Raw genomic sequence first — 144,179 nt, forward strand, 5'->3', positions numbered from 1 at the left:
TAAAAAAGAACAATGGAATAGCTAAGTTTGAATCCTACTTTTGCAGGTTACTAGGTGGATAAGCTAGCTGCAAGTTACCAGAAACTTCATATTTTCATGAACAAAAATGGAGATGATGATGACATAATAATAAAAGTGGTAACACCTGCCTGTTCAACCTCCTAGAGTTGGTGGGAGGATCAAAGGGGATGATATAAATGAATGTTCTCTGTGAATACAGAATATACACAAATATGTGGTATTATTAGCATAGCAATTTATTTTTATGTGGGTTATGTCATTTTAGATGGTTTAATTAGTGTTTGTGATAATTATTTTTTATTGAATCATAAGAGTCTATCTTCTTGAGGGGGTTATACCTTTGTAAATTTTGAGGATGATTTTAATTTAATTTTGTTGTTTATATTTGGCTGGGTCTGTGTTGGCATGAGACTGGTGTTGGATTTTCATCAGTCGATAGCATCAAGCTGCCTTCTTGAAACATGCCAGATTCTTTTTCAGGTCTTTTTTGTCTGGCCTTTAATTTCAGACCAGTCATCAGGATAAGTGCTGGGTCTTCTGGATGACTTCACATTCTGAGCATAGCTTCATAAAGGAGATTAAAAACTTGACCTTGATATCAAGCCTCATTTTACTGCAGATAGAAAACAGGTGAGACAAAGCGCCTGTAGCCTCACCCCAGCCACCTCGTTTTTGAACAGTAAATGCAGTGTTTTGCCCATAGGAATGACAAGCCTGCGGGGATGTGAGCAGGCCTCCTGATAGAGAGAGAAATGCTTTGTTTTAAGAGGCAAATGACAAATGACTGAGAGCCCAGGCTCTGGAATCAGACAGACATGTTTTATTCAACCTCCCTTAACACAATCAAGACACTTAAGCTCCCCAAACTTCAGTTTTCCCACTTGTAAAATAGAGATTATAATAACTACCACACGGGATATTGTCACTGGTAAATGAGAGAGCTTTTGTAGAGATATAACTAACATATAATAATTATTATGATGAATGTATGATTCACAGAGGATGGAAACAAAGGGGAAGGAAAAAAGAGTGATAAGTCCATGGTGCATCTTAGAATCATAGCCCATCTTCCAGAACCCAAGTGAATTAACCTGTAGTATAACTGGGGCTTCCCTGGTGCCTCCTGCAATGCAGAAGATGTGGGTTCAATCCCTGGGTCAGGAAGATCCCTTGGAGAAGGGCAGGGCAACCCACTCTAGTATTCTGGCCTGGAGAATCCCACAAACAGAGGAGCCTGGCGTGCTACAGTCCATGGGGTCGCCAAGAGTTGGACACAATTGAGCACCAGCACCAGAGTACGTGTGCACACACACACACTGTACACAGAGCGACCACCACCACCACCAAGTGTTACTGATCCCTTCTCTTGATGCTGCGTCTCCTAGGAGTTCTTTGAGGATTAATTGTACTACAGTTATCAGTAGGACAGGATTATTAAGATTTAAGTTCTGTGATGTTTTGTTTTCAAGATCTAAGCATAGTTCCTGCCTTTTTAAGGGTAAATTTTAGACTAGATGATAATCTGTGTTTTGTTGAGAAGAAAATCCAGGTAGGGCTAATCTTCTGTTTTTAAACCTGTGTCAATGTGAGGACTATTTTTTGAAGTCTGAAGAATATAGCTTTGTGGAGAACTATGAATGGTCTGAGGGTTTTCTTCATAAACACCACCCAAACTGGCCTACTTTTCTTTTCTAGCAGTTCACATTTAAGTGATTTTTTTTTTTTTTTTGAGGTTTCAGACTCTTTCTGCCCTCAAATACTTCATGTAAGCTGTTGTCTTGCTGAAGATAAAAGGAACATTGTTTCAATTCTGGTCAGTTTCTAGAACTGTGTGGTATTTAATAAGCCTGTCTAGCCTCATTGGGGCTTCCCAGGTGGCATTAATGGTAAAGAATCCACCTGCAATGCAGGAGGCTGGGGTACAATCCCTGGGTTGGAAGATCCCCTGGAGGAGGGCATGGCAACCCACTCCAGTATTCTTTGCCTGGAGAATCCCATGGACAGAGGAGCCTGGTGGGCTATAGTCCATAGGGTTGCAAAGAGTTGGATACGACTGAAGCGACTTAACACGCATACACACAGCCTCATTGATCCTCAAGCGTATGCCTGTGTGTGTGTTTGTGTGTGCACTGCGTGAGTGAAGGAGCGTGGTGATAGTGGCCTCCTATAAAATCTTCATGGGGACCAGGAGCGGTGGTTGGGACATGTTTTTTCCTCCTCAACAGAGGACAAGAGTTGAGAAACTCTGGCCTGACCATCTAAAATTCTGTGCAGCTTTTTGGTGATGAAACTCTTCCAGAAGGCCAGGGTGAGGCTGAGCCTTGGAGGGAAAGGTGTTAGGAGTGTCTGACAGGCCTTCAGTTGGATTTGAAGTTGAGGGTCACATGGAGGACAGTTAGTTCTGCTCTAGAGGGACTGCCCCCCTGTTTGGTTGGTCTCGCCACCAACTAATCCTTGGCTGGGTGGCTCAGTGCCCGTTCCCAGGTAAACTGCTAATGCAAAGTATTGAGCTTGGTTACCTGGTGAAGCCTGGGGATTGACACCAACTCTTTTTTTTTTTCCTACCCATTCGATTTCAACACTGCTTTCCTGAAAGTCCAGCAAGCATTACAGCAGTTCCTGGAAAGAGCAAGACTTTTATGATTCTCAAAATCTCTGTATCAACTGAAAAAGTTTCCCAAGCACCAGTGATACACTTCTGGGGACAAAGGGGGCCAGGTAACCCCTTTTTAGAACCGGTGCTGGCAAAACAGTGATCAGAGAGCACACAGTATCGCAGTAGCATCGTTTCTTACAGGAGTAAAAAGAATTTACAGTCCGCGGGGGGCCGGACATCCAAGGTCAGAAGCTAGCAGTCCCAGTTTCTGAGCTTCTGCGACACAAACCCAGGGTGTAGGAAACTCTCCCCTTAAGGGGTGGGTGATGGGGCGCTGGCTGGGAGCATCGGGGTGTCCTTGGGTTTCCAGCCTCCGGCAGATGAACTCTTGGCCGCGGGGAAAGCACAGGAAACCTTCACCCGAGAGGGAACCGGGAGGGCGGGGGTGCTGAAACTGCGGCGGAACCAAAACAGGGTGTGGCCAGGGTGCTCCCGAGTGCTAGGCGCCCGCCTGGGTGACCCTGGAGGAGGTCGTTTTCGGGTGGCGGGGAGAGGACGGGGAACTCCGGAGAAGGAAGAGCATTGGCTCCTCCCGCCCCACCCCCGCCCGGGGCTGCGCAGCGCCGGGCGCGGGGCAAGGCGGCGGCGCCCGTGGCAGCCTCTCCCGCCCCGCGCGGCCCGGGCAGGGCGGGCCGGGTGGCGCTCGGGGGGCCGGGCTCTGGTCCCCACTCAACCCTCCCTCCCCCCGCCTCCCGGGCCGTCCCGGGCCGTCCCGGGCGGCCGGGCCAATGAGCGGCGAGAGGAGGGGAGCGGGAAGCCGAGCGCGCTGGGCCGCGGCCCTCCTACCGCGCCCGTAGCCGCAGCGCAGAACGCCAAGTTTTGCGCCCCGAGACTTTGCGCCGCGTCTCGTCCTCCGGCTCGCAGCTCGGTGTCCCGGAGCCTGGCGGCCGCGCGCTACCCTCGGGACGGCCGCCCGCGCGCACTCGGGCAGGAGGACGCCGAGCCGGGGGCCGGGGCTGGGGGCGGCTCCTCCCGAAGATGCAGGATGGCAGCGGAGCCTACCGCACCACGGGCTCCACCTGTCTGCACCCGCTCAGCGAGCTCCTGGGCATCCCGCTGGACCAGGTAACTGCGGGCGGGCGGCCAGGCCGCGGCTGGGGCGTGAGCGCAGGCACCCTCCCCGAGCCGGAGCGGGAGGGAAGCCGGGGGAAGCGGGGAGGGGGATGTTATCTACCTCCCGTCCCCGCCCCCAAGCAGATTTCCCTGCTTCAGACTAGACAGGTGGAGTTTTGTTTGTTTGAGTTGATGTTTTTCTCCTGTAAGTATGTGTATACCCTGCACAGCAGGTTCGAATAAACTTTTTTTTTTTTTGGTCTTGTTTGAAGTTTGGGGTTGCCTCCTTTCCTGTAAGCCAGTTCTAAAGCCTTCTGATAAATGAAATCGTGTTCCTTCTGTCATTGCACTCAAGTCTTCATTATTTTTAAGTTAGTTGAGCCTACTTAGAAAGTAAGCCTGAGTGATGTCTAAGCAGTAGTCTACCGTTTGGGGATGAGAGACCCGGGTTTTTCGGGCAGCGAGGCTTGGAAAATCGGGTTGACAGTTATTTTGTGCCGTGCGATCTCCATCCGCAAGGGAGGAGGGACACAGGATGCTGTGGTTTTCCGAGGGCTGTGGTTTATTCAGTCAGTCCGTCCTCGAGGGTCCAGGCTCCCTAGTAGGACAGGTTATTGGAAGAAGAGAGAGGCTGCTGCAGGTGTTTGGACGGAAACTGAAAATAGCAACAAACAGTAATTCCAGGTAAGAAATTTTTCTAAGCTTTGAGGCTCTTAACCCATTTTTTTGGTCTCTCTAGATGCTACAGGCTAGATCTGCCCTGTGTTTAGTAGTGAGCCAGTAAATACACAGCTGACCCTTGAATAAGACAAATTTGAATTGCATGGATTCACTTATATGTGGATATTTTTCAATAGTAAGTACTACAGCGCTGTACCAGTACTGAAGCTGCTTAAATCTGCAGTCTAGGAACGGAGGATTCAAGAGGCTGTCTGTAAATTATAGGCAGATGAACACCTGTGTGGTTGAAGGGTCAGCTGTATGTTATTTAAATGGAATTGAGTAAGGCGTCCTGGAGGAGGGCCTGCATACTCCTGTTTCCTGCTGAGTTTTCACCCAGTTTTCTTCCTCTGCCTGTTCCCTAGTAGTGAATAGTAGTGAAGTCGCTCAGTTGTGTCCTACTCTGCGACCCCATGGACTGTAGCCTACCAGGCTCCTCTGCCCATGGGATTTTCCAGGCAATAGTCCTGGAGTGGATTGCCATTTCCTTCTCCAGGGGATCTTCCCAACCCAGGGATCGAACCCCGGTCTCCCGCATTGTAGACAGATGCTTTCCCGTCTGAGCCACTGGGGAAGTCACCTGTTGCCTAGTGAACTTTAAAAATTCTTTCCTTCACACAAGAGCATACCTGCTGCACTTCCCACTCCCATTCCTTCAGCAATGAGGAAGTGAGAGCTGGATGTTTGCTTTACTCAGGCTGTTTTCCGAGCCACCCTCTACCTGGCCCCCTTTGAGGCTTTGATTCAGAACTCCACCTGATCCGACAGTTGCCTTCTCATCAGTTGTGAAATCCCGAAGGTCAGGAGGGTTTTTTTCCAGCTGCCAGTGCCTGCTCTTGTAGTGAGGATGTAGTGACTGCCAGGGACCTGCAAAGGCAGCAATAGCAGCAAATTCTCTAGCCCTGAAATGAAATCTAACTCAGAGCCGAATTTCCTTTCTGGGGAGTTTGTTTCATACTTAACCCCTCTACCCTCCATCACAATTTAATTGCACTTTCCATTTGCAGCAGAACAGCACAACTAGAGAATGGAGGAATCCAGGGAGGGTGGTTTTTTTTTGTATGGAAAGAGAGATTGTTAATAGATCCTGGAGATTGATGGCTAAGAGGTACCTAGGATGGATGTTATTAAGTGCCCTGTAACTGCCTCCACTGTCATCTTGAGTCTCCTGGATTTCTGGCAAAGGAATCCTGGTTTTAATTTATAAGAAAGAACAAAAGACTGAGAGGGGAGGGATTTGGGGGTACACTGAAGGAAAAATGTGGGCTTATAGACAAGGAAGGCACACCTGTGATCTCTTAGATCTTAGGGAGCCCTACTGCCCTTCAGTTGGGTCCAGTCACAGTGACTCTTGGTGGAAGACACCCATAAAGGGCAGTACCCCAGCTGGCTTATTTAGGCCGAGGGAGAATCCCAAACCATAAACAATGTGGTTTGAGGCGAAACTGTGGCTTGAGGGTTTGGAAGCTTGATGTGTTTTTCTCCCTCACACTTTTAAGGGCCTTTTAGATGTTAGACTGACTTGCGGGTAATTCCTGGTCTGCCAGAAATCTTCCTTTGTGACCGTCAGCTGGTATTCTACCAACCTGGAGCCTTAGGGTCCTCACGTGTAATGTGGGAGATGGCAAAGGACCTACCTCTGGGAGTTGAGACATTTTATATAGATGTAAAGTGCCCTACGGTCCTTGTATCAGGCAGGGGCCTGGCAGGAGACAATTCAACTCAATGGCTTATAATGAAGAAACTTCCCTGAATTACTTAAGAGTTGTGGGTGGCACTATAGGAGCCAATAAAGGATGTTCATGTACCAAGACTGGGCGCTGAAGGGGAAAAGGGAGAAAGTCCTGTTGCTGGATGCAGGGGCGAAGCAGAGAACTTGGCCCTTCTGCTCCCCATCCCCTGACCTTTGCATCTCTTGCCATGGCCCCTGGTGGGTGGCTGGCCTAGAGCACCTAGGTGAAGTGGTCTGAGGGGCTTCTCCTGGGCCACAGAAAGGGGACGAGAAATGTGGAGCCAGCTCTGGAGGACAGTCCTAGGCTAAGAGCCCAGTCCTTGATATACATTTGCTCCTGGCCCATTAAAGAGTACCTTCTTATTGGCCTGCAATTTGCCAAGAATGATAAAACATATCTCAAGTTGCCCAAGTAGTGCCTCATATACCATTTAAAGGCGGCAGTGAATCCTCTCCTTAATGTTTTAGCATTTCACATGTGTTTGTTAATTTCTGAATTGATTGCACTTGTGAGAATGTCTTTGGCTTCTAGGTCTCCCTGGGTCAAGTCGTTTATTATTTGCAACACCTGAGATATCTGCTGAGCATTCTGCTATGTGAGTGAAGAGCTCTGTTTTTCATCCGATTCTTGCATTTATCTCTTCTGTTAGCTCCTCGGGGGAGCCCATGTGCGTTGCAACTACACTCAGGAAAAGTCTCTAGTTTTAGTTTCTGGGGACTTTGACTAGCCTGGACTCCTCTGAAAGAGGTTAAATGCAAAATCATCTTATTTAATTAGAGACTTGGAGCCTAGCAGTTCAGATCCAGAGTATAGGAAATGGAGGATGTAGGGGCCTTCACAGGTGCCTCACACATGAGTTTGTTGAAAACTGTGTTTCTAGAATGAGTTCCTTTCTGTTGAGCAGATGTGGAGCTTGGGCAGGGAGCTTTTCTGTTTCTTATTTGCTTTTCTGTTTAAATCATCTGTTCATGCCCTCTCCACTCTGTTTAGGTTGTGGGCTATGACAAGATCCATCTTTAAACTGTCCCAGCCTTCGAATGGACTAGGACTCAACTAGTCCTAAATGGACTCAGCTACCAGAATGCTGACATTCCTAATGTGTGTGTCACTTGATCATATCCGAGGAGCTGTGCAAGAGGAGGAATTCCTGGCTTTAAGGTCTTTGCAATTTGGGGAACTCTGAGTGCCAAGACTTATGTTTTTACCAACTGAAACCCCCCAAATTTGTCTGTATTTGCATAAAGTATCAATTCATTATTAAATTAGGATTCTTTGTCTGGATTTCAGTTTTTCCCCCTAATTGACATCAGCAGAAAAAAGGGGCAAAGGAAAAATAGACCAGGAGATAAGAATCTAGGAAGTGATTTCCGAGGTTAAAGCTGTCAAGGTTTAGGCCTCTTCCTATAGGCTTGTATTACAGTTTAAAAGGCTAGTGAAGACTAGCTCTCAAGGCCTGGCCTTCTCAACTCATGGTGATATGCGGGTATGATGCTCCTACCCGTGTCTCTGGTGGCTCAGATGGTAAAGAATCTGCCTGCAGGGCAGGAGACCAGGTTCAATCCCTGGGTTGGGAGGATCCCCTGGAGAAGGGAATGACTACCCACTCAGTATTCTTGCCTGGGAAATTCCACGGACAGAGGAGCCTGGCGGGTTACAGTCATGGGGTAGCAAAGAGTCTGACCCTGAAGCCTCTGACCATAAAGTTTCTCTACCTGCCTGGAGTTTTCAGTCACCTGGTTGGTTCCTTTGCCTGTCTGTGGAAAGCCCAACCCTCAATTCTTGTCTTATCTAAGCCTTGCCCTTGGTTAAAGGCTTAACTCACATTCCACAGTCATTATTAAATATTTATTTCACACTTGTAATGCCAGGGACTTGGTCAGGTTGTAGTAATATAAGGATTAAGAAAAAAAGGTTTCTGTCCTAGAAGAGTTTATACACCTATAAAGGAGACAAAAGACCCACATAAATATTAATATACAAGTACTATGTCCTGATGAACCGGTGTAGGTGCTAATAGAGGTTTGCTGTTGTTCAGTCACTCAGTTATGTCCGACTCTTTGCGATCCCATGGACTGTAGCACGCCAGGCTTCCCTGGCCTTCACTATCTCCTAGAGTTTGCTCAAACTCATGTCCATTGAGTGGGTGAGATCCAACCATCTCATCCTCTGTTGCCCTTCTCCTCCTGCCTTCAATCTTTCCAGCATCAGGATCTTTTCCGGTGAGTCAGCTCTTTGCATCAGGTGGCCAAAGTATTGGCGCTTCAGCATCAGTCCTTTCAATGCACATTCAGGGTTGATTTCCTTTATGATTGAGGTTTACACGTGGTACCTTAGTGGAATGGAGACGGGAAAGCCACAGGACACCTTGGACTCCTGTAGAATTTACTGTTTACCTTTGACACCATTTGTATTTGACACTTAGTAAATGTTACTTTATTTTGTTAGCTGTCCTTCTACATTTGTGTGCTGAGTTTCAAACTAAAGTTTTCTTGAGGGTCAGGTTTTATTTCCCTTTGTATTCTAAACAAGTAATAAGTGAAAGTGAACGTCGCTCAGTCGTGTCCGACTCTTTGCGACCCCAGGGACTATACAGTCCATGGAATTCTCCAGGCCAGAATACTGGAGTGGGTAGCCGTTCCCTTCTCCAGGGGATTTTTCCAAACCAGGGATTGAACCCAGGTCTCCCACATTGCAGGCGGATTCTTTACCAGCTGAGCCACAGGAGAAGCCCAAACAAGTAGTAAGTACTCAACAAATGTTTATCATTAGTAACAGTATAGGCCCATGCTAATGGTGTATGTGATCAGATGTTGATATAGAGAATCTTGTTTTTCAAGTGGACAGTGGATGGGCCTTTGTAGGGAGAGGGCCCGCCACTGAACATCCCCCCTGTTGGTGGTGCCTCCAGGCTGTACCCTTGGGTTTCTGATTTGAACCATCTGCTCTCCACCCTAGGGCTTGACCCCAGCTCAGGATGCATTTGGCAGGCCAGAAAACGTCGGTCCTGCAGAGAGCCACTTTCATTTATTTCTTTGGCCTCACTGGTTCCTGCAAGGCCAGATCTCCTCTCCCCACTCAATTTCCCTTTCATTGTCCGAGAGTGAAAATCATTGACTCCCAGGAGGAAGCTCATGAGGTTAGACCACAGATAGCAAATCTTGAGTTTCTGCCGTATTCCAGGAATTCTTGGAACCAAGTGAGGCTGGGATGATTCAAAAGTGAATAAAATTGGGCCCTTGCTCAAAAAACTCACTAGCGATTGGGGCGGGGGACACAGAAGTCAACTGGTGTTGCTTCTGTGCAGTGCCTGGGCCAGCAGCATCAGCCTTGAAACTTGTTAGAAATGTCCATTCTCTCTGCTTGGCACCCCGTCCGCCGCTCTGCGGGGCAGACCCAGCCAGAGGGTGGTCTCATGAGCCCTCCTGGTGGTGCTGGGAGCAAGAAGTTTGAGAATCACTGCTGTGTACAGATAATTGGGATACAAATGAGTTTAGTGCAGTGGGGAGTCGGGTGAGGTTTGGTTGTCAGAGAGCATCTCACGGGTGGGGAGGAACATGAATTGGGTCTTGGAAGGACGAAGAAGTGTTTGTGTGGCAAGGTGGGTAGAAAGAACAGCACGTACAGAAACGGGGAAGTGTGAAACTGCACTTCATTTGAGGCGCTGAGCCCACTGAAGTGGCGGTGCGGCTGCGCTTGTGAAGACTGTGGGACCTGAAGACTGTGGGACCGTAGGTTGGGGAGGGGGGCGGGGGTTACATCACAGAGAAGCTGGAAGGCTCTGGTGAGGTGTCTGCACTTCATCCTGCGGACCAGGGGGCGGCAAGCTTTTTATATAAAGGACCGGACAGCAAACATCTTCAGCTTTGCAGGCAGTCTGTGGCATCCACGTCACTGTGCCTTTGTCACTTCAGAGCAGCCGTAGACAGTATGTAAATCACTGGGCCTGGCTGTGTTCTCCTGAAGCTTTATTTATGGGCACTGGAATTTGAATTTTATGTAATTTACATGGGTTGTGGCATTCCCTTCTTTTAAAAAAAAAAAAAAACTTATTTTTCGCCATGCTGGGTGTTCGTTGCTTCCTGTATGCTTTTCTCTAGTTGGGGGCTACTCTTCGTCATGGTGTGGGGGCTTCTCACTGCTGTGATTTCTCTTGTGGAGCTGGGCTCGAGGGCATTTGGGCTTCAGCAGTTGCAGCCCACAGGCTCAGTAGGTGTGGTTCTGGACTCCTGAGCACAGGTTCAGTAGTTGAATTGCATGGGCATAGTTGTTCTGTGGGACGTGGAATCTTCCCAGACCAGGGAATCAAACCTGTGTCCCCTGCATTGACAGGTGGATTTTTATCTGCTGTGCCACAAGGGAAAGTCCAAAATTCTCCTCTTTTGATTTTTTTTTTTTTTTTACAACCCTTAAAAAATGTAAAAACACATAGTTAACATGCAGGCCACACAAAAACAGGCAGGGGCTGGATTTGGCCCGAGGGCTGGAGTTTGAGATCCATGTCCTAGACTGATTTTCCTCCAATCTGGTGGATGGACCAGCATCCGAATCTACTGCCATGTATGCTTCTGGGATTCGCTTCAGGCCTAGTGAGTCCAAATACCTGTCTGAGTGAAGGGGCTGCCCAGGTGATTCTCCTGACAACAGAAGTTTAGAGGCACTGCTCACATCAAAGGGAAAGCGTTGAAGGGTTTAATGTGAAAGGATTTTCATCTTGTGAAGTGGGGTGGGAGGTCATGGCTGAGGGATGAAGGGATGGAAGTGAAGCCGGGGTTTTGAGGATGAGCGGATGTTTCAGGTGGTCTTTATAGGGGAGCAGAGAAGGAGCTGCCTGGGGTCAGGTTGAATGGGTTGCTGGGTATAATCAACCCACTGAAAGTCAAAAGTGTTAGGATTTGTGCCAGTCTGTGATTTTTCTCTTTCAGCAGCGCCTTCTCAGAGCAAAAGTGAAATAGACAGTTGGAAGGGAAAGTCGTTGAGACGTTAAGAAGTAAGGGTGTTGAGAGATGCTGACAAGTAGCTAGAGGTGGTGACAGTGAGAAGGGAAACATTAGGAGATTGGAGGGACTTTGAGGAGCAGGTGCTGGGGAAGTGAGAGAGCCAGGCGCCGGGGTATTCAAGTTGAAGATCCCTAGCAAAGCTTCCCTGGGAGAAGGAATGGAAATTGATTCAGTTTAGCAAGCCCAGGAACTAGGGGGGTTTGAGGAATTGTCCTCCTAAACACTGAAGCTCCCCAGGTGCCCGGGGATGTGAGGTGTGGTACCGAAGCTCTCCAGGAATGTGGAGGTTGGTGGATGCTGACAACTAGGAGGGACCAGAGAGGGCGTGACCAGCTCTGCTCTCAGGCTCTCGGCCAGCTGCTCTGCAGGGTGCATCCTACCCAGGGTTAGGAGGAGCCACACTTGGGTCTGGAGGGGAGGCACTTCCTGGCTGGAAGGATGGTGCCTCTCTCGAAGGGTGTTAGGAGCTCTCCTACCCCCTTTATAGAAAGAGGCAGCAGCTGAGCCTGATGAGGGGAGCAGAACATACCTGCTGTGTTTTTTTGGTGCCTGCCACCCCCGTTCCCTCCAACAGCCCCATCCTAGGGGTCCAGTTCATAATTGGTGCTAATTAAACACTTTAAGAATTGATGCTTTCAAACTGTGGTGCTGGAGAACACTCTTGATTGTCCCTTGGACAGGAAGGAGATCAAACCAGTCAATCCTAAGAAAAATCAACCCTGGATACTCATTGGATGGACTGATGCTGTAGCTCTAATATTTTGGCCACCTGATGTGAAGAGCTGACTCACTGGAAAAAACCCTGATTCTGGGAAAGATTGGGCAGGAGGAGAAGGGGATGACAGAGGATGAGATAGTTGGATGGCATCACCGATTCAATGGACATGAACTTGGGCAAACTCCGGGAGATAGTGAGGGACAGGGGAGCCTGGCGTGCTGCAGTCCATGGGGTCAGGAAGAGTCGGACACGACTTAGTGACTGAACAACAACAGAACACTTCATGAATACAAGACCAAACAAAATGCACTCAAATGCTTTCTTAAAAAAGGCCATTTTAGAGTTCTTTCTATTCAGGCTAATAAATAAGGGCAGAGGTATTACTTTCACATGATTGGCTGATTTTACACACACTTAGGGCTTTTAGTCTGCAAGTGTATGCTAAATGACAGGGGATGGTGGAAGAAAAATGGTCCAGAGCAGCACTGGGGGAGTCTGGACAAGCAGTGACTTTCTTCTCTCTCCTTGCCCATGTGGTAGTAAAATGGGAAAGCAGACACTGGGGGCAGACAGCTCTCCCACCAGGCCGAGAGCTGAGGGAAGGAGCTGGGAAGACTCTGAGGTTTCCGGAGCAGAGCAGAGGTCAAAAGTGGGAGGGAGGTCAGTGGTGGGAACATGAATCATGGAAGCGGAGGAAGAAGTCCATAGCTGCAAGTGTGCACACCCTACAGGAGGCTGGGGATGAGAGGCAGGTTGCTCTGCAGGGCAGGGAAAGTGCCCCCTGGGGGCGCAGGGGCCTGGTAAGGCCATGGCCAGCAACTGACCCTAAGCCTTGCAGTCTTTCTTGGAGCTGCTCACAAAGAGAGTGGAAAGAGCCTTTGTGGTTCTGAAGAGATTGCTTTTGGGAGATGAAAGGCGGCTTTTAAAATAACCAGAGGCTCAGCGGCGAAGAATCCGCCTGCAATGTAAGAGACGCAGGTTCGCTCCTTGGGTCAGGAAGATCCCCTGGAGGAGGGCATGGCAACCCACTCCAGTACTGTTGCCTGGAGAATCCCATGGTTGGAGGAGCCTGGCGGGATACAGTCCATGGAGTCACAAAGAGCTGGACATGACTGAATTGACTTAGCGTGAGCATAATGAAACGGTGAGATGTATTGAGGGAAAGACTATATTATAAACCCCAAATTCCATATAATAAAGAGGACAGGGTGGGTGGCGTTGGGCAATGTTCCTTAGTCCAGCCCTGTGTGTGGGAGGAATGACGACTCTATCCTAAGGGACTCGGGTAGGTCCAGGGGGTACTGGCAGGAATGGCCAGTGCTGGCTGGTGTCACAGTCCGGTGGCCTGATTTGACCACCGTTGAAGGGGGGTGTGGCCATATGCTTTCTGGAATTTAAGGCAGAGGCCTGGTGGGTCCTGGAGCTTCTGCCTGCCTGTCATGGAACAAGATGTGTTTCTTCTTGACTTGGCCTCAGTTTACCTGTCTGCCCTAAAGACACCAGCAACTCCACATGCTGGATGCTTAAACAGGCTTACAGGTCTTCAGTGGGACTTCCCCAGTGGCTCAATGGAAAAGAATCTACCTGCAATGCAGGAAACGCAGGTTCGATCCCTGGGTCAGGAAGATCCCCTGGAGAAAGAAATGGCATCCCACTCGAGTATTCTTGCCTGGAGAATCCCATGGATCCCATGGACAGAGGAGCCTGGCGGGCTATAGTTCATAGCGTCGCAAAGAATCAGACATGACTGAAGCGACTAAGCACTCACCCGTCTTCAGTAACTTGCCTGCAGCCCTAGGGCTGGGCGAGGGCAGAGGCAGGACTTGAACCTGGGCCTCTGCAGGCTTTGCTGTAGTCACTTCCTTACATGCCAGCATGCTTTCCTGGGTTCTGTATAGTCAGCGCAGCAGACAGTGCTTTCCTGTGGCTCAGATCCCCTGTGTCTTTTACACCTTCCAGCTTCTGTTCACACTTCCCCTCTCGCAGGCAGTAGCCCTCATCCTGATGCTCATTTCCTGTTTCATCCCCTCCTGCCTGCTCTCTGTGACCCTGGCCTTGCTCTCCCCTCTTCCCTTATAGACTCCCCCTCCCCCAGGGCCAAATGACCCCGCTTTTATTTTCTTTGTTTCTCCACAGCACTCTCTCCATATCACATGTACCTCTTTTGCGGGGGGAAGGATTATGACAGTAATCCAAAGAGTTATGTTTATTGACTTTGTATATGCATATCTAAAGGAAATCAACCACCCTGAATGTTCATTTGGAGGACTGATGCTAAACTGAAGCTCCAATACTTTGGCCGCCTGATGCTAAGAGCCAGTTCATTGGAAAAGACCCTGATGCGGGGAAAGATTGAGGGCAGGAGAAGAAGGAGGCAACAGAGGATGAAATGGTTGGATGGCATCATCAACTCAATGGACGTGAGTTTGAGCAAACACCAGGAGATAATGAAGGACAAAGAAGCCTGGCATGCTGCAGTCCATGGGGTCGCAAAGAGTGGGACGTGACTGAGAGACTGAACAACAATATGTGTTTCTACTGGTCTGCATATTGGTTCTGTGTGTCTGTTTCTGTCATTTTTAAAGAGAAAATTCATAGTTGATTTGCAATATTGTATTAGTTTCAGCTGTACAGCAAAGTGACTCAGTTATATCTATTTTTCAGATTCTATTCCATTATAGGTTATTAAAAGATACTGAATATAGTTCCCTGTATTGTACAGTACATCCTTATTTCTTATCTGTTTTATGTATAGTTGTTTGTATCTGTTAATCGCATAATTTATCCCTCCCCACCCTTTCCCCATTGGTAACCATAAATGTTTTCTATGTGAGTCTGTTTCATTTTTTTGTATATAAATTCATTGGTATTATTTTTTAGATTCCACATATAAATGATATTATATAATATTTGTCTTTGACTTCACTTAGTAGGATGTACTCTAGGTCCATCCAAGTGGCTGCAAATGGCAATATTTCATTCTTTCCTTACCTGGTGCCTCTTGTGTCTCAGATATTTCTTGGTCTTTCTGCCCTGCCTCGCTCTGAGAGGCTTCTTTCTGTAGTTGCTTATTGAACACTGGCTACCAAATATTGGGCTGGAAGAGGGATACAGAGATGAGCTAGGGCCTGTGCCTTCTAGCAGGCAGATTTATAAGCATGTGTAAACTCTTACAATGCAGTATGCTTAATTATTACAGAAAATGTGTGCACCCAGGCCTCAGCACGCCTGGGCCTCTTCTGGGAAATGATGTGTGTGGGGAGTGTTCTTCCTGGGAGTTCCTGCTTTAGAAGCAGGAGAGAAAGTGCAGGGATGGGGCCGGGGGGACAGGCAGAATATGCCAGGAAGAGGAAACTGAGCAAAGGCACTGAGAAAAGATGAACTTTCTCTGTGGGCAGTGACTAAGGCTGAGTCGTGGTCATCTTGGTATGCTTAGGCGTGTGAAGTAAAAACTAAACACACTTGATTCCATTGTAGTGGAATTTTATTTACATATTTGCGTTGGAATGGATGACTAAGTGATGAGAAACCAAGGGGCCAGTTCCTTTAACCACTGGGTTAGGCCTACCTATTTCCTATTTGGACCCTGCATTTCAGATTGAATAGGCCTAATTTCTGATCGAAAGTTAATTAACAGCCCAGTTGCTGATAGTGAAATGTGAATCTTGGATTGTGTAAGTATAACATTCTCCATTCCTGTTTTCATTGTGTGAAGTTGATAGATCTATTACCCTAGATAGATCTATTACTATATGATATAGTAATATCATAAATGCAGATATTATCATCATCTTTTGGGGGGGTCAGAATGTTTCATGTTTGTGTGGACAATATGTAGAAATCCCTTTCCCAGTCTGAAGTCAAGTCACTTATACAAAAAGTACAGTATACCCCAGTACTCTCGAGTATTTTTGAAGCATGGCCTCTGAATTACATTCATAAAAAAAATTTCATGAAAAGATTATATCAAAGCAGATACAATCTGGAAATATCTTTTTGTGGCAGCAACTTATAAAAAAATTAAGAATTCAGTCTGTGTAATTTAATCACAGTATTTGGTTGTGTACTTTTTAGAAGCTTTCTATTTTAAGTAAGTCAACCCTTTCAGTAAATAAGACAAAGGAAAAACTTGCTGCAGACTTATTAATGACAATTTCTAGTAGTTTTGCCAGAAAAGCAAAAGGATAGAGAATAATCAATGGGAAAATTACCTTCACATAGTTTATACTGGTTAAAAATAGGCTTTATTAAAAGACCACTATCCCTTAGGGCTCAGTTACATGACCATGTGCCACAAGATGAACTCATTAACCCATTTGTAATGGGTTTTTACTTGGCCAAAAAATATGTACTTGGTGAATCATTTACCAGCTTCCTTATAGTAGAAGGGCTCTGCTTATAACTGTTGTCAGTGGTTAATCTTCTCTGAAGTATGTTTTTGAAAGTCCACACGGCATTAAAGCATCTCTAAGTGTTGAACTAGGATTTCTGGGGGGTGGGAAAGGGGGTTGGTGCTGAGGGTTTCCCAACCATCCTAGTGTTAAAAATATTCCATACTCCAGCTTATCTACCAAAAGAACAACACAAAGCTTGGGTTCTTGTTTCATTTGAAAAAAAAAAAGAGCAGGGTTATACTGGAAAAGTTTTCTTCAGTTCTAAATTCATATTTCAAACAAGTAATTAAAAAATCCTGTGGTTTGTCCCCCCCTCGCTTTTGTCTCATTCCTCATTCTGTGCTTCTTTTCTGAAACAGAGTCGGCAGAGGTACATACAACATAAAGTTGCTAAGGCCTAGAGGAAGTTGCTAAATTCAAAAGTCATCTTGTGAAATGTCACGAAGTGGTTTAACTGTGAGTGTCATTGGGTTGAGACGTCTCCTCCGAAGACGTCCCCCACCCATCCCCACCCCTGCATGATTTGTTGCTCTGTCTTTCTAAAAATTTAATTTCACTTATTTTAAATATTTATCTGTTTTAATTGAACATGATTTGTGTTTGATTAGCTCATTTTGGGGGTTTTTACTTTGTGTAAATACAGATTTTAAGAAATTAGTTTTCTGACTAGGTAGTTTATGTATTTAGTGTCAGAATCACAAGGCAGAAAAGGGGGGGTAGGATGAAAGGTCAGTCCCAGTGGTGATCCCCCACTTATCCCCCATGCCCCTAGTTTGAAGCTGCTCACATTCCCTCCCCCACTGGCAGCCAGTGGCACCCTTTGAGAGGTAGGGGAGACATCCATGTATATGGAATCTTTTTGTCTTTTCTGATATAAGCGAGAGCGTAGGTTCCTCCACTCTTCTTTAAAAAAAAAAAAAAAGAAAACAAAACAGCGTCTCCTAGGAATTGATTCATATCTGTGTCTACGGAGCTCTTGCAATGCCGACTTCCTTTCTGCCTTTTCTGAGAGTTCTGTTTCTGTGCTTCCAGGAGTGACCTCGTCCTTTAGCCAAGGCTGAAAAACGCTGCTGGGGGTGGGTGATGGAATCGGGGCGGGGTCCTCCACTTTGGCATGGTCCCCAGGAATGTGTAGAGTGAGGACCCCCTCCAGTGGGACAGGTTGGGCGGTTGAATGCGGAGCTCAGGAGGAGGGGCAGAATGGGGTTTGCCTCCAGTTTCTGCTGGGAGGGAGAGAGATCCACTCTGGACTTAGGCTTGAGGATGTTGAGGATCATCTGTTCCTTGTGGCCCAGGGATTCAAATGGCTCTGCCTCTCTCAGACGTGAGGTCCATGGCCCGTCTCCAGAATTTCTGCTCTCTCCATCTGCCAGAAACGATGCTCCTGAAGTCCAGTGCAGCTCTAAAATTCTGTGATTCCAAGATCTTCAACAGTAGAGGGAAGGCTTGGTTTCAGATTGTAAAGGAACTCTTCTTGAGGGTGAAGACCCCCTTTTCTTTTTCCTTTTCAGTGGATGAAGCTCAAAGAATTGCACCTGTATACTTTCCTTTCTTATTTCTTTCAACGAAGTGTGTGCATTTCCACGCGTGTTGGCTGAAGTGAATAGAACTTCAGGGCTCTGGAATTGCTTTGCTTCCACCTCCTTGTTAGAGTCCGGTCAGAATGCCTTAGAAGTTTGTGTGCTTTGTTCTGGAAATAAGAGTAATTTATTCGAAAAGAGCTTCTATTTCTTGTTCACATGTTTGAGGAGAGAAATGTTTATCTTACTAAACAATTATTCGTTCGTGAAAATCACCTGATGAGCCTGAGGATTCGGGGTGAACCAAAAGTCCTTTGTATCTTTACTGAAAGTGACTTAGATGCATGTGATGATTTTAATAAATCTGACTGTAAAGTAAAAGTGAATCTGAAGCACAAATACATACTGGTGTAATTGTGTGTGAAAAAGAGCTTCTCTTTCTTGTTTGCTAGGGATGTTGAGCTGCTTTTCCTCCCTTCTCTATCCCAAAAGAAAATTGCCCATTCATCTCCAAACAGTAAGTGTTAACTTGCCTGCAGGTTCAAAAGGAAGCAAATCAAATTGGATTTGAAATTGTATTCAGAGGTCCACTTTCTCTACCCTGTGGAGGGAAGAACAACAACAAAAAATTTACGTTTTTTTTTTTTTTTTTAATGACTGGGGTCTGGGGGTGGAGTTTACAAAAAGGATATAATGAAAGGCTGTTTTGTAGTCTGAGCCTTACTGAGTTATCATTTACCTCAGTTTCATAGTGAGCTTGACCTAGTTGCAAATCTTGAGTTACGTGTTTTATCTTTCTATAGAGGTATTTAGAGTGTCTTTATAGATACCTTTATCTGATGGCTAGTTTGTTATCTTAATTTAAAAGAAGGCTGAAAGGAGGCTATAAACTAAAAGTAATCTTTTCATCAGAGTACAAGGTGGGGCCCAATTTCACTGTCTTGAGCAATAATGAATTATGACTGTGCACCTTCGCTATTTGAAACTTCGAGAGACACTGAAGGACAATAGTAAGCTGTCAAAGTGATTTAGAAATTGACCACTTTTTTTAATGAGAACTGGAACACCGTCTGTTGTATGCTTGGCAACCCCCAAGTATTTATTAGAGTTATATGTATCAAGATTGGTTCTCCATTGCAAAGTTTCTAGAGGATATGGTATAGTTAGAAAGGAGCAGGAAAAACGGTTATAAGGACAACTGAATTGAAGGTTCCTGAACAAAAGAAAGTGAACTTGAGTAGAGTTGACTAAAGGTGGCCAAAGCTGCAGACTGTGGAATGGTGGTGATCAAGGAGGACCATAAAATGCTGGTTTGGTAACCGTATCAGGGGTGTGCCACTGATGCATGTCATTTCCTGAAGATGGCCTTGAACTTGATGGCCTCAGAGAACTCCTTTGTCATGTCATTTTATAGGTATCCTCTCTTTAGCTTGAATGAAAATACTAAGAATCTCACCAATATTTCCAGAAGCAACTGGTATACCGTCTAAGGTTTGCTCTTTGCTTCATAATAATAGATCACGTTCTATGGTAATTAAAAAAAAAAATCCCAAATTTATTTTGGAATAATTTTAAATGTACAGAAAATTTGTAATGATAGTACAAAGAGTTTTTGTATATGCCTTCCCCAATTTTCCTCATTAGGTACCCTTGTCAAAAGTAAAACATCAACACTGATAACTGTTAAACGCATTGCAGACTTTTTGAATTCCACCAGGTTTTCAACTAATGTCCTCTTTCTAATCTGGGATTCTGTACCTTACAATTCACCCATTTCAGGTGTTCAGTTCAATGTTTTTTAGTATCTTCACAAGGCTGTGTGACCATTTTAATAACCAGGATGAGTCTCAGGAGACAGAACAACTAATGTGTGTTGTGTCCTGGGGCAGACAAAGAGCATTAGGCAAGTCTAAGGAAATCTGAATACAGAGCAGGCTTCAGTTAATACTAATGTATGGATATTGGTTCATTAACTGTGGCACATGAAACCTTTGTATGTAAGATGCTAATAATAAAGGAAATAGGGTTAGGCTATAGGAGAACTCTCTGTACTATCTTTGCAATTTTTCTTTAAAGCTGTTCTGAAACATAGTTTATACTTAAAACCTAATGCTATTTAATTAAAAAAATTTTTTTAATTAAAAAATATTTATTTGTTTTCGGCTGTGCCAGGTCTTACTGGGATCTTTAGTTGCAGCGTGTAGACTTCTTAGTTGGGGCATGCATGTGGGACCTAGTTCCATGACCAGGGGTAGAACTCACACCTCGTGCATGAGGATTGTGGAGTCTTACCCACTCGACCACCAGGGAAGTCCCTGCCTTTTTTGTTTTTAATCAAGGATCATTACTTGTGCCGTGTCTGTGAACACTGGGACCAGTGTGGTTTTAGAGAATTTTCTAGCCAGAAGAATGAAAAGGAAACACACAGTTACCCTGGTACGTGTTTGTTCTTTACATTCACTTTTGCTTTAAAGTCAGATTTATTAACATCATTGCATGCATCTAAGTCACTTTCAGTAAAGACGCAAAGAACTTTGGTTTATCCTGAATCCTCCAGCTCCTCATCAGGTGATTTTCATGAACAAATAATTGTTTAGTAAGATAAGTATTTCTCGTCTTGTAACATAAAACAGCAGAACCCCCCTCCCCCAAGCCCCCACCTCCACCTCCGAACGAAACTCTCCAGGCATTAGCCATTGCTCATTGAGGGTATTTCCTCATTAAGTTTTGACCTTGGAAGTGCTATTCTGCATCTCAGTTGCCCATTCAGCAGAACCATTCTAAGTGTCTATTGCTTAAGCCAAAAGAATTCATGCAAAAAACTCTTCTCAAAGAATTATGGAGGGCAAGCTGTAAAAAGTCGACCACGTTTTAGACCCAGGCTGTGTAATTAATATTTGTGTTTCCTTCTGACTTCTGTCCTGTGAACTCACCCTAGCTCAGTTGTAGTAGGAGCAATGCTGCAGTAGACTTTGAAGAGCTGGGTTTTAGACTTAGAGCCAGTCTTTTGTAGATGTGTAACCTTTTGGGGCTTCCCAGGGGGCGCTAGTGGTAAAGAATCCACCTGCCAACGTAAGAGATGCGGCTTTGATCCCCTGGAGAAGAGAATGGCAAACCACTTAAGTATTCTTGCCTGGAAAATTCCATGGAGAGAGGAGCCTGGCAGTTGCAGAGTCGGACTTGACGGGAGCACATGACCTTGGCCAACCTATTTAAGCTTTCTGAGCCTGATCCCTTATTTGTAAAATGAGCTATTATAGGTACATTAAGAGTGGTTTGAATTTCAAATGAGGCGGGTGATCCATGGGGAAGATTTTAGTAAACTGTTCATCAATTATGTGCATGCTGCTTGCTGTCACTTCCCCATCACCCCTTCCATCACATTTTTGAAGCTCAGAGGGAACAATACATGCTCAGTGCTCATGTCACAGCACTGAGATTAAGTGAGGTGGGTGTAGGTGGTGTTTGGAGGGGAAGTTGAGTTTTCAGTTAGTATCTGGTGATGAGTAAGAAAAGACTCAATTTTGAGGATTCTAGGGGATGAAAAAATTTAGTACTTCAAGACAGAAAAGATGGGGCAGAAGAAGGCAGTGAGTAAAGACAAGGATGACAGCTAGGGGAGGGGTGGGGGAAACTTTTTTTTTTTGACTGTAGTGAAATGGGAAAGAGTGGATCCAAGCTGAAATATAAGTAAATTTAGTGTATCCAGGAAGTGAGAAAGAACCTCTCATAGGAACCACTCTTTATCTGATAAACATTACTTCTTATCAATGAAGAGGCGGGGTTAGTTAGTTTGGGTATGTTCACAGCCAGCAGTGTGGCTGTACCTGTGGGATATTAGGAAAACTCAATTGTCTTCTGAAACAGACACCGAAGCTCAGGTATTTACTTATTATCAGCCACTTAGATATATAAAAGACAAGACTTCTATCTCTTCAAAGAAGAGGAAAATACAGCTTAATTCCTCAGGAGGTATGGGCCACATGTATATTTATTCTGTCATATGGCAAGAATTCTGCTTTCAACTTCTGGTCTCTGTGCTAACCTAGTTACGCATGTGTGCTAAGTTGCTTCAGTCATGTCCGACTCTCTGTGACCCTATGGACTGTAGCCTGCCAGGCTCCTCTGTCCATGGAATTCTTGAGCTTTTTGCAATGATTGCTTCTTGCATACTGTGCTAAGCACTCCATATGAATTATCTAAGCCACACAACCTCCTATGTGGTAAGTGACTTGTTTTAGGTCCCGTGGCTGGCCTACAGTAGAGCCAGGATTGGGACTCAGGAACTTTGGGTTCTTATCCACTCTTGTGTTTTATGCCTAAGGGCTTCAAGTGCCTCCTCAAAGCAGGGCTGATTAGAGAGTATTCAAAAGAGTATTTGGTAAGTCTGGGAATGAGTTAGAATACACAGCAAGTTTTGTAGCTGTCCTCTTTGACTTTGGCCACCTGATGCAATGAACTGACTCATTGGAAAAGACCCTGATGCTGGGAAAGACTGAAGGCAGGAGGAGAAGGGGATGACAGAGGATGAGATGGTTGGATGACATCACCGACGCAATGGACATGAATCTGAGAAGCTCTGAGAGTTGGTGATGGACAGGGAAGCTGGAGTGCTGTAGTCCATGGGGTTGCAAAGAGTTGGACATGACTGAGTGACTCAACTAAACTGAACTCTTTGGCTTGTGGCATGTGGTAAAATGACCCAGGGGATGTGTTAGGCTCTCCTGTCCATAGCTGGTGATGCTGTGGAGGGATGGATGGTCACAGCAGTTCACTCTGTGCTGCTTGAGTCACAAGCCCCTCAGTGTTTAATGCTACGTGTTAGCTTTTGAGAGTGACATTGGAGGGACTTCCCTGGTGGTCCAGTGGTTAAGACTTTGCCTTCCAGTGCAGGGGATGAAGATATGATCCTGGGTTGGGGAGCCAAGATCCCATGGGCGTTGTGGTCAAAAAAGCAAAACATTAAACAGAAGCAACGTTGTACCAAATGCAATAAAGACTTATAAAAGAGAGACCTACTTATAAAAGAGAGACCTCGGAAAACAAGAAGAGCTGAAGGAAGGTGAGAGCCCTGGAACCTAGTTCCTGGGAACAGGATTATTGAAGGAAGAAGAGGTGTTTAACTTAGAGAAGAAAAGCCTTAGATAGGATCCCGTAGTAGTGTTCAGATATTTGATGCATGTAATTATGCTGTGTCCTCAGCAGAATTGAACTCAAGGGGTGGAAACTTTAGGGAAGTAGGCTTCAATTTGTCACAGCGTTTCCTATTGATGAGATTTGTGTCAATAAAAGAATTGGTCATCATGGAAGTTCATGAGTGCCCTGTCCCTGGCAGTTTTTAAGTATTCAAGCAGAGGCGGTGTGGTGATGATACTCCTGCCATCAGGATCTACTCCCTTCCTTCCTGATAGCCCTCCCTGCTTGCTCTGCGTTCTTTGTTTATCCAGCTGTCAGTCCACAGTGGTTCTAGTTTTAGTATCAGCTGACAAACAAGTCAGTGGTTTAAGGAGCGCCTTTTCTCAATGGACTTTTAAAGACAGAAAGATCCCTAAATGATAAGCAATAGCAGAATAGTTAGATTGAATTATAGTATACTCAAGCTATGAAATTAGATACACGTATTAGAGAAAATGAGGTCAGGTTGAAAGATAGTCATCATATTGAGTGAAAAGAGCAAGTTGTAGAACAGTATGTGTATTATGATCTCCTGTCCTGATTAAAAAATAAAAATGCCATCTCTTCCATCTATTCATCTATCTGGCTTTGGCATGATAGTCACTACCATGTCGCTAGCCATCGCAGTGACCTGTGAAGATGTTCATGTCCCTGTCTGGGTGCCAAAGAAAAGGAGCAGGCAGTCTGCATGCACACTGTCCCAAAGAAGACATACAGATGGCCAACAGATACGCGACAAGATGTTCAATGTCACTACTCACCAGGGGAATGCAAATCAAAACCACAGTGAGATACCACCTCACACCTGCCGGAATGGCTATTTCAAAAGGATAACAAGGATTGACAAGGGAACCCTTATGTGCTGTTGATGGGACTATAAACTGGTGCAACCACGGTGGGAAACAGTACGGAGATTCCTCAAAGAATGGAAAAAATAGAACTGTCATGTAATTCAGCAATTCCTCTCCTGGATATTTACTCAAGAAAACAAAAACACTAGTTAGAAAAAAAGATATAGGTACCTCGATGTTCTCTGAAGCATTGTTTACAGTAGCCAAGATAGAGAAGCAACCTCAGTGCCTGTGAATAGATGAATGGATAAAGGAGATATAGTATATAAATCCAATAGAATATTTTTCAGCCACAAAAAGGATGAAATCCTGCCGTTTCTGACGACATGGGTGGACCTGAAGGGTATTATGCTACGTGAAATAAATCAGAGAAAGACAAATGCTATTTGATGTCACTTATACGTGCAGTCTAAAACAGAAGACAGAACAGAGTTATAGATACAGAGAACAAACAGGCGGTTGCCAGTGGGGAGAGGGGAAAGTAATAGGTGAGGGAAACTAACAAATCTAAACTTCTGGTTCTAAAATAAGTGAGTACAGATATAAAATGTACAGAGAGGCGAATATAGTCAATAGCTATGTAATATTGATGTATGGTGATGTAACTAGACTCATTGTGATCATTTTGAAATATATAGAAATATGGAATTATTATGGTGTAAATGAAACTTACATAGTGTTGTAGGTCAATTATGTGTCCAAAGCAAGCAAGCAGTCTCATAGAAAAAGAGATCAGAGTTGTTACCAGAGGTGGGGAGTGGATGAAGGTAGTCAAAGGGAACACACTTGCAGTTGTAAGATAAATAAATACTCGGGATGAAATGTACACCATGCTAAATATAATCAACACCGCTGCCAAGTCGCTTCAGTCGTGTCCGACTCTGTGCGACCCCATAGACGGCAGCCCGCCAGGCTCCCCCGTCCCTGGGATTCTCCAGGCAAGAATACTGGAGTGGGTTGCTATTTCCTTTTCCAGTGCATGAAAGTGAAAAGTGAAAGTGAAGTCACTCAGTCGTGTCCAACTCTTAGCGACCTCATGGACTGCAGCCTACCAGGCTCCTCCGTCCATGGGATTTTCCAGGCAAGAGTACTGGAGTGGGGTGCCGTTGCCTTCTCCAATAATCAACACTGCTGTATGTTATGTATGAAAGTTGTTCGCTGAGTAAATCCTAAGAGTGTAGGATTCATCACAAGGAAAAAAGGTTTTTTTTTTTTTTTCTGTTTATTTCATTATGTATCTCTAAGAGGTGATGGATATTCCCCAAATGTACTGTGATAATTGTTTTGTGATGTATGTCATTCGTATCATTACGCTGTACACCTGAAACTTACACAGTGCTGTGTGTTAATAACATCTCAATAGAACTGGAAGGAGAAAAAAACAAGGACTCAACATACCCCCAGGAGCTTCCTGGGATGCTGGGAGTCCTACAGAGGAAAAATGCCTTTCTGGGGCAGAAAAATACTCTGTGTATTATCTATAGGTTTGTCTGAGCATTTATTCCTTTGGGGACTTGTTCTAAATTTTGCTCACTCGGGGAAGTTGGGTCTCCCATGGTGATCAGACACCTTGCTATTTCTAAGGCTGAGCATTTGTAGATGTGGATATCTGTTGTGTTGTTTACTGTTCTTAGTCTGCCGTGTCTGTTCCCACAAAGATTCCAAAGCCTCTCTGAGCACCCTTGAGTCATTTTCTCTAGGTACTCTTCCAGTTCACAGGGTTGCCGCTTATGCCCCGCACAGGCAGACCTTGGAGATATTGGGGGTTCAATTACAGACGACTGCAATAAAGCGAGTATTGCATTTTGATTTCCCAGTGCATACAAAAGTTATGTTTACACTATACTGTAGTCTGTTAAATGTGCAATCGCATTGTGTCTAAAAAACCAATATGCACACCTCAGTTAAAAAATAACTTATTGCTAAAAATTGCCAACCATTATCTGACTACACAGGGTTGCCACAAGCCTTCAATTCGTAAAAAAACATTACCTGTGAAGCTCAGAGACGTGAAGTGCAATCAAGAGGTATGCCTGTATAGTGTTCCCATTTCACTCTTAAACTTAGGTAGAAAGCCAGTGTGCCAAGTTTCTTCGTTTCTTGACCTGACTTACGGAAATTCTTTTTTTTTACTCCTTATTCTTTCATATTAATCCAGGAGCCTAACTCTTAGTGTCATGACTCTGTTATTCCTTCTCTCCTTTGCTGAAGATAGAGATTGTTAACCCCTTCTGGTTTTTTAAATTGTTTTATATTTGTAAAATAAGAAGTTGGAACTGTTTTTGTAGGGGAAGTAGGAAGAAGAAAGTGAGCTCTATAGAACCGCAGTAAAATTTGCCCTGGAGAACACTCCCCATAAGTTGTGGGAGAGCCCTTTAGATGCTTGTACTAGATGTATCCATATATTTTGTTTTGGAAATTTCACAATTATCCTAACAGTTATCTTTCCCACTTCCTCATTTTACAGACAGGAAGGGCTTGGTTCCTCGAGATTACAGCAGTAGTCCAAGGACACCCTAGGTAACTCATGGCAGAACTGGCTGTCAGACTCCAAAGTCCATGCTGTTTCCTATATGGTGTGTTTACTGTTTTGCTCGTGTCTTCAGAATTAGTAAAACATGACCGTAGTGAAAAGACTAGATCCCTGGATTACGGTTATTGCACACAGATTTCCATTATTGCGCTTAATCACTCAATTGTGTCTGACTCTTTACGACCCCATGGACTGTAGCCCACCAGGCTCCTCTGTCCATGGGATTCTCCAGGCAAGAATACTGGAGTGAGTTGCCACTCCCTTCTCCAAGGGATCTTCCTGATCCAGGGATCGAAGCCAGGTCTCCTACATTGTAGACAGATTCTTTACCATCTGAGCTACCAGGAAAGCCCAGAGTTGCCATTGGTCGGTGTTTAAATATTCCAGAAATCTTGAGAATCCTCTCTTATGTCCTGGGAAGGACTTTATATTCACATCTGAATGAGCAAGTTGTGATGTTCAAAGATGTCTTAGTGGAATAAACATAGGAAGTTATTTTTATCCTGAAGATGTTTAAGTTTGAAATAAATATTTCTAACCAACTTGGTAAATAGTTTTATAACCATATTTACAGGCTGCAGGTTTTGCTTAAAACTGAATGGCTTATGCTCTGCTTTCCATTTGTTGGAGTGTGGAGCTTGTTTAATTACCTGGAAAGTAAGTTAATCGGGAATTACTCAAGGCACTATGGTTTTTCTCCTGACTTCCTGATTAGTTTATTTACTTTTGGAAGTAGATGCTTGCTCTCTCTTATGGCTTTCTTAAGTCCCCTACTCAGAGTTTAAACTCCTTTACATTGTTCAAGGTGTACTTTGATAGAATATTCTAATTTGTGCTACTTCTTCAAAGATTTCGTCAGGGCTCTACTTAAAAATGATGATGTTTCAGGCTGACCTTATTAACCCTCCAGATTCAGATCCAGCGAACAACCAGGGAATAACTTGCCCGGTAAACTTGCTTCCAAGAAGCTGTGCTTATCCATTCCCCACAGGGTCACAGTATTGCTTCGCTTTCTGTTTCTCATTCTCTCACTCTGGGCTGCAGGAAGGGTGGTGACCCTCAGGACATATGGATTTGTAGTTGCTTGGACCTGGAGAATGTAGGCAGCAGCAAGAGGTATGTTGGAAGCATCATTGGAGATGGAAGACTTACTGGTACAGCCACTATGGAAAACAGTGTGGAGAGTCCTCAGAAAACTAAAAATAGAATTACTGTATAATTGACCAATCCCACTTCTCGGTATATTTACAAAGGAAATGAGATCACTGTCAAAGAAATATCTACATCCGCATCCTCCTGTTCAGCCCCTCCCCCGACCCCCCTCCACCAAGAAAAAGGAAGTCTTGCCATTTGTCAGGAGTGGATGAACCCTGAGGGCATTATGCGAAGTGGGATGAGTCAGTCAGATACAGACAGACAAAAACTGTATGATCTCACTTATGTGTGGAATCTAGAAGAGCTGGCTTCATGTTGAAATACCCATGATCATATTGAAAAGTTATGGACTCTTGTTCCCTGGGGCAGTGAGCTTGGTGGGAGGGAGGAGATAGATTACCTACAGATGAAGACAGAGCTGAAGCTTCCAGCAAACTCCAGGCCTCTCACATTCCCGCCCCACCATCTTCCTTCCTCTCAATCATTTATGGATGTGACCCAGTACAAAGACAGGGAGTCAGAGCTGGTGTTAACTCCCTGTTTTTTTCAGTTTTTATAGGTGAAAGTGAAAACATGAAAGTCGCTCAGTCACATCCGACTCTTTGAGACCCCACGGACTATACAGTCCAAGGAATTCTCCAGGCCAGAATACTGGAGTGGGTAGCCTTTCCCTCCTCCAGGGAATCTTCCCAACCCAGGGATCAAACCCAGGTCTCCTGTATTGCAGGTGGATTCTTTACCAACTGAACTCAGTGTTTATATTGGAGCATAGTTGATTAACAATGTTGTTGTTAATTTCAGGTATACAACAAACTGACTCAGTTATTCATGGATCTATTATTTTGCAAATTCCTTTCCCATTTAGGTTATTACAGAATACTGAGTAGAGTTCCTTGTGCTATAAAGTAGGTCCTTGTCCTTGTTGGTTATCTATTTTAAATATAGCAGTGTGTACATGTTAATCCCAAACTCCCAGTCTATCCTCCACCCTCTCCATCCCACCTCCTGGTAACCATAAGTTCATTCTCTAAGTCTGGAGTCTATCTCTGTTTTGTAAAAAAGTTCATTTGTATCATTTTTTTAAAAAAGATTCTGCATATAAGTGATACCATATGATATTTGCCTTTTTTGCTGACTTCATTTAGTGTGATAATCCCTAGGTACATCCATGTTGCTGCAAATAGCATTATTTCATTCTTTTTAATGGCTGAGTAATATTCCATTGTATATACATCCCACATCTTTATCCATTCATTTGTCGATGTACGTTTAGGCTGCTTCCGTATCTTGGCTATTGTAAACAGCACTGTGATGAAATTGGGGTGCATGTATCCTTTTATGAACCATGTTTTTCTCTGGATATATGCCCAGGAGTGGGATCGTGGGCTCGTATGGTAGCTCCACTTTTAGTTTTTAAAGGAACCTCCATATTCTTCTCTATTATGTCTGTACCAATTTATATTCCCACCAACTGTATAGAGGTGTTCCCTTTTCTCCACACCCTCTCCAGCATTTATTGTTTGTAGATTTTTTGATTATGGCCATTCTGACTGGTGCAAGGTGATATCTTATTGTGGTTTTGTATTCTAGTATTTCTCTAATAATTAGCAATGTTGAATCATGTGCCTCTTGGCCATCTGTCCTCACTGCCTTTTAAGACTTTTCATCTGTTGAATGGAAATGATAATGGACCTGCGTCATGGTTTTGTTAAAGGAATGAAATGAAAAAATAGGGAAAATGCTAAGACTATAGGGAGTATAATTTTGATTATCGTGTGTTGGGCTCTGACCTAGGTGCTGGGCTTACAGAGATGAGTAAAACTTGTTCCTTGCCTACAGAGAACTCAAACATAGCTAGAATATAGATTCACACACAAATTGCCATTATGTTAAAATATTAGATACCTATAGTAGTATAGGGGCTTTCCTGGTGGCTCAGACAGTAAAGAATCTGCCTGCAATATGGGAAGCACAGGTTGAGAAGATCCCCTGGAAAAGGGAATGGCTATCCACTCCAGTATTCTTGCCTGGAGAATTCCTTGGACAGAGGAGTCTGGCAGGCTATAGTCCAAGGGGTCACAGAGTCAGACACGACTGAGCGACTGATCACACACAGAATATAACTGGTAAGCAGAACAGAAATACTGATATTGGGTAGTCATTCTCTTTGTCTCCCACATAGGAGACTTTCTCTGCAAATTCAGAATTGAATCAGAAATAGATGGAGTCTGCTGGTGGACATCATGGTCATGGTGATGGAGCCAGGCTGACCAGATAGGCCCAGCTGCATCATTTGTCTGTACCCGGATGGGCTGGCTGTAGTACCTCTTTACCTATTTGGTGTTCATGTAGTCAACTATTTTGTCCTTTTTCCCTTGTTTAATAAAATCCTGGCAGACTTCTCCTTTCTGTAAACACATTGTCTAGATCATAGTACTGTGGAGTGTCGTGAAAGTTGCTCAGTCATGTCTGACTCTTGGCGACCCCATGGACTATACAGTCCATGGAATTCTCCAGGTCAGAATACTTGAGCAGGTAGCCTCTTTCCTTCTCTAGGGAATCTTCCCAACCCAGGGATCGAACCCAGGTCTCCTGCATTGCAGGCAGATTTTTTACCAGCTGAGCCACAAGGGAAGTCAAGCCGTGGACTAGATAACAGTTTATTTTAGTTACATTCTAGCCTGGAGGGTAGGACCACCTGGCAGGCTCCTTGAGTGAGAGAGTGAAGAGGGGCCCAGAGGACAGGGATTTCTCTCTGGCTGCAGTCATATCCTTGGCCCTTTGCAGAGGGGTGGGAGATAAGGCCAGGGGGTTTCCAGTGTCTGGAGAGCTCTGTGTGTCAATTTGTTCTTTTTTATAAATATAATACCAACTGTTGCCATTGTGTTACCTGAATTTTTCTCCACCAATGAAAAATTCTCCATCATTTTCCATAATAAATATTGGGGTTTGAGAGTTTCATTTTCGCCCCCTCCAGTGGGTTGTGAATCAGTTGAGACGTGCACAGGTGTCATCTAGGGTGCTTGATAATGTCTTCGATAGTGAGAGAGCTCAAACAGAGCTGGGGACCGTAAATGTGAGAGCTCTTGCAACCTGAACTGAGCTGATTTATCCTGATGATAGATGTGCGTGTTGTTAATCCCTTCCTTCAATTTGTGTAGGTGTAACATAGTTTCTCAATGGTCTGAGGCATTGTGAACGTACACACCTGTGCCCTTGAGTCATGCTCTGTGTTGGAAGCATAGTCTTCACTTTGGATGGCCCCTCCTTCATCACCTGGTCCCCATGGAGATGTGAGCTCTCTCCTCTGGATGCCCGTGGGCTTCCTGTCTCCTGTGTTTGAGGACAAGATGATGCCTTATGCTTTAGGGGCTTCCTAAAGAATCCACCTGCCAATGCAGGAGACATAAGAGACATGGATTTGATCCCTGGGTCATGAAGATTTCTCTGGAGAAGGAAATAGCAACTCACGCCAGCATTCTTGCCTGGGAAATCCCATGGACTGAGGAGCCTGGCGGATTACAGTCCAGGGGATCGCAGAGAGTCAGACACAACTGAAGTGACTTAGCATGCATGCACGAATATGTGCTTTTTGGTCTGTTGTATTGATACTTGCTTTATCCCTTTCTCTAGAAGGTGGGAACCAGAGCGCCTGTCCTTTTTCTACCATGGCACCATCCTGAACTCTGGGACTAGTTATTTAATTGAATACATTTAAGTGATGACTTTTCATCCACCTTAGAGTTCAAGAGAGAAGAAAATAAGATGGAGAGAAAAGGCCAGCAGTTGAAAATAGAATAAAATGGGAGCAGGGATTTCTCTGGTGGGCCAGTGGTTAAGACTCTGTGTGATTCCAGTGCAAGGGTTATGGGTTCCATCCCTGGTCAGGGAACAGGCTCCTCAGTCCATGGGATTTCCCAGGCAAGAATGCTGGCGTGGGTTGCTATTTCCTTCTCCAGAGAAATCTTCATGACCCAGGGATCAAATCCATGTCTCTTATGTCTCCTGCATTGGCAGGTGGATTCTTTAGGAAGCTCCTAAAGCATAAGGCATCATCTTGTCCTCAAACACAGGAGACAGGAAGCCCACGGGCATCCAGAGGAGAGAGCTCACATCTCCATGGGGACCAGGTGATGAAGGAGGGGCCATCCAAAGTGAAGACTATGCTTCCAACACAGAGCATGACTCAAGGGCACAGGTGTGTACGTTCACAATGCCTCAGACCATTGAGAAACTATGTTACACCTACACAAATTGAACCATGCAGTGTGGGCCCCCCCCCTAAAGAACAAAGTCAGAGCAGGAAGAAGGAAGACAGAGGGAACCTGATAATAAAGAGGTGAAAGAAAAGAAATGTTTAAAAAGGAAAGAGGTGACACGGGGCTGAGACTTGTGCTTCCTCCTGCACTGAGATGGCCCTGCCCCCTGTGAGTGGCTCTGATCACTCTTGTGTTGGGGGGAGGGGTACTTAACGAGGAGGGTCACCACAGCAGTGACCAGAGTGTTACCCCTAATTCAGAACTCTCTATTCAGCCACCAAAATGGGAAACAGCCTCAACAGGCCAGTCCTTTGGCAGCTGTGAAGTAGACAAGATTACATTATCTGGTTTCTATTTTCAGCCTGCCGTTAACACTGCCTAAAACTGATCATTTCAAGGCAATCATTTGCTACTATTTCTGTTTTCATTATATGTCTCCTTAGGCTCACTGCTTCTCGGGTGGTGCTAGCGGTATGCAGGAGACATAAGAGACGAGGGTTCGATCCCTGGGTTGGGAAGAATCCCTGAAGGAGGGCACAGCAACTCACTCCAGTATTCTTGCCTGGAGAATCCCATGGCCAGAGGAACATGGTGGGCTACAGTCCAGTCCATGGGGTTGCCAAGACTTGGACGTGATTGAATTGACTTAGCAGGTACAAGCACAGGCTCAGTTTGGGTGACATCAGAGTGGTTTCTGATCATTTCAGTTTCTTTCATTCTTAAATTTTAAGTTCTGTTGAAGTCTTCCTAAACGTCCAGGCGGAAAACACAAGTTTACATAAGGGTATGCCATTTATTAAATAGAAGTTTTCATTAAATTCACTTGTCTGTGGATACACTGTAGGTTTTTAAGTTAGAAGATGAACATTAACAAGTAATTGGTGTTTGTTGGGTGGTAGAAAGAAGCGTTGGTGTCCTATTTAAAGGCTAGACATTTAAATAACATTTAGCGTAGCTCAGAGTGAAACTTTGTGGGCTGATTCATCAAGTGCAGATGATTTTTGAGTTTAATTAGCAAAATACCAGAGCAGCTGATTCTGTTGGGCGGGAGCAGAATGTGGGGTGTAGGAGATCCAGGGCTACAGGTGGTTATTGGAACAAGCAGGGGGTTAGTTAGCTGCCCATGAGGCCTGAGTGTCCACACTGGGAGGCCCTGGAGAGATGACAGGAAGGGGAAAACAGTGGAAAATGCCAGGACATTTTCATGGGGAAGGACAGGAGAATCGGGTAACATAGGAAGATGGCCAGTAGGTGAGAGTGTGGAGGGATTGGAAGTGATTGGAAAAAGGAATTGGGGGGAATTAAAGCAGGTTCAGTGACATTAAACTACATCAGAGTTTTATTGAAAAGAGCCTGAGAAGTGTCTAGTTTTTGAGCAGTGCCACAACTATCTAGATAAGGATCCACTCTTCAAGGAAGAAACAGTCTAGAGTGGAGGTGGCCTGAACACAGACACTTAGGGGACCAGACAGGATGTGATGGGTGCAATGTGCGGGCATGATGCAACTGCAGAGGCTGCCAAAGGGAGGGAGGGAGATACAGCGCTTGGCTTCTCTGATTTGTTGAAGGAAGCTATTGGCTTTTTCTTTTTTTTTTAAAATCCAGCTCTTGGGGCTTCTCTGGCAGTCCAGTGATTAGGGAGCTGTGCCTCAGGGGGCATGCGTTCAGTTCCTGGTTGGGGAGCTAGGATCCCACATACTGTGCAGTATGGCCAAGGGGGGGAAAAATGTAAAATCTAACTCTCAGCAAATCCCTGATAGAAACCAGGCACCCACTGTAGGTTTGGTGAGCTACACTTTTAAGACTGGCCGTTCAGTGGGATGACCTTGCTCCACTCATTGTTTTGATGTCAGTACAATGAATTTATTTCCTGTGCTGTTGGTATAGTCTTTACATGAAGTGGATCGGTTTACATGAAGTGGGTCAGTTCATCATCACCTGTCAGATGTCAGTCAGCCTTAGGCTGAGTCACTTTATCAAGCCAAAGCACAGAAAGCATTTATAAGTATTTTTGAGTTAGAAAGGATATTATGGATCATTAATATGATCTCCTGATTTTTCCTATTGGAAAGCTTAGGACCTCAGGGGCTAATGACTGTCTAATGTTCAGTGCATAATCGTTGTTGACTTCAGCCCACAATGAGCCTGTCTCAGACCTAGTCTGTGTCTGGTCCAAGATTAGGCAATGGGTATCCACACTCTGACACTAGGTGTGCTTGACAGGGACATCACGTTTAGAAGAACAGCAACGACTACTTTTTAAATATTTCCCAGAATCCTGTGGTCCTTTTCTAACACTGTCATGTTTTTGTGGCCAAGTATTGCCCTGGGATCTCTTTGGAGGGAATGATGCTGAAGCTGAAACTCCAGTACTTTGGCCATCTCATGCGAAAAGCTGATTCATTGGAAAAGACTCTGATGCCGGGAGGGACTGGGGGCAGGAGAAGGGGACGACAGAGGATGAGATGGCTGGATGGCATCACTGACTCAATGGACGTGAGTCTGAGTGAACTTCGGGAGTTGGTGATGGACAGGGAGGCCTGGCGTGCTGCGATTCATGGGGTTGCGAAGAGTCGGACACGACTGAGTGACTGAACTGAACTGAACTGATTGCAACCGTGGAATCTTCATAGTGTTAACAGTAGGTAGCCATGGCAGGTTCAGCTTTTGCTCTAAAGAAAAATGGTGTCATGTGGGGGTGGCTTTGGAAGGCCATTCGTTGAATACACAGTAACCACTGTGTGTACATTACCTGCACACTGGAGGGACTTTCCTGGTCATTCTGTGATGGTGCCCCTTACCTGCCGCCTCCTCTTCCCCATAGAATTTACATCCCTGGAAAACTGGTAGCAGGAGGCAGGAACTTCTGCCTTGTGCCCTGGAATGGTCTGACTTAAATGTCAAACAAATAGAAAAACCACAATAGGAGACAGGAAATTGCATCTTGGCTTAATAGGCTTTTGAGGTGAGTAATTTTTTTTTTATGTTTACACCACTGAAAAAACTATAGACTCTAGAGCAGCGGTCCCCAACCTTTTTGGCACCAGGGACCAGTTTCATGGAAGACAATTTTTCCACAGACTGGAGGTAGCGGGCAGGTAGGAATGGTTTCAAGACGGTTCAAGCGCTTTACACTTATTGTGCATAGAAAAAGCAAGAGAGTTCCAGAAAAGCATCTGCTTCTGCTTCATTGACTATGCTAAAGCCTTTAACTATGTGGATCACAACAAATTGTGGAAAATTCTGAAAGAGATGGGAATACCAGACCACCTTACTTGCCTCCTAAGAAATCTGTATGCAGGTCAAGAAGCAACAATTAGAACCAGACATAGAACAACAGACTGGTTCCAAATTAAGAAAGGAGTATGTCAAGGCTGTATATTGTCACCCTGCTTATTAACTTGTATGCAGAGTACATCATGCCAAATGCCAGACTGAAGCACACGTGGGAATCAAGATTGCCAGGAGAAATATCAATAACTTCAGATACGCAGATGACATCACCCTTATGGCAGAAAGCTAAAAGGAACTGAAGAGCCTCTTAATGAAGGTGAAAGAGGAGAGTCAAAAAGTTGGCTTAAAACTCTGCATTCAAAAAACTAAGATCATGGCATCTGATCCTGTCACTTCACTTCATTGCAAATAGCTGGGGAAACAATGGAAACAGTGAGAGCTTTTATTTTCTTAGGCTCCAAAATCACTGCAGATGGTGTTTGCAGCCATGAAATGAAAAGACATTCCTTGGAAGAAAACTATGACCAACTTAGCATATTAAAATGCAAAGACATTACTTTGCTGACAAAGGTCTGTCTAGTCAAAGCTATGGTTTTTCCAGTGGTCATGTATGGATATGAGAGTTAGACCATAAAGAAAGCTGAGTGCCAAAGAATTGATGCTTTTGAACTGTGATGCTGGAGAACACTCTTGAGAGTCCCTTGGACTGCAAGGAGATCCAACCAGTCCATCCTAAAGGAAATCAGTCCTGAATATTCATTGGAAGGACTGATGCTAAAGCTGAAACTCCAGTACTTTGGCCACCTGATATGAAGAACTGACTCATTGGAAAAGACCCTGATGCTGGGAAAGATTGAAGGCAGGAGGAGAAGGGGATGATAGAGGATGAGATGCTTGGATGGATGGCATCACTGACTCGATGGACATGAGTTTGCACAAACTCCTGGAGTTGGTGATGGACAGGGAAGCCTGGTGTGCTGCAGTCCATGGGGTCGCAGAGTCGGACAGGATTGACTTGAACTGATTGATACTTACTGTGTACTTTGTTTCTATTATTACATCAGCTCCACCTCAGATCATCAGGCATTGGATCCAGGAGATTGGAAGCATGAATGGATTACATGTAAAACCCAAAGGACTTTCCCCTCCACACTGAGAGAAAGTAGCTTTAATGCTCAGCTGCACCTTTAAAATCTTTTAGACAACTGCAAGACCTGAGTCTTGTGAGTGACACCTGATGCCCGCTAATCTGCCCTGTTGCCATTGAACCTGCTGCCAGGGACTTAGGAAGCTGGCATCAGAGTAAAGGAAGGAGGAAAGCCAGGTGGTAGTGGTGGCAACAGATAGGCTGAAGCTTTGGGCAGCGGGGAACAAAGTGAGAAGATAAGCAGAAAGTTTTAGAGAAAGCTGACATTTTAGGATGATGTCTCAGAAACCTTTGCCAAGTTTCACGAGCAATCCCAATGTTGTGCTTTGGTGTATTGTCCATATCAACATATCTTGGATTTTTTAAATAGGCATTCTTGTTATTATAATGTCCTCAAGACAGTTCTGAACCCTTCTGTTTGCTGCTTAATAAGCTCATGAAGCAAGAGAGAAGGTGACGGCCTGACAATTATAGGCTAATTCACTGGCTAAAGGTGAGTAAGCACCAGCCTATTGTTAATTGTCGAAATACCAACAACTAAGTTCTTTATTAGTATTTTCTTCCAGGTAGTGACTAAGGGCAGGTCATTCTTGATGACAGGCTAGACTGTCAAAATTTTCAGTGTTTCTAAATGTGTGAAAAGTGAAAGTTCGTTCCACAGTATGTCCGACTGTGTAATCCCATGGGCTGGAGAGCCTGCCAGGCTCCTCTGTGGAATTCTCCAGGCAAGAGTACTGGAGTGGGTTGCCATTTCCTTCTCCAGGGGATTTTCCTGACCCAGGGGTTGAAGCCAGGTCTCCTGCATTGCAGGCAGATTCTTTACCAACTGAGCTACTAGCAGATAGCTTTATGAACTATCCGATGCTACCCATTTTTTATAGTTAACAATTACGAGGTTATAGGGCTTCAGTGGGCCAGTGGTAAAGACTTTGCCTTCCAGTGCAGGGGCTGCAGGTTCCATCCCTGGTCAGGGAGCTAAGACCCCACATGCTTGGGGCTCAAAACCAAAAGGTAAAGCAGAGGCAATATTGTAACAAATTCAAGAAAGACTTTAAAAATGGTCCACTCCCCCCAAAAAATCTTTAAAAAATTATGATGCTAGACCTTTTATCATATTTGAAATGGAGTAAATATTGATGGTAAATGTCAGTATCTCTTCTGCATCTTACTTTGGGACTGCTTAAAGCTTCAACTTTAAAAAAAAGTTAGCTTATAACTACACCACTGCATTGTATTAATCGTAAAACAAACAAAATATAAAATGCACACACCCCCATAGTCAAGCTTCAAATAGCTCTTTGCCAACAGCACTTATGAGGCTGTTGTCTACTCAGCATGTGTTGCAATTACATGTATCATTTTCAACAGGTGATTTTTTTTTTTCTTGAGTTTCAAGAAAAGACGAGTTTCTGTTAAGAACCTAAACTTAAAATTCTCCATTTAAGAGAAAGCAGTGTCTCTGCTACAGATAATTTCTCTCTTAGGGCCTTTCTGGCTTTGCTATTTTTATTAATTAAAAGGCTGTTTTTGTGGGGTCTTAAAAGAGACCAGCTTTTAGGGGAGGGACTGGTTTTTGGATACGTCTCTATTTCTTCTCCTGGCCCGCAGACATCTTTACCCTGCATCCTGAACTTACCAAGGTGTGGCTTTGCTGGGGACTCTCTTTCTTGACTGTCTTACTAAATGATAACGTCCAGGATGAATTAATTTGCCTCTTGTGGATGTCACTGCCCTTCTGGCACATCCCCATCATGTCAGACATGAAAATAGAAATCGAAGGAATTTAAAAGTAGTAGCTAACTTTTTGCTTTGAAAATTCCTCATCATTGGCTTGTTGTTGTTCAGTTGCTAAGTTGTGTCTAGCTCTTTTGTGACCCCATGGACTGTAGTCCACCAGGCTCCTCTGCCCATGGGATTCTCCACGCAAGAGTACTGCAGTGGGTTACCATTTCCTCCTGCACGGGGCCTTCCCAGATCAGAGATGGAACCCACTTCTCCTGCACTGGCAGGCAAGTTCTTTGCCACTGAACCACCTGGGAACCCCTCCGTCATTGGCTGCTTGGTATTATTTTTATTCAGCAAGGATCCCGTGACTGGAACTGTTTTCAAGTACTCTTGATTTCCTCAAGATGCTCACAAGAAGCAACTCTTTCTTCTTGAGCCCCGAGTCACCTCCCAGTGGTGCATACAGCAGGGGACCTGGTGCCCTGAGTGGTGTCAGGGGTGGCATCTGGAGGTGACCGGAGAAGCTGTGCAGCACACCCTTTCATAGATTGGTGGCTTGGGTTCCTGGACTCCTAACACTTTTTTCCCCATTTCTGTCTCAGATATCTTAATTTTCCTCTTTCAAGTATACTAAACAGCAGGAACCATATTCTGAGGCTCAGTTCTTAATCTTAAGAACAAGTATGTCCTTACAACCTGGGGGAGGTGACCCACTGACATCTGTGCACAGTGTGTGTGTGTGTGCACACGTGCTCTGGTGCTCAGTTGTGTCCGGCTCTTTGTGACCCCACGGACTGTAGACCACCAGGCTCCTCTGTCCATGTGATTTCCCACGCAAGAATACTGGAGTGGGTTGCCATTTCCTGCTCCAGAGGCTCGTCCCAACCCAGGGATCAAACCCAGGTCTCTTAAGTCTGCTGCATTGGCAGGTGGATTCTTCACCACCTGGAAGTGTGTGTGCATGTGTGTATACGTCTATAGAAATGACATACATAAGAAATACATATGTGTATATATATGTGTGTGTGTATATACATATATAAATGTATGTAGACACGTGTGTGTATGTATCCGTATCTTTCTTGGACCACGATGGATCTGGGGGGCACCATCTGTATTTCAACTTGTATCATCACAGATTTGTTTAGTTAGCATGCTATCATTTCTAAGATTTCCTTCAAACCCTTTGCTCTTTGTAAAACATGCAAATCTCTGCAGAAGTCCTGACAGATATTATTAATCCCATTTTTCATTTGAGTAAGAGAGTGGCCCCAGGTTATTGGGATTAACCAGGTAGGTAGGCTACCAACCACAGTAGCCTGTGGAGCTTGGCCCACAGGATGGAGAGAGAGCTGCTCCCCACTCCCCCGACTCAGTTCAGTTCAGTTGCCCAGATGTATCTGACTCTTTGTGTCCCCATGGACTGCAGCACGCTGGGCTTCCGTGTCCATCACCAACTCCTGGAGCTTGCTCAAACTCATGTTCATCGAGTTGGTGATGCCATCCAACCGTCTCATCCTCTGTCATCGCCTTCTCCTCCTGGCCTTCAGTCTTTCCCATCATCAGGGTCTTTTCCAATGAGTCAGTTCTTCAAAACTCCAAAGTATTGGAGTTTCAGCTTCAGCATCCCCACTTTCTCCCCACTTGGCCTGGTGTGTATTGATGTGTAGGACAGGTTCCTTGGGCATTGAGAAGGGGTGGGTGGAATGTGAGAACATCAGGGTAGATTGGCCTTTGCTTTTCAACTTGAGAGAAAAAGGAAATCAAGCAGTCTTCTTATTAGCAAAGCCCGGATTTAATTTTCCTTTGACTCACATAGCTGTGATCTACTGTAAAGCCAAGAGAAACTAGAGTCGTTCTTTGGAACCACCAGTTGTGGGCGCCACTGACTGATACTCTTTGCGGCCATCTTAGTGTTCCTCCTTTCTGTCTTAGATTTTCTTTAGCTTTCTTTTATGGGCCTTTTCTTATTTATTCATTTGTTCTACAGAGATTAAATATTTACCACATGCCAGGGACTGTGCTAGGTGCCAGGGATCCAAAGAGTAATAAGTCATTAAGTTTCTGCCCACGAGACCCTCACATTCTATTGGAAAAGTAGACTTTATCTAGCATTTGAATTGTTTATTCTGCCAATTCTAGGACCTCATCTGATTTTTATTTTATTTTTTTTATTCTTCCAATTTTATTTTATTTTTAAACTTTACATAATTGTATTAGTTTTGCCAAATATCAAAATGAATCCGCCACAGGTATACATGTGTTCCCCATCCCGAACCCTCCTCCCTCCCCATACCATCCCTCTGGGCCGTCCCAGTGCACCAGCCCCAAGCATCCAGCATCATGCATCGAACCTGGACTGGCAACTCGTTTCCTACATGATATTTTACATGTTTCATTGCCATTCTCCCAAATCTTCCCACCCTCTCCCTCTCCCACAGAGTCCATAAGACTCATCTGATTTTTAGAACCGTCTTGTAAGACAGCGGTCCCCAACCTTTTTGGCACCAGGAACCCGTTTCGTGGAAGACAAGTTTTCCACGGATGGGGATCATGGTTTCGAGATGATTCACGTGCACTTTATTTCTGTTGTATTTCTTACTACATCAGCTACACCTCAGATCATCAGGCATTAGATCCCAGAGGTTGGGGACCCCTGTTGTAAGAAGCAGCAGTTAAACCATGTTCTCTTTGTCGTTTATTTACTTCCCTACCCCAACATTTTTGTCTTTCTCCTTTCTCTGTGTTTTAAACCCTCTATCCCTAAATATTTACTGGCACTGCCTAGTTATTCATGTAATACTCATATTTAAAGATTTGCCCAGTTTCTGGTCTGTCTCTTCCTAAGTGAAACAAAATTTTTAATCTCCTTTGTGTCCTCCTACTTATGAACAGCCAAATGTATTCTGACTCTATTTCAGATATTTTCCAAAATGAGTCATTAATCGTTTTTGATGAAATGTTTCCACTCAATTGTGGTGTCTTTTAAAAACCAGTTTGAATCCCTATGATTATTTTATGGAATTTAAAAATTCAAATCCTGGATTAAGTTTCAGAAGACATTTTTCTTATACGGGAACAGAGATCTAGAAAAGACCAGCTTCTACTACTCAGAGACCACAAAATTCCAATTTTGTGTGACATGGAGAACTTACCTTTTCTTCATAGAGTCCATCTAGGAAACCAAAAGATATTTATACGTTTCTATACTTTTAGCGTTTTTCCCCATATGTTTATGTGCATCTTTTCATATTGAAATGTTTATTAAGTATATGATTATAGATGTGCTTCAAGATTTTATACATACACACACACGTATTTTTCATTTATGTGTTTGCAGGACTTCTCACTATAGCTGTCCTGGGAACTTAACTTTTCTTGGAACAAGGAAACAAGGCATTTGCTACCTACAGATTCGGAAAGGCAAAAGAGCCAGTTTCACCTCCTTTTTGGTTTTAAGAGCAAGAGTTGAGAAAGCAAGGCAGCAGATCCTCCTTTGATTCTGCAGGTATAGTGTCAGAAAATTGAGGCATCCCTAGGAATTGATTTTTCATAGCAGTTTATACCACAGCATCTTTATTGCCTTCTTTTTTGTTTTCCTTCAGTTCAAAAATGTAAAAGAATTCCCTGCTGTCAGCAGTGCTCCTGGGGATTGTATTGATGGAGTTAGTTGTTGTTCAGTCACTCAGTCATGTTCAACTCTTAGCAGCCCCATGGACTGCAGCATGCCAGGCTTCCCAGTCCTTTACTGTCTCCCAGAGTGTGCTCAAACTTACGTCCATTGAATTGGTGATGCCATCCAACCATCTCATCCTCTGTTGTCCCCTTCTCCTGCCTTCAATCTTTCCCAGCATCAGGGCTTTTCCAGTGAGTCAGCTCTTCTCATCAGGTGGCCAAAGTATTGGAGTTTCAGCTTCAGCATCAGTCCTTCTAATGAATATTCAGAGTTGATTTCCTTTAGGATTGACTGGTTTGATCTCCTTGCTGTCCAAGGGTCTCTCAAGAGTCTTCTCCAGCACCACAGTTTGAAAGTATCAGTTCTTCAGTGCTCAGCCTTCTTTATGGTCCAGCTCTCACATCTGTACATGACTTCTGGAAAAACCATCGCTTTGACTAGATGGACCTTTGTCAGCAAAGTAATGTTTCTGCTTTTTAGTATGCTGTCTAGGTTGGTGATAGCTTTTCTTCCAAGGAGCAAGTATCTTTTAATTTCATGGGTGCAGCTACCATCTGCAGTGATTTTGGAGCCCAAGAAAATAAAGTCTGTTACTGTTTCCATTGTTTCCCCATCTATTTGCCATCAAGTGATGGGAACGGACGCCATGAACTTCTTTTTTTTCTTTTGAGTTTTAAGCCAACTTTTTCACTCTCCTCTTTCACTTTCATCAAGAGGCTCTTTAGTTCCTCTTCACTTTCTGCTATAAGGGTGGTGTCATCTGCATATCTGAGGTTTTTGATATTTCTCCCAGCAGTCTTGATTCCAGCTTGAGATTTGTCCAGCCCAGCAGTTAGCATGATGTACTCTGCATGTAAGTTAAACAAGCAAGGTGACAACATACAGCCTTGACATACTCCTTTCCCAATTTGGAACCATTCCATTGTTTCATGTCTGGTTCTAACCGTTGTTTCTTGACCTGCATACAGGTTTCTCAAGTGACAGGTAAGATGATCTGATATTCCCATCTCTTTAAGAATTTTCCATAGTTTGTTATTGATGGGGTTAACTGTAATGTTTTCTGTTGAAGTTGAGAGGAAGGATCAAATTGGAAAGAGATTATCAAGTTTGTTTTGTATTAATTACATATAAATAGCTGAATAAGAAATAACATTGGTCATTTTAAAAGTGACACCTGTAACTCAAAGAATACTTCTGGCAAAGTCACCCATGGCCCCAAAACAGTTCACTCTTGTATATCAGCCTTTTAGCAGTTTCTGAATACCTGGTAGAGGCCTGGAACTGTATTCTTTACAGAATAAAGAGGAAGCATGATCTACAGATTCCTTTATTACTTGTTTTCTTGTTTTTTCTTGTTATTACTTGTTTTCCTTTTCCTTTATCTGTCTTTTCTTACCCTCTTAACATGCTGGCTAACCTCCTTTGCTCCTGAGCCTACCATTCGTTCATTCATTCATTCCAATTTTGAGAACCCAATATATAGTAGGCACCCTGCTATATATTGAATATTCATCAGAAGGACTGATGCTGAAGCTAAAGCTGCAATACTTTGGTCACCTGATGCAAAGAGCTGACTCATTGGAAAAGACCCTGATGCTGGGAAAGATTGAAGGCAGGAGGAGAAGGGGATGATAGAGGTTGAGATGGTTGGATTGTATCAGTGACTCAATGGACATAGTTTGAGTACACTCCAGGAGACAGTGAAGGTCAGGGAAGCCTGGCATGCTGCAGTCCGTGGGGTCACAAAGAGTTGGACACGACTGAGCGACTGAATAACAACAAAATGGATACTTTGATCAAAAGTAAAGACACAACCTTTGCCTTCTTGAAGCTGTTTGCCCAGGTAATGAGGTCAACACAGTTGGAGAAGTGCTGTGACTGCAGAAGCTTAGGATACTGCAGGAATGTCAAAAGGGAAGCCTTCCTGGAGGAGGTGACTTCTAAGCTGTGATTAAAAGGTTGGAGGAAGAGGGGAGAAGGAAGTGGGCATGGTCAGAAGCAGTAGATGAGTTCAATGGCTGTTGAAATTGTCCAGGTGAAATGAAGGGTGACCTGAATTAAGGTAGAAGTAGTGAGGGAAGCAGATGGATTTAAGAGACAGAGGTAGAATGAATAGAGTCAGGAGGTTGATTCCATTAATAGGATTTAAGGGAAAAGGACAGGTTCTCTGCTTTCTGGCCTAACCAGTTGGGTGGTTGAAGGGCCCACCCTCAGAGGGGAGGCTGAGGTGAAGGGGAAAGTGATAAGCTCTTATGGACCTCATGAAATTTAGGTGTCTGTGGTTTATCCAAATGAGGATTCCAGTAGGCACCAGGGTGTGTGCCTGGGGATTCAGGAGGGACATCTGGGCTGAAGAAAAGAGATCTGGAAGTTATCTGCTGGTCATCGGAGGCGTGGGAGTGCGAGAGATCCTGTGCTGTATAACTTGGCTTGGGAAGCGAAGCTGGCCTGGGATGGCCCCCCAGAGGGCACCGTCTCAAGCGGAGCGGCAGGAGAGCAGCTCTCAAAGGTGAAGACCACCTAGGAATGTCAGGGAGTCAAGCAGAAAGAGCAAAGAATAATGCTCTGCGTCAAACATTGCTGAAAGCTCACGGCAGCTCCTGGGTCCTGCTCACCGGCTTTGGCCGATGAGATGGTTGGTGACTTGGTCACAGCAGTTGTTTTAGAGTGTTAGAGAGTGTTGTAATTTATGGCACTGAAAGTGAAAGTTGCTCAGTCATGTCTGACTTTTTGAGACCCCATGGACCCATGGAATTCTCCAGGCCAGAATACTGGAGTGGTTAGCCTTTTCCTTCTCCAGGGGATCTTCCCAACCCAGGGATCGAACCCTGGTCTCCCTCATTGCAGGCAGATTCTCTACCAACTGAGCCACCAGGGAAGCCCAAGAATACTGGAGTGGGTAGCCTATCCTTCTCCAGGGGATCTTCCGGACCCAGGAATTAAACCGGGGTCTCCTGCATTGCAGGCGGATTCTTTGCTAACTGAGCTATCAGGGAAGGCCCTGTGGCATGTAGTGGAGGCTAAGCAATACAGTATGATTTTAGGGGTTCTTTGTAATTAAATTTTTAAAAGATTTATTTCTTTTTGGCTGTGATGGGGCTTCACTGCTGTGCGCAGGCTTTCTCTGTGGTGAGCAGGGGCTAGTCTTCGTTGCGGTGCTCCAGCTTCTCCATGCAGTGGCTTGTTGCAGAGCTCAGGCTCAGAAACTGTGGCGCACGGGCTTAGCTGCTCTGTGGCATGTGGGATCTTCCCAGACCAGGGATCGAACCCATGTCCCCTGTATTGGCAGGCGGATTCTTAACCATGGCACTACCAGGGAAGCCCCGTAATTAAATTTTAAAAATACAAATCCCTTCACTAGGTCCCTCCCTGTGACCTATAGGTGGGAGAATTAATAAGCACCAAAGAAAAGCTTACCTACTACTTGCAATTTTTTTTTTAACCTGTAGTTAGTTGGAATTTGTTTTATGCCTTTGAAAACCATTGTCTTGTTTTCTATAGGCTAAGGCATTTTCTTTTCTTTTAAAATAAGGGATGCACAATTCCTGACTCTTGCTCCAAATTGGAGTCTCCCTTTGATCATTAACACATATTTTAGAGAAGGTGATTACCTAATAGTAATTGTAAATAGCTTAGGACTTAGTGACCAGACGGAATCACAGGTATTCCCATTTCGATGTTCCCTGTTGTATAGTGGCCCCTAGGGCTTGGGTCTCTCCACTCTTGGTATTGTGACGTTTGTGTTATATCCCACCTATCCCCACAAGAGCTCTATTTTATGAAAGCTAAATGGTGCTATGTTTTATTTTCAACTTGAAGTGAAAATTAATTGTTTCAAGACATTTGAGAATTTCATAACTGTGTGAGATAATTGGTCACACCCTAGGGAAATTGCATAAGAAAATATAGCTCTGAGTTCTGCATTTTCATTTTCCCTAAAGATCTCATTCACAGTGATGTCTTAAATAGTAGATAGTTTTATGGGTGATGAGAAAGCAGATCTACCTGTAGAGTGCACTTTCTTTGGCATAGTGAAGGGTTCACAGACCACCACGAAAGAAATTGCTCAAGTCAGGCTTTTTGTTTAGGAGGCAGCAATAGGTTATTGGGGATAGAGGTGACTTGGGAGTGTGTTTTCCTCTCTCGTTAAATACACCTTATTTAACCTCTCCATTGTACCCGCTGGGAAACCACTGACGGTATTTGTACTTACTGCCTCCCTAGGGACATGAAGTAACCAAACACAGAGTGTGCATGTATGTGTGTATGTGTGTGTATAGTTACTTTTTCTTTTTTTTTTTTTAATAAAATGACACTATAGGATCATAGTATAATTGATTCATGCTCCATGCTGTTCGGTTCATATTTCTTGATTGATTGTACTATTTCAAATGTGTAATGTCTAAGAATTTTAAATAATGAGATTTAAAAAAAATGTTAAGATAATGAATGTGGCCTCTTTAAAGCACCATCATCAACTCAGTTGAATCTCATTTGGGTGAAGATGGGCTAATTTCATTTTACATTTAGGACAGGTGCCAAATATGCCTATGGGCTTCCCTGGTACCTCAGTGGGTAAAGAATCTGCCTGCAGTGCAGGAGACGCAGGTTTGATTCCTGGATCCACAAGATCTCCTGGAGAAGGAAATGGCAACCCACTCCAGTATTCTTGCCTGGAAAATCCCATGGATGGAGGAGCCTGGCGTGTTACAGTCCATGGGGTCGCAAAGAGTCGGATACAACTGAAAACTAACACACTTGCCGGCTATATCGGAACTTATGCATTGGTAGACCATCAGTGGGCTAAGTCACTTCAATTGTGTCTGATTCTGCGATCCTATCGACTATAGCCCGCCAGGCTTCTCTGTCCATGGGATTCTCCAGGCAAGAATACGGGAGTGGGTTACCATGCCCTCCTTCAAGGATCTTCCCAACCCAAGAGGAAGTCAGCAGCTGCCCTGGTGGGTCTCCTGGCAGGATTTTGATTGACTTGGTTCTCTATCAACCTCTCCACTCCAGGACAGAGGAGAAAGGAGGAAAAGCCACTTCCAGGCCAACCTGTCTCTTACATCTCCTGCATTGGCAGGCGGGTTCTTTACCACAAGCGCCACCTGGAAAGTCCTCAGAGATGGAGGGGTGGTGGTCATCATTTATATGTTTTTCACTGAAGGATGTGCAGAGAAATTGATCAAGTCTAATGAATATATTTGAGCTTTTCTCCTTGTTGCTGTATTGGGTAGACAGCCTGACTGAAAATAACAGAGGTGCCATTTAGCACACACTCAGTATTTCATGCTGGACAGGCACCATGCGAATCACTTTACAAGTATTAAGTCATTAAATCTATGACTCAGTGAATATTAAGTATTAATTCTATGAGGGTAGCTATATTATTATCCACATTTTACAGAAGAATTGGGGGTAGGGGTTAGATAACTAGCCAAAGTTGTACAGCTATGGGATGAGTTAGGGTAGTATTCAAGTCTCAGCAGTCTGGCTCCGGAGCCTGTGGTCTTAACTCTTTACACCACTAGCTTTCATTACAGTCTGCTGCTTTGTCTACAGATCTGCAGTTTGTTGAATCCATGGACAGAAAAAATGGACAGAAACTGAGAATAAGGAGGGCTGGCAGTACTGGGCTATTTTCTGTAAGAGAGTTGAGCATCCACAGATTTTGGCATCTGTTGGGGTCCTAGAACCAATCCCCACAGACTCTGAGGGACAGTGTCCTATTGATCAAATCTGAATGCTTTAACTCATCTCATCACGCTGTTTTTACAGTAATGAAAATGAGTCTTGTGGCTAATAGATTCATTGGCCAAAGGCCAATAATAAATGAAAAGATGCTCAACCAGTAGTCAGGAAAATGCAAATTGAAATGAATATTCCACTAGTTCTTTACCTGATTGGAAAAATGGAACAGATTCATAGCATCCAAGTGTGAGGGTAAGGACACATATGTAACTCGTGGGAAGGTGGGAGTAAAAAAATTGCTTCAAATTTTTATTTAAAATTTTAAATAAACATTTCATTTGACTGAACTCCTAGGAATTTTATCTTGTAGACATAAAATCACCAGTACATAAGGATGCATGTACAAGGAATTTGTTTTTTATCATGCTATTTGTAATGACCCTAAACTGGAAACCACTTGGCAGTTGGAAAATGCTGGCATAAATTATGCTGCATTCCTAATTTTGGAGTTTGGGGAAACTAATCAACAATTCCTCTCCTAGCTAGCATGCATGCATGCTCATGCTCAGTTTTTCAGTTGTGTCTGATTCTTTGCGACTCTGTGCGCCGTAGCCCGCCAGGCTCCTCTGTCCATGGGATTCTCCAGGCATGAATACTGGAGTGGGTTGTGTTTCCTCCTCCAGAGGATCTTCCCGACCCAGGGATCCAACGTGAGTCTCTTGCATCTCCTGCATTGCAGGCGGATTTTTTTTTTTTTTTTTTTTAACCACTGAGCCACCTGGGAAGCGAACCAATTAGGAAATAAGACCCAAGGGACAGAGGGAGATCAAAGTATTGTCTTATTAGTGATAAAGCTGATTGACTGTGTTTCTTATTTCTTTATTCTTGAATGAGATGGACTTATGCTCCCAACTGCTGGTGGTGATGGGGGAAGGGCAGCAGGGGAGGGAGCACAGATCAGAGAACGTCCTTGTCTGAATGCAGACTGGCCACTAAAGACCGAAGTCTCCAAGCGAGTCCAGCACACCCAGTGTCTCCTCTCAGACTCACCAGTTGGGCTAGTCATTTCCTCCCTCCCTGGATAGGAGGAAGTGCGGAATCACAGTGGAGAGAAGGTGGAAATTCTCCTTTTGTATTTTCCCTCCTAGGGAAGGGAGTGGAGATTATTCTTCCTTATGGAAATCTATGAAGTGGGAAGTGTTCCCCTCTCCTCCAACAACAGTGTTTTGGAATATCATGCAGTGTTAAACAGTATAACTTAGCTCAGTGTGAGCAGACTTGGGAAGATGTCTGTCATATTTTAAGTGAAAAATTGAGCTATAGGTGACTTTTATATGATTTTATATGATTATATTAAAAGGAGAAACCATGTATATGGGTATATTTTTGTAAATATAGAAAAAAGTATTTAAACACATATTGTAGTTGCTAAGAAGAATGGTGTGTGGAAGGTTTTGGTGATGGGGAAACTGAGCTTTTCCCTTGCATTTCTCTGTATTGTTCAGTTGTTCAAATGAGCATTTATTAATTTTATGAGAAAACGTCTAGTTGAGAGTTGCTGTGAGATACATATGGGCTTCCCTGGTAGCTCAGATGGTAAAGAATCTGCCTGCAGTGCAGGAGACCCTGGTTAGATCCCTGGGTCGGGAAGATCTCTGGAGAAGGGAATGACAACCCACTCTAATATTCTTGCCTGGAGAATTCCATGGACAGAGGAGCCTGGCAGGCACCAGTCCATGGGGTCACAAAGGAGTCAGACATGACTGAGCGACTAACACTTCATACTTCACTTCATGATATATATATACACACACACATATATGTATGTATATATACATATTTTCAGATTACTTTTCCATTATAGGTTATTACAGGATATTGAATATTGTTCCCTGTGTTATACAGTAACTACAGGGTAGATCTTGAAATTTCTGATTACAAGAAAAAAAAGTTGTAACTGTGTGTGGTGATGGATATCAACTAGACTTACTCTGTTGATCATTTTACAATATTTGCAAATACTGAACCATTACATTGTAAACCTGTAAGGGAGTCTTAGTGGCCTAGCTGATAAAGAGCCCGCCTGCCAATGCAGGAGATGCAGGTTCCATCCCTGGGTCAGGAAGATCCCCTGCAGATGGAAATGGCAGTCTACTTCAATATTCTTCCCCGGAGAAGCCCATGGACAGAGGAACCTGGTGGGCTGAAGCCCATGGGGTCACAAACAGTCGGACATGGCTGAGCTACTGACACATGTTGTACACCTGAAACTAATATAATGTTATATGTCAGTTTTATCTCAATTAAAAATATCATAAAGTTGTCTGCAAATATTGCATTGTGTGTTCAGTGGTGCCTTCAGCAGCTGGTGTCCCCCTTCCCTTTGGCAGTTCAGGGGTCTTCACTGAGAACTTGTTTCTAGATGGGCCTGTCGGCTCCCCTGCACCTTGTTTTATTTTCACCCCACACCCAGGTGTGCATGCGTGTGCTCAGTTGCTTCGTTCATGTCCAACTCTTTGTGATCCTGTGGACTGTAGCCCAGCAAGCTCCTTTGTCCATGGGATTCTCCAGGCAGGAATACTGGAGTGGGTTGCCATGCCCTTCTCCAGGGCATATTCCTGACCCACAGATCGAACCTGCGTCTCCTGCATCTTTTGTGTTGCAAGTGGATTCTTTACCACCAAGTCACCAGGGAAGCCCCTACACCCAAGGCTGGTGGGGAGTTTTGGGAGGGTGCTCTGGACTGGAATCAGGCCACTTTGTTGCTTGGTGACTATGAACTTGGCTGAGTGATTGGCCATCTCTGGGCTCCGCTTTTCTTATCTGAAAAATGAGATGTTGGAATTACATGAGAAGGTTGAACTAAATGAATCATTCTAGGGGGGCTGAGCAGATGGACTCTGAACCCTGTCTCCCCAAGTTTAAATCCCCATATTGCCACTTACTAGGTGTGTGATATTGAGTTTAAATCCCCATTTAAATGTGTGATATTTAGGAAAATTTTGTAACCTATCTATGACTTACAGGCAGAAGGACTTTAGAGCAGTGCTGGAATATATGGGGTTGGTCAAAAGTTCATCTGGGTTTTTCTGTAAGATGTGATGGAAAAACCCAAATGAAGCTTTTAGCCATCCCTCTAAATACTGATAGTGTTAGTCACTCAGTCGTGTCCAACTCTTTGTGATCCCGTGGACTGTAGCCCAACAGGCTTCTCTCTGGAATTCTCCAGGCCAGAATACCAGAGTGGGTTGCCTTTCCCTTCTCCAGGGGGTCTTCCCGACCCTGGCATTGAACCCAGGTCTCCTGCATTGCGGGCAGATTCTCTACCATCTGATCCACCAGGGAAGACTACTCTAAATACTAGCTATTATTAACTGACTAACAATGAAATTAATTCTAATGGGGAAATGGTATCTCCAGGGAGGTGGATGACAGCATGCTTATGGGCAAGGTTTCCCAGGATTCCTCAAATAATCCTGAATTCTATCCAGTCTTCCCTGTCTACTTGGCCAGGGCTTATAAGGATGTGGTTTATGAGGTGGGAGGCAAGCTAGAGGGATATCCTTAAAAGATACTACCCACCTATATTAAGGTTTTTCTTTGCCATGGCTAAAGAGGTGGCTTAAGTATTTTCCCCTTTGTATACACTGGAGTCAGTTTCTAAAGGGTTTTCATTGTAAATTATAATAAATGCATGGCATGATGTTTACAGAATAAGGTCAGCCATGAGTCTTCCTGTACAATTTAAACCCTAAACAAGTATATAGGATACTGTTCTGAGAAGGTGTTTAGTTGCTAAATTGTGTCCGACTCTTCTGCAACCCCATGGACTGTATCCTGTCCAGCTCATCTGTTGATGGGATTTCCCGGGGAACTATACTGGAGTGGGTTGCTATTTCTTTCTCCAAAGGATCTTCCTGGATCAGGGATCGAACCTGCGTCTCTTACATTGCAGGTGGATTCTTTACTGCTGAGCCACCAGGGAGGGTTATCTCATTCCAGAAGGACTGGATGACTTACTCTGAACTAGTGGAAAGAGGCTTGTTAAGTGAGTATAAAAAGTTGGGGAGCAGGGCTTCCCTGGTGGTCCAGTGGTTTAGACTTTGCCTTCTGATGCAGAGGGTGTGGATTTAATCTCTGGTTGGAGAGCTGAGATCCCACATGCCTTAGGGCCAAAAAACCAGAACATAAAACAGAAGCAATATTGTAACAAATTCAATAAAAACTTTAAAAATAGTCCATATTAAAATTTTTTTTAAAAGCTCAGAGAGAAAGTTTGCACAAGTTGAAGAGTTGTTGGAAATGACTTTGAGCAGCTTAATTAAAGCCTCCCCCTGGACAAGCCTGACGTCTTGGGAGACAACCACAGGCAATGACTAAGCATCTCGCTTTAACTCCTGGAGCTGCCCTGGAGCTGAGTGTTTGGGGCCATTTACTTTACGTCTTGGTTTCCTCAGTAATCCTTGAGGATTGTTGGGAAGATTCAGTGAGATGATAGGGGTGAAGTGGTAAAGAATCTCCTTGCCGATGCAGGAGATGAGGGTTCCATCCCTGAATCAGAAATTCCCCTGGAGGAGGAAACAGTAACCTGCTCCAGTGTTCATGCCTGGGAAATTCCATGGACAGAGGAGCCTGGCAGGCTACGGTCCATGGGGTTGCAAAAGAGTCGGAAACAACTGAGTGACTGAGCACATACATTTAGAAAAACAGCCTGTATTTGTGTTGCTCAGTACACATACATGCTCAATCAGTGCCAATTGTTACTACTTACACGTGTGTGTTCGAAACAAAAGGCTGAGGGGTCATGAACTTTCTCAACAAGTGTGAACCCTTTGTGGGCTAATGAGCTTTTGACCTAAGTAGGAGCAGGGAGGCCAGGGCACTGTTGGGAAGCCCTCTCAGTCCCGTTTGCAGTGGGCTGAGACGTACCTCCAGGCGAGGAGGGGGCATCCCTCACAGTTTGGTTTGGGTGTTGCTAACTTCCCACCTGCAGGCACAAGGAAAATGAGGTCTGTTTCATTCCTTGTCTTTGAGTCGAGGGTTTTTTGTTGGGAAGTGTTACAGGCCAAATTATGTTCCTGCAAAAACCCAGTTCTGAAGTCCTAACTCCCAGATGGTTGGATGGCATCACTGACCCAATGGAGGTGAGTTTGAGCAAACTCCGGGAGGTGGTGAAGGACAGAGAAGTCTGGTGTGTTGCAGTCCGTGGGGTCGCAAAGATTCAGACATGACTGAGTGACTGAACAACAAACAACCACCTCCAGTATCTTAGAACGTGACTGTATTTGGAGATAGTATCTTTCAAGAGGTCACTGAGTTAAATGAGGTCTTTGGGAAGACCCTCTGGGAGGGAGACGTCGGCTGTCTGCAAGCCAAGGAGAGAGGCCTCAGAAGAAAACAACCCTGCCGCCATCTTGAATTCGGGGCTTCCAGAATTGTGAGGCAACAAGGTTCTGTTGTTGAAGCCCTCCAGTCTGTGATACTTTGACATGGCAGCCCTAGCAAACTAATACAGGCAGCTACTGAATTCTCCCCAGAGTGATAGTATTTCTGGGCAGACTATTTGAAAGTGAAGGAAGTGATATAGTATCTTCAGTGGGGACATAGGCCAGGTTTTAAATTCTGGCTCTGTTGCTCACTGGCTTTGTGAATTCAGCCTTTGTTTTTTCTTTTCCTCCTGTGTAAAGCAGGAGTAAGCTACTTCATAAAGTTGTGAAGCTGAAAGGACTTCGTCTGTATAAAGTTTATTACTCTGCCTGACACTTAGTAAGCACTCAAAAAAATAGTGTTGTTACAATGAGACGGAATATCAATTAGGAGTTTGGTTATAAATTTGCACATTGATTATCACTTTTAAGTACTGTTTGCTTACCTACAAGCTTGGAAAATGGCTTATCACAGATTTGAAGGTGTTTCTTGCTGACCTCCCAAGGAGCTTGGAATTAAAGTATGACAAGGATGTCTTTGAAAGTGCAAAGTAGCTAAAGAGTATGGTACAGCCACTTTTTGTTTTGTGGTACAGAAAGGAATTGCATTTTTTGTTCTCTTCCCCAGCCACATTCATTTGTAGGAGGCAATGCAAAAGAGCACTGTTTGTGAGAGAGGGACGGCTTGCCTTTAAATAAGGAATTGTTTAATTAGGTTGGTTTCGTCTTGGGGCATATAAGGCAGTGCTGCTGAGAAAAACATTCCAGGCCTGAACAGCTGCCTTTGTCTCATTGGTGAGCCGCCGGTAAATCACTGTGGTAGGGAAATAATTTTGGATTGTTAATATTTGCTGTTTGTTAAAAATAGCCAGCTTGCATCTCTTCATTAGGAGGAAGGCAGTGTTTTGCGCTCCTGGCAAAGTTTGGGGGCTTTTTTTTGGAACATAAATCCCCAAGAAATGCCTTTCAAGCAGCACATGAGAGCAGAAAGATCAGAAACTTCCACTGGAAGATTGCAGCTCATTGTGATTGTTCTTCCCTGTGGCTGGTAAAGAATCCGCCTGCAATGCAGGAGACCCTGGTTCCATCCCTGGGTTGGGAAGATCCCCTGGAGGAAGGCATGCAAGCCACTCCAGTATTCTTGCCTGGAGAATCCCCATGGACATAGGTGCCTGGCGGGCTACAGTCCATGGGGTCATGAAGAGTCTGACACGACTGAGCGACTAAGCACTAAGTGATGGGCCTTTGGTGATGTTTTTTTTTTTTTTTTTTAATGGGAGGATAATTGCTTTACAATATTGTGTTAGTTTCTGCCATACATGACTCAGCCATAGATATGTTGAATTCATGTGTCCGTTGAACTCCCTCCCACCTCCCTGGGCACATGTTTTATTTCCTTGCCGTGACTTTGAAATCTTGCGAGAGTAGTGGAAATTGAGGTCTTGCTGAATACGGGTTGTGTTTGATCAAAACAGCTGTGCTATACCATTTCCTTCTGCAGAACGGCCTGGGCAATCCTTTCCTTGTGAAGGGCGTGTTGTTGGACATCACGAATGGAAATGCAGCTTGCTTTCCTGCTCTAGAGGGAGGGCATCAGTAGAAAAACAAAAATTTGGCACACCTTCCTTTTAAATATGAACATGTAAAAGTGTTAGTTAGTTGCTCAGTCGTGTCCGACTCTTTGCTACCACATGGACTGTAACCCGCCAGGCTCCTCTGTCCATGGGATTTCCAAGAACAATGGAGTGGGTTGCCATCCCCTTCTCTAGGGGATCTTCCTGACTCAGTGATCAAACCTGGGTCTCCTGCATTGCTGGCAGATTCTTTAGTATCTGAAGCCACCAGGGAAGGGTTTATTAAAAGTAAAGCTATCTATTTTCATCTTCTTTGCCCATCTTCATGGTTAACTCCTGACATTTTGCTGCCTGTAAAAAGCACGTTTTTCTTTAAGATGAAGTTTTTTTCAAGTTTATGCCTAATTCCTCCCTAAACTTGATATATATAGTAAGTGCTAATAAATGCAGCCCTGAGGATAGAGTAAGCAGAATTAAATAAGAATTGTTATGAGTTTAAGCGCCCTGATTGTGTGTGGTGTTGTGTGTATGAGAAATTCCATATGGAAATTGCAATTATAAATTGGAAAAAAGTTTACAAAGAATTTGCCAAGATCCCTGCCATCCTGATAAAACAGCCATATTCAATTTTACATGTCTTTGCCTTTTCACATGCTACTATTGTTTAAAATATAGTTGTACATATCGATACAGTTTTATCTTTTGCTTTTTATTAGTTATAGCAAATGTTTTTCATTTTATTATAGGTGCTTTGTAAGGCCCATTTTTAATACTGTTATACTGAACAGTACCATTAATTACTATCTTTCTATTATCCTACATGTAGGTAGATTTTGCTTCATTTTGTCTCATAAATAATATCTTTTGGCATTAAGCTTTTTGTCATTCCAATGAATAAATTTCCAGGAGTTGGTCAGAAGTGTTACTTGTAGTAACTACTATCTACCATATTCCTTTTGAAAGGACTATGGTGCCAGGTGTATCCTTTTTTTCACATGTTAACCAGTGTCTTTACTAATTGTTGAACTTTTAGTTTGCTTCTTCTTGCCATTAGAAATAATATTGAGGTGTCTTTTTTGTGTTTGTATTAAAAATTTGGTGCACATTTCTAATAGGTAATTGTGGTTTTAAAATTTACAGTCACACAGACTGGATAGGAGGGGAGTTTGGGGGAGAATGGATACATGTTTATGATGTATAGCTGATCTCTTTGCTGTTTACCTGAAATTATCAAAACATTGTTAATCATCTATATTCCAATATAAAGCAAAATATTAAAAAAATAAGATTTACAGCCACAGACAGATAATACAAAAAAATAGAACTTTAAACATTTTTCCCTACTAAACTTAATTTAGTTTTCAAGCTGAATTGCCAGTTTTAGTCAACTCACTTCTGTTTAAGGCTATGAAGGTTTGTCTCCCTCTACACCTGGGAATGAGTTGCAGGCTTTTGTGTTCTTGGCAGGCATCGGGTGCCTGTGCCATTGGGACTTTGCTGGTCTCTACTCCATCTTTGTGTTCCTCTAGAGTGCTTCTCTATACAGTTGGCCATCTCCCCCGGCTGCATTCTGAGAAGCCAGGCAACCATCTTTTCTACTGTGATACCTGCATGCTTCCTCTAGGCTTTTCTAGGAATCCCGTCCACTTAATGGTCTGAGCATCTTTCCTTTTACCCTTTTGTCCGGGTGTCTAAGTGCTGGTCCTGTGTGGTTCTATGCTAAGTCGCTATGTCTAACTCTTTGTGACCCTGTGGACTGTAGCCCACCAGGCTCCTCTGCCCATGGGATTCTTCAGGCAAGAATACTGGAGTGGGTTGCCATGCCCTCCTCCTTGGGATCTTCTTGACCCATGGATTGAACCCGCAGCTCCTGCATTACAGGCAGATTCTTTACTGCTGAGCCACTAGGGAAGCCCCAAGTGCTAGTTCAACCCCATGGAGTCTCTCCTTCAGTCTGCTGGCCAAACACTTTTATCAACTTTTGTGCCGAAAAATAGCTCTTATATCATTAAGAGCTTTTCTCCCCTGTAGGATTATGGTAAAACTCCATGCTTTAAATTCTTCAGTTTTGCTCTTCAGCTATGAAGATAAGCTTTCAGAATTAAAAAGGAAAAAGAAAAACTTTCCTAAGGTTCTGGAGACTGTTTTGACTTTCAGATTTATCTCTGCTTTAGGTTTAGAAAAGTCGACTCAGGAACTGGAAAACCCAGGGATTGCCTCTCTCATCCTAGGCTGCATGGCTTGTCCCTGGGGAAGAAAGGAATGTGGAGGGCTTAGGCAGCTGCTTGAATGATGGGTGGGAAAGGGAATCAGTCCAAGGCCAACAAAGAGACTGGGGAAGCCAATTCTTAACAACACAGCAGTTTAGTGCTGTGACTTAACTGGGGACTGTGTGTTAAGTTTATCGAATGCACAGTTTGTGTGTTGTTATTGTTCAGTGGCTAAGTTGTGTCCAACTCTTTCTGACCCCATGGACTGCAGGGCACCAGGCTTCCCTGTCCTTCACTATCTCCCAGAGTTGGCTCAAACTCATGTCCATTGAGTCGGTAATGCCATCCAGCCATCTCATTTCTGTTGCCTCCTCCTCCTCCTGTGATAATTTAGTGGATATAGAATAATATTAATAGCAAGTACTTGTCAGTGCCAGGACTGTTTGGAGCAATCTTCTACATTAACTTCTTTAGTCCTCAAAACAACTTGAGAAGGACAACTACTATTTTTTTTTTTTTTTGTCCATACCACGTGGCATGAGGGATCTTAGTTCCCTGACCAGGGATTGAACCCTGCATTGGGAATGTGGAGTTTTAACCACTGGACCAATTGGGAAGTCCCTAGTACTACTGTTATTACCTCCACCACATGCTCTAGGAGCCAAGATGAAATGAGCTTTGTAACTCTTCACCCTGTAAGTGGTGAGGCTGGGTCTTGCAGCCCGGTAAGACTGTTGTTGAGTCTCTGAGTCGTGTTTGACTCTTGTGACGCCATGGCCTGTAGCCCACGAGCCCACCAGGCTCCTCTGTCCATGGAATTCTCCAGGCAAGAATACTGGAGTGTGTTGCCATTTCCTACTCCAGGAGATCTTTCCAACCCAAGGATCAAACTCGTGTCTCCATTGGCAGGTCAATTCTTTACCACTGAGCCATCAGGGAAGCCCTGGTTCTATTTCTGGTCAGGGACTGGGAGGTGACAAGTACTTAATCTGATTATTATTGAAGGGAAATCCTTTTCTCTTGTATTTGTGACACTTTTGGCTTTCTTCTTTCAGGAGTTTGATCATTTCATAAAAGGTGGTTCTTTTCCTATTTAGGAAGGCATCATCTCTTTACTGTTTTGGTTTGTTCATATATTAATATGTATTTCCTCATTAATTTAGCTGTTTCTCTGATGAGGATAAAGAAACCTTCATTTCAACTACTTGGAATCACTAGGGTTTAAAATCTGTATTATCTCAGGTCAGTGACTTGCTTTCCAGAGTTGTGTTATTTAAAAAAATTTTTTTTTTAACTTATTTGGCTGTGATGGATCTTAGTTGCGATACATGGGGTCTTCATTGCGGGATGTGGGGTTTAGCTCCCTGACCAGGGATCGAACCCAGGCCCCCTGCACTGAGAGCACAGTGTTAGCCACTGGACCACCAGGGAGGTCCTGGAGCTGTGTCGTTTTAAAAACCTATTTATTGTGAAAAAGGTTAAACATAAAGGTGAACATGGAGATGTCAGTAGAGCAAACTTTTCAAGTGCCCAACACACAGCCTCAACAATTTTAAACTCATGGCCAGCCTGGTTTCATCTATACCAGGGTTCTTCACCTTAGCAGTATTGACATTTTAGACTGGAAAAGTCTTTGGATGGGAGGCTCTCCTGTGCCTTGTAGGATATTTAGCAGGATCCCTAGCCTCTACCTACTAGATGCCAGGAGCACTACACCCCTCCCCGCGTCCTGGTTATGACAACCGGAAGTGTTCCCTGGGGAGCACACCCTCCCGAGTTGAGGGCCACTGACTTATACTCACTCCACTCTCCCTCCCTGTAAGATTATTTGGAAGTAGATCCCATAGATTAAATCAAACCCGTTTGTGGATTTATTTCTGAAATGTAACATCGTATGTAAAATATAACGTCTAGTTTTGTTAACCCTTCAGAGAGGAAAGGAGGAAAGATCTAACAATGTTCGTGTATGAATTGTTGCCAGGTAGCCACTCTTGGCTGGAGAGATGGTCATAGTTCCTACCAGCTACCAGTATTGATATGAACTAGGAAACAGAAAGAAATGGATATTGTGCTCCAGCCTGTGTATATTTTTAAAACTGTAATGTATACGTGATACAGGGTTTCCCATTTTAAAGCATGTAGTACAATTCAGTGGCAGTAAGTACACCCACTCTGTCATGTAACTATTTCCAAATCATCCATCTCCAGAACTCTCTTCATCTTGTAAAACTGAAACTCCATATCCATTCAGTAATAATCCTATTCTCTCCACCCCTCAGTTCCTGGCAAGCACCATTCTGCTTTCAGTCTTGATAAATTTTATTTTTCTAGGTACCTCATATGAAGTGAAGTGAAGGTCAGTCAGTCATGTCCGACTCTTTGCAACCCCATGGACTATACAGTCCATGGCATTCTCCAGGCCAGAATACTGGAGTGGGTAGCCTTTCCCTTCTCCAGGGGATCTTCCCAACCCAGGGATCAAACCTAGGTCTCTTGCATTACAGGCGGATTCGTTACCAGCTGAGCTATGAGGGAAGCCTGGTACCTCATATAAGTGGAATCAGATATCTGTCCTGTGTCTGGATTATTTCACTTAGGATAATATCTTCAAGGTTTATCTGTGTTGTAGCATGTGTCAGAATTTCCCCCATTTTAAGGTTGAACAATATTCCATTGTATGTATTTATACCACATTTTACTTATCCATTTATCTGTTGATAGACATTTGGGTTGTCTCTGCCTTTTGAATGTTGTGAATAATGCTGCTCTAAACCTGGTGGGCAGATATCTCTCCAGGACCCTGCTTTCAGTTCTTTTGGGTATACGCCCCAAAGTGGAATTGCTGTATTATAATTTTTTGAAGAACCACAGTACTGTTTTCCATAGCAGCTGTACCATTTTCGATTCCCACCAGCAGTGTACAAGGATTCTAATTTCTCTAAATCCTTGCCAATGCTCATTATTTTGTTTTTAAAGTAATTACCATCCTAATGGGTGTGACGTGGTATCTAATTGTGGTTCAGGGTGTACCTTTTAGGATGTTCCTCTAGTCATTGAAAAGTAATTCTGCTAGAACCTTCCTGCTGGAACTAAGTGCTGCCATTGTGTATTTTCACTTTCGCCTTAGAATAGGTTGCTCTGGAACCCTGAGGTTCCAGTTTGCTCTGGAACATCTGAGGACTGACTAGAGACTCATTGTTGGGAAGAAGGTTGGAGGGGTGGGTTGTGTTTGTGTATAGGGGGGAAACTTTTAATCCATTGTGAAGTGTTGCATTTGAGCACCAAGAGTTCAGGGAAAAGATGCTGGTCAGATGTGGAATCAGAGACCATTATGGCTGGAAGAGCCATGAAAGACCACTTCAAAAGGAATTGATTTATTCAGATACTATGTCCTTGATCCCTTCTAAAAGCAAACTGATGCTGAAGTTTTCATTCTGAATACTCTGAAAAGTCTAAAGTACTTTTCTAGGGTTAATTTTTTTTTTCTCTAGGGTTAATTTAATGGTTAAACCTTTCAATATATTTTGTGTTAAGTCCCTTGCTCTTTCCTAAGAGTATCAGTTCGGTTTAGTTTGGTCGCTCAGTTGTGTCTGACTCTTGGCGACCCCATGGACCAGCACGCCAGGCCTCCCTGTCCATCACCAACTCCCGGAGCCTACTCAAACTCATGTCCATTGAGTTGGTGATGCCATCCAACCATCTCATCCTCTGTTGTCCCCTTCTCCTCCTGCCTTCAATCTTTCCCAGCATCAGGGTCTTTTCAAATGAGTCAGTTCTTTGCATCAGGTGGTCAAAATATTGAGTTTCAGCATCAGTCCTTCCAATGAATATTCAGGACTGATCTCCTTTAGGATAGACTGGTTTGATCTCCTTGCAGTCCAGGAGATTCTCAAGAGTCTTCTCCAACACCACACTTCAAAAGCATCAATTCTTCGGCACTCAGCTTCCTTTGTAGTCCAACTCTCACATCCATACATGACTACTGGAAAAATCATAGCCTTTGACTAGACGGGCCTTTGTTGACAAAGTAATATCTGCTTTTTAATATGCTGTCTAGGTTGGTCATAACTTTTCTTCCAAGGAGCAAGTGTCTTTTAATTTCATGGCTGCAGTCACCATCTACAGTGATTTTGGAGCCCCCCAAAATAAAGTCTCTCACTTTTTCCACTGTTTCCCCATTTATTTGCCATGAAGTGATAGGACTGGATGCTATTATCTTTGTTTTCTGAATGTTGAGCTTTAAGCCAACTTTTTCACTCTCCTCTTTCACTTTCATCAAGAGGCTTTTTAGTTCCTCTTCACTTTCTGCCATAGGAGTGGTGTCATCTGCATATCTGAGGTTATTGATATTTCTCCCATTAATCTTGATTCCAGCTTGTGCTTCATCCAGCCCAGTGTTTCTCATGATGTACTCTGCATACCTAAGGGTATTAGGAAATTATAAATATTTTATAGTTTCTTTTAGGTAAAATATTTTTGAGAGAGAGGTCATTGAGATTTTTCTAAGGAAATATAGTGCCTATTTTACATAACTAGATAGTTTTTGATATTGAAAGTTTAATACAGGGCTGTCTCTTTTTCTGAGCGTCTTTGGAATACCCCCTTGGATTTGGGCAATCTCTTATTTGGTGTTAATTTAAAATGAGAAAAATTAGAGTCAGAAAACAGCTGATGAGGGACTTCTCTGGTTAAGATTTCACTCCCTGCAGCGGGTTGCAGGTTTGATCCTTGGTCGGGGAGCCAAGATCCCATATACCTCAGGGCCGAAAAACCAAAACATAAAGCAGAAGCAATATTATAACAAGTTCAATAAAGACTTAAAAAAAAAACAGTCCATATTTTTTAAAAAATTTTAAAGCCCCCCGCAAACCAACTGGTGATTGTTTTGGAAAAGCATTTGCTTTCTTAGGTACCAGTGAGGGAAAGGGCTTCCCTTGATATCTCAGTTGGTAGAGAATCTGCCTGCAATGCAGGAGACCCCGGTTTGATTCCTGGGTCAGGAAGATCTGCTGGAGAAGGGATAGGCTACCCACTCTGGTATTTTTGGGCTTCCCTTATGGCTCAGCCAGTAAAGAATCTGCCTGCAATGTGGGAGACCTGGGGTCAATCCCTGGGTTGGGAAGATCCCCTGGGGAAGGGAAAGGCTACCCACTCCAGTATTCTGGCCTGGAGAATTCCATGGCCTGTGTAATCCATGGGGTCGCAAAGAGTTGGACACAACTGAGCAACTTTTACTTCACTTCACTTCACAGTGAGGGAAGCCTCAAGGATTTGATTCATCGGCATCTCAAAAAGAATACGTTCTTTATCTTAGGATAATGCTAAGGGCTGAGGGTAGGGAAGACGCTCAGCAAAGTGACCTCACAGTCAACTAAGGCTCTTTCCAATAAGAAGTCTCCAGTTTGTCGGTGGGAAAGCAGCTTTGCCTCATCTCAAAGGACTGGAGAAGAAACCTTTGGGTTGGTCACTTCTTCTACCAGATGAGGGTATGGTTATCTTTTAACATCCTCCAAACGAGTACTCTACCGAGCAAAACATCCATGTCTGAGAGGCATCTTGATGTAGAGTCTGCAAGGAGGAGGGAAAGAAAATCCACACTCGGGCCAAACAGCAAAGGTTCTGATTCTCGCTTCCCCGTCCAGGTGAATTTTGTGGCCTGCCAGCTCTCTGCTCTGTGTGCTGCTTTCTGGTTCCGCCTCTACTTGAGTCCCGGTGAAACCAGTCCTGCTGTCCGGCATGCATTTGCCACCATTTTTGGCATCTATTTTGTCATCTTTTGTTTTGGCTGGTGAGTATGAACCTCCTACGTTCTAAATGTTTATCATTTGAGTGTTTTGTGGAGATATTCTTGGCATTTCCCAGACACTAAGGAAGAAAAAATATGACATTTACTCTTATTGTAAAATAATGGGGATATTGCAGGAATCTCCAGAAACTGAAACCAATAAATTGACTCTAATAGAAGTTAATTCAGTGAATTTTTCTTAAAATTAGACTTCTGCTGATCTCACCCAAGATCATGTAAATGGAATTTTCCTAGCAAGGAACTTTTCCTAACTGTTATAGCTATTGGTGTTTTTCTTGCATCACTGCTAGAGATAGTGGCATTAATCCTGCACTTAGAGTAGAAGAAAAGTTTTAGGGCCAGTCTTTGGGAATGTGTCCTCCTTTAGCAGGGAAAGCCTTTTCTCTGCTAGGTAAGCTGGGCAGATCTCATGGGAGGGATACTTCTTGGGGAAGAAGTTCTAGAAATAAACATTTCTAGAAGTTCAACTTGAGGGAATTTGTTCAGAGTAGTAGCTTATGGCTCCTCCTCCTCCAGTGAAAATTTGAGAAAGGATGATGAGTATTTTGAATCACCCCAAGGTCAAAGTGTTGGTGTCTGGGGCAGCTCAGTTTTGGTCTTGATACTTTAAAGTTAGAAAGAACTCTCTTCTCTGCAGTTGGAGATCTATGTCATGACTTCCTAGTGTCGTTTCAAGGTATCTTATTTGCATAGAATGAAAATACTTGATTTATTTTCTCTTAAATAAACATGAGTTGACTGATCACTTGCTTTTTGGTGGGAGTGGAGGTGGAGACAGCCAAGAGGTATGTTAATATGAAATACATTCGGTGTCCTCCCTTTCTCCCCACAATGTCCTGCAGGTATTCTGTGCATCTTTTTGTGCTGGTGTTAATGTGCTATGGAATCATGGTCACTGCAAGCATATCCAATATTCACAGGTAAGACCCTGGGGATGAACAATGCAAGGTGAGCTCTTTCATGATCTTTGAAATCTGTTTCCAGGATGAAGAGATGCCTTCTCCATTAGCCACATATGGTATATCCTAAGTTCTCTGGGATATCTGAAGGGAGGGATGGAAAACCTTAAATTCTGGGGGTCTTTGGAGAAAGCTGTTTGGGAAAAAAAAAGTGTGATGCAAACTGGGACTCAGGGGAAAGAGAGTTTATCAGAATTAGGCAGCCTCATTTGTCATGGCACCAACCTGGAAAGTGGTCACCTTATGGAATACTACTCAACCATGAAAAAGAATGAGTGATTGCCTCACACAGTGCCATGGATGAATCTCATCATCAATGTGCTGGATGAAGGAGATCCCACGAATTCTCTTCTCAAAAAAGCAAACTAAGCTGTAGTGACAGAAATCAGATTGGGGTAACTGGCAGCAAGATGGCTCAGGGAGATGTGAAAGGGATCATGAGAGGTGTGAAGCAGCCTGGGGAGGGGGTGATGGATATGTCTGTTATCTTGAACTTGGCTCTGATTTTCTGAGTATGACATGTGTCAAAACTTTGGATACTTTAAATGTGCCCAAAGAAGTGTTAAAAAGGGAAGAAATATTCTTACTATGCTATTTTGATTTCAAAGTGCAGAAGTAATTTAATTCTACCTTGAAGGCTGCATGCTTGGACAATCCAGGAAAATACCTGGAGTGGCTGTCTTGTATTGTCTCTGATTCCTGTGGTCTTTCTGAAACCTCAGAATTAATTCAGCCTCTCAGTAACACTGGAATGTGAGCTCTGTGAAAACACAGACTTTTCTCTCCACTGTTGTAGCCTCAGAGCCTAGAACAATACCTGGCACAAGTAAAGACTCAGTAAATATTTGTGGAATGAATGGCTGAATATACTTGAAAACACATTCATGCTTCAATGGCTTCATTTTTGATAACTTCTCTGGAAAAGCAAATGCCTTATTTCAACCTCAGAAAACTCTTTGATTAATAAGACTATTGGCACAATAGTTTTCCTTCTTAAAAGAATTGGAATTTAATTTTTTAGTGTATCATCTTGTAATTACTTCCAATAAAATTTTGGTTTGCAAGGGAAAATATTTTTGCCTGCTTTTAACTTGGATAGTCACTTAACTTTGTGTTCGAATGAACTTGGGAAATTTGAATTCTAGTCATCTCTCTGCTAAGTGTCTTCCTTAAAGAGGATAGAGTCATTCCTTCAGAAGGGAAATAAGAAATCGGTATTTCTATAATTTGTTAAGAATGGATTTGGGAAATGCTTCATGTTATGACAAAATGCTTTTTTTTTCAGTAGGAGGTAAAAATGCGTGGCTTTTCCTCCACTTGACACTGGAATTAAATGATGAATAAAAATGTCACATCTCTAAAGCAGATTTCCAGCTACCTTACAAACTATAATTTGTCAGTTCTCCCTGCATCTGTGTGATGCTGGTGAGGTGGGGTCCATTTTTCAGAGGGTCCAGCTGTATTTCCAGGCTTGCTGTGTTAGTCTCCAGCCAGGAGTGGAATCCTCCGGCGTTGGTAGGGAGAGCCCTTCACGGGCAGGCTCTGACTATTTCTTCATGATAACATTGTGGTAGCAGAGGGCCGTGTCCTAAGACTGGAAAGAAAAAAATGCCAGAACAAGTTCTTCTCCTTTTTCTGTGCTTGTCTGGTTGCCAGGACTGCCGAAGTCAGGAGTGGCTCACATTTCCCCATGGAGGGAAGTTGTTTCCTCTTGCTGCTGGGAAAGAACACCAGGCAGGGGTCAGGAAACCTGGCTGTTTGCAGCGGCATGAGGTTGGAAAAGCCAGGCGGCGGCTTTGCGTGTCGGGCTTCCCGCCTATGCGACGTGGGGTTTGTCGTGGTGTTTGTTGTTTAGTTGCTGAGTTTTGTCCGATTCTTTGTGACCTCATGGACCGTAGCCTGCCAGGCTCCTCTGTTCATGGGATTTCCTAGGCAAGAACACTGGAGTGGGTTGCCATTTCCTACTCCAGGGGATTTTCCCCGATCCAGGGATTGAACCCACATCTCCTACATTGGCAGGTGGATTCTTTACCACTGAGCCACCAGGGGATGGTTTGAGCTTAAGTTTGCTTCGAGATTGCTGGGTTCTTTGTGAATTGTTTTCCTCTGCCTTTCCCTGAGTTATGAGTTGTGTTCTATGCATAGCTGGGAATAGGAGGGGAAGATGGTGGTACTTGCTGCCATGTGGACCTAACCCACTGCAGAGCTGCCTGTTATTCAGGATTTATCTAGAGAGTTCATGAAGTACCGATGCTGTTTACTTCCCAGGCCACTCTGTTGGGCAAAAATCACAGGTGTTCACTTACTTTATATGAACCCACTGGAACAGAATACAGTACCTCCTGGGATGGAAGGCCTCGTGTGGGAACTTGGTGATGCAGTTACCAACTTTTGAGGCCAAGCTCTCTTAAATATGTTTCATTAAATTGATATATAAACTCTTATTGAGTATATCAGTATACAATTACATTTACTATTTCCTATCATTACGGCAAATATATTCTTTCTAGGAGAACTCTATAGGGTATAGATTTTTTTTTTTCCTAAGATGGAAAATGATGAAAGTTCAGAGAGGTGAATGGGTGTACGTGCTCAGTCATTCAGTCATGTCTGGCTCCTTTGTAGCCCTCCAGACTCCTCTGTCCATGAAATTTCCCAGGCAAGAATACTGGAGTTGGTTGCCATTTCCTACTCCAAGGTATCTTTCCAACCCAGGGATCAAACCCATATTGCTTGTGTCTCCTGCATTGGCAGGCGGATTCTTTACCACTGGTGCCACCTGGAAAGCCCCGGGTGTACAAATGGCTCTGCAGTTGAGTGAGTTTTCACAAAGTGAATGCACCCCTGCAACTGCCACGAAGGTCAGCGAGGACTGTGTCACCGTCATTCATGCTCCAATCTCTACCACACCCTTCCTTCCTAAAGTAACTACTGGCCTGACTTCTCACACCTGCAGATGAGTTTGGCCAGTGCTTGGATTTGAACTCATGTTGGTCTGGGCCCAGAATACATGCTCTGTCTGCTGCTCCTGGATTCAGGTTTTTCAGGGGAAATGAATGTATTTCTCTATTGTCTGGGGACTCAGTACTTGGCCCCACCCTTGGTAAGTGGGTCATAGTATAATAATTGAATTGAACTTGCTTTTCTCTCTGGGTGAAGGGTCCCAGGAAGGCATGGGCGTAGCTCCTTTTGATTCAAATTGATTCTGGAAAAGTCTCTCCAATCTTCTTTGTGCTACTGCCTTGACCCTTGTGAACTGGCTTGGGAGGGGGGACAGGTACTAGAGGGAAAAGCTCTAACTCCATTCTAGTACTTCAGCTCATAAGGGAGTTTTTTCTTAAACATTTGCTTTGTGTACCATCTTCTTGGTCTGGAAGGGGTTATGGTTGAACCCAGGGAGGGAAAAGTCATTTCTGTGTGGTAACATCTTTGCTTGCAAATAATGAAGAGAACTAAAGTTATAGAGTGCTTTACTGTATCTGGCTTAGCATCCTGCTTTCCCTTGCTACCAGATGAATGTTTATTATCCTTTCTTTACTATTCCTGAGGTTGATTTAGTCTTGATGAGTTATTTTAATGTGAATTTGTGAATTTCAACATCATTCGGTATCAGAATATACACCTTCCCAGTTTTATTACATTTGTTTGAAAATCATCCTTGTGAATTTATGTCTGTTTATGATGGGCTCCTGAACCATTCAGTTCAGTTCTGTTCAGTTGCTTAGTTGTGTCTGACTCTTTGTGACCCCATGGACTACAGCACGCTAGGCTTCCCTGTCCATCACCAACTCCTGGAGCTTGCTCAGATTCATGTCCAGCGAATCGATGATGCCATCCAACCATCTCATCCTCTGTTGTCCCCTCTCCTCCTGCCTTCAATCTTTCCCAGCATCAGGGTCTTTTCCAATGAGTCAGTTCTCCTCAGAAGGTGGCCAAAGTATTGGAGTTTCCTGCTTCAGCATCAGTCCTTCCAATGAATATTCAGGACTGATTTCCTTTAAGATGGACTGGTTGGATCTCCTTGCAGTCCAAGGGACTCTCAAGAGTCTTCTCCAACACCACACTTCAAAAGCATCAATTCTTCAGTGCTCAGCTTTCTTTATGGTCCAACTCTCACATCCATACATGACTACTCGAAAAACCATAGCTTTGACTAGACGGACCTTTGTTGGCAAAGTAATGTCTCTGTTTTTTAATATGCTGTCTAGGTTGGTCATAGCTTTTCTTCCAAGGTGTTTAATGTTCTCAGTTTAGTTCATTGCAACTAACAGTTAAGAGAACCTCTTGGTGGCCGAGAGTTTGGGTGCTTAAGGTTACAATGAATTGGAGAAACAGATACATGTAATTTTAATGTTATGATGATGTGTTAGCATAGAGCACTGGAGAAACACAGGCAGTTGAGCAGTGAATTGTGTTGGGAGTTGGGGTGGGGTGGATGGAGCAAGACTATGCTAGGTGACATTAGAGCCCAGCCATATCAGATAAGCCATATCACCCAAGACAGGCGGGTCATGGTGGAGAGGTCTGACAGAATGTGGTCCACTGGAGAAGGGAATGGCAAACCACTTCAGTATTTTTGCCTTGAGAACCCCTTGAACAGTATGAAAAGGCAAAATGATAGGATACTGAAAGAGGAACTCCCCAGGTCAGTAGGTGCCCAATTTGCTACTGGAGATCAGTGGAGAAATAACTCCAGAAAGAATGAAGGGATGGAGCCAAAGCAAAAACAATACCCAGTTGTGGACGTGACTGGTGATAGAAGCAAGGTCCGATGCTGTAAAGAGCAATATTGCATAGGAACCTGGAATATTAGGTCCATGAATCAAGGCAAATTAGAAGTGGTCAAACAGGAGATGGCAAGAGTGAACATCGACGTTCTAGGAATCAGCAAACTAAAATGGGCTGGAATGGGTGAATTTAACTCAGATGACCATTATATCTACTACTGTGGGCAAGAATCCCTTAGAGGAAATGGAGTAGCCATCATGGTCAACAAAAGAGTCTGAAATGCAGTGCTTGGATGCAATCTCAAAAACAACAGAATGATCCCTGTTCGTTTCCAAGGCAAACCATTCAATATCACAGTAATCCAAGTCTGTGCCCCAACCAGTAACGTTGAAGAAGCTGAACGGTTCTATGAAGACCTACAAGACCTTTTAGAACTAACACCCAAAAAAGATGTCCTTTTCATTATAGGGGACTGGAATGCAAAAGTAGGAAATCAAGAAACACCTGGGGTAACAGGCAAATTTGGCCTTGGAATACAGAATGAAGCAGGGCAAAGGCTAATGAGTTTTGCCAAGAGAACGCACTGGTCATAGCAAACACCCTCTTCCAACAAAACAAGAGAAGACTCTACACATGGACATCACCAGATGGTCAACACTGAAATCAGATTGATTATATTCTTTGCAGCCAAAGATGGAGAAGCTCTATACAGTCAGCAAAAACAAGACTGGGAGCTGACTGTGGCTCAGATCATGAACTCCTTATTGCCAAATGCAGACTTAAATTGAAGAAAGTAGGGAAAACCATTAGACCATTCAGGTTTGACTTAAATCAAATCCCTTATGATTATACAGTGGAAATGAGAAATAGATTTAAGGGACTAGATCTGATAGATGAGTGCCTGATGAACTATGGACTGAGGTTCCTGGCACAGTACAGGAGACAGGGATCAAGACCATCCCCATGGAAAAGAAATGCAAAAAAGCAAAATGGCTGTCTGGGGAGGCCTTACAAATAGCTGTGAAAAAAGAGAAATGAAAAGCAAAGGAGAAAAGGAAAGATATACCCATCTGAATGCAGAGTTTCAAAGAATAGCAAGGAGAGATAAGAAAGCTTTCCTCAGCAATCAATGCAAAGAAATAGAGGAAAACAACAGAATGGGAAAGACTAGAGATCTCTTCAGAAAATTAGAGATACCAAGGGGACATTTCATGCAAAGATGGGCTCGATAGAGAACAGAAATGGTATGGACCTAACAGAAGCAGAAGATATTAAGAAGAGGTGGCAAGAATACACAGAAGAACTGTACAAGAAAGATCTTCATGACCCAGATAATCACGATGGTGTGATCACTCACCTAGAGCCAGACATCCTAGAATGTGAAGTCAAGTGGGCCTTAGAAAGCATCACTACGAACAAAGCTAGTGGAGGTGATGGAATTCCAGTTGAGCTATTTCAAATCCTGGAAGATGATGTTGTGAAAGTGCTGCACTCAATATGCCAGCAAATTTTGAAATCTCGTAGTGGCCACAGGACTGGAAAAGGTCAGTTTTCATTCCAATCCCAAAGAAAGGCAATGCCAAAGAATGCTCAAACTACCGCACAATTGTGCTCATCTCCCACACTAGTAATGCTCAAAATTCTCCAAGCCAGGCTTCAGCAATATGTGAACCGTGAACTTCCAGATGTTCAAGCTGGTTTTAGAAAAGGCAGAGGAACCAGAGATCAAATTACCCACATCTGCTGGATCATCGAAAAAGCAAGAGAGTTCCAGAAAAACATCTATTTCTGCTTTATTGACTAAGCCAAATCCTCTGTGTGGACCACAATCACACACAGGAAACTGGAAAATTCTGGAAAAAACTGGAAAATTCTGAAAGAGATGGGAAAACCAGACCACCTGACCTGCCTCTTGAGAAACCTATATGCAGGTCAGGAAGCAACAGTTAGAACTAGGCATGAAACAACAGATTGGTTCCAAATAGGAAAAAGAGTACATCAAGGTTGTATATTGTCACCTGCTTATTTAACTTATATGCAGAGTACATCATGAGAAACGCTGGGCTGGAAGAAGCACAAGCTGGAATCAAGATTGCCGAGAGAAATATCAATAACCTCAGATATGCAGATGACACCACCCTTATGGCAGAAAGTGAAGAGGAACTAAAAAGCCTCTTGATGAAAGTGAAAGAGGAGAATGAAAAAGTTGGCTTAAAGCTCAACATTCAGAAAACGAAGATCATGGCATCTGGTCCCATCACTTCATGGGAAATAGATGGGGAAACAGTGGAAACAGTGTCACACTTTATTTTTTGGGGCTCCAAAATCACTGCAGATGGTGATTGCAGCTATGAAATTAAAAGACGCTTACTCCTTGGAAGGAAAGTTATGACCAACCTAGATAGCATATTCAAAAGCAGAGACATTACTTTGCCAACAAAGGTCCGTCTAGTCAAGGCTATGGTTTTTCCATTGATCATGTATGGATGTGAGAGTTGGACTGTGAAGAAATTTGAGCGCCAAAGAATTGATGCTTTTGAACTGTGGTGTTGGAGAAGACTCTTGAGAGACCCTTGGACTGCAAGGAGATTCAACCAGTCCATTCTGAAGGAGATCACTCCTGGGTGTTCATTGGAAGTACTGATGCTGAAGCTGAAACTCCAGTACTTTGGCCACCTCATGTGAAGAGCTGACTCATTGGAAAAGACCCTGATGCTGGGAGGGATAGGGGGCGGGAGGAGAAGGGGACAACAGAGGATGAGATGGCTGGATTGCATCACCGACTCGATGGACATGAGTTTGAGTGAACGCCGGGAGTTGGTGATGGACAGGGAGGCCTGGCGTGCTGCGATTCATGGGGTCGCAAAGAGTCGGACACGACTGAGTGGCTGAACTGAACTGATATCAGATAATTTGTGTCCAGATAGACCATATGAGGGAGCAAAGAGTTGCAGACAGAGGAAGGAGAAGGAAATCTGGCCTGAAAATTCAGGATTTAATTGGAAGGGAGCAGTCCGGTGTGGTTTAGCACATGATGGACATGGAACATGACTGGAGGTGATCCAAAAAGGAACTGTTAAGGTAGAGCTTAGCATGTGCAGCAGCTGGAATGCTGTATTCAGGAGTTTTGATGTGATTAGACAGTAGGGAGTAGGCGTGGGGTGGAGGAGCAAAACTCTTTTTTAAACGGCTTTATTTATCAGTCTATGGCTGCGCTGGGCCTTCGTTGCTGTGTCCAGGCTTTCTCTCATTGCAGACAGTGGGGGTTGCTCTCTAGTTGGGGTGCATGGACTTCTCATTGCCGGAGCTTCTCTGGTTGTGGAGTACAGGCTCTAGGGCATATGGGCTTCAGTAGCGGTGGGCTTAGTTGCCCCAGGGAAGGTGGGGTCTTCCTGAACCAGGGTTGAACCCTGTGGCTTTTAAGTCAAGAAACATTCATTTATTGTGTGTTCATTCAACACTGGCGACAGTCTCAGCTAGTGGTGAATGAAACACACGTGACTATCCTTACTCTCATGGGGCTTTCCGGCTTGTAAGGGAGACAGTGGTTAATCAGATGATCATATATCTTTATGTGTACAAGTTGATGAATGTTCTTAATGGCATGCATGCATGTGTGTGTGTACATTGCTGGTTTATACCATAGGATGATCCTCTGAAGGAGGCCAGGGAGTGAACAGGAGAAGGTGGAAATTGAAGCCTCAGGCATCAGCAGGGAGGGTTCTGAGCAGAGCACTGGGACTGCTGATGCCTAAGGAGTAGAGGGAGGAAGATAGGCTGAGCAAGAGCCTTGGAAGAACTGACCAGAGAGCTGGGAAGGAAACAAGGAGAATGGAAGCCAAGGGAACAAAGTGTTTCAGGAAGGGAGTGGTTGGCAACAGGATAATTTATATTTTAGGAAGATCACTGTGTAAACAGGATGGCTTGTGAAGAGGAGGATCTGAGTGCAGGACCTTACAGGTCCGCGGTTCCCAGCTCTGGGTGCACGTTGTAGTCACACCTGCCACATGTATCCCTTATCAATGAAATTAGAATATCCGGGGGTGGGGCCAGTTACTCCCCAGGTGATTCCATCATGCTGCCCCAGTCGAGAACGACTGCAGTGGTCCAGATGAGGAAAAATGAAGGGCTGAGAGCCGTGTGTGTGCAATTGAGGAGCAGGGATGTGCTGGGAGGGAAGTGGACCAGGTAGGACTTGGCGGCTAATCGCATGTGGTGGGTGAGGGAGAGAAGAGAAAGTCGATTGACTGCATGCACAATGATCTGATCCTCGGTGGTTTTTTTTGGTTCTAGATACTCCTTTTTTGTAGCAATGGGCTACCTTACAATCTGCCACATCAGTCGAATCTACATCTTCCACTACGGAATTCTCACTACAGATTTTTCTGGGTGAGTATCTTCATTTGCGTTGGGGTGGTTGGGTGGCTTTGACTCAGTTCCCTGGGGTCTGTAAAGATCGAGAACACAGGTATGAGTCATCAGTGACTTGGTTAAATCATTCGGTGAGACGGTGCACGTGAGGTTGAGGGCGGTGATTTGATTGCTCCGTAGGATGGTGAGCTCTGCCGTTGTCATAAGGCAGGGTTGCCAACCACATGCCGTGGGCACTGTCTGGGCTGCCACTTGATTCTGTAGTTATATTGGAACATGCCCAGGCACTTACTCATGTATTTGTTATCTGCGGCTGCTTTTTGCACTATGGTGGTAGCACTGAGTAGTTATGACAGAAACCATATGACCTTACAGAAGCCAAAATATTTCCTATCATGCCCTGTACAGAAAAGTCTGCCAATCCCTATTCTAAGGTCCCAAATACAGCGTTGGTGTTTTATCTCTTACTAGTTAATAACACAAAATTCTTCCATAGGAGCTGATAAACATTGGGTTGGCCAAAAAGTTCGTTCGGATTTTTCCATGTGCTGTTACAGAAAAGCCAGATGAACTTTTTGGCCAATCCAACAGCTGTTCTGTGAGCCCCATTGAGTGACCCCTGGCTGCTCTTGCCTTCCCAGGTCCCCTCCCCAGCTCCCCCAGACTTCTGGCAACCAGAAGGGTAATGCATAGCAGGGGTCTCCATCCTTCTTGTAAAATTTTGTCTGTCACTGCGGCCTTCACCCAGGGGGCCACCCCTCTCCTAGTGGGTCGCCTGGTGAAGGTGATGGTGAATCAGTGAACAGTTTGTGCTCTGTTGATGCTCTTTCAGGAACAGCTTTTTGCGAATCTTGAGGAACAGGCACTAAAGGAGAGATCCTCCTCCTCACAGGTCATGTATTCTCCACGTCACTTCCTTAGGAGTTCGCTTTTCGTCTACGCAGGCGGCCTGAGGTGACCTGCCTTTCATGGGCTGAGTTGGTAGAGAGTAATCAATGAAATAAGGGCTACAACTTACCACTCATTTGTATGAACTTCCCAGTTGTGCAACTAAACTCTCCCATTGTGACGAGACTTCAGGAGGCGAAGTGTTGCCTGGAACACAGAACCTGTTGCCTTGAAACGTCCACAACCCTAGTTTGGTCTCAAACTGGCTTTCTGGGCATAAGTTCCTCTTACCCTCAGTCCTCTGGGTTTTGCCTTTTTCTCTTTGAGTTGCATCCTTTCTTTTTTGAGTTGCATCCTTTCTTTATTCCTTTCCTCCCAGATTGTGGACCACTATCTTTCAGTTTCCTGAAACAGATTTACAAACTTCTTTCTGTTTTTTTTCAATGATGTGTATGGCTAGCAAAATATGGAAAATGTGGGAGCAACAAAGATTAGCAACACAGTCGCAAAGTTATAGCATTAAAAGTAATTTCAAAATGGTGGTCATAACTCTCCTTAGAGTTTAATCAACAGACTTCAGTTTTTTTGGTTTAACCCCAGAACTATGTCTCCCGTTCCCAATACTTAGAAGAGCTTCTGGTCTGTCATAGTGAAAGGGAAGTGGTTCAGTCATGTTCGACTCTTTGCGACCCCATGGACTGTAGCCTACCAGGTTCCTCCATCCGTGGGATTCTCCAGGCAAGAATACTGGGGTGGGTTGCCATTTCCCTCTCCAGGAGATCTTCTCGACCCAGGGATTTGAACCCAGGTCTCCCACATTGGAGGCAGACACTTTACCATCTGAGCCACCAGGGAAGAACACCTGGCATGTCATAGGTGTTCACTAAATGAATGAGTTAAATACTCTAGTATTTGAGAAAGCCAAAAGGGTGTGAGGCAGGATTATAAACATGAAAATCTTGCATTAAGATTGCTTTGCAAGCATCTTTGCTTCCCCTTACCTTCTCAATCCGTGTTGGAGAAAACCACTCCAGAGAAAGTGGATGGGGATTGTGTAAGAGCAAAGCCATCATCGATCAGATCCACACTCCAAGGAGTGGCTTGGGTTCTGCCTTGGAAGTACCTTCATTCACCATTCAGCAGACCTGACTGAGAACCTGTAGATGGCAGGCGCGATTATAGGAGACAAAGGTGAGGAAAGACTGAGGAAGAATGCATGTGCAGTTACCCATTCCAGGTTTGTGTAGGGAGGCCGCATGTGAGCGCGTCACCATGAACTGGTTTGACGAGCGTGCCCCTAATTCGTGTCCACTTGGAGCCTCAGAATATGTTCTTATTTAGAAACAGGACCTTTGCAGGTGTAATTAGTTAGTGTGAGGGCATGCTAGATTAGGATGGGCCCTAAATTCACATGGCAGGTGTCCTTATAAAATGTCCACAAGAGAGAGAGAGATACACAGGGGGAGGGTGGCCACGTGAAGACGGAGGCAGAGATAAGAGTGATGCAGCCACAAGCCAAGGGACTCCAGGGGCTGCCGTCCGCCCCAAGGAGCCAGGGAGAAGCATGGAACGTTCTTCGTCAGAGCTTTCAGAAAAACCCAGCTCTGCCAGCACCTTGCTTGTGGCCTTTCTGACCTCCAGAACTGGGAGAGGTTATGGTGGCTCTAGGAGATGAATATCCATTGTTCTGATTTCATACATATATCTGCTGACTGCAGTCCCCAGCTCTTGGTCAAACAGGACACAATGCCTCCCTCTCCACATTCCTCCCTGCCTTCATGACATCTCCAGTGGTTTTGTCCGTAAAACTCTCGAACGGTTGTTACGTCATTTTTAGTATAATTGCAATTGTGGAAAGTTACCAAAAGGGAAGGATAGAGGGCAAATTATGGGAAGACAGTCATGCGTTTTTGAAACGGGGTGGATTTGGGGTTTGACAGCACTGGAGGATGGAAGTTCCTGTCCACTCCACTGTCAGCGGCGTAGGCGAAATTGTGCTACATTTCCTTATGTGGTGTTTATCCTCCGGCATTTTTGGGTCTGCTTGTGTTAAGAAATCTCTTCTTTACATATAAAAGTGCAGACTGTTTGAATTAGAAAGGACACTTCTGTTAGGGAAAGGAGACAACGAAAATGTGTCTGCTCCTGTACATTGACGGTGATTTAGAGCCCTAATTGGCAAGTGACCATACTTTATTCAGTTCCTGGAAGATATGTGTCTTTTTTTTTTTTTTTAATTATAGGGCATTCTTAGGCAGCAGCATTATTTTTTCCCTGTCATCCTAAATGCACAGTGCCTCACTGATAAAGATCCATCTTCTTGGGTAATGTCAGAAACGTAAATGGAGAGGTACAAACTAACCGGAAATTGACACAGTGTTTTACATCACACATGGTCAATAGGAGAGATTCTGACGGTCTGTTCTCATTGTGTTAGCTGCTCAGTCATGTCCAACTCTTTGTGACTTCATGGACTGTAGCCCACCAGGCTCCTCTGTCCATGGAATTTTCCAGGCAAGAATATCGGAGTGGGCTGCCATTCCCTTCTCCAGGGGATCTTCCCAACCCAGAGATCAAACATGCATCAGATTCTTAACTGTCTGAGCCACCAGGGAAGCCCCAGTAGGAAACCGTTCTCATGATGAACATGCAAGCAACCAGCAGTTCTCTTTCAGAATGGAATTTAACACTCCTGTTTATGTTGGTCTAAGAATCTTATTTAGGATTTTGTTGAGGAGTCAAGCAGTGATTTGAGGTTACACTTGGTGTTTTAAGGCAGCAGCCTGATGTGATAGCTGTTCTCTTCTGAGCACGCGTGCAAACCTATGTGCCTAACACCGTTGTTTAGAGCAAGAGCGCAGACAGGAGGTGACCAAGATTGGATTATGTCCGTGTTGTTACAATGAGGTGTGTGTGTTAGTTGCTCCGTTGTGTCCAACTCTTTGCAACCCCACGGACTGTAGCCCACCAGGCTCCTCTGTCCATGGAATTCTCCAGGCAAGAATACTGGAGTGGATTGCCATTCCCTTCTCCAGCAATGATGTGTATGTGTTTCTAATTTGGGGGAGTACATAAACTTGTACTTCAGATTACTCTGGGTCTTGAAATTTTATCATTCTGAAAGTAATCAAAGCTGGTGTGAATGGCGAGCGTGACACACAAGATTCACTTTTATTAGTGATGCTGATGTCATTTGTGTCAGTACACACAGGGCCAGTGCCCTCCGTGTTTTCTCTGTGAATGCAGGTTATTAAAAATATGGGAAGATTTAACTGTTCTCCCTGGGGAAGCTCAACAATTGCTTGTAATAAAGCTGATACTTGATTCCTTTTAAGTCTGTGATAGTGAACTGATTGTTTTTTTGCTCACAGAAGGGTGCAAATCGAGTTTTCTTCTGAGGGCAACAGCAAGAAGGAACCTTAATCCTTTTGCAGACAGGGCCAGATTCAGGCAGATAATTGCCCTGTCATCAGGATGGCAATTTGAGTTGCTCATGTTTTTTTGAAAACATCATGAAATGAGAACTTTTATACGCTGCTAGTGGGAGTATAAATTGGTACAACTGTTCTGGAAGGCAACTTAGCCACAAATTTTAAGCAAGAAATTTTTAAAAGTTTATATCATATTATGAATTCCTAGGAACTGAATTACCTGAAGGAAATCAAATTTATTCATATGTGTGTTCAACTTATGAATAGTGCAACTTGTCCATCATAGTGCAAAATTGGAAACATCCTAAAGGGTCCAAAAGAGGTGAGTGGGTAAATTGGGACACTAAACGGGGATTCCTCGGTTGTCCAGTGGTTCAGACTCCGTGCTCTCACTGCTAAGGTCACAGATTCAGTCCCTGGCTGGGGAACTAAGATCCCACAAGCCACATGGTGTGGCCAAAAAAATTAAAAAATAAATTCTGGTACTAATATGCATCCATTAAAAGGATGTCTTCAAAGAATATCTAATAACACTGGAAATGCTTACAATATAATGGAAAATCAAAACCACACCAAAAAATACGTGTATTGAGATTCCATTTTCATGAATGTGAACATGTGTGGGGGAAAAAAGAGTGGAGGGAAATAAATACTAAGACAGTGATTCTGTGTAGGGTTGGGGAGTGGTCTTAATTGATTTCAATAATTGTTTTTTTAATTTTATATAATAAGTTCTAACTGTCATTTAAACATAATACAGTTGAATGCACACTGTGCATGCTTCTCACGGTGAGCTGCAGCCTACCCCAGTGGAACAACAGCCATTTGTGTTCCTGGTTATCCTGTTGGGCATTCTAGAAATACCACTCACTCACACCCCCTGGGGTAGGAGAGTTTGTTTGCCCTGTTGTTCCATGGGAGATGTTTTCCTCTGTTGGTTTACTATAATCCCAATCACTGACCTGATCAGCCCGGTGGAAATAGGGGGTCTGTGTCTTAGATTATATTACTTTTTGATTGAAATGCAACATGGATGGTACTATGGTATTTGAGTTTTATCCTAAGTCAGTAACTCTGATGTCTCAGTAAGCTGTGCCATCTGAGTTTGGCATCTGATCTACCCATTGGCTTAAATAAATCGATGAATGAAAAAGTGTTCAGAATGGACATCCTCTGAGCAGGAGCGTATGGCTCCATTCCTTACACCCACAGGAAAGTAAGAATGGAGGAGGAGTCTAACCCCATTTCCTTTCCTACAGGTTGCCAGTGTGTTTTATAAGCCCATGATCCCACATGTGAGTTGTTTCTTATTTAAGTTGCTAGAACTTTCTTCAGATACTTCAAACAGAAACACTATATTATTGAAAGTATAGTCTGGGTGATGAGTAACAATATTTGACCCATAGCTTCTTTCTTTTGCCCCCCTAGAAGGGAGATTTTTTTTCCATCAAGAATGATAACAATATGATTCTTACATAGACCTAAAGGTACAGATTTCATGTGGAATAACTGTTATTCATTTACATTGACCCAGATATTTACTGTTATGCATTTTATTAGTCTGGGTTCTGTGAGAAGTGGATGCCAAGGTGGGAACAGAAGTATAAGATTTGTTGGGTGAAATACCTGTGAGGGAAAACATGCAGGTAACTAAACAGGGAGGTTCTTCCATCTGGGGGAGCCATCAGATGGACATGCATGTCTGACCCCTGAGATGGACAGGAAAGGAGGGGACTGAGGTCTTGGACTGCAGTGCAGTTCTTGTAATATTTCAGCAAGTTCAGGGATAAGTCCTCGAGCTCGGATCCCCAGCTGAGGAGCACCATACCTGGCCTGGAGGGCCTGCTGGGTACCCAGCTGTGCTCAGTCATTGACTGGACACAACCTCAGGAGGTGTGGGTTCAGCACCAACAAGGCGATGGAACCAGAGGATGGAGCTGGAGCCCGTCAATTACGCACCCCCAGCAGCCAATCAGAGAGCTGCTTTCTCATGCCCATTATTTCTGGGAATAGATACTAAATGCTTTGCTGAACGTGTGCCTAATTGTGAAATACATTAAATCTAACTCCCTGGTAAAGGAAAACAAATGTTACATTTCTTTAAAAAATTTTTTTAAAATTTTATATTAGAATATGGTTGATGAGCAATGTTAGTTTCAGGTGTATAGCAAAGTGATTCAATTATAAATATGTATCCTTTTTTCAAATTATTTTCCCATTTAGGTTATTACAAAATAGAGTTCCCTAAGTTATATACAGCAGGTCCTTGTTGGTTATCTATTTTAATTATAGCATTGTGTACATGTCCCTCCCAATCTATCCCCCCCCCCGACACCTCATTTTCCCCACTGGTGACCATATTCATTCTCTAAGTCTGTGAGTCTGTTTCTGTTTTGTAAATAAATTCATTTGTATCAATTTTGTAAGATTCTGCATATAAGTGATATGATATTTGTGTTTCTCTGCCTTACTTCACTTAGTATGATCATGTCCATGTCCCTCCATGTAGCTGTAAATGGCATCATTTCGTTCTTTTTAATGGCTGAGTAATATTCCATTATATATATATACACACCGTATGTTCTTTATCCATCCATCTGTCTTCTGTAAAGAGAGAAGACCAAGCTAATTCTGTGACACATTTTCTTTATGGATATATCAATGTTATAAACCCTTTAAAAATGAAGTTATAAATTAAATGAAATGTAGAAACTAAGTTTGCAAAGTGCATGGTCATCAGAATGTGTGTCTCAGAATACAAAAAAAATTTGTGCTGGGCTTTGTGTAAAGAAGGCTGGGAGCTTAGGTCCTATTACTGATTCCTCAGACTTAGTCTTACAGGATAAAAAGGCTTTGGGGAAAAAAGGTCATAGTTGGCAACCACTTGGAATGTGATGCTTAGAGTGAGTCCCTTTCAAGATAAATAGCGCTCTGCATCTGTTATACATTCTGGGTTAGAAGTCTGGTAGAATATCAAGAAGATGAGCTGTGAGGTTATATTGGGTCTATAAGGCCAAATTGCTCTTACAGAAAGTTTTGATGTATCTTATTTTTAGGACCCAAACCTCCATGTTCTTGAAGCAGTTATTTTTTTTCCCCACTACATAAGAGTGTAATCAAAATCAGTGTCAGCTGTGAGCTGTCTTGCTGCCCTAGAGTGACCACCCTGGGGACCCCTGTCCGCCACTCCCATTTCTCCCCAGTCCCGGAGAGCAAGCCGTCCCTCCCTTCCACAGGCAGACCCCTCACTTCCCCTGCTCTTCACCTTTCACAGTGTGAGGACTCTTGTTTCAAATCTTGGCAGTGGGGCTTTTGCAAATGAGATATAAAGTTGGATGTAGGTGTTAAGATTTCAAAGGGCCTTTGTTGACATGCTCTTTAAAATAGTGTATCTTTCTAGCTTATACTGGTAGTTTAAAATATTACATGTTTATTCTTTTAAAGAGATGGAAAATGGAAATGGGAACAAGAGGAATTAAAGAAGAAAATGACCTCAGAGAGAGGAGGCTGAGTACAGTGGACACATCAGCTTTGGCCTGAGGATGCTTTGTGTCCATCCCATCCTCCCACACCTGGCGTGGCCAGAGCTCAGGGCCCAGAGGCTGTGCTGCACCCTAAGGTTATCTCAAGGATGCAGTCATAGACACTGACCAACCCTCAGCTTTGTATGTAAATGAGCCCTCAGAACATATGGGTTAGAGATGGCAAATTCAGGAAGAAGCCATGAGGATGGAGATCAGAAAACCAGGCTAAACTTAGAAGGAAGGTATGGTAGAGGTACTTTAGAGGAAGGTACGGTAGTTGGGCGGTGAGATTTTATCTTGTCTTATGGGGCAAGAATAGAGCTATTAAAGGTACTGAGCTAGACCAGATGATTACAAAAAGCAAACTGTAGCTTTATTGAGATATAATTCACGTACCATACAATTCACCCATTTAAAGGACACAATTCAGCAGGTTTTAGCATATACGCAGAGTGAATTTACAGAGTCTAACTCTTTACAGTGGTTAATTTTACATTTTCATCACCCTCCTACCCAAAGAAACTTGTATGCATTAACTATCACTCCACATTTCCTCCCTTCACCCCAGTCTTAGGCAACCAGCCATCTATTTCATTTCCCTGTGGATTTGCCTATTCTCGGCACTTTGTATAAATGGAATCATGCCGTGTGTGGCCACTGGGTCTGGCTTCTTTCACTTAGCATAATGTTTTCAAGGTTTATCCATACTGGAGCATTAGCAGTGCTTCATTGTTTTTTATTGAATTATTGAATGTTCTGTTGGATGGACATGTGTGTGTGTGTGTGAGTGTGCTGTGCTCAGCCATGTCCGACTCTCTGTGACCCCATGGACTGTAGCCCGCCAGGCTCCTCTGTCCAGGGAATTTTACAGGCAAGAATACTGGAGTGGGTTGCTATTTCCTCCTCCAGGGGATTTTCCCGGCCCAGGGATCAAACTCACATCTCCTGCATTGCAGGCAGATTCTTGACTGCTGAGCCTCCTGGGGAGGCCCTGGATGGACAAACATATCGTGTTTTATTTGCCCATCAGTTGATGAGAAAGAAAAATATGTCTACACACAGACTTGTACATACATGTTCAGAGCAACACTTCATAACAGCCTGAAAGGAATAATCCAAACACCCATCATCTGATGGATGGATAAATAAAATGTACTTATGTAACATTTGGGTTATTTGGGTTGTTCCTTTGGGGCTGTTACGAATAATGTTGCTTTGAACATGAATGTACAAGTTTATGTGTGGACACATCATGGGTACATACCTAGGAGTGGAATTGCTTGGTCATATGGTCACTCTATGTCTAACCTTTTGAGAAACTGGCAGACTGCTTTTCAAGGAGCTGCACCATTTAATATTCCCACCAGTAATGTATGAGGGTTACAGTTCTCCGCCTTGTGGCCAAAACAACCTGTCTTTTTGATTCTGGTCATCCTGGTGCTTGCCAAGTGGTGTCTCATGGTTTTGATTTGCGTTTCTCTGATGACTGATGACAGCGAAACATCTTTTCATGTGCTTATATCTCTTCTTTAACATCAATGTCCATTCAGAGCCTTCTAAATTCAGGCCATCTAAACTGTCCATTCAGGCCATCTAAACTGGTTATTTTTGTCTTTTTAATTCGGAAGAGTCCGTTGTGTAGTCTAGTACAGGTTCCTTAGCAGATGTATGATTTTCACATATGTTTGTACATTCTGTGAAATGTCTTTTCACTTTTTCTTGATGGTGTGTGTCCTTTGAAGCACCAAAAATTTAAGTTTTAATGACAGCCATTTAATCCGTTTTCTTTCTCTTTGGTTGCTTGCGCTTTTGTGTTATATCTAAGAAGCTGTTGCCACATTGAACGTCATGAAATTTTCTGCCGGTGTGTTCTTGTAAGAGTTTTGTAGTTTTAGCTCTTCCATTTGGGCCTTTGAACCATTTTTAGTTACTTTCAGTATGCTTTTTATGTGGCTGTCCAGTTGTCCCATCACTATTTGCTGAAAAGACTGTTCTTGCCTCCATTGAACTATCCTGGCACCCTTGTTGACATGGGTGTCATTTCTTAAGCTTTTTTTTCCCCTCAAATTAAGATTGTTGCTATTTTAGGTCACAAAATGCTTTATTTACAGGAAGCTACATTTTACAAATGTGTTTCTTTTTTTTACTACGTGTGCACGGAAGAATTGCTTTTAAATAGAACAAACCATGTTAGACCATATTAGGATGAAGAAGCCAACATATATACCCATCCAGGTTGTACCAGGGCACTGGATTGGGTGTTTCCCAGACAAGTGCTGCTTACGCTTAAATGTGCATTTGAATTCCATGGAGATCTTGTTAAAATTCAGGTTCTCATTTTATGGTCGGGGATGGAGCATAAGCTTCAGCGTTTCAGACAAGCTCCAGCAGATGCTGGCAGTGTTGCTTCTGGAACTTAGCTTCGAGTAAAAATGCAAGAGAGACTTTTCCGGGTGATCTTGCTGTTCACTTGTTCTACTTATTCAAGGTGATTTGGAAGGGGAAAATTGTTTTGAATTCCATGGTTTTTGTATTTTACTTAATAACCGTCAAGATGAGAAACTACCAGGGCCAGAGATGGAATAAACATTTTCTCCCGTGGCGATGTGGCCAGTCTTCATTATTTTCTATCTTCCTTTCAGGCCTCTGATGATTGTTACTCAGAAGATCACAACCTTGGCATTCCAAGTTCATGACGGTGAGAACAGCAGCCCTCCTTTTGGGTCTAAGAGTGAGCCTGACCTTCAGAGTTCTTCTTTTCCACTGTATACACAGCCTAAAGTTTAGACAAGGGCTGGCAGATCTTGTTATATCTTGTAAAAAAAAATTTTTTTTTTTGCAACTCAGATTAATCATAGCTTTTTACTTTCCCAGCCGTGACCTACCATTCCATTGCTGAATCTGTAGCCTTTGCTGAAATATTTGCATCAAGAGCAGTGGGTTTTTGGTTTAGCTGTATGATGTTTTAAATTTCAGTTTAATTTTGTGGTACTCTCTGCCCTTGATTTCCAAATCTGTTAAGAAGAAATGGCATCCTTTTTCCTTTGGGCTCATCTCTGAGAAGCTCAGAAGGTAATAAAAGACGAAACAGCATTGGCTAGTTAAGTTACCTTTATTTTTGGCTTGGAAAATTATATAATGAGATTGGCCCGAACCTATAAAAAGCTGGCAAGAGGAAGAATCCTCTGGTTGTCTAAAAACTGAACATTTTCTTCACTTGGGCCCTTGCTGATAATGGCCAGAACGTGTGATTATTTCCAGCGTTACTACCGGTTCCAGGAAAGGAGGGTGGCATTTCCACGCAAGAGGAAGATTTCAATATGGGCTTAAGAGAAGCAGGTGCGATTAGTAAGGATGTCTTCTTTGGGTTTGTAGGGCTCTAACAAATGGTTTCCGATTGTTGAAACTTCTTTATGTGTTGACACATTGGGAAGATTTAGTCCCCACTAGCGAGTCTTCTTGTTTTTACTTAAAGCTTGAGAACTGGTTTGATTTCATTTTGACCCTGTTTATTCCCAGTTCATACTTGGTGATTAGTCATTCTCTAGAGAACTGAGTACTTTTATTCTGAGGATGGAGTCTTTCTACACTGACCAGCTATCCGAGTTTGCTCAGAATCCAAAGGTTTCCCAGGACAGGAGATATTTAGTGCCCCAGTTGGCAAAGTCCTGGACAAAATGGTGAGAGTTGGTCAATATTTTTGTACCTGAAAAACATTTGATCGTGGTTGTAGACTCATACTAGCACCATAAGTCAATAAGCTAAAATCAGTTTAATTCCTGAGATTGCTGGAGTGGGTAGCCTCTGCCTTCTCCAGCAGATCTCCCGACCCAAGAATCAAACCCGGGTCTCCTGCATTGCAGGCGGATTCTTTATCAACTGATCTATCAGGGAAGCCCTCCTGAGATTGCCAGAGCTGGACTATTTGATGAGATCTTAGAAAAAAGTGAGTGTAATTTTGTTTAATCAACATTGCTTCTTGTTTTTGATTTTAATACATAGGCTTTTTGCCTAAATTTACTTTTTAAAGCGTTCTCAGTTTACCCTGTTTTTTGTTTTTAGAATATCCCTTACATGCTGCAAAATGTTTATTTGCCTTTTTTTCTTTCTTGTGTGTAGGAGAAACAAGTAAATTCCAGAAACACTCTGCCTTCTCTTAGGCATGTTTTTGAGTTGTGTTGGTGGTTGTTGACCGTAATCTGTCTTGGCTAAATATACAGTTTTAAAGTCGAATTCTTTTGCTTTTAAGATGAAAGTTTGGTTTCCTTGACTGTAAGTTAACAGACGCATTTTCTAGGAGGCACAAGTGTGATTTGGTTGGGAGTTCTGGCATGGGTACGTTTTAAAAGAAGAAAAACCTCCTGATAATTCTTTGGTGTTTTCCCTGCATTCAGGGTTACATTTCCTTTTTTTTTCCCTTTTGGAAGAGGAAAGTGCCCTATTCCTTTCCCATTCCATTCCATTCTCAGCGTGTACCAGGTGTGTGTACCCAGCATAATCTGGGTGGCAGTTAGGCAAGTGCAGGCCGCAAAGGCAGGCTTGTGTGTCTCATGTAGCAGTGAAAACCTATACAGCGTGGTAAGGAATATATGCAGTGTAGATCCCTGTTCATACTGGTGAATTAAGTAAGGGTAACCTCCGAATCCTCCCTCTTCCTAAGAACCTATAAAGACTTTCCTCCTCACTCATGTACTTATTGGCGGCTCTTTGATCCAGAGCACTTAAAAAAAAAAAGGAAAACAGAGACTCTTTATGACTGATGAAATAAAAATGAATCATTTCTTTCAAAGGAGTTTTTATCAGCCTCTTTTAGGATGTAGTGATCTACTTCACTCGAAACCTCTTATTTCTAAATGTTTCTTTTCATAGGACTAGGTCGAAGGGCTGAAGATCTTTCCAGCGAGCAACATCGACTTGCTGTAAAGTAAGTTTGACGATATATTCTTGAGCCCTTTGGGCATCAGTATTCAGAGCTCTTCCTTGTTTATATGGATGTAATATTGTTTATGGAATGAAGCTACTTATGATGGACAATCGGTAGACTGGGTTGTCTTTGGCTTTTATAAGTGGTAAGCTACGATAACCTTGTTCATAGGTCATTTTAAATGGATTTGGGTGTAGTTGTGGGATAGGTTCCCTTGATTAAAGGGTCAGTGGCTCTGTAATTTTCTTAGTTTCCGAGGATTCTCCTTCACTGTGGTTGTTCTGTTTCTTCCAGGATTATTTTTATTGGGCATGTATCTGGAGTTGGGGGACATCCTCAAGAAACAGTCACTTACCTGTGCCCATCAGTATGATTATGCTGGCATGAAAAAAGATAGGATATAGGGTTGGAGAGAGAAATATGGGCTGGGCAAGAGGAGGAAGGAGGAAGCTAAAGTTTGAAGGTGGATTTTGGCCAATGTTATGTGAAGTAGAGAGGGGGTGGGCATCAGAGAGGAAGGGAGGCCATGTAAAGAGGAGAATAGCACTGATAAGGCTGTAAAATGGCATGTGGGGGAGGGTGGTACAGCCACGGCGAAGAGTTCCTACTAGAGAGTTCAGTTCAGTCACTCAGTGTCTGATTCTGCGACCCCAGGGACTGCAGCACACCAGGCTTCCCTGTCCATCACCAACTCCTGGAGTTTACTCAAACTCACGTCCATCAAGTCAGTGATGCCATCCAACCATATCATCCTCTGTCGTCCCCTTCTCCTCCTGCCTTCAGTCTTTCCCAGCATCAGGGTCTTTTCCAATGAGTCAGTTCTTCGCATCAGGTGGCCAAAGTTTCGGAGTTTCAGCTTCAGCATCAGTCCTTCCAATGAATACCAGAATACCAGGGAGTAGCAGGAGATAACCGGGATGTATGAGAGAGGGTCCCCGCTTCATTCCTTCATTAAGGAATCGGGACTTGGAAGTGATGGAGACAGAACCACCGCAAGAGTCTCATGAACCAACTTCTTTGCTGAGCATCATAGCGGTGTAAACACTAGAGGGCTAACCCTGTGAGGAATCCTTTTCCCACAGCTCTGTCGTTAGAAGAGCATGCCCTTTGGTACTTATTTTTGCTCTCCAATGTTACGATTTTTAATGAAACTCTACTCAGACAATATCACAGCACTTCATTTATTTTTGGTTGTGAGGCATATGGGATGCTAGTTCCCGGACCAGGGATCAGACACACACCCCCTGCATTGAAAGTGCGGAGTCTTAACCACTGGAGCCTGCCGTTAACACACTAGACACAGCTGGTCTCTGCAGAGTGTTTTCCTGCCACTACCCCTGTCTGTTGGCCGGGACGTCATGCCCGGAGGCCAAAGCAGACAGGAGACAGCTATAGCAGTAGTTTTGTGTGGCCTCTTCAAGTGGAAACCAGTTCCACCCATCATTTGTTTTGTATTTATTTTGGCAGTTGGGAGGGAGTTTTCCCATCTCACACCATCTCGACCAAGTCCCATTAGTCCGGGTTCCCACCCTGCCTGATGTTTATTACCTTCATTTTCTCGGGTGGACAGACAGCTGAGGTTGCCCAGAAAGAATGTTTGTTCCCCAGCCTCAAGGCTGCCTTTGTCCCGGTCTGGCCCTCCGCGTGTAGAGCTGCGGTTAGCCAGCAGAGGGCGCCATAGAGTGCCGTGCCGTCTCTGAGCCACTCGCCTCCTTCACTGCCTTTCAACTACATTTCACTCTTAGGTGGGTTTTTAAAGAAACAGAACAAAGAAAGAGCGTGTAGCATTTAACAAGCGACAGAGACAACACCTGTCTTTACAACGGGCGTATTTGCAGATATGAAAGAAAAATCAAAGACTGAAGACTCTTCAACTTTTCACTTTATTTTCGCAGAGCAAAACCCTCCTTTTTGGAATATGTGAGCTACCTTCTCAACTTCATGAGTGTCATAGCAGGCCCTTGTAACAATTTCAAGGATTATATAGCCTTCATTGAGGGGAGACACACACACATGAAGTTGCTGGAAGTGAACTGGAAGGAAAAAGGCTTCCACAGTCTGCCAGAACCTTCTCCTACTGTAAGTTGTTTAGTGCCAAGTATTTATCCAGAGGTCTAGGAAGTAGAGCTTTGCTACCAGGGCTGTCACTTTTAATTGTTCTAATTAAAAATCCAAATAGTTTACCAGAAAGCTTGGCCCATAACTTTTCCCCCCTGTTTAAAATATCAACATTGGTATTTATTTGCAGGAGTTCTCCATGTTGGTGCAACAGGAATTTATTTCACAGAGAAGCTCATTGGCCTGAAATATTACAGCAATTAATCTACTTGCCAACCAGCCAGTATTTACTGCCTATGATGTACCTACAATTGTGTAGTTAACACCTTCAAATGTGTCTTTACGAATAGAAATTCATAGACAGCCAAAGGATACTATGTCATAAATGGTGAAGAGGGAAAGAGTGGGAACCAGAATACATGTGCTTTTTATTGCAGAGCCTTACTATGGCAAGGGAAACCAGCTTTATCCTGGCATGCCTTATAGTCAGTAAGTTTCATCTTATTGACTTGTAGAAAGTTGAAGGTGTTTTTTTGAAATAATGTTTTAATTTGAAGTGTATTAATCTCAAATTAATCAACATGAGGATAACTCATTGAACTTTGCAAATCTGCTGAACATATCCAGATCAGATATCCTATATTTAAGAAAAATTTGTAATCAATGGAAGGAAGAGAAACATTGGAAAGGGAGAAATTGAGGATAATTTAAATATTTTTAAATGCCACTGTTAGGCAACATTAAGTATGTGAAAGTTTAAATGATTGATTAAGCATATGTTTTCTGAGAGTTTGACACAGTCAGGTCCTCTGCAGTTTATGGTGAATCAGAGACCTTTGTGGACAGAATCTAGGAGGGAGGTCACTGGCTGGGTGTCATCTGCGTAACCGCAGGTGCTTACACACAGGGTCTGTCACAGGAGTTCTGTGTCACATTATTTGGAAAATAATGGTATCAGAGAGTCTTCACGTTGCCCTCCAAGGAGACTTGCATTTTTGTGCACAGAGAGCATGAAGCTCTGAAGTTGCATTTTGGCCAGAGACATGTGGTTGTGAGGGGCTGGCGCGCACTAGTGGTGAACAGTTAGAAAAGCATGCTGTGCTCTACTGTGATGTGCCGGGAATCCGGCTCTGTGCCTAGCCCCTTGTAAACATTCCTGCGCTGAAACCCCAAGCTACCCTGTGAGGCAGGCGCTGTTACAAATAAAAGTAGTCTCTTTTATAAAGTTGGGGACTATAATTCTTTGGGTATTAGCTGACATCTCCTGGATGTCAGGGAATCTGGGCAAAATGACTCCATCCAGGGGAACTGAAAACCTCAGTACATCTCAACCCCAGAGCAGACTGCATGGAAACCATCCAGAAAGGGTTTGTAAAGCTACCTGCCCACGTCCTGGCTCAGACATGTAATCACGTGCCCAGAATCCTTCCTTATTAAGCCTCTGTGCTCCTTGCTGGTGACTCAGATCCATTTCCTTGGCTCTGCTGGCTGCAGGACCAACCAGGTGGCCAGTGGCTCTTTCTTTCTGATGGAAGATTGCCATCCTGTAATGTTACTGATTTTGCATGTGTTTAGGGGCTTCCCTAATGGTTCAGATGGTAAAGAATCTGCGTGCAACACAGGAGACCCGGGTCCAATCCCTGGGTCGGAAAGATCCCCTGGAGAAGGAAATGGCAACCTACTCCAGTATTCTTGCCTGGAGAACCCCATGGACAGAGGAGCCTGGTGGGCTATACGGTCCATGGGCTCTCAAAGAGTCGGCCCCAACTGAGCAAGTGGTCTCTCACTTGGGTAATAAAACCACCTGACCTTTGATGGTAGAATGTGCTGGTAAGAGTTTTCTTTTTTTTAAGATCCATCCCTTCCTGGGGTGTCAGAGGCGAATCCTACATCTAAATACAGCATGTATGCCCATCATCTGAAACTGTGCCCTGAGGAATAATGCCCTTTGCCTCTCCTTCTAGAGACTATTACCACAGCAGCCATGGGGCAGCTTTATTCTTAGCATCCCTTTGCTGAAATTGTTTTCCACGCACCAGTGTCTTCTGAATAGTTACTTCATTCTTCTCCCCCATTTCCAGGGAGCCGTGATGCACAAACTGTGCGTGACCTTGGTATCTCTCCTTTTGTTTCTGACGCTGACGAAGACCTTCCCTGTCACCTCCCTGGTTGACGACTGGTTTGTTCATGAAGCAAACTTTCTGACCCGACTCTGCTACTTATACATTGTCATGCAAGCCTCCAAGCCCAAGTATTACTTTGCCTGGACCTTAGGTGAGTTTGCTGGAGGGCGCTGAATGCATGAGGAAAAAATGCTACTTCTTGGAGGGCTTGGCCAGAGCAACATTTGGATCACTTAAACCAAAAAAAAAAAAAAAGACCGGTGTGTAATGGAAGGCGGTTGAGCCAGGGGGACTCTGTACTTTCCAGGGTAACCCTCCTTTCAATTATCTGTGATAAGGAAAAAAGTCCTGGCTATTGTTTAAACCCAGTGTTATTAGCAGATGTCAGACCTTGGAAGCTGCTGCATCCACCCATCAAACTTGGCTATTTAGGGTAATGGAAAGTTAGGGGAAAAATTCCAGAATGATCTGGCTTTCTTGTAATTTTTGTGGGTTGTCTGTAATACAGGATACACGTTGAATTTTACCCATATATATGCTTATTTAGGTTGAACTTTTAAAGAAATGGTTGGTTAAGCTTTATGCTTTAGAAAGAAGCTGATTTCAAGTGATTTTTTTTTAAGGTAGAAAGTTCAACTTAATTGGGCATTATCATACTTTTCTTTTTCCCCCGTGAGGTAACTTTAGTCAATATTAAGCCTTTATATCTTTTCCTTTTAAAGAGTTTTACACCAGAAAAGTTTAAACCTTTGCTAAGGTGAGCAATAAACCTTCTATTTACATACCAAGAATGGTTAAGTATTTTGATAAGGCATGGTAACCATAGGGAATATCTATTTTGCATTTGGAAGACTTTCAGGAGGGGAAGTTTAACACCTTAGCTGCAAGTGACCTGGGGGCCTGATGTCAGGAACAGTGACTTGGTTTATGAAATCAAGTAGATTATTAAACTTGGTTCCTAGTAGACCATATTCCATAAGGGTGCGGCACTTAACTGAGTTCTCTCATTTCATACTCTTAAGTTTTTAGCACCCAGTTCAAGTTTATAACTACTGATTTATTCATTTATCATTTTTTTATTGTGGTAAAATAAACATAATGTAGAATTTGCCATTTTATCCACCATAGTGTACAACTTAATGGCATTAAGTTCGCTCACAACAATGCAACATAACCACCATCCATTTCCAGAACTCTATCACCTGAAACAGAAACTCTATCCTTTCAACAGAGCAGTGATCCCTATTCCTCTTTCTTCCCTGCTCCTGGTCCAAATGAATTTTTAAAGATCACAGTGTTCAGAGACAAGTGCAGTCCAATGCAGAATTTATGTCACACTTGACCACAGAGAGACCTAAGAGCTTTTCCAAAATTTGCTGTGTGGGAAAGTTTGTTCCCGGTCCCATTCAGTTTAACGCAAGGAGTTTTTGTTGAGTACCAGGCTCTGTGCTACGAGGAACTCAACGTCGGACATCTCAGCCCTCATGGTCATTGCACTCAGTGGGGCCCCAGACACATATACCCACCAGGCAGTGCATACCCAGAGCTGCGGCAGTGACAGGATGGCAGAGGAGATGACGTGTACGGACTGGTCCTTGGGCGAGGCTCCCAGCTCCTTGTATCTGATTGCCTTTCCTGCCGATGCTTTACTGTTGAAGAGTCATTTCCTCAGTAGGTGGGCATTACTCCTCCTCTGGATGCAGCACCACTCAGAACACTGGGTGTGTTTTTCTACTGAAGTAGACTTATCGCTTTGCTCCAGCCTGGAGAGGGTGTGTGATAGAATCTCTCACTCCTTTCCTAATTTCTACTTCTTCGCTTTTCCTCCCTTTCTTCCCCCCTTCTCCCTCCCGTTCCTGCTCCCACATTCTGTACCCCAGGGCTTAAGGGCTGGCTTCTGGACTAAATCGGCTCCTGATTTAAGGAGGAAAGAAAGGCCATTCCGTGGCCTCGTAGGGAAAGTCTAACACGAGGTGGGTTGTACTGGCGGGAATCTGGGCGGGGAGGCGGTTGCAGGGCACAGGGGTGTCCGGCCTCACTCGGTCCTTTGTGGAGTGACCCCAGATATTTAGAGTAGAGAAATAACCCTTGCCATGGATTGCTTTCTCTGTGGACTTACCTCTGTCTTTTCTTCCCCACCAGCCTTTCTTCATTGTTTTTGGTAGCTTCAGTAGAAACGCTTCATTAATTTGCATGGCCTCAATTTGAAGTTTGTGTTAGTTTAGATTGCATGGGCTGGTCTGAAATTAACCTTTGTATTATTTATAAGTAAAGATGCAATGAATAGTGTAACGGGGAATATTTAAACTGCTTAACCGAATAATTGTTTTATGCAGCTCCTTCAAACACCATTTACATATAATTGATGTACTAATTATACACAGTTATACATTTAATCCTTAAAGCTGGCCTCTCGATGACTCCCAGCTGACTTGCACTCTGTACGTCGAGTTCTAGTTACCGTTTCTATTGAAAGAATAGAGCTATTTTCTTTGGACTTAGCATATGAGGCTAGTGGTTTTTCTCCTACTAATTAGTACTAATTAGTGAGACTCAGTTATAGCCCAGGCTGTGTTCTAAAGATCACAGATGCCCAAATAGGGGTGTCCAATGAATTTATCTTCCGTTATGTTAGAGCCGTGTGCAATGCAAGTGAAGCCGGTTTTGGATTGGTGAACTTAGAGATTCTAACTGCTTTAAGGCAAGAACAGTCTTGGATAAAAGGTGGCAGGATGCACTAAGGGGAGCAGGGAATTCTGACCGTGTATAAATGCGGCAGTTCTGAGAGTCACCTCTTCTGGTTCTTCAGTTCAGTTCAGTCGCTCAGTCGTGTCCAACTCTTTGCGACCCCATGAATCACAGCACGCTAGGCCTCCCTGTCCATCACCAACTCCCAGAGTTCACCCAGACTCACGTCCATCGAGTCAGTGATGCCATCCAGCCATCTCATCCTCTGTCGTCCCCTTCTCCTCCTGCCCCCAATCCCTCCCAGCATCAGGGTCTTTTCCAATCAGTCAACTCTTCACATGAGGTGGCCAAAGTACTGGAGTTTCAGCTTTAGCATCATTCCTTCCAAAGCAATCCTAGGGCTGATCTCCCTCAGAATGGACTGGTTGGATCTCCTTGCAGTCCAAGGGACTCTCAAGACGGCTCCTAGCCCCCAGGGATGGGGGAGCCTGATGGGAGGCCGTCTGTGGGGTCGCACAGAGTCGGACACGACTGAAGCAATTTGGCAGCAGCAGCAGCAGCCAATCAGGCTGGTGGAATCAGCCCTAGTGTTCAGAGTCTGGCACTGTTTACCACCTGAGCAATCTTTTCTTTTTTTTTTTTGATGTGGACCATTTTAATAGTTTTTACTGAGTTTGTTACAGTATCGCATCTGTTTTATCTTTTGGTTTTTTGACCTGAAGGCATGTGGGATCTTGGCTCCCCACCCGGGGAATCGAACCTACATTGGAAGGCGAAGTCTTAACCACTGGCCCACCAGGGAAGTCCTGCACACCTGGCGGGATTGAGTGATCTTAATGTTAACATCACTAAGCTTTAGACCTCTCACTAGCAAGATGGGGGTGGCAGTAATAATGATGCGGGTGGCAGCTAACCATTCTTGAATGTTAACTTGGGCCAGGCCCTGTATTATGCACTCTACATATTTTCAATTCGGTCTAATCCTTTCAGCATCTCTTTAAAATAGGTACTGTTATAATATCTACTCATGAGAAGAGGTTCCTAGAAGTTGAGACAGCTCTCCCAAGGCTGTGAATTAACCCCGCTCCCAAGTAGAGAAAGGAACCCAGGAGATCACCGTTCCCACGACGATGGTAGTATGAACCACCATTTCCACACCATTGTGAGCACTAAATGAGAAATGTCTGTGGAATGCTTTACAGAATCCTGGGAAAATATTTAAGGATTCCGCCCCCCCCCCCCCAAAAGAAAAAATTGTTATGCTTCTGTGTGTTTGAGATCTGAGGCTGGAGACAGGACAAGGCATGCCTGGATTGCTGTGCTGGTTGCAGCACCATCAGCCTGGGCCTCAAGAGCGCGTCCTCTCCTGGTTTTAATTCTGTCCTTCGCCGTCTGTGCCCACACAGTGTAAATTCGTGGTCTCTTAGCTGCTGCACCCTGGCTGTGTCCTCCTCCTTTTCCACTGAGTTTCCCTCCAGTCGGCATGGGAGGAAGAGATCTCAGGACTCGTTTCTTTCCTCCCTTTTCTGAAAGAAGCCAGATCGTTTTACAGTAAAGCTAAGCGTAAGATAAGCAGTTTTAAGGCATCAACGATGCCAAAAGGAAAGCAGGCAAACTTCGAGGGGGTGGTTTTTCTTCCCACTAGCCCTTAGAAGTCTAGCGTGAGCTGGACCTGAACTCCCCTAGAAACGGAATGAACAGAGCTATGGGAAGGGTTGCTCTGAGATCTCCCCCAGATCTCAGGCTTTACAACTTCATTAGTTTGATTTTTTTATGTTTGTAGCAGCTTTACTCATAACTATCAAAAGTTGGAAGCAAGCATCAAGTACATTTGCTGCTTTTTTATTTATTTGTCCTCTGTAGATTGCTTTGTTAAGTTAAACAGGTTTGCTTCTTTGTTTGCAAAGGTTTAGGGGTTTTGGTGAGGGGATGTTTGTTTTTAATTAGGAAAAGATGAGTTCTATGGAATGTCATCTCTGTATCTGTTAATATGACCATATTTTTCCTTTTAATCTGTTAAAAAGCTCATTTGATTATTTTTAAGGAAATATTCTGTTGCTCCATGTCCAGTTCTAACTGTTGCTTCCTGACCTGCATACAAATTTCTCAAGAGGCAGATCAGGTGGTCTGGTATTCCCATCTCTTTTAGAATTTTCCACAGTTTGTTGTGATCCACACAAAGGCTTTGGCATAGTCAATAAAGCAGAAATAGATGTTTTTCTGGAACTCTCTTGCTTTTTCCATGATCCAGCGGATGTTGGCAATTTGATCTCTGGTTCCTCTGCCTTTTCTAACACCAGCTTGAACATCAGGAAGTTCACGGTTCACATATTGCTGAAGCCTGGCTTGGAGAATTTTGAGCATTACTTTACTAGCGTGTGACTGATATGCAGAGTACATCATGAGAAACGCTGGACTAGAAGAAGCACAAGCTGGAATCAAGATTGCTGGGAGAAATATCAATAACCTCAGATATGCAAATGACACCACCCTTATGGCAGAAAGTGAAGAGGAACTAAAAAGCCTCTTGATGAAAGTGAAAGAAGAAAGTGAAAAAGTTGGCTTAAAGCTCAACATTCAGAAAATGAAGATCATGGCATCCGGTCCCACCACTTCATGGGAAATAGATGGGGAAACAGTGTCAAACTTTATTTTTTTGGGCTCCAAAATCACTGCAGATGGTGACTGCAGCCATGAAATTAAAAGATGCTTACTCCTTGGAAGGAAAGTTATGACCAACCTAGATAGCATATTCAAAAGCAGAGACATTACTTTGCCAACAAAGGTTCGTCTAGTCAAGGCTATGGTTTTTCCTGTGGTCATGTATGGATGTGAGAGTTGGACTGTGAAGAAGGCTGAGCGCCGAAGAATTGATGCTTTTGAACTGTGGTGTTGGAGAAGACTCTTGAGAGTCCCTTGGACTTCAAGGAGATCCAACCAGTCCATTCTGAAGGAGATCAGCCCTGGGATTTCTTTGGAAGGAATGATGCTAAAGCTGAAACTCCAGTACTTTGGCCACCTCATGCGAAGAGTTGACTCATTGGAAAAGACTCTGATGCTGGGAGGGATTGGGGGCAGGAGGAGAAGGGGACGACAGAGGATGAGATGGCTGGATGGCATCACTGACTCGATGGACGTGAGTCTGGGTGAACTCTGGGAGTTGGTGATGGACAGGGAGGCCTGGCGTGCTGCGATGCATGGGGTCGCAAAGAGTCAGACACGACTGAGCGACTGAATTGATCTGAAGGAAATATTCTAACAGAGTGAACTTGAAAGAAAGTAATCTTGGCCATTATAATACAAGTGTGTTGATTTCATCAGGTCTCTCTTTGAGTGTAAAAAATATCATTAAGGAACGGATTAGAAATGAAATACGGCAGGGGGATGGTTTCACAGAGTTGAGTGAAGTGAAATAAAGGTGGATACAGGAGCGTTGAGGCTGACTCTGTCGGTAGGGTGGCTTTGGTCATTGTGTCCATGTGTGGCCTCTTCGGCGGGCTTCCCAGGTGGCGCTAGTGGTAAAGAACCCGCCTACCAGTGTGGAAGACACACGAGATGTGAGTTTGATCCCTGGGTCGGGAAGATCCCCTGGAGGAGGGGATGGCAACCCCCTCTAGTATTCTTGCCTGGAGAAGCCCACAGACCCGTCCATGGGTCGCAGAGTTGGACACTGACTGAAGCGACTTAGCGTATATGCATGTGGCCTCTCTGGCAGCTGCCTCCAAATTCCCAGCTCTGGTACTGTTCTTTTTTGTAAGTTCTAAATTGTTCTAACTGTATCTTGGCTGTCCCAACTGATATCCCTACTGACACGTCATGCTTAATATCCAGAACGAGCTCAGTTTCTCTTTCAGAGCTGATTCTCTTCCAGATGTGATGCTATCAGCCTGTGTCATGCCATCGTTAATGACAACTCTTGGATGGAGGTCCTTCTGTCTTCTGAGCTTATATGTAAATATTTCCACCTCTTTCCCTTTCCCCCCTTATATCTAGTTGGTCTCTAAATCTTCCTATTTCTCTGTTTTGTTTCTTCATCTCTTTTTTTCTCATTCTGCACATTCTGTGAGCATCTTCCTTCTTACTTAGCAGGTGCTCATGAAATGCTAGTGAATGAATAAAAATGAATGAATAAAAGTTGACATCACCCAAGCGCCAAAGCTCTGACTCTTAGTAGTATCAGGAGATCCTGTAAATTTATTTTGGTTTCTTTCTCAAGGAAACTGCAGCCATCTCTCTTCCTCTTAAAGCTAGACAGACATCTAGTTATCTTTGAAAGCAGCAATGTGACTTTTGTCTCACATCCTAATGTGTTGTTTTAAAAACCATAGCTGATGCAGTGAATAATGCAGCTGGCTTTGGGTTCAGCGGAGTGGATAAGAATGGAAATTTCTCTTGGGATCTGCTTTCTAACCTAAACATCTGGAAAATTGAGGTGAGTGTATCATGCTTGTGAATGACGCTGCCGTTGTGAGTAAAGCAAACGGTGTGCTGTGAGTGTGGTATACACGGGAGGTCCTTGTTAGTGTCCGAGAAAAAGCCCCTTTCAGGGAATCCTGGCTCCAGCAGTCTCTGAAACACTCTGTATCTCAAAACTTTTTTCCTTATATATATATATTTTATGGTACCTACTTTCTTGGCAGTATTAGTGGTTCTAGTAGTAATAATGATACATGGAAAATCTTTTTGTTGTTTACGCTCCTGTTGTACCAACTAGAAAGTACAGATGTCATTTTCTCTTGGTGACAGTGTCCTTTCTGCAGAGATACAGACTAGCGGTTGTATTGCCAGTGTTCTCTGTGGTTCCTTTCCACGATGCATCTGCTTTTAAGAATTGCAACAGTGCGCAGCTTTAAGGCCTCTAGAATTAGAGTGTTTTCTCTTTCACTAGCTTTGTTCTTGGACCACAGTTCTCGGTATTATCATTTCCATCTCTAGAGGTGATCTCTGTGGGGCCACATCCTTCTTGATCTCCTCCATGTTGTCATCCCTCAGAGCTGAAAGGACTGCCAAGCCTCTGGCCCTTTTCCTCCTTGCAGCCAGAGGGCACGATTCTCAACGTGCAGAAGTGCTGGTTCTCCAGCCAAGAGACTCATGACTGCTGTTGGCTATGGCACTGGAGAGTCTAGGCAGAAAGAGGAGCTCCGTGTAGGGCAGGAAGCCCAGGAGGTGGAGACTGACCCCCTGCTGCCCACATTTGGTGGGCATCCCCCACCCACTGGGAGGCCCGGGGGACAGCCTCCACCTTCTTGACACCTGGGGCTTCTCTTCATTTGAATGGACATGATCCAGCCTCCAGAACAACCCCTCTCTCTTGTTTTTCAATCTAGATGATGTCAGAGAGCGATGTGTCAGGACTTTCCTCCCTTTTCCCACTGAAATTCTTCTCGTCCTCAAAACTGTCAGACCCCGGCTGGCTACTTGGGCATGCTGAGGGTAAATGGGCGTTCAGAGTGGGTCCCCTGGACCTCCGGCTGCCCGCCAACCCGTCCACTGTGGCCCTGAAGACAGAGACCTCTCACTGTGGGCATGTGTTCTGGGTGATGCTGAGTCATGTATTTATGATGAAAGAAGTGGAGCTGATATACAGCCAGGAGCTAAGTAGAACCGCCAAGGAAGTCTGATTTAATTTAGGCACTTTTGGCTCTGTGAGGATAGCATTTTTTAGCCATGGACGATGGCTAAATGGATAAATAAAACTCCCTAGGACAGCGGCCCCCAACCTTTTGGCACCAGGGACCAGCTCCGTGGAAGACAGTTTTCTCCCGGACTAGGGGTGGGGAACGGTTTTAGGATGATTCAAGCTTGTTGCATCTATTGTGCACTTCATATCTATTGTTATTACATCGGCTCCACCTCAGATCATCCGGCATTAGATCCTGCAGGTTGGAGACCCCTGCCTTAGGGTGTTCAAACTAGAAGTTCATAGTACAGAAACCTGTCTGTCCATCACGGATGCGTTCTCCCTCTTCCTCCATTCCTTCCAAACATATTACATTAGGCCAACGTGTGGCCTAAGATTTTATGGTTGAAACAGAAAACAGGGACATCTACATTTTCCAACTTTATTAGGAATTCTAGGTCTTAAATGTTTGCTATGTGCTTTCTACAACCAGCCTTTATTAAATTTTTTTTTTTAATTAGAAAACCCAATTGAAGACTTATTTTGGAATCTTTCTGCATGGTTGATCTACCTGTGTCATGCCGGCAAGAGTGATATTTTGTTTTCTTTTCTGTATTGTGACTCCTTCGTGCGTGAAATCGCCTTACTATTCTAGATACAATTGGAAGCGTTTGAACCTGTATAGCTACTTGCAGAATAACTGCACCAGACTGACCTAGTTTACGGCTGGCCCCAGAGTGAAACGATGGCAACTGAATTCAAGGTGTCTCTGGAAGGGCTCTGAATTCACAGGATGAAGCTTTTCCTGTGGCAAATCCCATTTTAGAGGGTTTAGTTTTAAAATTCAGATGACTTGGGTTTTGTGTTTAACCAGAATGGAAGGAAAACCCACAAAACATTCTTTTGGTCATCCTATAATTTGAAAATAGATTTTGAGAGAAATTGAGACTCTGCGAGCCAAGTTTTAGTTGCAAAGGAAATCTTGGGAAGCCCATAAAGTCCGACTGTGTACAGCGGAGCAGCTGAGCTGCCCGAGCCAGTTGTCACCGTGGAAATAGCACATCTAGTCTGTCGCCAGGGAAATTCTGGGGAGGACTTTCCATTTCTGGGGATATTTAAAGCTAATGATAGGTGTTATTTTCTCCTTTCTAGACTGCCACAAGTTTCAAAATGTACGTAGAAAACTGGAATATTCAGACAGCTACTTGGCTAAAGCGGTAAGGAAAACAAAAACGACCTTGTTACTCATGGCGCTGGGATATGTTTAGATGGGCAGCGTTAGGTGAACAGCCGTAGTCTGCTGGGTCATGTCAGCTGGCACTTTGGTTTGGTATTAACATCTATGCTGTGTCAACGAAAAAGTAGGAAGAATTTGAGAAGGTCACAATGTAGTACATTAATTTTTTTTTGTAGTATATTAATTTCACTGTACCAAATACTTGCTAATGCCATTCCTGTGTACCAGCAATCCTCGTACCAATCCCAGGAAGTGATGGTACTTATCTCCATTTTACAGATGAGGAAAGTGAGGCACAGAGGGCTGTGTCACTTGCCAGTCACACAGCTAAGGAGTAATAAATATGAGGCCAGTGCATCTCCAGAGCCAGGCTCTTAACCTCTGTGATGTGCTGCTGCCTACCTAGAGGACAGTCTATTGCTCAGGGGTCAAGGAGGGTCAATGTCAGCATCATGTCACGGAAGACTGCTGTTTATTTTATCTGTAGCATTGAAAACTTTGTGGTACCCCCCCACATGTTGATGCTTTTTAACTTTGTATTTTTGGTATTTCTCTGTCCTTTTGTTTTTCTACACATTCCAAAATTAGAAATATTACTTCTTATGGAACTAATGACATGCTATCCTCAAAGCAGCAGACTCTAGCTCATGAATATTCCTATTACATGAGTGCAGAGAGAGTATACAAATATTAAACTGTCAGTTCTACTGTTTTTGATAAGTAGCATTTTCCGTCTTGTTAAAACACTGGGGTCAAAGAAGAGACAAAGGATAACAGTTCTACCAAAGTAAACTCATGCAATTCATCTGAATATGTACGTTTTGAAAATTTGCCCTTAAGTTATTGCTTTTAATTTTCTGAATCAGTTTAGCATAAACCTCTATTTCTGCCTATTGAATGACCCCAATGTATTGAGAATCCTATAGTCTCCACTAGGAGCTTGTTCTACATAAACATTTTTTATGTGAACATATATATAAAAAGTGAAATATTTTTAAAAAATCACTTTAGAAAATGGAATGTTTCATTCATTCAAGAAGGTCCAGAGAGGTAAGAAACAAACACCCATGCAAAGTACCTCTCATTTCAAGAAGAAATATTTCACATGGAATTCCACGCTTGTTTCTTTCCTCAGATGCATTCCCTTTCTTCCCATAAAGAGACAGCCGTGACCCTTAGTTTGGTTTTAGCTTGGTTACTTTTGACTGTTGGGATTTATTTTCATCTGGGCTGTCTCATTTAGGAAGGCATGTAGTTGCTCCCCAGGGTACCACTGCCAATCTATAGACTGGATTTGGGAGGAAGTCCCCTGTCACTTCGTTTTAATGAACAACCAAGAAGCCAGAGATCTGCAGGGTTTTTACTGGCAGTTCCTGGATTCTCATAACGCCCTCGCTCTTTAAGGCAAATTCATGGGTTGGAATCCAGTGGACGCTGAGGACTGAAGAGGCCCTGTAACTGATGTGTTGATTTTGTGCTGGAGTCATGGCCAAGAGAGATGAGAAGGCTGCCGTGGTTTTGTTGTTGTTGTTGTTTTTTTAAGGTGGCATTGGGGCCAGTGCGGAAAGTAAATGAATTCCACTAAATGAGGACCCTTATCTGGTTCTAAATGTTTTAGAGCCAATGGCACTTTTCCAGTCTGGAAGATCCCCTAGAGAAGGAAATGGCAACCCACTCCAGTATTCTTTCCTGGGAAATCCCATGAATAAAGGAGCTTGGCGGGCTATAGTCCTTGGGAGTCACAAAAGAGTCGGACACGACTCTTAGTGTTTAAGAAAACTAGAGTTCAAGGCTGCTTGGACTACACTGCAAGTCCCTGACGAGGGTTAGGCAGGCATGCCATCAGTGGATCATCAAGTGATTTCTGCATGATTGGATCTAAAAAGATGCAGGTGTGGGTAAAAATTCCTGATATGTTTGACCTGTGGCTCATTGTACCTTCCTGTCTTCAGTGTGTGCTATGAGCGGGTTCCCTGGTACCCCACAGTGCTGACCTTCATCCTGTCTGCCTTATGGCACGGTGTCTACCCTGGGTACTACTTCACCTTCTTAACTGGAATCCTGGTCACTCTAGCAGCCAGAACGGTAAGCTTCCTCTGGTTATGGGGTCTTCTCGTTAGTAATCAGATGCCTGTGTGTGTGTTGTCTTTTAGGTCCCAGCAGGTTGGGGACCATGGTGGGAGTGATGTTTTGAGAAATCAGCAGATGTCTTCCCATTAGAGAAATATTTCAGTATATAGGAACTTATGGTCATAAAATGGTTAACTACTTCATTTTCATATTACTTACAGGGAGTGTTTGCAAAACAAAAGGGCTTTTAGGAACAATGTTTAGTACCTTAAGAGATGAAAATATTTTTAATCATTAAAGGCTACTAATTACAGGTGACTATCGTTATTCATCCATGGAGATTCCATAAAACTTCATTTTGCTTATGTCCTTTTCATAATCTTTCACCTAAAAATAATTTGATCTCTGAGGAACTGTAAAAATTGCAGCCACAGGAACTGTTCTCTTAAAGATTTCTCTAACCTCTCGTGTTTGATCCAATTTAAGTTTGTGTAAAGTCCTTTGTGAATTTTATAAATTTAGTTCTCTAGGTTTTAGGAGTAGCCTTCAGTTTGTCCTAGACTGTTCCTGTGATTTGCTGGCTGCAGAGCAAGAATAATAATAATTCTGCAGAGCAGAATTAAAAAATAAAATGTCCTCAAAAATGAAGTGAACATGTACAAAAGTAATTACAAGTCAGTGTATTCTGTCAAATACAGAGCTTTTAATGAGATTTGTTGAGCTGGTATTTTAGACGTGGGTTTAGGAGCCCCAACAAAGCTATTCACTCTCTTATTTTTTTTAAATATGTTTATGGAGTGCCTCCTTGCATGCCAAGTGCTGTGATGGGTATTGGAGGGAAAAATGGAGAACAGAAGGGATGTGGTCCCTACTCTGGTCTACTGGGAATAGAGACGTAACATCTAGTGTAAACGGGAAACATCTCATATAAATGGATAACATCTTCCTGTTCGTTCAGTGGAGAAAGTGGGTAGAGTAGGATTTCTTCCCATTTCTTTTAGCTGTTGACTCATTCTTGAATTCATCTGTTCGATGAATATTTCAGGAGCCCTTTTATGTGTTAGCAGGTGCTGGGCTACTGCAGTGAACAAAAGTTCTGCACCCATGCAGTTCTTATTAGCTTGGCCAAAAAGTTCACAACTTAAGCACTTGTAGAAAAATTTGTATGCACCTTTTTAGCTGACCCAATATTTTATTTATATAAATGTTTGTTGTGTGAACAAGATGGATAATTGATCATTCTGATTAGCACAGTTTAAAGTTTCATAGCAACCCAGTTCAGTAGTGTTGCCTGGGAAATCCCATGCAACAGAGGAGCTGGCTCGGCTACAGTCCATGGGGGTCGCAAAAGAGTTGGACATGACTTAGTGACTAAACAAGAACAATAAAAGTATATATTGTACATACTTGTGCAGTGAAAGCAAGCATTTTCTTTTTTCCCATTCATATACCAACTTGGGTCATAAAACTAAAAAACAGATGGAAAGACAAAGGCTAGAATTTTGTTTATACATTCAAAGTATTATTTCTAAAAACGTCTTTCGTTCAGTTGATCTTAATTGGTATAAAAGCATTGACTTATTGGGTTGGCCCAAAAATTTGTTCGAGGTTTTCTGTAACATCTTTTTGGAAAAGCCCAAATGAACTTTTGGGCCAACCCAGTATATAAAGTCTGTCCGGTGACCTTGGAACGTTTTCCACAAATGAGTCAGATAAGAGATGGAGAGAGGGTTGATGGAACAGTGTTTCCATTCCCCTCCCTGCCAAAGGGAGAATGAACTCAAACAGTCATGAAGTGTCTCAGGCCCAGGAAGTTACTTAATAAAATCTCTTATGTGCTTCTCAGTACTGCCCATGGATGGACCTCCAGCCTCTGTCTAGAGGACCTTAGAGCCAAGGAAGAGTCCTTGCTGACCTGCCTTTAAACCAGCCATTGTTTCAACTCTGTCTTTGGTTCTGGCATCTGGAAATCGGGTGTCTTTCTGAAACCAAATCTGTGTCCAAAGACCTACAAATCCTTTGACACCCAGCATTTTTCATCTCAAAGAGTTCTGTTTCCTTGTCTGTAAAATGGGCATAATGATGCTTACATGATAGCCTTGTTGGGAGAATCAGAGATGATACCCATAAAGAATTTGCACAGACTTGGCATACCGTAAACACTCAATAAATGGTAGCTCTCATTATTACACTATTATATTTCACCGTTATTTAAAGGAAATAAGACACAGTGCAGAGACTTTTCTACAAGGATATACATCACAGAATTGTTTACAAAGTTTCCCATAATTAAAATTGTGTCAGATTAATATTGACATAGAAAAAAGTTCATGCTATGTTGCTAAATGAAAAAACAGGCTAACCATCTAGTGATGCCATTGGAAATGTAAACATGAATATGTATGAATAGAAAAGAGACTTGAAAGGGTTTTTCAACAGTGCTTTTCTTGGGGAGATGTTAAAAAAAATCTGACTGCTTAGTTGTTCTTTAAACATTTTTCTACAGTGAATGGATGTGTACTTTTTAAAAATAACAAAACGATAATGGTAATTTTGGTTGAAAATAGAACTCAGATGGTTGGTAGTTTTTATCTCCTGTGTTCCTGAAGTATACTACATGCATGCATGGAATAAAAGTTTTTATTTTTTGCACCCCGCCCCCCAACTTCCTTGGCGAGCAGGTGAGGAAAAACTACAGACATTACTTCCTTTCTTCAAAAGCCCTCAAGGCGGTTTATGACATAGTCACCTGGGCTGTCACTCAGCTGGCCGTCTCTTACACGGTGGCCCCCTTCGTTATGTTGGCCGTGGAACCCACCATCAGCTTATATAAGTAAGTTTCGCTTGCTCACGATTGCTCTGCAGAAAACTTGTCTGGTAACCTCTGTGTTTGGCTTAGGAGCTGGTGAGTTGAATCAGCCAGTACTGAGTTTCTATGTGCGGTTTCAATGGGAAAATGTCTAGAGAAGGCTTTAGGAGGAAGTGTCTGTCCTGGAGATGCTAACAGACAGTAACGCAGATGGGGCAGAGTGCCCTTGAACCATTCCTAAAGTAAGTAAGGGATGCTTATGGTAGTGAATTCCGAAGGCATGTGTCTGGATTACAAGCTCAGAGGGTGAGTTCACTGCCCTTACCTGTTTTTCCTGGGGTTAGGCTCTTTTGGAGGCCTTGGGGCACCCCAGGAGGGACAGAAGCAGGCAGGAGCTGGATTCACCCCACAGACGAGGCCTTTCGGGAAAGGATGTCAGGCCCTTGTATTCAAACACCAGCCCTCCAGCTGAACCGCAAACCTCTTGATTACTTTTATTGTCTCACTCCTCTGTTGAATTAGCCATATTTCTCTACTCTCAGAGAAGTGGTTGTGTGACCTCTGGCAAGTTATTAACCTCTTTTACCTGTGTTTTGTCAACCGTAAAATGAAGGCAAGAATAGAATTCATCTCAAAACACCTTTGTCAGGATTGAATGAGGCAGACATGCAAAGGGCTCAGCCCAGTGTAGTCTGTACTCGATAAATACTGACTTGCATCGTTTACTGATTTGCAGGAACTTTTGTAGGTTAAGTTTGGGCCACAGCTACAGTCAGAAAAGTGGCTTGGGAATAAACATGCAAACGTGCCTTATTGTATATCAGAGACTGTACACACCAGTTAGGAATGACCAAAGATACTCTCACTGCTCAGTCCAGGTATCAGTGTCTAGATGTAGGATTCTTTTTTTTCAGGTTGAAGTCTGTTTCTGTAATTCCAGTTAGGTCGTAGGCGTTATGTCCAGATAGCATGGAAGTTAAACTGGTTTATATACAGACTTTTCTAGACAAGGGATGCAGGAATAGTGGGAAAAGAATTATAATCTTCAGCCAAAAAACCCTCAGTTCAGCTGCTACAGAGGTAGGAGCCATGAGCTGTCCCACCTGCGCTCGGCTTCCTCTTTCCAGAGGTGCCCCCCCTCCAAGCCTGCACCATCTCAGTTTTACCTCCTGTGCCCACTCCCTCCGAGCAGCCCCACTTGCTCACAGCTCTGTTTTCTTTTCCCTTATCTGAGTACTTCCCTGGTGGGTGTCTGCCTGCAGTGTGGAAGACCTGGGCTGGGAAGATCCCCTGGAGAAGGAAATGGCAACCCCCTCCAGTATTCTTGCCTGGAGAATCCCATGGATGGAGGAGCCTGGTGGGCTACAGTCCACGGGGTTGCAAAGAGTTGGACACGACTGAGCGGCTTCACTTTCACTTTATCTGAGTGCCCTCCAGCCAGCATTTGCCCTTTATCATCTTGTACATTTTAACACTCTCTGAAGCAGCCTTTAGGCCCAGTCCAGCTATCCTCCTGGGCTGTCCAAGTTTTGGGCTTGGGTGCTAATTGTCTTTGTTAGTGCTCAGGTTACATAAACTCTCATAAGTTTTGAGGTGTCTGCTTCTAACTGGTAACCCTGGGCTCTTTCCCCCATTTTCTTTGGAGAGAGGAAAGAGGAGAGAGCTGCTAGTGAGGAGATGACCTTTTATAAAGAAGTGGAACTGTGAGATAAACAAGGAATTATGTTAAACAGGTTATTTTTTTTTAAACAGGCATCAAGACACATTGATTTGCATTCCGAAGTCAGATGCCTGGGGCTGAGGGTTCCCCCAGTGTTTGGAAAATCTAAGCTACTATGCAGATAAAGAAACAGGAACTGGGGAGAGGCGAAACATACCCACCCCAGCCCTGGCATTTTAAGCGTATGATGTTGCTAGATGCAATATTTTTTTCCCAGGAATATGTGTGTCATATTATAGCAGAAGTGCCTGTATTTAACTCAATATCATTTAATCGATCCCTGGGTCGTAACGATGCTCTGGTGAAGGGCATGGCAACTCACTTCAGTATTTTTGCCTGGAGAACCCCATGGACCGAAGAGCCTGGCAGGCTGCAGTCCATAGGGTTGCACAGACACAACTGAAGCGACTTAGCACAGAACGGCGTGCTAGGCACTGCTCTAGAAGCTGGGACTGGGATGGTGAACAAAAGAGCGAGCTCATTCCTACTTCCGTGGAGGAGATCGCTTGATAGAAGTGATAGGAAATAATTGACAGATTTATAAATATCCACGAAGATCAGACCCTTGAGTGAATGGTCTGGAGATTTTGTACCATGTAACATGTACATGGTGCGTGTAACAGGAATCTGACTCTTGAGAGAAAGCAGCGTTGAGCTTTCTTTCCTGGAGGCTGCACCAGGGGAGTGTGAAGCAGGTATAGTGTGTAGGGATGCTGAGCGGGGCAGATGGAGCACTGTGGGCTGTGCTGCAAACCCTGGGAGCAGCACAGAGAAGCTCCATTGTAATAGGAAGAAGCCCTGAGAAACACGAGTGTGGGAAGACTGTAGAACCAATCCAAAGTAGAGCAGTGAGCTGAGGAGAGAATGGTAGGTATCACTATCCCTGTTTATTATTTATGGCCATGGAGGCTCAGAGAGGGTGAGTAATTTAACAGGTGTCACACAGCAAAACCCAAGTTTCACTTGCAAAGTTTTTTTTTTTTTTTTAAACAGCAAGAGGAGGAGTGCAGTCACTAAAAATTTCTGTAGGAGAAAATACTTTGGAAGAATGTTATCACTTGGGAGTCACACACAAGTGGTGATTTGTTTGTGATCACATGCATTTAACCAACTAAGCATGCCAAATTCTATTTGTAGGCAGGAGCTTTAGGGAAAGAAATCATTATCAGGCCAGATCACTCTCAGGAGATTTCCATTTCTTTTTAAAAACAACCTACTTTACTTAAAACGCACACAAACCTTTGTTTAGAGTGAAATTGACATTTCTGTCACTTTTGTCAGTTTCAAGTAATTCAGCCTAAGTGGTACGGTGTTTTCCTCCTTGCTTATGTATACCATCTAAATTCCCTACCTAGGTCAGCTCTGTCCAGTAGAAGTTTCTACAGAGACTGAAATGCCATCCAGTAGGGTGGCCACCGAGCTTTTGAAATGTGTCCAGTGTTCTTGCCTGGAGAATCCCAGGGACGGGGGAGCCTGGTGGGCTGCCGTCTATGGCGTCGCACAGAGTTGGACACGACTGAAGCAACTTAGCAGCAGCAGTGTGACTGAGAAACAGTTTTCGACTTAAAATTCAAAGTAATTAAAATTAGATTAACAGCTGCATAGCTGTTGCCAATGGCTATTATAGATTGCCTCTCAAAAGTGTTTTCAGAATCTTTTTAAAACAATTCTTTTTCAGAAACTTGTAGGAGACTCTCTGAATCTGGCAGAAGAAATTAATGGAGATGGGCCTGGCCAGATCTGTTCCTCTCTGGGGGGTAATTTCAGTAGCTGGAGATGACTGGCAGTCGTATGCAAATCTATTTCTCAGGATACCCTTCCTTGATTGACATTTAAGTGTCAGACGGGCTTTGTTTTTCTGTCTCGTCACTTTTCAATCTGTAGCGACTGAAAATCCTGCTTTAGTCTAATTTTTTCCCTTGTAGTTGTAAGTGAGCCCCAAGTGAACATTTGACTGTGTTATGAAAGAACTTGTGTCTCCACAAACATGACCGAGTGGAAGGATTTGCACTCACTTCCCCTCAGGAAATCACCAAACTCACAACCAAGTGCTGAACAGCCATCGACCGAAGAGACTGGAATCTACCCCACATGATATATTCAAAGACAAAGAAGCAGCCACACGAGACGGTAGGAGGGGTGCTTTCACAACACAGTCAAATCCCATGTCCACCAGGTGGGCAGCCCATAGGCTGCAAGGTAATTATATCACAGAGGTTCCCTCACAAGATGGAGTGCTGAGCCCCACATCACGCTCCCCAGCATGAAGGTCCAGCCCTGCGAGGAGGGACCCCCAGAGCATTTGGCCTTGAAGGTCAGTGGGACTGAGTACAGGACTGGAGCTCCACGGGACTGGGGGAGACAGAGTCCACTCTTGGAGGGCACAGACAAGGTTTTGTGCCCCTGGGAGCCAGCCCAGAGTAGTAAACTCCATAGGAGCTGGGACTGGACCTCCTGTGGGTCCTAGAGGCTCTCCTGTGGCGACAGGGGTTGGCTGCGGCTCACTGGGCTGGGGGAAGGGTAAGGACAGTGGCGGCAGAAGCCCCCAGAGAATACTGACCTCTCCCAGAGGTCGCCATTTTGGCATCAAGACCTGGCTGTAACCAACGACCTACAGCTCCAGTGCTGGAATGCCTCAGACAGAACAGTCAGCAGGCCACGAACACCGCCCCACCCGTCAGCAGCCACACTGAGGTCACCTGGTCCTTATGTTAGGCTCTCAGTTGTCCGACTCTTTCCAAGTCCATGGACTGTAGCCCGCCAAGGTTATAGACTCCTCTGTCCATGGGATTCTCCAGGCAAGAATACTGGAGTGGGTTGCCATTCTCTTCTCCAGGGGATCTTCATGACCCAGGGATGGAACCCCAGTCTCCTGAACTGCAGGCAGATTCTTTACCGTCTGAGCCACCAGGGAAGTCTCAGCCACACAACCACCTCTAAACACACCCCTTGACACAATCCTAACCAATGCCAGACCACTTTACCTGCCTCCTGAGAACCTGTATGCAGGTAATGAAGCAACAGTTAGAACCAAACATGGAAAAATGGACTGGTTCCCAACTGGGAAAGGAGCATGTCAAGATGTATATTGTCACCTGCTTATTTAACTTATATGCAGAGTACATCATGAGAAACGCTGGGCTGGATGAAGCACATACTGGAATTTCAAGACTGCTGGGAGAAATATCAATAACCTCAGATATGCAGAAAGCACCACCCTTATGGCAGAAAGTGAAGAGGAACTAAAGAGCCTCTTGATGAAAGTGAAAGAGGAGACTGAAAAAGCTGGCTTAAAACTCGACATTCAAAAAATGAATGTGACTTCATGGAAAACAGATGGGGAAACAATGGAAACAGTGACAGACTTTATTTCTTCGGCTCCAAAATCACTGCAGGTGGTGACTGCAGCCATGAAATTAAAAGATACTTGCTCTTTGGAAGAAAAGCTATGACTAACCTAGACAGCATATTAAAAAGCAGAGACATCACTTTGCCAACAAAGGTCCATGTAGTCAAAGCTATGGTTTTTCCAGTAGTCATGTATGGATGTGAGAGTTGGACTGTGAAGAAGGCTGAGCACTGAAGAACTGATGCTTTTGAACTGTGCTGTTGGAGAAGACTCTTGAGAGTCCCTTGGGCTGCAAGGAGATCCAACCAGTCCATCCTAGAGGAAATCAGTCCTGAATATTCTTTGGAAGGACTGAGGTTGAAGCTGAAGCTCCAATACTTTGGCCACCTGATGCGAAGAACTGACTCATTGGGAAAGACCCTGACGCTGGCAGAGATTGAAGGCAGGAAGAGAAGGGGACGACAGAGGATGCCATCCAATGATGAGTCGAATGGTATCACTGACTCGATGGACATGAGTTTGAGCAAGCCCTGGGAGTTAGTGATGGACATGGAAGCCTGGTGTGCTGCAGTCCATGGGGTCGCAGAGTCGAACACAACTGAACTGACAAGATCCTGACCACCAGAATGACAAGACCCAGCTCCACCCAAAAGGAAACCTGCACGAACCTCAGGACCAACGTCAGCCACTAGAGGGCAGACATGAGAAGAGAAGCTATGATCCTCAGGCCTAAAGCAAAGAAAGATGACAGACAAAATTCAGTTAGTAGAAGGAAAGAAATGAGATCAGAGCAGAAATAGAGATGAATAATGGAAAAAAACTAAAAGCTTTTTCTTTAAGAATGTAAACAAGATTGATGAATGTTAGCCAGACTCATCAAGAATAAAAGGGAGAGAACTCAAATCAATAAAATCAGGAATGAAAAAGGAGAAGTTAAACTGACACTACAGAAATATAAAGGATCTTAAAAGACTACTACAAACAACTGATGCTGCTAAGTTGCTTCAGTCGTGCCCGACTCTGTGCGACCCCAGAGACGGCAGCCCACCAGGCTCCCCTGTCCCCGGGATTCTCCAGGCAAGAACACTGGAGTGGGTTGCCATTTCCTTCTCCAGTGCATGAAAGTGAAAAGGGAAAGTGAAGTCGCTCAGTCGTGTCCAACTCTTAGCGACCCCATGGACTGCAGCCTACCAGGCTCCTCCATCCATGGGATTTTCCAGGCAAGAGTACTGGAGTGGGGTACATTGCCTTCTCCACACAAACAACTATATGCCAATAAAATGGACAACCTAGAAGAAATGGCTAAATTCTTAGAAAGGTGCAACCTTCCAAGACTGAACCAGGAGAAAAGAAAACAAACCTGTTCAATTTCAAGTACTGAAATTGAAACAGTGATTAAAAATCTTCCAACAAATAAAAGTTCAAGACCAGATGACTTCACAGGCAAATTCTGTCAAACATTTAGAGAGGAGTTGACAACAATCCTTCTGAAACTCTTCCCAAAAAATTGCAGAGGAAGGAACCCTAATGTGTGTTGCAGCACTGTTTACAGTAGCCAAGATATGGAAGCAACACAAACGTCCATCAACAGATGAATGGATAAAGAAGATGTGGTCCATACACACACACACACACACACACAGGGTTCCCTGGAGGAGGGCATGGCAACCCACTCCAGTGTTTGTGCCTGGAGAATCCCCATGGACAGAGGAGCCTGGTGGACTATAGTCCATGGGGTTGCAAAGAGTCAGACATAATGAGCAACTAAGTACATTACTCACCCATAAAAAGAATGGAATAATGCCATTTGCAGCAACATGGACGGACCTAGAGATCGTCATACTAAGTGAAATAAGCCAAAGGCAAATACCATATCCCCCACATGTGGAATCTGATTTTTAAAAAATGATACAAATGAACTTATGGACTTATTATGAAGTCGAAACAGACTTACAGATATTGAAAACAAACTTATGGTTACCAAAGGGGTAATGTGGGGGTATGGAGGCTAAATCAGGGGCTTGGGGTTAATGAACACATACTACTATATATAAGATAGGTAACCAACAAGGACCTACTATATGGCCCAAGGAACTCTACTCAATATTCTGTGATAATCTATATAAGGACAGAATAAGAATGAATATATGTATAACTGAATCACTTTTTCACACATTTGAAACTAACACATTGTAAATCAACTATAATCCAATAAAAAAAAAAAAGAATGAAGTTGTCTTACTTCAGGCTTCTATGACTAAATACTATAGACTAGGTGACTTAAAACAACAGACTTTTTTTTTCCTTTACAGTGGCAGAAGTTGGGAAGGTCAAGATCAAGGTGCCAGCAGATTTGGTTTCCAATGAGAGCTCTTTCTGGCTTGCAGAAGTCTTCCTTCTTGCTGTGTCCTCACATAGCAGAGAGAGAGACTGATGGAGACAGGGACAGCGAAAAAGATGGGTTGAGGGACAGTGAGAAGGATACAGAGACAGCTCACACACTATTTCCCGTTATTTTCTAATAAACACACTAATCATGGGGACCCCGCCCTCATGGCCTCTTCTAAAACAAATCACCTCCCTAAGGCTACTTCTTCCAATACCATCACATTGGAAGTTGGGGTTTCAACATATGTATTCAAGGAGGACAGAAATATTTAGTCTAGGAGCAGAACCCTTCTCTGAAATCATTTTCAAAAGCAAAATCTAAGTTGTCTTAACTAGATAATGCTTACTAAATTCAGTGTATAAGAATGTTAGAATTTGTGTAGGAGTTTCTGTAGATAGCAAGCTCCTTGAGAGGAGGACTGTGCCCTATTCATCTGTATATCTGGACACCTAGTTCAGTGCCAGAACACTATACAAATGTTAACTGAGTTCTTCCATAATAAAAAAGATGAAGGGTTCTTTAACACTGGAGAGAGGTATGGAATGTCAGAATAGGTTACTAAACCTTCCTGGGAGGTTGCAAAGGAAATTTTAACCCCTTGACTTCCAGAATAATAATATTGTAATCTAACATAACGCCTTCAGGGTAGATTTGACCACATGTAAATGATTCAGGCAAAAGGTAAAAACAAAGTCTGTTTTAGGAGAGCAGACTTTGAAAGCTGGAATGGCCTATGCCTCAGATGTGCCTCAGAGAGGCAATGGCACCCCACTCCAGTGTTCTTGCCTGGAGAATCCCAGGGATGGGGGAGCCTGGTGGCTGCCGTCTATGGGGTCACACAGAGTCGGACACGACTGAAGTGACTTAGCAGTAGCAGCAGATGTGCCTGTGAGATGCGAGAATCCCAGTTTATACTTGCAGAGCCAGTGTTTCCTTGTTGAACCGTTTTTCACTCTCAATAATGTCCTGATTTAAATAGTAAGTCAGATGACCACTCACCTGTGGCTGTTCACCCCTCTGCTGGCCAGATTGCTACTATTCTGTCTGTACTGGTCTTTTCCATTCCCAGAAGAAGGGGTGGAGTCTGTGTGTTTTTATAGATCCCAGTTTAATCCTTCCTACATTCTAGGTGGGCTTCCCCAGTAGATCAGTGGTAAAGAATCCCCTGTGATGCAGGAGATGCGGGTTTGATCCCTGGGTCGGGAAGATCCCCTGGAGGAGGAAATGGCAACCCACTCCAGTATTCTTGCCTGAAAAATTCCATGGACAGAGGAGCCTGGTGGGCTACAGTCCATGGGGTCGCAAAGATGACTGAGCAGCAGAGCGCACACACACACTACATACTTATTGAAAGAAGAAAAGGTATGCTTGCTTCTGCTGGAGCTCTTGACTGTTCTGTTGACCCGACCTTATTATCACAGAAGCTGGGAGATGAGATGTAAATCAGTTGTGGGTCTCCTGCCCCTTAACATTATTTTCTTCTGCTCTTCAGAAAGCCTTGGAGAAACGGAAAGTTCAGTTTTTCCAAATGGATATACAGCAATCATATAAAAGCTGTTCCTGATTACTTCATTCATTGATGTGTACAGATTTATTGAACATCCGCACTGTGCCCAGTCCCACACTTAGGCTGTGAGTCCACAGACCTCAAAAGCAAAACGTGTTCTAGTTTGGATGAAAATTATTGAGTCATGGGGTAGGCTTTTGAAATCTGGACTCTTTGGGCTCATAATGTCTACAAGAACCCCTGACACTTAGTGGAGCACATTGGCTAAAGTGTCAGTTGCCTTTGTGTTAGGGGAGCATAGGGTAGGGCTTGAATTTGCATTCCATGCATCCTTATACTTTTAATATGGTGAGTTTCTAGCTGTGGGGTTAATGCTCTTGATCTGCTTATAACATCAGTGGGATATTACCACGTGTCTGTCTGCAGACGGGCTAGTTCGTTTGCTCTGCCCAGCTCTGAGGTTTTGGTCCATCTTTGGCCTGCTCAGCCACTGTAGGGAGTTATCTGTGGAGTAGATCAAGGCAAGCCTGAGGGCGGTTAGGTCTGCCAGCGCCAAAGGAGGATGTAATTGCTTCATGTGACATTTCCCTTGTATATCCTCATTTGAAATACGTGTATGTTTCTTCCTAGGTCTATGTACTTTTACTTACACATCATCAGTCTCCTGATCATTCTATTCCTGCCAATCAAACCACAAGCTCATAATCAAAGGTGGCCTCAGACTCTGAACTCTGTTAATAAAAAAATGGATTGATACCTCCACCAAAAAAAAAAAAAAAACGCTGAACACTTAAGACTGCAAATCATTGGACAGACAAGATAAAGACTCCAGAGTTCTCCAGTGACTTAGAGGCGATGTTTACATGCATTTTTTTCTTGTTTTTGTTTTTTAAGTGCAGGGAGTATTTTTATAAAGCCTTTTTGTACCATTAAATCAGCCATGCCCAGTTGATTTCATATTTTATAGGACATTTTAGTGGCATGGAGGTATGTGGAGAAAGTGCCAGAACTTGCAGAGACAATGCATTCTGGGCATCTGGGTCTTTGTTTTTCTGGCATGATCTCCAGCCCCTGAAATCTGAATATTGGGAACCTGAGTGTCTGCTCCCAAAGTGAGAAGGGGAAGCTGAGATGACTTGTCTTCCAGAATACACCCAAGATGGCTGTGCCTTGGGAAGCCCCCAGTCCTTTGACTTGTGACATTACTGTTCTCAAACACATTAACTACACTCAGAAGACTTCCGGGGAGGAACCGTGTGAAGGGAGGTCTGCAGAATACTGAAAACTCGATGTGCCAAGATCACCAACGTGAACGGACACCTGTATGGACTTGAAGTCAGGCATGTGCCCTGAAGGCGGCTGTGTTTTCTTCCCCCGCCCCCGAGGGATGTAACCTTCTTCTGCAATGAGCCAAGATTGAAAATCAGAAAGTCTCCTGTCCAGGTACAAAGAGGTCTCAGAGGGGTTACAGTTCCCCATTGCACAAGTACATGCCTTCCACTTACCCACACATGGTCCTGAGAAAACACCCAAATTTCACACTATGAAGGCAGGAGGATACCTTTTTATAATTTTTTAAAAAATAAAGTTACATTGAAGTTTGGGAAGAAAAGGTAGACATTTCTCTCCTCTTCCCTCACATCTTGGGAGTGTTCATGATCATGGCCATGGTGTTCACTTGGGCTGGTTTCCATTTTTCAGTTTCAAAGCTGATTAAATTTGACATTGTTTGAGTTGAATCATCCTGCCTGAAAGCAGATTTAAAATGGTTTTCTTTTCTTTCCTGTCTTTGTCATGAATGTGCTATGGCTCCTTTGGGAAACTTCTGCTAGGTGATATTCTATGTGGGAGAAGGAAATGTGGTATTAAATGTTATGGAAAATAATAATAATGATAAAACATGCTATGATGTATTTTCAATCAAAACCCTTGGGAGGAGAGAATTTGTTCAAATAAAATGGTAAAAAGTTTCTTACTAAATGAATACTGTATTTCTATATAAAGGAAATATTTCTGAAAAACATTGTGTATTGTGTCAGTAGCATCTTGCCATTCTGAAGCATGTGTGTGCATTTTGCATGTGTGTGTGTGTGAACAAATGTGTACAAACTTAAAGGTCTTACTTGCTTAAAATTTGAGCATGATGTGCTCCATCTATACTTTATGTCAAGTGCTTGGGTGGTTTTGGTTTTTGGTTGGATTTCTGATCTTCATCCCCCTAAGTGCAGATAGGATTAACTTCCTGTTATAGATGAGCAAACAGTCAGGAAGATGGTTGCTACCTGCCCCATAGTCACAGACGTCATGGTTGAGCTACGATTGGAATTCACGGTGGTCCCAGGAAGGGTGCTGGCCATGGGATCTTTCCATGCTGGTGCTTCTCTTTGGACAATGAAATGTGAAATGATGTTCTTGTTCCTTAAAGAGTCCAGGGTGGCCCTGTGCTGCTCAGAGCCTAAGCTCTAGTCCTGATGTGAGACAGTGGAAGTTAAGAAGTAGCACATTTGGGCCAGGGTAGGAAGCTCACGCCAATTTAACCAGCTAACTTCTGGGACTTCCCTGGTGGCTCAGATGATAAAGAATCTGCCTGCAATGCAGGAGATCTGTTTTTGATCCCTGGATCAGCAAAATCCCCTGGCAAAGGGAATGGCAACCCACTCCAGTATTCTTGCCTGGAGAATCCCATGCACAGAGGAACCTGGTGGGCTACAGTCCATGGGGTCGCAGAGTCGGACACGACTGAGTGACTAAACACTTCTTTCAATCTTCTAGCAACGCTTCTTAGTGTCCTGAAAGGAATCTTAGTGGATGCAGGGGAAAAAGGTAGGTGCCTAACATCTGTCAGAGTCTGCCTCCAACAGGAATATTTTGAGGTACAAGACCAAAATGCATAATCTTGTACACTAGCAAAAATGGTATATATCACCATTGGCATGGAGTGTGTGGAATAATCCATCTTACAATGAAATCCTTGAACTTGCAATGTGATTTATGTCTAGGTTTCACTGTATTTTAAGTGTCTTCATTTCTGAGAGAAGAACTTTGGTGGGGAGAGGAGAGTTTATCATCTCTCTGCTTTGCAGGGACTCTGCCAACCCCTGAGTCCTAGGCAAGTGGGGACCACTGGTCCCCTAAGTGACCACCCAGAATCAACTATTCATTATAGAATAAAGTCAAGACTATGGACTGGGCTTATAGATTGTCTGTGTCAGACAGTGCTAGATCCTGGGACACGTTTTTGATACTACGAGGCTTTACTCAGTAATAAAAGGATAACACATTGAAGAGTGATTCATACCTACCCCCTCCCCCCCGGCCCCGAGAACATTTACCCATAGAAAAAAATTTCAATTTAGGACCCATATTTAGATAGAAGATGAGGACTGTTTCTATCACTGTAGAGTTCCTAGTTTTTAGGTATGACCTAAATCAAACCCTTTGTGATTATACAGTGGAAGTGACAAATAGATTCAAGGGATTAGATCTGATCAAGTGCCTGAAGAACTATGGAAAACCATCTTCAAGAAAAAGAAGTGCAACAAGGCAAAATGGTTGTCTGAGGAGGCCTTACAAATAGCTGAGAAAAGAAGATAAGCGAAAGGCAAAGGAGAAAGAAGAAAGCCTTCTTAAATGAACAATGCAAAGAAAGAAGAAAACAACAGAACTGGAAAGACTAGAGATCTCTTCAAGAAAATCAGATACCAAGGAAACATTTCATGCAAAGATAGGCACAATAAAGGACAGAAATGGTATGGACCTAACACAAGCAGAAGATATTAAGAAGAGGTGGGAAGAATACACAGAAGAACTGTACAAAAAAGATCTTCATGACCCAGATAACTACAATGCTGTGACCACTCACCTAGAGCCAGGACATGCTGGAGTGTGAAGTCAAGTGGACCTTAGGAAGCGTCACTACGAACAAAGCTAGTGGAGGTGATGGAATTTCAGTTCAGCTATTTCAAATCCTGAAAGATGATGCTGTGAAAGTGCTGCACTCAATATGCCAGCAAATTTGGAAAACTCAGCAGTGGTCACAGGACTAGAAAAGGCCATTTTTCATTCCAATCCCAAAGAAGGGCAATGCCAAAGAATGTTCAAACTACTGCACGATTGTGCTCATTTCACATGCTAGCAAGATAATGCTCAAAATCCTTAAAGCTAGGCTTCATTAGTACATGAACAGAGGACTTCCCGATGTACAAATTGAATTTAGAAAAGACAAGAACCAGAGATCAAATTGCCAACATCTGTTGGATCATAGAAAAAGCAAGAGCATACTAGAAAAACATTTACTTCTGCTTTGTTTACTATGTGAAGGTTTATGCGAAAGCCTTGACTAAATGGATCACAACAGACTGTGGAAAATTCTTAAACAGATGGGAATACCAGACTACCTTACCTGCCTTCTGAGAAACCTGTATGAAGGTCAAGAAGCAAGTTAGAAGCGGACATGGAACAACAGACTGGTTCCAAATTGGGAAAGGAGAATGTCAAGGCTGTATATTGTCACCCTGCTTATTTAACTTATATGCAGAGTACATCATGTGAAATGCCAGGCTGGATGAAACTCAATCTGGAATCAAGATTTCCAGGAGAAATATCAATAACCTCAGGTATGCAGATGACACCACCTTTATGCCAGAAATCAAAGAGGAACTAAAGAGCCTCTTGATGAAAGTGAAAGAGGAGAGTGAAAGCTGGCTTAAAACTCAACATTCTTCTCCTTAAGGGCCAGTCACCCTCTCGTTTACCCTCTAACAAATTTCTTTTTCTTGCCTGAAAAAAAATTCAACATTCATAAGATGAAGATCATGACATCTGGTCCCATCCCTTCATGGCAAATAGATGGGGAAGCAATGGAAACAGTGAGAGACTTTTATTTTCTTGGGCTCCAAAATCACTGCAGATGGTAACTGCACATGAAATTAAAAGACACTTGCTCCTTGGAGGAAAAGTTATGACAAACCTAAGCAGTGTATTAAAAAGCAGAGATATCACTTTTGCCAACAAAGGTTCATATAGTCAAAGCTATGGTTTTTCCAGTAGTCATGTATGGATGTGAGAGTGGACCATAAAGAAGACTGAGCATCGAAGAATTGATGCTTTTAAACTGTGGTGCTGGAAAAGACTCTTGAGAGTCCCTTGGACTGCAAGGATATCCAACCAGTCAATCCTAAAGGAAATCAACTCTGAATATTCATTGGAAGGACCGATGGTGAAGCACGAACACTTTGGCCACCTGATGCAAAGATCCAACTCATTAGAAAAGACCCTGATGCTGGGGAAGATTGAGGGCAGGAGAAGGGGGTTGCAGAGCATGAGACAGTTGGATAGCGTCACCGACTCAATGAACACGAGTTTGAGCAAACTCCAGGAGATCGTGAAAGACAAGGAAGCCTGGTGTGCTGCAGTCCTTGGGATCACAGAGAGTCAGGCATGACTGAGCAACTTAACAAAGAGTTTCAAGGTATCCTAAATGTATTATATATTTAATAAATGTGTGTTGAGTTGATGAGTTTAGGTTTAAAAGAAATACATTTTAGGGTTTTTTTTTTTTTTTTTAAAGGCCAGATCTAGTCATCACTGAAATGAGAATCAAAACCACAGTGAGATAATCAACCTCATGCTAGTCAGAATGGCTATCAAAAAGAACACAAATAACAAATGTGGGTAAGAATGTGAAGATATGTGAAGATAAGGGAGCCCTCATATACCGTTGGTAGGAATGTAAATTGGAGAAGCTTCTGTGGAAAACAGTATGAAGATCCCTCTAAAAACTAAAAATAGAACTACCATATGATCTAATAATTCCACTTCTGGATGTATATTCAAAAAAGCCCCCAAACACTAATTTGAAAAGAAACATGCAATCTTTTGTTCCTAGCAACCTTACTTATAATTACTAAGGTATGGGAGCAACCTAAGTGTCCATTATCAGATGAATGGATAAAGATGCAGTGTACACACACACACATATAGAATATGCACACACACAATGGAACGCCACTCAGCCATAAAAAGAATGGGAATTTTGCCATTTGTAGTACCGTGGAGGAACTTGGCACTATGTGAAGTGAAATAAGTCAGAGAAAGATAAATACTGAATGATATCCCTTATACGTGGAACCTAAAATATACAACAAGCTAGTGAATAAAACAGAAAAGCAGCCGACTCATAGATACAGAGAACAGACTAGTGATTACCAGTGGGGAGAGGGAAGGGAGAGTCAACACAGGAATAGGGTAGAAAAGGGGTTATTATGGGATTATATGAAGTCATGCGTGCGAAACTTTTGAAAATTATAAAACTTTAAAGAATCTTTCAGTTAATTCTATTTTAGTTTTAAGGTTGCCATACAGAACATAAACATTATTCAGTAGTTGCAAAGACTCAGTAAGTATTTCAGCCTGAGATTTTGACAGGCTAAGAGAGAAAAAGGCAGAAATTGGGAGGAGAAAAGAGAAATTGGTGGGTGGTCCCAGGACAGGTTGTGGGTGTGCCCCCTGGACTGTGTAGGCTCAAGGCAGTGAGCAGAGGTCCATTCTGTACACCCTTCTCCACACTGGCCGCACATTACAACCACAATAGGAAGTTGATAAAGAAGTGGTTGATGCCCAGCTTTGTGAGAGACTGTATCTTATTTCTCTTCTTGTCTCCAGCCCTTGGCATAGTGCGGGGCATGTAATGAAGATTCAGTAAGTGTTTGTTGAATGAATGAAGGATTGAATGCATTAGTTTAATGCATCGTTGGGTTTGACAGTTTTGATGGAGTCATTTTTGTGCTGGGAAACATCTTTTCTACTTGTCAGAATTAGTTTTTGAAATAAGGGCATGTGTTTTCAGGGAATTCTGAAAGCGCATTATGTGAAATAATCACTTAGGTAGGCAGTATACATAGTCTGAACTCACCACCACCCCCACCATCCATTAACTAATGCATTTGCTTATTTATCAAATGTCAGGTCTGGCCACATAAAGGATGCAGGTAAAAGATGCTGAAGACCCATTCTCTGCCCTCGAAGAGCTCACAGTGGGACCAGAAAGACAAGATCCGGAGCATGTGCTGCAGGTTGGAGGGATCCCAGCATTCTCAACCGCACAGTGACTGGTTGCTGTGTCCTTGTTTTCCTGTAAGTTCAGAGCCACCTCATCTCTTGGCGCCTGAAGGTTCCCCAGGAGAGCAACAGCACCCCTCAGCAGCCTCTTGTCTGGGTGAAGTAAAGCCTGCCCTTGTTCTGAAATTGGATGCTGCCTTTGCAACAAACCAGTACCAGTTATTGCAGTGACGGTCCAAAGGAGCAGACCGTGCATTCCCCGTTGCCCATAGAGGTCGTGGGGTGGCTAAGCCAGCCGCCAACCCCGAAAGATCCTCAGGAAAGTTCTAGGCTCAGTGAGTGATGTGCTGAGGCCCAGGAGGAAGGGTGTTTGCTGAGAGAAGGCTCAGCCCTCCTGCTGCTGCTAAGTCGCTTCAGTCAGCTTTGTCTAATCCCTAAACTTATGTTAGGCTATTCACTTTTCACTTTCATGCATTGGAGGAAATGGCAACCCACTCCAGTGTTCTTGCCTGGAGAATCCCAGGGACAGTGGGGCCTGGTGGGCTGCCGTCTATGGGGTCGCGCAGAGTCGGACACGACTGAAGCAACTTAGCAGCAGCAGCAGGAGCTCCAGGAATGATTGTAAGCTGCTGTCCCTGCCACCCCTCAGGCTCCAGGAGAGGAGCTGCTGCTGACCCCATCACGTGCTCTGCGGGCATGCATTAGCTACCCCTGCGGCCAAGAACCCCAGGACAGGGGACCAGTTGCCTCATCTGCATACTCCCTATCAAGGGGAAGATGGCCAGCACATTCCAAGAAAAGAGACAAGCGTCCACACTAAACACAGCCCTCACCCCAAATACATTAAACCCGCACAAGCTACATAGGGGTGTTCCCACATATAAATAACCTTGTAAGACCACAGTAAGATAATTGTTTTTCCTAAACTCACAGAATAAGAGAAATACAAGCAAAATGAAGAAACGGAAGAGCCACTCCCAGTTAAAAGACCAAGAGAATTCCCCTAAAAAAACAATGAAACAGACCTCTTCAGACTAATAGACACTGATTTCAAAAAGGAGATAATGAAGACACTGAAGGAGTTAAGAAAGATGATTGACAGAAATGCAGAGGAACTGTAAAATGAAACTGGAAACTATAAAGAGGAACCAAGGAAAATTAGAAAATTCATTTGCCAAGATGAAAGCTGAGCTAAAGACAATGAATAGCAGGATGATTAATGCAGAAGAACAAATAAGTGACCTGGAAGAGAGAATATTGGAAGTCACCCATTCAGGACTGTAGACAGAAAGCCAAATTAAAAAAAAAGCAAAATTATATAAATTAACTTATTTACAAAACAGACTTACACTTGGAGAAAAAATTATGGTTACCAGATGGGAAGGTGAAGGAAAGAGAGATACTGGGAGTTTGAGATGGGCATGTACACACTGCTATATTTAAAATGGATAACCAACAAGGACCTACTGTATAGCACAGGGAACTCTGCTCAATATTCTGTAACCTAAATGGGAGAAGAATTTGCAAAATAATAGATACTTGTGTATGTATAATTGAATCACTTTGCTGTACGCCAGAAACTAACACAACATTGTTAAGCAATGATACTCCAATATAAAATAATTTTTTTAAATGAAAGCAATATAAGACACCTATGGGATAAAGTGTGCCAAACTATATATAAGAGGCATTCCAGTAGGTGAAGAAAGAGAAACAGGTATTGAAAATGTATTTGAGGAAATTATGGCTGAAAACTTCCCAAACCTAAAGAAGAAAACATATCCAGATACAAGAAGCACAGAGGGTCCCAAACAAAATAAGCCAAAACAGACCTACACCAAGACATATTATAATAAAAATGGCAAATGTTAAAGAGAGGATGCTAAAGGCAGAAGAGAAAGAGTTAATTACAAGGGAACCCCCCCCCCCCCCCCACATAAGGCTGTCAAGCTGGTTTCTCTCCAGAAACATTTGCAGGCCAGAAAGGGAGTGGCAAGATATATTCAAAGCCCTGAAAGGGGAAAATCTACAGCCTAGGATACTCTACCTAGCAAGATTATAATTTAGAATAGAAGGAGAGAGAATTTCTTGGACAAGCAAAAACTAAAAGAATACAGCAATACTTCAGTCGCTCAGTCGTGTCGGACTCTTTGTGACCCCATGGACTGCAGTGCGCCAGGCTTCCCTGTCTATCACCAACTCCTGAAGCTTGCTCAAACTCATGTCCGTTGAGTTGGTGATGCCATCCAGCCGTCTCATCCTCTGTCATCCCCTTCTCCTACCTTCAATCTTTCCCAGCATCTGGTCTTTTCCAATGAGTCAGTTCTTCGCATCAGGTGGCCAAAGTATTGGAGTTTCAGCTTCGGCATCAGTCTTTCCAATGAATATTCAGGACTGGTTTCCTTTAGGATGGACCTTTGGGATCTCCTTGCAGTCCAAGGGACTCTCAAGGCTCTTCTCCAACACCACAGTTCAAAAGCATCAATTCTTCAGTGTTCAACTTTCTTTATAGTGCAACTCTCCCATCCATACATGACTACTGGAAAAAACATAGCTTTAACTAAACGGACCTTTGTTGGCAAAGTAATGTCTCTTTTTTAATATGTTGCTTAGGTTGGTAATAGCTTTTCTTCCAAGGAACGAGTGTCTTTTCATTTCATGGCTGCAGTCACTATTTGCAGTGATTTTGGAGCCTCCCCCAAAATAAAGTCTGTCACTGTTTCCATTGTTTCCCCATCTATTTGCCATGAAGTGATGGGACAGCAATACTAAACCTATCCTAAAAGAACTTTGGAAGTGTTTCTCTAAATAGAAAAGAAGTAAGCATCTATTAGGAAGAGAAAATCACAATTGGAAAGCAAGTCACCTAAATAACCCAGAGTGTGCTAAGTTGCTTCAGTAGTGCATGACTCTTTACAACCCTGTGGACTGTAGCCCACCAGGCTCCTCTGTCCATGTAATTCTCCAGGCAAGAATACTGAAGTGGGCTGCCATGCCCTCCCCTCCAGGGGATCTTCCCACCCAGGGATCGAACCCACATCTTTTATGTCTCCTGCATTGGCAGGCGGGTTCTTTACTACTAGTGTCATCTGGGAAGCCCAAATAAGCCAGTACACAGATTAAAATTTATATATATATATATATATATATAAAAGTGATGATAACCACAATGAACAGCAAAAAGATGAATGTGAAGATATAAAATAGGACATCAAAATCACAAAGTACAGGAGAGGAGAGTAAGAAAATGTAGATTTTTTTTTTTTTCACTTCCTAGAACATGTTTGTGGAGAAGGCGATGGCACCCCACTCCAGTACTCTTGCCTGGAAAATCCCATGGATGGAGGAGCCCTGTAGGCTGCAGTCCATGGGGTCGCTCAGAGTCGGACAGGACTGAGCGACTTCACTTTCACTTTTCACCTTCATGCACTGGAGAAGGAAATGGCAACCCACTCCAGTATTCTTGCCTGGAGAATCCCAGGGACGGGGGAGCCTGGTGGGCTGCCGTCTATGGGGTCGCACAGAGTTGGACACGACTGAAGTGACTTAGCAGAACATGTTTGAGCCTATGTGACTACCAAGTAGATACAGGAAGCAGTTCACATGCCTGAAAAACAAAGTAACCACAAATAAAAAACATACAACAGATTCAGAGAATAACCTAAAAGAAGAGAACAGAAGTATACTACAAAAGAAAATCATCAAGCCACAAAAGGAAAAATAAAGGGACAGAAAAGAAATATAAAATCAAGGGGAAAACAAGGTTTAACATTGCAATAAATACATATCTATCAATAGTTACCTTATATGCCAATGGGCTAAATGGTGCAATCAAAAGACATGAGTGGCGGGCAGACTGGATAAAAAAGAAACAGCGGACAAGAGACTAACTTTAGGGCAGAGGATGCACATGGATTCAAAGTGAAGGGATGGAAAAAGATATTTCATGCAAACAGAAATGACAAGAAAGTAGGGGTTGCGATACTTAAACAAAATAGACTTTAAAACAACGATCCTAAAGATAAAGAAGGACACTATAGAGTGATAAAAGGGTCAATGCAAGGAGAGGATTTTACACTTATCAGCATATATGCACCTAGTACAGGAGCACTCAGTTACATAAAACAAACACTAACAGACATAAAGGGAGAAATTGACAGGACTACTGTAACAGCAGGAGATTTTTACACCCCACTCACATCAATGGGCAGATCTTCTAGACTGAAAAGCAGTAGTATAACAGAGATCCCACATGATACAATAGAACAGTTAGACTTAAATGATATATTCAGGACATTACATCCAAAAAAACCCCCCAGAATACATATTCAAGTGCACATGGAACATTCTCTAGGATTAACCACATATTAGGGCAGAAAACAAGCCTCAACAAATTTAAAATTATAGAAATTATCTCAAGCATCTTTTCTAACAATGACATGAAACTAAAAATTAACCACAGGAAAAGAAATGACAAGATAGTGATTACACGGAGACTAATAATATATGTCACTAAAATATCAGTGGTCAGTGATGAAATCAAAGAGGAAATGTAAAAATACCTTGAGACAAGTGACAATGAAAACACAACTGTGCAAAATTTATGAGTTGCAGGAAAAGCAATTCTTAGAGGGAAGTTCACAGTAATACAAGCTTTCCTCAAAAAACAAGAAAAATCTCAAGCAACCTAACCTACCACCTAAAAGAATTAGAGAATGAACAAACAAAACATATCAGAGAGGAAATAAATAGAGACTTTAAAAGCAATAGAAAAAATTTTAAAAATGAATAAATCCAAGAGCTAGTTCTTTGAAAGGCTAAATAAGATTGACAAACCTCTCACCACATTTGCTGAGAAGAAATGAGAGCCCAAGTAAACAAAATAAGAAATGAAAAGAGGACATAAACAACCAATACCACAGATATACAAAGAGCCATAAGGGAATGCTATGAATAACTATTTAATAATAATATGCCAACAAATTAGACAGCCTCAAAGAAATGGAGAAGTTTCTACAGCCCACTAAAATTGAATCAAGAAGAAATAGATAATTTGAACAGACCAATCATGAAGTGAAATAGAATCTGTAATTTTAAAGCTCCCTACAAACAAAAGTCTGGGACCAGATGGCTTCACAGATGAAGTCTACCAAACACACAAAGAAGAACCTATACTGAACCTTCTCAAATCCTTCCAAAAAATTGAAGAGGGAAAACTCCCAAAGACACTCTATGAAGCCACCATCACCCTGATACCAATACCAGACAAAGAGAACCAAAAGAGAAAATTTCAGGCCAATATCTTTGATGAATATAGATTGAAAAATTCTCAACAAAATATTATCAAACTGAATCCAATAACACATAAAAAAGATCATACACCATGACCAAGTGGAATTCAACCCAAGTTCACAAGTTTGCTTCAACATACACAAATCAATGTGGTATGCCATAGACAAAAGACAAAGCCTACATGATCATCTCAACAGATGCAAAAAAAGCAGCTGACAAAATTCAGCACCCATTAATGATAAACTCACCAAAGTGGGCACAGATGGAACATATCTCAACATAATAAAAGCTATTTATGGCAAATGCACAGCCAATACAACATTCAACAGTGAAAAGCTGAAAGTCTTCCCACTAGTCTTAGCCACAGCTATCAGGAAAAAGAAAGAAAAGATCCAAATTGGAAGGGAAGAGGTAAAATTGTCATTATATGCAGATGACGTGATACAATATAGAGAAAACCCTAAGGACACCACATAAAGACTACTAGAACTGAAATGAATTCAGCAAGGTAGCAGGATACAAGATTAACATATGGAAATCAGTTGCATTTCTTTAACAATGAAATATCAGAAAGACAATGTTAAAAAAAAAAAATTTAAATCACACCCCCCCAAAGTAAAATACTTAGGAATAAACCTGACAAAGGAGGTGAAAGATGTACATGTTGAAAACTATAAAACATTAATAAAGGAAACTTAAGATGATTCAAAGAAATGGAAAGATACCTCATGCTCTTGGATTAGAAGAATTAGTATTGTTAAAATGACCATACTACCCAAGCAATCTGCAGATTTAATGTGAGCCCTATCAAGTTAACCATGACATTTTTCACAGAACTAGAACAAATAATCCTAAAATTTATATGAAACCATAAAAGACACAGAATTGCTAAAGCAATCCTAAAGAAAAAGAATAAAATAGGAGGCATACCCTCCCAGACTTGAGAAACTACAAAGCCACAGTGACCAAAACAGCATAGTATTGATACAAAAACAGACATACTGACCAAGAGAACAGAATAGAAAGCCCAGAAATAAACCCACATACCCACAGTCAATCTTCAACAAAGGCAAGACTCTACGATGGGAAAAGACACTCTCTTCCCCTAGTCATGTTGGGAAAGTTGAACAGCCACATGTAAATTGGTGACATTAGAACACTCTCACCAGACACAGAAATAAACTCAAAATGGCTGAAAGACTTAAACATAAGACATGACACCATAAAACTCCTGGAAGATCTCATAGGCAAGACATTTCCTCACATAAATCATACCATGTTTTCTTAGGTCAATCTCCAACGGCAAGAGAGACAAAAATAAACAAATGAGATCTAACCAAACTTACGAGCTTTTGCACAGCAAAGGAAACCATGAGCAAAACAAAAGACAACCTACAGAATGGGAAAAAATATTTGCAAATGATGCAACTGACAAAGGCTTAATTTCCAAATACACAAACAGTTCATTTAATTCAACAACAGCAACAAAATAACCATTAAAAAAAAGGGTTCAGAAGACCTAGACAGACATGTATCCAAAGAAGAAATGCATATGGCCAATAGGCACATGGAAAGATGCTCAACATCTCTAATTATTAGAGAAATGCAAACAAAACTACTGTGAAGTACCACTTCATTCCAGTCAAAATGGCCATCATTAAAAACTCTACAGGGACTTCCCTGATGGTCCAGTGGTTAAGGCTCCATGCTCCCAATGCAGGGGGCACTGGCTTGATCCCTGGTTAGGGAACTAAGATCCCACATGCTGTGTGGTTCAGTCAAAAATAAATAAATGTAACCCCACCCCTAAACTAAAAAACTACAAATACTGGACAGGATGTGGAGAAAAGGGGACCTCCTACTCTGTTGGTAGGAATTTTAGTTGGTGCAGCCACTATGGAAAACGGTATGGAGGCTCATCAGAAAGCTAAAAATAGAGCTACCATAGGATCCAGCAACCCCACTTCTGAGCATCTATCCAGACAAATCTCTAATTCAAAAACATAATGTGCATCCTGTATGCACAGCAGCACAATTCGCAATAACCAAGACATGGAAGCAACCTCAATGGCCATTGACAGAGGAGTGGATAAAGAAGATGTGGTGTGTATACACAACGGAATACTACTCAGCCATAAAAAAGAACGAAATGATGGCATCTGCAGCAACATGGATGCAGCTAGAGATTATCATACGAACTGAAGTAAGTTAGAAAAAGAAAGACAAACACCGTATCACATCCCTTATATGTGGAATCTAAAATATGACACACGTGAAGCTATCTACACAACAGAAGCAGACTCATAAACATAGAGGACAGCTCTGAGGTTGCTACAGGAGGGGGTTGCGCAGGGGCAGAGTGGGAGGCTAGGATTAGCAGATGTAAGCTGAAATATACAGAATGGATAAACAAGGTCCTACTATATAGCACAGAGAACTATATTCAATATCCTTTGATAAACCATAATGGGAAACAATATCAAAAAAGAATGTTTAAATATGTAAAAATCAATTTGCTGCACAGAAATGAAGATGACATTATAAATCAAGTGTACTTCAATTTAAAAAATAGCATTAAAAAAATCTAAAACATATGTGAGGCTACCTCCCATATGCTGAGAGGAAGAAAACTAGCAGTTACCAGCAATTCCTTTCACATTCATTACTTAATACAGCCTGGAAACTTGCCATTCATATCCTCGGCCAGGATATTTTTATGGTGGAAGCCAGGGCTTAGAGACTAAGTAACTTGCCCCAGGTCACCCAGCTTGTTCAAGTCGGTGAGCTGGGGCTTGGATCCTGGTCCAGGTAACTCTGAAGTCATCCTGCCTCCTTGTGAACAATCCCTTTAACAAAAAAATTTATTGCTGAAAGTAACTCTACAAGTTGCCTGGTCCAGTGGTTTCTGAATGCAGGTAGGCTGGCCCTGTCTCTTGGACATCCTGCTAAAGAGGCAGGATGGGAAGGATAGATCTGCTGTTGACAGAAAAACAGTGACTGCCACCGTCTAAGGGAGCAGCAGAAATCCTATCAGTGGAGGCTAATGGAAACCTTGCTCTGCTCTCAGTCTCTATGGATTAGAAAAGTGAGAGTCGCTCAGTCTGCTCTGACTCTTTGTGACCCTCATGAACTATACAGTCTATGAAATTCTCCAGGCCAGAATACTGGAGTGGATAGCCTTTCCCTTCTCCAGGGGATCTTCCCAACCCAGGGATCAAACCCAGGTCTCCTGCACTGCAGGCAGATTTTTTACCAGCTGAGCCACAAGGGAAGCCCCTGTGGGTTAGAAGGGAAGGAGTAAACTGGTAGAGTGGGAACCACACCAAATCACTGGACTCTGGTCAAGAGATGGCACACTGAGGGACTGCCCTGGTGGTCCAGTGGCTAAGACTCGTGCTTCCAGTGCAGGGGCCTGAGTTCGATCCCTGGTCAGGGAACTAGATCCCACATGCTGCACAATATTGAAGACTGAAGATCCCACGTCCTGCAACTAAGATCTGGCACAACTCTATACTGACTGAACGACTCTCGGCAAGCTGCTTAACCTCTCTGGGCTTCAGGTTACTCATCTATCAGATGGGAATAACAACTGGATCTCCTTAGTAGGTCATCACGCTTTCAAATTGTGCTGGAGAACACTCTTGAGAGTCCCTTGGACTGCAAGGTGATCAAACCAGTCAATAATTCTAAGAGAAATCAACCCCGAATACTCATTGGAAGGACTGAGGCTGAAGCTCCAATACTTTGGCCACCGATGCAAATAGCTGACTCATTAAAAAATACCCTGTTTCTGGGAAGGATTGAGGGCAGGAGGAGAAGGGGGCGAGAGAGGATGAGATGACTGGATGGCATCACCGACTCAGTGGACATGAGTTTGAGTAAACTCTAGGACATAGTGAAGGACTGGGAAGCCTGGCATGCTCAGTCCGCGTGGTCTCGTGGAGTCAGATACAACTTAGCAACTGAACAGCAACTAGGTTATCATGAAATAAAATAAGAGAATACATAAAATGCTCTGAATAGTGGCTAGTGTTAAGTACTTAGTAAAAATTAGTGACTAGTATTACTGACATGTTTATTAAAATAATTTATGGATTTAAAAAATATTTGCAATATTATAATAAAGAGACTTTACCCTGAAAAAAATGATCTGGCAGAGTCAAATAAATAAATATTAAAAAGAGAGACAGAAGGCACTTTGAAGCTTCTGTCTGTGCTTGTGCTGCTACTGCTACAAGACATTTTGTTTAACGTGAAATATGCAAAGGTTGGCCTAGACCTTTGGGACCTGATGTATGTTGTGGGGAAAAAAACTACTTTGCTGGAGAAAGGAACAGAACTTTGGGGGGATTAGCCGTCCCTGCTTGGGAGCAGAAGAATGAGGCAGCAGACATTTGGGACCTGAGAAGAGGAATTCCCAGAGGGTTGACTGATCAGGGTGACATTTAAGAACAGAGCAGAATTGTTGGGCTGTTCTGGAAGGTTCGTCTCTTACTGCCATAGCTAGGGACACTTTTCAGTTTAAAGAAAGGGGGGGGGGAGGAGCCAAGATGGCAGAGGAGTAGGATGGGGAGACCACTTTCTCCCCCACAAATTCATCAAAAGAGCATTTAAACGTCGAGTAAATTCCACAAAACAACTTCTGAATGCCGGCAGTGGACATCAGGCACCCAGAAAAGCAATCCAACTCTTCGAAAGGAGGTAGGAAAAAATATAAAAGACAAAAAAAGAGACAAAAGAGGGAGGGACGGAGTTCCATCCCAGGAAGGGAGTCTTAAAAAGAGAGAAGTTTCCAAACACCAGGAAACCTTCTCACTGCTGAATCTGTGCCGAGCTTTGGAAGCACAGAGGGCAACATAACAGGAAGAAAAAATAAATAAACAATTAAAACTCGAAGATTGCGAGTCCTACGGTAACTCCCCCAGCGGAGAAGCAGCGCAGACGCCTGCATGCGCCATTAGCAAGCGGGGGCTGGGCAGGGAGGCGCAGCGCGGGCTGCATCGCTTAGAGTAAGAATCTGGCCTGAATACCCTGAGCACTATCTGAGCGAAATAATTTGGGCTAGCAAACCAGACTGTGGGATATCTACCACGCGAAAAGCCAGCCCCAACCTAAGACACCGCCAGGCCCGTGCACGGAAAAAAGAATTGAGCAGAGATAGCCGGCTGCAGACCTTCCCCCTCCGGTGACAGGCAGCCAGAGCCGGAAGGGGGCAATCGCAGCCCCAGAGAGACATTATCTATAAAACTGTATGCAGGCTTCTTTGCTAACTAAAACTTTTTGGGGGTCTGGACGGTTAACATCTGCCTGAGAAGGTGCGCCGGTTTTACACCCAGATAACCGAGTGGCGGGGAGGCGATAAGTCGCAGCATTGGCGCTCGCCAAACACCTCATCACTTGAGCTGCTCGGACCTGGGAAGAGCACAAAACTCAGGCCCAACTGAGTCTGCGCCTCTGAGGACTACCCGAGTGCCTGAACCTGAGCGGCTTGGACCTGGGAGGTACATGCAACCCAGGGCCAGCCTCAGATTGTTCCCGGCGGAACAACCTAGAGCCCGAGCAGTGTGGGCAGGGAGGCTACATGCGCCGTGAGCGGGGGCAGACCCAGTGTGGCTGAGGCACTGCGAGCGCATGCCAGTGTTATTTGTTTGCAGCATCCCTCCCTCCCTCCCCACAGCGCGACTGAACAAAGAGAAGAAATACAGCTCCACCCATCAGAACACCGACACAAGCTTCCCTAACCAGGAAACCTTGACAAGCCACCTGTACAAACCCACACACAGCTAGGAAAAGCCACAATAAAGAGAACTCCACAAACTGCCAGAATACAGAAAGGACACCCCAAACTCAGCAATTTAAACAAGATGAAGAGACAGAGGAATAGCCAGCAGATAAAGGAACAGGATAAATGCCCACCAAACCAAACCAAAGAGGAAGAGATAGGGAATCTACCTGATAAAGAATTCCAAATAATGATAGTGAAATTGATCCAAAATCTTGAAATTAAAATGGCATCACAGATAAATAGCTTGGAGACAAGGATTGAGAAGATGCAAGAAAGGTTTAACAAGGACCTAGAAGAAATAAAAAAGAGTCAATATATAATGAATAATGCAATAAATGAAATTAAAAACACTCTGGAGGCAACAAATAGTAGAACAACAGAGGCAGAAGATAGGATTAGTGAATTAGAAGATAGAATGGTAGAAATAAATGAATCAGAGAGAATAAAAGAAAAACGAATTAAAAGAAATGAGGACAATCTCAGAGACCTCCAGGACAATATTAAACGCTACAACATTCGAATCATAGGGGTTCCAGAAGAAGAAGACAAAAAGAAAGACCATGAGAAAATACTTGAGGAGATAATAGTTGAAAACTTCCCTAAACTGGGGAAGGAAATAATCACCCAAGTCCAAGAAACCCAGAGAGTCCCAAACAGGATAAACCCAAGGCAAAACACCCCAAGACACATATTAATCAAATTAACAAAGATCAAACACAAAGAACAAATATTAAAAGCAGCAAGGGAACAACAACAAATAACACACAAGGGAATTCCCATAAGGATAACAGCTGATCTTTCAATAGAAACTCTTCAAGCCAGGAGGGAATGGCAAGACATACTTAAAATGATGAAAGAAAATAACCTACAGCCCAGATTATTGTACCCAGCAAGGATTTCATTCAAGTATGAAGGAGAAATCAAAAGCTTCTCAGACAAGCAAAAGCTGAGAGAATTCTGCACCACCAAACCAGCTCTCCAACAAATACTAAAGGATATTCTCTAGACAGGAAACACAAAAATGGTGTATAAATTCGAACCCCAAACAATAAAGTAAATGGCAACAGGATCATACTTATCAGTAATTACCTTAAATGTAAATGGGTTGAATGCCCCAACCAAAAGACAAAGACTGGCTGAATGGATACAAAAACAAGACCCCTACATATGTTGTCTACAGGAGACCCACCTCAAAACAGGGGACACATACAGACTGAAAGTGAAGGGCTGGAAAAAGATTTTCCATGCAAATAGGGACCAAAAGAAAGCAGGAGTAGCAATACTCATATCAGATAAAATAGACTTTAAAACAAAGGCTGTGAAAAGAGACAAAGAAGGTCACTACATAATGATCAAAGGATCAATCCAAGAAGAAGATATAACAATTATAAATATATATGCACCCAACACGGGAGCACCGCAGTATGTAAGACAAATGCTAACAAGTATGAAAGGAGAAATTAACAATAACACACTAATAGTGGGAGACTTTAATACCCCACTCACACCTATGGATAGATCAACTAAACAGAAAATTAACAAGGAAACACAAACTTTAAACAATACAATAGACCAGTTAGACCTAATTGATATCTATAGGACATTTCATCCCAAAACAATGAATTTCACCTTTTTCTCAAGCGCACATGGAACCTTCTCCAGGATAGATCACATCCTGGGCCATAAAGCTAGCCTTGGTAAATTCAAAAAAATAGAAATCATTCCAAGCATCTTTTCTGACCACAATGCAGTAAGATTAGATCTCAATTACAGGAGAAAAACTATTAAAAATTCCAACATATGGAGGATGAACAACACCCTGCTGAATAACCAACAAATCACAGAAGAAATCAAAAAAGAAATCAAAATTTGCATAGAAACGAGTGAAAATGAAAACACAACAACCCAAAACCTGTGGGACACAGTAAAAGCAGTCCTAAGGGGAAAGTTCATAGCAATACAGGCACACCTCAAGAAACAAGAAAAAAGTCAAATAAATAACCTAACTCTACACCTAAAGCAACTAGAAAAGGAAGAAATGAAGAACCCCAGGGTTAGTAGAAGGAAAGAAATCTTAAAAATTAGAGCAGAAATAAATGCAAAAGAAACAAAAGAGATCATAGCAAAAATCAACAAAGCCAAAAGCTGGTTCTTTGAAAGGATAAATAAAATTGATAAACCATTAGCCAGATTCATCAAGAAACAAAGGGAGAAAAATCAAATCAATAAAATTAGAAACGAAAATGGAGAGATCACAACAGACAACACAGAAATACAAAGGATCATAAGAGACTATTATCAACAATTATATGCCAATAAAATGGACAACGAGGAAGAAATGGACAAATTCTTAGAAAAGTACAACTTTCCAAAACTCAACCAGGAAGAAATAGAAAACCTTAACAGACCCATCACAAGCACGGAAATTGAAACTGTAATCAAAAATCTTCCAGCAAACAAAAGCCCAGGTCCAGACAGCTTCACAGCTGAATTCTACCAAAAATTTAGAGAAGAGCTAACACCTATCCTGCTCAAACTCTTCCAGAAAATTGCAGAGGAAGGTAAACTTCCAAACTCATTCTATGAGGCCACCATCACCCTAATACCAAAACCTGACAAAGATCCCACAAAAAAAGAAAACTACAGGCCAATATCACTGATGAACATAGATGCAAAAATCCTAAACAAAATGCTAGCAATCAGAATCCAACAACACATTAAAAAGATCATACACCATGACCAAGTGGGCTTTATCCCAGGGATGCAAGGATTCTTCAATATCCGCAAATCAATCAATGTAATACACCACATTAACAAATTGAAAAACAAAAACCATATGATTATCTCAATAGATGCAGAGAAAGCCTTTGACAAAATTCAACACCCATTTATGATAAAAACTCTCCAGAAAGCAGGAATAGAAGGAACATACCTCAACATAATAAAAGCTATATATGACAAACCCACAGCAAACATTATCCTCAATGGTGAAAAATTGAAAGCATTTCCTCTAAAGTCAGGAACAAGACAAGGGTGCCCACTTTCACCATTACTATTCAACATAGTTTTGGAAGTTTTGGCCACAGCAATCAGAGCAGAAAAAGAAATAAAAGGAATCCAAATTGGAAAAGAAGAAGTAAAACTCTCACTATTTGCAGATGACATGATCCTCTACATAGAAAACCCTAAGACTCCACCAGAAAATTACTAGAACTAATCAATGATTATAGTAAAGTTGCAGGATATAAAATCAACACACAGAAATCCCTGGCATTCCTATACACTAATAATGAGAAAACAGAAAGAGAAATTAAGGAAACAATTCCATTCACCATTGCAACGAAAAGAATAAAATACTTAGGAATATATCTACCTAAGGAAACTAAAGACCTATATATAGAAAACTATAAAACACTGGTGAAAGAAATCAAAGAGGACACTAATAGATGGAGAAATATACCATGTTCATGGATTGGAAGAATCAATATAGTGAAAATGAGTATACTACCCAAAGCAATTTATAGATTCAATGCAATTCCTATCAAGCTACCAACAGTATTCTTCACAGAGCTAGAACAAATAATTTCACAATTTGTATGGAAATACAAAAAACCTCGAATAGCCAAAGCGATCTTGAGAAAGAAAAATGGAACTGGAGGAATCAACCTACCTGACTTCAGGCTCTACTACAAAGCCACAGTTATCAAGACAGTATGGTACTGGCACAAAGACAGAAATATAGATCCATGGAACAAAATAGAAAGCCCAGAGATAAATCCACGCACATATGGACACCTTATCTTTGACAAAGGAGGCAAGAATATACAATGGATTAAAGACAATCTCTTTAACAAGTGGTGCTGGGAAATCTGGTCAACCACTTGTAAAAGAATGAAACTAGAACACTTTCTAACACCATACACAAAAATAAACTCAAAATGGATTAAAGATCTCAATGTAAGACCAGAAACTATAAAACTCCTAGAGGAGAACATAGGCAAAACACTCTCTGACATACATCACAGCAGGATCCTCTATGACCCACCTCCCAGAATATTGGAAATAAAAGCAAAAATAAACAAATGGGACCTAATTAAACTTAAAAGCTTCTGTACATCAAAGGAAACTATTAGCAAGGTGAAAAGACAGCCTTCAGAATGGGAGAAAATAATAGCAAATGAAGCAACCAACAAACAACTAATCTCAAAAATATACAAGCAACTCCTACAGCTCAACTCCAGAAAAATAAATGACCCAATCAAAAAATGGGCCAAAGATCTAAATAGACATTTCTCCAAAGAAGACATACAGATGGCTAACAAACACATGAAAAGATGCTCAACATCACTCATTATCAGAGAAATGCAAATCAAAACCACTATGAGATACCATTTCACACCAGTCAGAATGGCTGCGATCCAAAAGTCTACAAATAATAAATGCTGGAGAGGGTGTGGAGAAAAGGGAACCCTCTTACACTGTTGGTGGGAATGCAAACTAGTACAGCCACTATGGAGAACAGTGTGGAGATTCCTTAAAAAACTGGAAATAGAACTGCCTTATGATCCAGCAATCCCACTGCTGGGCATACACACTGAGGAAACCAGAAGGGAAAGAGACACGTGTACCCCAATGTTCATCGCAGCACTGTTTATAATAGCCAGGACATGGAAACAACCTAGATGTCCATCAGCAGATGAATGGATAAGAAAGCTGGGGTACATATACACAATGGAGTATTACTCAGCCATTAAAAAGAATACATTTGAATCAGTTCTAATGAGGTGGATGAAACTGGAGCCTATTATACAGGGTGAAGTAAGCCAGAAGGACAAACACCAATACAGTATACTAACGCATATATATGGAATTTAGAAAGATGGTAACGATAACCCTGTATACGAGACAGCAAAAGAGACACTGATGTATAGAACAGTCTTATGGACTCTGTGGGAGAGGGAGAGGGTGGGAAGATTTGGGAGAATGGCATTGAAACATGTGAAATGTCATGTATGAAACGAGATGCCAGTCCAGGTTCAATGCACGATGCTGGATGCTTGGGGCTGGTGCACTGGGACGACCCAGAGGGATGGTATGGGGAGGGAGGAGGGAGGAGGGTTCAGGAAAAAAATAAAAATAAAAAAAAAATAAAGAAAGGGGGAATCCCTTGTGCTTCACTTGGGGCTAGTGTTGGGAGGAGAGAAGAGGATAGACAGAAAATGCAGTAGACATAGAGCTTAGAGCAAGAAAAGCCCAGAAGCGACCTAAGTCCATGAGAACCCCCTAAATTACTGGGGGGCAGGGGGGCTTCCTGTTACCCTTGTACTTAGAAACTCGTTTCTTATAAAGTGAGAGATCCTCAGAGATATGCAGGGAACAGACACCTTAACAGACACTTGGCTACAAACAGACTCCAGGAGGAGCCCCCAGATCTTTTGGTTCAGCTGGTTTGGAGGTGTGCTCAGGAAACAGTACTCCTGGGTTGGGAGTTACTGGTTTATTATGACTATTACATCCGAGGTAATTCCCAGGGAGTTTCATGACCTGCCTGAGGCATCATGAAGCTCTCCTGTAGCTGATTTGAGGGTAGAAGCAAATTCTCTTGTTCCAGTAGAGCTTGTAAGTCCCACAAGTTCACAGTTCCTCCCCAACAGACACCCAGCTCTGCGCATTGCATGGACAAACAGGACTTGGAGGAGCGATCTTAGTTTTCTATGACCATTCCTCGGACGAACACGCCCCTGGAAGGCCTAAGATAGTACAGGTGAGCATTGGTCCTGCTTCCGCGGACCTGAACATCTGCATCTTCTGGGTACCAGCTGGCCCTCCACGTGCTGTGGCCTAACATCAGCTTCTGAGCCACCTCACAGTCTTTCCAGAACTGCTGACCCAGCCAATGGAGGCAGACAGGGAGCACTTTTCTGGACAGTACAGCATTTTTTTTTTCCTTCTATGCCTTTCTAGATCCACATAGCCCAACGGATCAAATGGCCTCTTTTGTTCCCAAAGCAAATTCATCTGGAGTAAGCACTTTTGACATTCAAATATACACGGTCTAAGCAGTTGCCAGCTACAATCATCCACTCATTGCAGGCCTCCTTTCTGTCCATTGTCTTGTGTTTCACAGGCAAAACGACCTTTCAGCATTGCCAGCTGCAGTCCCAGGGTGCAACCGTCTGTGGGTGTGCTGGCCCAGAAAAACCTCAAAAGCTGGGAGAACTTTCCTGCTGGGTCACCAGGCTCCTTCTCCCTCCCATCCTTCTCCAAGCCGCTCCCAGAGAAACTTTCTGGATGGACCATCAGGCCCGTTCTCTGCAGCAAACTTTCTGTCGTCTCCTACTATGGACAGCAGAAAGCCCACCCCTTCCCGAGTGACCTGATCTGTATCTTGGACTGTCACCATCAGAGGACTTGCCCTTTTTGAGTGGGCACTTCCCAAAGCAAAAAAAAAAAAAAGACAGGCCTTTCCAGCCAAGAAAACAGATGCTGGTTGCTCTTTCACTGGTCGTCACCCTCCATGGGCCTCTGCATTCTTCTCGGAGACACCCAATGGCACTGTGTCCCGAGTGACCTGGTTCCCTTTGTCTGTTCCCCAACCTGACTGCCCACTGCCTGACAACTCCATGCTGTGTTTATGTCTTCCTGCCTAGCAAGGCGCTGACTCACAGGGTCTGGAGTCAATGGTTCATTGAACTAATGAGGGAAGGAATGGATTCCATCCCCTCTGGCAGGATTGATTCCCTAGGGTGAGGGGCTGCCTGGGGAGGTGGGTTGGGTTTGGGGCTCTGGCCCCTGCATTTAGGGACCAGCCCTAGAAACGGCCCTTGGAGATGGAGTTCGATCCCTGGATGGGGAAGACCCCCTGGAGAAGGGAATGGCAACCCACTCCAGTATTCCTCCCTGGAGAATTCCATAGACAGAGGAGTCTGGTGGGCCACTGTCCATGGGGTGGCAGAGAGTCAAACATGACTAACGACTACTTTCACTTTCACTTTCCTGTAAACAGCACTAGTCACAACCAAAGGCAACAAGTTCCCTTGTCTCTGAGCGCCCAGGCTTCCCCTTGAATAGGATGCAAGACCAAGCTTTTCTGGCCTCTGGGGTTCCCGTAGGGGTAAGGTCACCATTGCTGGAACCAAGTCCCTGGGGGCTGTTCACTCACTGGGCTCCATGTCGCTGGAATCTTCATCTTTTACAATTTGTGTGGTTAGTGCTTTTGTTTCCTGCATAACCAAGTCTTCATGTATCCATCCTTTGCTGTTGGGCTTTGTCTTCAGCTGCTTGGGCTGCCATCAGAGTCCCACCATCCCCGTGGCTTAAACAACAGAAAGTGTGTGTCTTACAGTCAAAACCAGAAGTTTGAGATCAAAGTGTCGGCAGAGTGGACCTTCTGCGGTCTCCCACCCTTCCTGGCAGACAGCCGTCTTCTCCCTCCATCTTCACAGGGGCTTCTCTCTCTGTGTCTGTGCTCTGCTGCTGTTGTTCAATCGCTCAGTTGTGTCTGTCTCTTTGCAACCCTGGGGACTGCAGCACGCCAGGCTTCCCCGTACTTCATCAACTGCCGGAGTTTGCTCAAATTCACACCCATTGAGTCGGTGATGCCATCCAACCATCTCATTCTCTGTCACCCCCTTCTCCTCTTGCCCTCAATCTTCGCCAGCATCAGGGTTTTCCCAGTGAGTTGGCTTATTGCAATCAGGTGGCCAAAGTATTGGAGCTTCCGCTTCAGCATTGGTCTGTGTTCTAATCTCCTCTTAAAAGGACAACAATCATATTGGATTAGAGCCCAGCCACAATAACTTCAACTTAACTATTAATATGTCTTTAAGGACCCTATTTCCAAATACACTAAGTTACATTCTGAGGTACTGGGATTAGACTTTACTTAAGAATTTGGGGAGGCCACGATTCTGCCCATCACAGACCTTCAGGCTAGTCCCAGTGTTTCCATGGTAATAAACGAAGCGAGGTGAACATCCTTTCATAGTTCTCTGTGTACACGGGGGTGATAAGGTAGAAGCAGGGACATGGAATTGCAAGAACAAATGGACCTAGAGCTTGCCTGTATGTATTGGTCTCCAAATGGTTACAGGAATTTCCCCCTAACCCTGCAGTCCATCCTAAAGGAGATCAGTCCTGAGTGTTCACTGGAAGGACTGAGGTTGAAGCTGAAACTCCAATACTTTGGCCACCTGATGCAAAGAGCTGACTCATTGGAAAAGACCCTGATGCTGGGAAAGATTGAGGGCAGGAGGAGAAGGGGACTACAGAGGATGAGATGGTTGGATGGCATCACCGACTCAATGGACATGAATTTGGGTAAACTCCGGGAGTTGGTGATAGACAGGGAGGCCTGGCGTGCTGCAGTCCATGGGGTCGAAAAAAGCTGGACACGACTGAGCGACTGAACTGAACTGCGGGGTTTGGCAGTTCTTTGTCCACATTCTCATCAGACTTGGTGTTACCAAATTTTGTTCTGTGGCAATCTGATCATTGTGAAAAAATACTCTCTGTCCTCAGTACTCCTGTTTCAGTTCCTGGGGGCGGCCACTATCATCTTCTGTACACAGCCCATCAGAGTAACTCTGTGCCCCCACATCTGACTTTTCAGAAACATCTGAACATATCTCACATATCTCCATGTTATTATAGAAACTTCTTAAAAGTTGTTTTAAATGGCTGCATAGTCTTCTGTGAGTGAATGTGTCATAGTTTTGAAAAACAGCCTAATTGTTGGCTATTGGTTGTTGCTTTGTTAAAAATATTCCTCCCAGAATTTTTAAAATTCATAAAAATAATAATGCAGCCATATATCCCAGTACCTGTTGATATTTTATTATATTCCTATTTTCTTCTGTAGTTATAAAATACTTTTCTTATTCTTCTTCTTATAGGCACTGATTTGTACAAAAGCCCAAGACTTCTTTTGGAGCTTGGAATTCTGTGTATTATTTAACTTTACAATGTGAGCAGGTCTACAAGCCGCTAAATCCTCCATGCCTTCCTCCTCTGCTCCAGTAAACACTTTGAGGAATGAAAACCAGTGAGGCCATAATGGGGGTGGGCTTGAACTTGGCTCATAATTTTCTAAAAGGTAAATTAATTACTAACTGAACTCTTAATTATTATTAGTCTGAAATTACTTTGACTTACCCCACAGCTCATCAGCCCACAGAGGCTGAGGCCAGCTTCTCTGAGACTTTTAACCCACTACCTGCCAAGTGACCCCCACTGAGCTCCTCAGTAAGTAGGATGTGTTTGTGGAGGAGATATGGGCCTTTAAAGCAAAACAGCTTTCTTGTTCTATAAAGTGGACTCCTCTTCTGAACACTACCAAGCAGAAAAGTTTTTTTTTTTTTTTAAATGAAATGAGTTCACTGCCTTCTCAGGGTGGCCAGACATGAACTGCCATTAGTGAAGATTTATTGGTGTTTAGTCACTAAGTCGTGTCCAACTCTTTTGTGACCCCATGGACTGTAGCCTGCCAGGCTCCTCTGTCCACGGGACTTTCCAAGCAAAAATATTGGAATGGCTTGCCATTCCTATCTCCAGGGGATCTTCCCAACCCAGGGATCTAACCTGTGTCCCCCGCCTTGGCAGGCAGATTCTTTACTGCTAAGCCACCAGGGAATCCCCCATTACTGAAGATTATTCATCTCAATTTCAGCTTTAAAAAAGACAGATTAGGAGAAAGAGTCTCAGTAGTGAGCACTAATAAAGGTCACAACTTTGAAACATGATGGGACCTTTAAAAAATCTGCAATCTGCAAGCACTTTTTGTACCAATAAATTTCATATGAATAATAAAGTATTTAAAATAAACTTAAGGTTTGTTAATGCTCAGTATAGCTGAAGTGGAAATTGTAAGCCTGGTTAACGTATGTGTGGTCTGTTTAAAACTTTTAAAAACTTGAAATAATGATTTGCAAACTGGGTTCTAATTATATAGGGGGAAAAAAAACCCAGTGAACACAGGACAAGTCTGATCTGAATTATGAGTGTGCTGTATAAATAGATGACACATAACTCACTAGTCATTGGAACTTCAGTCCCGGTAAGGGAAAGTAGAGGGAATATTTCAAGAAGGAAGCACAATTTAAAACCCCAAGGTGCCATCTTTTGGGTGTTGCTAAATCACTGTTTTGTGAGTCCAAAGGACTGAGGCTGGTAGAATTACAAAAAAGTGCTGATGAGAGCCTTGCAGCTGAGCAGATGAAGGGCTTGGAGCAGCCTGGGAACCTCCTGAGAGGGTGACTTCTTGGTTAAAGATTCCCAGCATTAGCCCATTCAGTCTCAGGCCTTAATTAACATCTACATTTTTGCAGACTCTTTCACAGTAGATTTAAGAGAAAACAAGGAAGCAGCCAAAGGTATTAGAAATGACGGAGCTTCTTTCAATTACAAGAGAGAAATCATCTGTGTCCAAAAGATCAAAAATTCTTGAATGTGGATGGCTTTTCTAAAGTGGGGTGAAGTAGTGACATCTTGTGGACAGTTAAGGTAATTGCAAGCAACTCAGACAACTAAAAATTCAAGCATTCGTTCATTTGTTCTTCAGTTCTTTAAGGTTCATTCATACATTCTTTCACTCACTGTGTGAATACATAGCAATTTCCACTTTAACCTCTGATGTTCCTTTTAAACAGTAAATGACAATCTTTCAGAGTAAATGTCAGATTTTTAATGACTCTTCCAGTAGGGTCAAATCTACCCAGACTTCTGCTTATCTTAAAAACAAGAGGATGTATGGACTCAAAGAAGCTTAGATGTTGTGGGCAAATAGCTTTAAGACATGTTCTGCTTTTTATTTGCTGTGTGAATGTGGAATGAGTGGGCCAACTCAGGACTTTTCCTCTTATGTAGAGTACCAGTCAGATTGCAGAGGTTAAACATGAGTTCAGTCATAATGTGAATTATTAAGCTAGCTGATTTCTGAAATGATGATATAGTGGAAATAAGTTATTGGGACATAGGGCTATCTAAGCTCTTTGGATGTCAATTTTCTCATCTGTACAAGATGAGTGTTAAACGAACTGAGTAGGAAGATTGCTTCTAATGGTCTGCAATTTGATATTTTCCTTTACACCCTAATGAGTCCCTGTTTCGAGGATTAAGCTCTCCAGCCTGTGGTTGTACTGGTCTGGCCTAACTTATTTTTGGCCTATAACTTGGAAGTGTTTTGTTCCCTGGATAATAAGTGCTAGGTGGCCAGTTTTGAAAGGAAAATATTAATAGAAGCATTTTATGCATTCTCTTTCATCACTGATATTCAGTATTATAGTGAGGGCAGTTAGGCAAGTTTCTTAATTTAGAAAGAAACAGGTAAATATTTTGGCAAGCATTTAGATCTCCTCTGTGTCTGATAGACATGCTCTCACAGGTAGGTCAAGGGCACCTGCCCCTCGGGCCCAGGATTACTAGGACGAGCAATGCAGCAAGTGGATCGATCTTTCTCGGTCTCCCTTCCCACCTCATTTGTTCCTCAACATTACAAGGCACTTGGATAAAATTCCCAAATCAAGTTTATGCCTCACTGTCAGAGGGGAAAATATCAGGAAGCAACATATATTTTGGGCAAATTTGTTCTTTCCTTCCCCCACCTCTTTCCCACTTTTTATTTCTTGCAATTAGTTTTCTAAACATTACCAGAATACTTTCAGTACCTCATGAGAAAAGACAACAATTCCGTTTTACTTCATGTATTATTTGTAATTGACAGTTCATAAAAACCCATTCCCATACATTCTCTCCTTTGCTTCCCAAACCAAGAATATGAGGTTACTGGAATGAGTTGTTACTATCCATTTTTAAGTTAGGAACCTGAGATCTGAAAAAACTGAATGACCTTCCTGTGGGCAAATATGCAGTGAGTGATGGGGTTGACACTGGAACCCTGGGCTTAGGTCTGGAGTCACCAAACTGTGTCCGTTCATTTCACAAATTGTCTCATAAACTCTTCTCGTGCTATTAGCTTGAATTAACTGTCGCTAGAATTTGTTTTTGAAACCTTGTAAATTTCCAAATGAGGATGATCCCTTTCGAAAGGCAGAAAGGCCACAGATGGCCTTGGGGTGTGTCTACCGAGAAGCAGACCTTCCTTGAGCCGGGGATGTCACGCTGAGCAACAGCAATTTGTTTGGGAAGTGATAACAGGAAGGACTTGGAATGGGGAAGTGAGACAGGGGAGGGACGAAATCTAATATCGGATGCACTCATTAGTGGATGAGCACTGTGGGCAACTGGAGCTCAGTCTGCTGGGGACCCTGGAGACAGTGGACAACATACCCCAGAGTTCTCCTACCCAAGAACAGGAGATTGAAGTACTGAAGGACTAACTCTCGTTTGTCACTGGGACCACTCCCCAGCAGCATGGCAGGGCCTGCAAACTGGCCAGACATGCTCAGCAGGGAGAAAGGGTCCCCAGCAGAGATGCAGGGGGATTGCAACAAGCAGCTGCTGCACTCCCAAGAAAGGTGAGTCTGAGAGCAGGTGGGTGGCCGTTGGCCACGCCCCTGTCAATTTCCCTGGCTCTTCCTGTATCTGGTGATAGGACTGTGAGTCGCATGTTTGGCACCATGCAATGTGGTAAGGGAAGCACAAAATACATTTGAAGATCTAGAATCTCTACCTATCACAACAGACTAATTTAAAACACACACTTGAAACAAGTAACACTGGAAGATACTTGTTAGCAAGTGTCACAATGAGTAAGATGGAAATCGAATACTGTAAGAATTCAGAGAAAGCAGAGATTGGAAAATCCTGCTGAAAAATAACTCCAAGGGCTTGGATTTGGGTAGGAGAGTGAGACTGAAGGTGTGATCAAAGGAAAAACACCGGCAGGCATGCACCTATTTCTCCTCTGTCCTCCAGATAACAGGAAGCTGAAAGCGTCTCACCCCATTTTTATTAAATGACTAGGTGGATATAGCTTAAAAGAAATCGTTTAGAGACTTATGATGCGATGTAAATAAAAGTAGTTCCAATATTTTTAAAATAAGTGATAAAATACAGGCTTATGCATGTAGAACTACATAGGCATTACTGCTACAACAGATGAAGGGAACGCAGTGAAAACCATGCCTCAAGTCTGTAGCTTTAAATGAAAAGAACAAGATCTAAAAATAAATGACCTAAGAATTCATCTCAACAAGTCAGAATAAAAAAAAGCTTAAATAGCAGCCCCCCACCACCACCAAAAAAAAAAAAAAAAGTAGGAAGAAGGAAATGAAAGAGAAAAAAAGAAACAGAAAACAATCAAAAAAAGATCAGGGCTTCCCTGGTTTCTCAGTGGTGAAGAATTCACTCACCAATGTAGGAGACATGAGTTTGATCCCTGGTCCATGAAGATCCCACTTGCCACGGGGCAAC

The 144,179-nt window shown here is 43.2% G+C and overlaps 1 protein-coding gene and 1 long non-coding RNA gene across 24 annotated transcripts; both read left to right on the forward strand.

Moving 5' to 3' along the window:
* Positions 1-3,483: 3,483 nt before the first annotated feature.
* On the forward strand, positions 3,484-114,693 carry MBOAT1 (membrane bound glycerophospholipid O-acyltransferase 1). Of its 23 annotated transcripts, XM_086370101.1 has the most exons (15): positions 3,484-3,742; positions 16,652-16,748; positions 62,114-62,259; positions 63,120-63,197; positions 72,258-72,353; positions 82,821-82,876; positions 84,042-84,124; positions 85,048-85,102; positions 86,998-87,181; positions 89,242-89,434; positions 96,300-96,403; positions 98,744-98,808; positions 100,781-100,913; positions 103,580-103,731; positions 113,303-114,693. In XM_086370101.1, the coding sequence occupies exons 9-15, from the start codon at positions 87,044-87,046 to the stop codon at positions 113,424-113,426; spliced, it is 909 nt and encodes a 302-aa protein (XP_086226227.1). In that variant the 5' UTR covers positions 3,484-3,742; positions 16,652-16,748; positions 62,114-62,259; positions 63,120-63,197; positions 72,258-72,353; positions 82,821-82,876; positions 84,042-84,124; positions 85,048-85,102; positions 86,998-87,043; the 3' UTR covers positions 113,427-114,693. The 23 variants fall into 23 exon arrangements, 21 of the variants coding, with proteins under 21 accessions (XP_086226227.1, XP_086226212.1, XP_086226210.1 ...); XM_086370086.1 differs by lacking the exons at positions 16,652-16,748; positions 84,042-84,124 and adding an exon at positions 7,174-7,666; XM_086370084.1 differs by lacking the exon at positions 84,042-84,124.
* Positions 72,362-82,814, forward strand: LOC147347665 (uncharacterized). The gene is made up of 3 exons (XR_015152429.1): positions 72,362-73,017; positions 73,168-76,976; positions 77,914-82,814. It is a non-coding gene; the product is annotated as an uncharacterized LOC147347665 (long non-coding RNA).
* Positions 114,694-144,179: the final 29,486 nt, after the last annotated feature.

The sequence above is a fragment of the Bos grunniens genome, chromosome 23, assembly GCF_055505025.1.
Source record: "Bos grunniens cultivar Pamir isolate PY7600 chromosome 23, Bosgru_T2T1.0, whole genome shotgun sequence".
In the NCBI taxonomy this organism is placed as follows: domain Eukaryota; kingdom Metazoa; phylum Chordata; class Mammalia; order Artiodactyla; family Bovidae; genus Bos; species Bos grunniens.

What these genes read in the sequence shown, in the direction of transcription:
- MBOAT1 (XM_086370082.1), top strand. Translation starts at nt 3,656, where the DNA reads ATGCAGGATGGCAGCGGAGCCTACCGCACCACGGGCTCCACCTGTCTG. An exon ending in CAACATCGACTTGCTGTAAA is followed by an intron (nt 85,103 to 86,997) that starts GTAAGTTTGACG and finishes TTATTTTCGCAG; the next exon opens with AGCAAAACCCTCCTTTTTGG. An exon ending in TAAACATCTGGAAAATTGAG is followed by an intron (nt 96,404 to 98,743) that starts GTGAGTGTATCA and finishes TCTCCTTTCTAG; the next exon opens with ACTGCCACAAGTTTCAAAAT.